The sequence below is a fragment of the Pan paniscus genome, chromosome 14 (genome assembly GCF_029289425.2).
Source record: "Pan paniscus chromosome 14, NHGRI_mPanPan1-v2.0_pri, whole genome shotgun sequence".
Lineage (NCBI taxonomy): Eukaryota > Metazoa > Chordata > Mammalia > Primates > Hominidae > Pan > Pan paniscus.
Window position 1 is genome coordinate 43,786,503 of NC_073263.2, and position 120,457 is coordinate 43,906,959.

Consider the following 120,457-nt stretch of genomic DNA (forward strand, 5'->3'; position numbering starts at 1 on the left):
GCTTCAATGCTCAAAGACAGGGCACCTCCCATGCTCCACCAATATATTTACCTGAGATGTTCATTCACAAGGGAAGCCATAAATTCTATAGTTTATTGAAAGTAGGGCAGGACATTTTTCTAGTTCAATTTTCTAGATTAGCTCTTTGGCTCTCATCTTACCCTTGGAGGAAGTGAATTATCATGCAGAACCAAAACTCTCTACGAGCAAGTTCACATTCAGCCTTACTTCTTTCAGGGGCAGCCGCTACCCAAGACTTCACAGTCATCATGTAATTCATCCAAGAGGTGAGTTTCCAGGGGGAAGGTGGAATTCCTAGTTCTGATTTTGTTAACTGCCTGGGTTTTTCTGCTCACAACCTAGCAACCTCTTTTACAGCAGGTCTCCTGTCTATAGTTGCAGCCACACCAATCTGGCCCTGCTGTAGCTAAGGACAAGGTGTGTGAATGGGTAATTTGGGAATTCTGTGGCTTGCTGGCACGAGGAAGCAGGGAAAGAGAAGGAAAGAGATTAACTATTCTCTGTTTCTCAACCAGACCAAGGTTTGCTCCTTATGTTTTCACCACCAGAAATGCCTTTGTCTTCTCCACCTGGGGAAATCTTATTACCCTTCAGGGAAGACCAACAAATGTCTGTTGAGAGACTTAATGAGAGTGAGAGGAGTAAGCCTCCAGTTTTTAGAGAACCTTGGATGTCCACGAAAAAAGATAGAAGGATGTGGGTGGATAATTGCTGGTGGGAAAGGACATGGTGTTGCGGCAGAAGGTTTCATGTAAGCATTTGTTACACGTGAGAGATTAGGAGTTTTTCTATGGGCATCTCTGAGGAGACACACAGAGAGGAGAAGAAGACCAAGGCAGAGACTGAAGTGATATGTCTACATGCCAAGGAACACCAAGGATTCCCAGGAGCCTCCAGAAGCCGGGGGAGGCCTGGAACAGAGCGTCCCTCAGAGCCTTCGGAAGCAATCAACCTCCACACCCCAATTTCAGGCTTCTGGCTTCCGAAACTATGACAGAGTCGGTTTCTGTTATTTTAGCCACTAAGTTTGTAGAAATCTGTTACAGTAGCCCTAGCAAACTCATACAGATTTTTGCCTAGAGGGTGAAGAATTGTCTGGTTTAATGAGTCCCAAGGGATGTGGATTTTTTATGACCCCTAATGGATTTAATAAAAAATTTTGACACATATTTACTGAAGACCTATTACGGATTAGTCTGTATTCTCTTGCTGCTTTTAGTCAAATGAAAGCCATAAACCAATAACCATGATAGTGGATCACTAATTCCAATGGAGATGAGTGATCTGAAGGAAAGGAACAGGTTCTCAGAGAGTATACAGTGAAGAAGGCCAACGCTGAGTGAGGAGTCAGCAGGAGTTCTCTGAGGAAGTCACTGAGAATGATCAGGCTTCTGGGAGGGCCAGCCTGTAGTCCTTTTCTTTTTGCTAAGCATTGCATGTGACAGGGGAGCTTTTCTGGTCAAAGTGAATGCACTTTTATGTGCTTTGAATATTATTATGTCAGCTTCCTGCTACCATGGTGATTTACTAAACAGAGTCTGGGATTTACTAATCTGAGTAACAGGCAATGGAAGTGGGTTCACTCTTTCAGCCAGTAGATCCAGTCTTCTGCATCTGCCTCTTCCCTCAGTGGTCAGTATTTTCCTGGGATATTCAGAGATGTGATGGGGGAGGGGGAGTAGAGTTCCACATTCAAGAAAATTTTAGAAAAACTATCTATCTTAGTCCTTTTGCGTTGCTCTAAAGGAATATCTCAGCCTGGGTGATTTATAGAGAAAAGAGGTGTATTTGGCTCACAGTGCTTCAGGCTGTACAAGAAGCATAGTGTCAGCATCTGCTTTTGGTGAGGGCTGCAGGAACTTTCCACTCGTGACAGAAGGCAAGCGGAGCTGCCATACAGAGATCACATAGTGGAAAGAGAGGCAGAGGAAGGAGGTGCCAGACTGTTTAACAAATAAAGCTCATGAGAACTAAGAGCAAGGACATACTCAGTCCCACAAGATGGGTACCAAGCCGTTCATGAAGGATCCATCCCCATGACCCAAAAGGCCCCACCTCCAACACCGCAGACCAAATTTCAGCATGAGATTAGGAGGAGACAAACATCCAAAAGATATCAGTATCTTAAACGAAAAGAGATGGATTTCTTTTCTACAGGGCCTCCTGTCATTTCCAATATGCTGATTTACACTGTGGGTCTCCGCATGGGTGACATCACCCACAACTTTCCCCAGATCTTTGGACCTGGAATCTGTTTATCACAGAGCGGTTCATGGAACTGACATCTTGTGAAACACATTTTGAGGAACTCGGTATCAGAGCCACTGTGGAGTTGTACACATGATTGACTTAATTTTTTTTTCTTCTCTTACGTCCAGGCTGCCTTCCAGCAACTTCGAGAACAGAGTTGGGCATTCCAAGCCTGGGAGACCCTGTCTCAGAACATCTAGGCTCCCAGGTTGGTCCTCATTGGAACATGAGGGGACGGGGTTACATCTTCAATTGAAAGACCTCATCTAGGGGGTAAATGTGAAAGGAAAGGTCCAGGAAGGACCAGGGCAGAGGGCTCCCCTACAATTCTCTGATGTTCATTCCTTCAAACATCCTTAGCCATGCAGACACACTTGCAAGTAGAGAGTTTGCAAAGCCATTAATAGAAACAAAAGTAGTAAGTAAGATCTGATGTGACTCAACATGCTGTTCGCATAAGAGAAACTAATCTCCAGGCAGAACGGCCTGTAACTGATGCCTGTGTTCTGTCATTGAAAGCCTCTTGGCATTGCTTTGTTGCATTCTGGAATATACAATTGCAAGCACTGAAGTTAAAGAAGCAAAAAATATTAAACAATTCCATAACTACAACAACAGATACATAATATTATACATCCTAGATTCATGTCAGTTCTCAAAATAGTCTTAACAGTCCTCATTTCTGTACACACTTCACCAATGACTCACTTTTACACTCTGACAAGTCACATGACTTCCTTGCACTGTATTTTCTGCATTTACAGATGGGATAAAAAAACAACTTTAATGCTGTTGCATGTTCAAGGAACCTAATCACAAAGTGCTGTGAATTCCTTGTATAAATGGTGCTGTGCAGAAACAAGCCAGTTTAAAACCAAAACTAAACCAAAAGAAGCATTAGTCAAGTCAAGAGTCCCCCTAAAATTCAGAGATCACTGCAACTTATTACATTAAAGCTTGGGCAACATGTCCTCAGAGAGAACATGCTACCTGTTTAGGGGTCATTTGGCATAGGCAGGAAGGTATGGATTTAAGGTTTAAATATTGGATCTGCAACTGATGGTTGCACAAGAATATGTGACTTTGGGCAATTCACCCTTATGTAATGGAGATAAAGACAGTTACCTTGCAGGATATTTGTGAGAAATACACAGAAACATGCAGAATACTTAGAACATAGCAGATGCCCAAGAAATACATCCTTTGTATTTTCTGCATCCTATTTGCAGGTTAATCCTGCTCCACTCCCTTGCCCCATTAACTCAAGACTTTATATTGATGGAGAAGTCAGCAGAGCAGCTAAGGTCATCAGAAGCTGCCCATTAGTCTTTACCCTCTGCATGGTTCATTCATTCATTTAACAAGTATTTCTTAAGCTTCTACCACATGCCAGGCACTAGAGCTGATCCCCTGCAGCTTTTCAGCATTACCAATATCCACTGCTAACCAGATCCGCTTGACCCCTCCAGTTCTCCTTTCTTCACTGGTTCCAGTGAAGAAACCCTGAACCTCCCCCAGTCTACCTTGGACAGTTGTGCAAACTGGGCATTACCCAACTCATGGAGCAGCATCCACATCACAGTTCTTCCTTCTTGCTCATCCTCCCTGCCTACATGCACCTAGGGAATCTTTCTGAGGTTATGCTACGCAAAGTTAATACAGTAAAATCCAAGAATTAGATTGAAGAACAAGTGAGAGGAGTAAAGGCTTCTTCCCCTCATTCAGGACAGCATCTGGCTAGGAAGTCATGGGCCTTGTTAACATTATTAATCACTATAATGCCAACACGATTGTATTTTTATTTGATTCTCAAGGGAATCTTGTAGAAAAATGTTATCTCCTTTTTACCAATGAAGAAACAAGATCCAGAGGAATTAAACCATTTGACTGTGGTCACAAAGCCAGTGGGTACCTGGACTAAGACCAAAATTCAGTTCTCCTGATCCCCAGGCCTGTTTCCTCATGGGCTGGTGGCCCAGCCGTGCTGTCCAATAGAATTATCTGTGTGATGGAATGTTCCAGATCTGCACCAGCTAATGCAGTAGCCACCCAGCTCAATGTGCCTATTGAGTACTTGAAATATGGCTAGTGTAACCGAGGACCAACATTTTTTTAAATTTTATGTAATTTTAATGAATTTAAATTTAAATAGCCTCAGGTGACTAGTGGCTACTATATTGGGCAATGCAGATAGGACCTTAATGCTAAACCTAAGTTACACAGAGGAGGCTTCTGGGCCAGTCACTCCTGCATTTCTGCAGTTGCCTTCCCCCAGAGCCAACCCTTCTCCATCCCAAGCCCCAAGCCCACGTGCAGCCATTTGTAAAAAATCACTGAGTTCCCCCAGAAAACTTGAAGAGGGAACTAACTCTAGATAGGGTCAGAGCCCATGGGCTGCCCATAGGGTCTGTTGAGGGCTAGGACCAAAAGGGCCAGCCCACCCTGAGATCACTCCCACCTCCTATGGGGCCTCAGTTTTCCCTATCAGCCCCAGTACCTCCAGGTCATAGCTTGGAAGGCAATGGCAAATTTGTCACCATGTAGCCATTATGAAGCTCAGAACTTAATTATCTGATCAGCCACCTCCCTGGGTCCTGAGGGAGCAGACCCTAGGAGTGAGAGACAGTCTTTGAGAGAGAAAGAAAAAGAAACATGATATTGCCTAAAACAGAAGCGCAGATGAGAGGCCCCCAGTGGAGGCCAGCCCAAAGTCTTATTTTATTTAGCCAATACTAACTGTGGGGAAAGAAATGTTTAAATTCACTGGATCTCCAAAATTTAAACACAGTGAAAATCTCATATAAACTCATTTCCCCACTCCTGGAACCTTGGGCTATCTAGTAATGCCCAGTTCCATTCACATCAACAGTATTCCTCTGGCAGAGCGGTAGCAGCTGCTCCTTTGAGATGGTGAGGAGCTGTCTATTTCCGCACAGCCCCCACCACTGGTCCCCTGTAACACCCCTCTTTACTCACTCATCTGACCTGACTGGCATCTGCAGGCATTTGGGGCTGTCATCCTAGCATAGGGGGGCAGACTTGGGCAAGATGTCTCTGTGAGGGGCCGGGATAACAGCACAGAGCTACCTGTGTGTCTGGAGGCCCAGGACGTGCTGTTGGGGAGACGGTAGAGAAAGGGGGTGCTGAAATGGAGTGAGGGATGGAGGGAGAGAGCTGAAACACACTAAAATGTGACGGGACCACCTCCATACTCCACCTCCTACCTTACTTGCATTGATTACTGCCAGATGTTTCTTGGAACATCTTGATCTCCAGCCCCCAAACCCTTTTCTTCTACTTTCTTCCAGTACTTAGAACAATGCCAACCACACAGAAAGAACTCGAGAAATGTGAGTTGTTCACAATAAAATGCACTCGATTCAGAATGCCTCCATCAGACTCCCCCGGCTATTGCTTCAACTTGTCACTCTCCCCGCTGAACGCTTCTGTATTCTCCCTCCTTCTTAAGCTCACACTGAATCTCTGCTGTCATGTCCCACTGAGATAGGTTTTTTAATTCCAGGCCTTCACCCAAGTGGCTGGCTGACCCAGCCAAATGCTGGCACAACATGGGATGCAATTTGCTCGCTATTCTCAGCATGGTCCTGGAAGCTGAGTCAAAATTATTATCCAAGCCATAGCCTGGCATATGGCTTTAACACTTTTTCTTTCCTTCCTTTTGTCATTCAGTCTGTTCACTTGAGATTTTCTCCATGCCAGTGAGGCAGAGAGGAGGGAATTGGGGAAGGTCCCTAGACCATAAGGTCCTCGAAAAAAAGACCTGCATTTTCTTCTTTTGTAGTCCTCGGATCTAGCGGGGTCCGTGGCACAGAGGACGGGTTCTCATGTAGACCCAAGTGTGACTAGAAGAAACAATCTGATTAACAGAGGCAAGCAGGAGAGAAAGGACCACTAGACTAAGGATGGGTCCAGGACACAGTTCCAAAGCACAGCTGTGTATTTTCCTACCTGTGTTAGCTAATTCACTAATCTGAGCTTCTCTTTTCTGATCTATGAAAAATAATTAATAATATAAACGCTGTTATTGATTGGTACAATCTTTAGGCAGTCAGACGACACTTGGCTGCAAAAAAGCATAAAAATTTTAAGAACAATGACTCAGTGATCTCAATCCTAGAAACTCATTTTAAGGAAGCAATTCAGCAGAAACAAACCCATTCTGTGCATGAAGACGTTTATTCAGAATACTATTCAATAGCAAAATACCTAACATTACCTAACTATCCACAATAAGGAAATAATTAGTCACAAATAATATTTAAACACGATGGGCTTTGTTTCAACAATCAAAATGAATGTTTCTGAAGACTAAACACAGAATCTATCATCTTCAGTGCTGCCAGAGTGTTCCTTTAAGAACCAAATCTGTTCCTGTTGCTACCCTTATCAAAGTTATTCTATGGTTAAAAATTTAGTAGGCAGAGCATGGTGGCTCATGCCTGTAATCCTAGCATTTTAGGAGGTTAAGGTGGGAGGTTTGTTTGAGGACAAAACTTCAAGACCAGCCTGGGCAACACAGCAAGACCCTGTCTCTATAAAAAACAAGATCAATTAAATTAGCCAGGTATGGTGGTGCTCACCTGCAGTCCTAGCTATTTAGGAGGCTGAGGTAGGAGGATTGCTTGAGCCCAGGAGTTTGAGGCTGCAGTGAGCTATGATTGTGCCACTGCAATCCAGCCTAGGTGATAGAGCAACACTATGTCTCAAAAAAAAAAAGTTAGAAGTGGGATTTCTGGGTCATATGGTGAGTATATGAATATATATAGGAAACTGCCAAACTGTTTTCCAAAGTGGGTGTACTATTTTGTTTTCCCAGTAGCAGTATATGATAGCCCAAGTTCCTCCCCGCCCTTACCAGCATTTGTTAAGGTCTGTCTTTGTAATTTTAGCCATGCTAATAGGAATGTACTAGTCTCCCATTGTAGTTTCAATTTGCATTTCTTGATGACTAATGATGTTGGACATCTTTTCATGTGCTTATTGGATATTTGTATAGTTATTTACTCAAGATAAATAATAACTCATGGCAAAAAGATTTCACATCCACATACCAAAAATAATTTGTACATGAATGATCAGAGTAACTTTAGAATAGTCCAAAACTGGAACCTCCAATAGCCATCAATAGATGAATGGATAAACCAGTTGTGATATACAACAGAATACTACTCAGCAATAAAAAGGAATGAACCTCTGACACAGCCAACAGTATGGATGGATTTCCAAAACATTATACTGAGTAAAAGCAGCCAGATATAAAAGAGAACATACTGTATGATTCTATTGATATGAAACTCTAGCATAAGCAGAAGTAATCTATTGTGACTGGAAGCAGGTAAGTGGTTGTCTGGATTTGGGAGTTAGGCAAAGTGTTACCCAGAAAGGGGCTCAAGAAATTTTGAAGGAGATAAGAATGTTCTATTTACCACACAGGTAAATGTGTCCATCAAAACTCATCAAGCTGCACACTTAAAATAAGTGCATTTTATTGCATGTAAAAATAACTCAATGAAGTTGATTTAAAACAAATATTCAATTGTTTCTCATTACTTTAGAACAAATTTTTAAAAAGTTAGTATGATATACAACGTCTTCAATGATATGACCCCTTCTATCTCTCTGACTTTTTCTTTCTAGGCCTCCGCCTGGTTTGCTCCAGTCATACTCTAATGCCTACTCCCTCCGCATCATCACACTTTCTCGTGTCTCTATATCTTTATAAATGCAATTCCCACTTCCTGGAATCTGAACCCTACCCCCTGCCTCCTTGTAATTTGACTCACTCCTACTCATCCTTCAAGGTCAACTCAAGACTGCCTGGACTTTTCTCCAAGGCTGGATCCAGCACCTGTCTTGTGTGTCCTCAGACCATCCTGTATAGCTCTCTAGTCTGATGTTTTCACACTCTGGTACCAAAGTTAATATTCTTTCTTAGGCTCTGAGCATCTTGAAACCAAGGTCTGTCTATGTTCTTAATTCCTAGCACAAAGTTTGGCACATGTTGCTTAGTATGTGTAGAATGGATAGATGAATGACTGAATGAATCAACTAATGCCCTGTCTACTCAGAAGGATATAATGAGAATCAAGTGACATAAGGGTGTGACTCCCTGCACTCTATTATTTGGGTGTTTGATTTGGCCCCATAATATGGTGGTGTGGCCAAGACTATGCCCTCTGAACCTCCATCTCCATCCCTGGATACAGCCAGTAAACAGAACTTTGCAAATTCCTATCTTGGAATCACAATGACAAATGCTCCAAGATGGCAGGAGCCTCTGAGCACCTTGAGAGGCAATCAAGAGAAGCCTGTCTCAGCAGACTCACCTGACTGCCAGGTAGTGGCTGCACACTCTCTGTGGGGTATCGCACCTCAAACCACAGCTCTGCACTCCTACAATATCTTTCACCATCCCACATAGTATTTGTTAATTGAATCCTGTAATCTAATTGCAGTCGCATTTCTAAGCACACTTGTTTTCATGGAATGTATACTCTTTAGCACCTGAAGATTCTGACAAGTAAATGTCATCCATGCCTGTCCAGGTAGATATGAGGTAGCGTTGCCCTCACTCCCAGACACTCCCCTGTCCATTACTTAACCACGTGGAGTTGGAGTAGCCGTTTTCTATGATTATGATCCATTTTCTTCACCCTTGTTGGAGCTTTCATAAGAATCAGCAGGAACTCTGCAAACCCTCCTCCCTGTCACTACCTCACCACTTCACCAACATGTCCCCAGCCTCCAGTTCCATCCCATCAATGCCATTTCTGGCACATATGCCCACTGGATCCACCCAGTGACAACCACCTGCATGCCATTTTCTTGAATGAAAGGAATGAAGGCATTTTCTACTCTATCATCATTCCTTGACCTTCACCTGTTTTGGTTTTTAAAGTGTTTTCTCTTCTGCATTAGCCGGAGTTCATTAGAGAGCCGTCCAGCCTCCATACCTGGAGTTGGTCACTGATGGCCTTTTTTACTGTCTGCCACTGAAGGTTAGTCTGGTCAAATGATCTTCAGTGAAGAGCATTCAACAAGTCAGTGCTCAAAAGCAAGGGGGCGAATCTTTGGAGGAGAGACTGGGGAAGACCGATGAGAGGGGAGAATTAATGGTTAAATCTACAGTAGGGTTTCAAATTCTTTTTTCAAGTTTAGGGGAAGGATTCCTCTGTTAATTCATTTATTCATTCTTACAATCTGGTTAGACCTATGGCCTCCCAGAAAACAGCTAAATTAGCCTCTTCTCTAACGTAGGCCCAGGGCTCTGGCTCTATCGGGGATTCCAAAGTCCCTCAACACCACCCCTGAGCTTACCCTGGAGAGTAATGTTTTCCGGGCATTCACATCCACCGAGAGCTTAAATATGGTTCTTCTGGGAGAGGGCCAGGAGACGGGATGGCCATTATCAGCAATCTGCTCTCTGCAGAGTCTGAGCCATGTGAACAAACAACCTCACACACTACGAGTGGGGAGAGAAGCGATTGGAATGTTCACTCCTATTTTCCTAAAATATCCAGTGAACCATGAACCTAAACTCTACACCTGAGGCAAACTGGGAGTTGCTATTTTAACACAGCACAGCTTAGAAAACAATCCACACATGTTCTGTGACTTGGGCCAGCCCCAGAGAGATTCCTGGCAGCATTGCACGGGTGACTAATATTCACAGCCTCTCTGAGGGTGAAGGGTACGCTATTCACCTGTCTGCCACCGCTCACTTCAATATGCTTTGCCATGTGGGATCTGAGAGGAGTCTTTTTCTGGGAGTTTTAAATATCTTTTCAATGGGGCTTTTAAGATACTTATAAGTACTGTTGTCTGATCTAGGATCGCTCCACTTAGTCTATTGGCATATGTCTTATACAGGAGGACAAGAGAGCGATGAAAAATGAGACAGGAAATGCACCCATTTATTTCGCAAACATCTGCGTTGGGCCATTGGGGAATACCAAGATGACTCAGCCACAGTTGAAGGAGGGCAGATATGAAAACAAATTATTAAAATAATGTAGTCAAATGCTAAATAAGGTTTGTACCAAAGGCTGTGGGAACACAAAGAAGGGATCATTAATTTTGTCAGAGGCAGTCAAGGAAGACTTTATAGAGAGTGACCTCTATAAGTTGTACCTTAACAGCTGTGTTGGAAAGTTCAGGTGAGAGAGGAAAGGAACGGTGTTCAAGACAGACGGAACAGCAGCTGCAAAGATGTGGAAGCTTGAAGACCCCTGAAAACTTTGCTGAGTTTGGGCCACAGGTTACACAGGAGCAAATGGGGCAGGTATGAGGCTGACACCGTGGGTTGGGGTGAGATATGAAGGCATGTGGTCAGGTTAAAGGGTCCAGACTTAATTCATTGGGCAATTGAGAAAAAACAGAGGACTTGGAGCATAGGTGTGAAACATCAGATTTTAGAAAGACATATCAGTAGACAATCACTGTATTTCAGGCTTTAGTGATTCCTCACTTGGTCCATGATACAAGCCTCCATGTCACACTTTGCTTGCTGCTTTGTATATCTGCTCAGCTGAGGCATTTTTACATAACCGTATGTTAAAAGGGTCATTATTTCCACTGTACAGTTGGCGAAAGAGAATCTCAGGGAGCTTAAAAAGAATACCCTTTGGCAAAGCCAAGATTCACACCGAAGTCTGTTGGATCACCAAGTCTGTGTTTCATTATACTGAATTAGAAGATAATAACAATGAGAAAGAAAAAAATGGTGATTGGCAGCCCTGGCTGCACATTAGTTTCTCCTTGGGAGCTTTTTTAAATCATGATGTCCAGGCTGCACCCTAGACTGATTAAACCAGAATATGTAGGAGTGGAACCCAGACATCAGGATTCGCTTAAAGCTCCTCAGGTGACTTTAGTGTGCAGCCTAGCTTGAGAATCACTAAGAGATGTTGCAAAGGAAGACTTGGTAATAGTTGGCTAGCAAGTGGGAAGACTGAGAGAGAAGAAGGAAAGAGGTGACTTTAAGATTTTTAACTTGGATGAAGGCAGAAAGGGATGTGAGTGGGGAAATGAGGAGTTTATTCTCATAGTCATTTACTTTGCCATCATAGTGTGACATCCAGGTGGAAATACCCAATAGATGCCTTGGCAAAGTGAACCACGGGCTTCAGAGGAGTCAAGGCTATATCAAGGTCAACACCTCATCCAGTGCTGTGCTGGGGGCTGCTCACACCAGCTCCAGGGAAGCAACTATTAAATATTCTGAAATTTTGCAAGCCAGTTGTTAACACAGCCACTAATAAAAATTAAATCAAACGAATTAAATAAATTATATTTTTGAAAACGTAATAAACTCTCAAAACTCATTACTTCTCATTACTACACTTTAGTATTGCCTGTGCTCTTGAAGTTGTTTACGTATACTTTATCTGTGTGGTGGGAAAGCCATATAATGGTAGCTTACTGTAGGGGATCTTTGCCAACTCTGCAATCACTCATGTTGATAGCTTGAAACTGGCCATGGTAAGGAGCATTTACATCACGAAAACTGGCATATACTACAAAATAAGGCCCCCATCATCCCCCACAAAGAGCGAGTTGTTAAAACATTTACCAGCACACCATTGCCTCAAACCACATTATGGACTATGCAGAGATGCCAGCGCATGAGTATGCATGGGGAACCTCATCAAGATAAAACAAAGACAGTAAGAGACAAGTTAAACTTCACAGATGGGGGTGGCGGGTGGTGTAAGGAAAAAAAAAAGACTTCACAGATGGGGGAAAAAATCTGATGCTAGAAACAGTTTTCCCCTTGACTAATATTTCCCAAAACACAAGCTTTTTGCAATACTCAGGTCCTTTGGGATTGCTACTATTCCAAATAAACCTGTTTTATTTAGCTCCATGAATAAGGCCCTTCTAGCCAGAGAAGATATATTTTATATGCACACATAAAAATACTCTGTGTTTATGTAACACTTTCCTTTTAAGGAGCTCACAGCAATTCCACATACTCTCTTTATTCCTATGAACACCCTGGGGAGGTAGCTAGGTGGTAGAGGAAATAGGAAGGAATGAACAAAAAAAGAGTTGAATTAGAAATCATGGCATTGCCTTGCCTCAGTACCATAAACCAGCATAGGAAAGCCTAACTTCAGGACTATAAAGTGTCTTGCTCAAGAAGTTTCTAGAATTGGACTCCCATCACTGGCATTTTTCCATAGGCATGGCCTAGAAGCAGGGAAAACCTCCCATTAGCTACCTTTTCTTTGCATTCCCTTGCTATTTTGGCTTTAGCCCCTAACTTGGGCCGGAGCTGGAGTTTGTAGTCCAAGCCTGTCTGACTCCACAGCCTCTGGGAGGTCACCAAAGGGCCAGCGGCAGGAAAGGAGATGGGCCTGCCAAGAAGCAGCAGGGACCTATGTTAGGGCTCATTCCCATGTGACTCCAGTGGTCCCTGATGATCATTCCTGGGCTCCTCGCCAGTGACACCACTGTCCCCTCTGCACCTGCTGCATCATCCCCCTGGGGATCCAAATGGCCTCTCTGAATGTCCTTGGCAATTCCTCCTGAGGCTCTGGACAATTTCAAATCAGTCCTTTGGAATACAAGTCAGCTTAACTTTAATGCTTGGTATCCTCCCCATTTACCCAAGATTTTTCTGTGCTGCAGAGCAGAAGGTACACGGCTGCTGATAATGAGAGTTGGGGGAAAGAATTAACTGGGTTGTGTGTGTGTGTGTGTGTGTACATGTGCATGCATGTGCATATATGTGTGTCAAAAACAGTCAAACAGAAAGGCAAAGTGGCAGAAACAAAGAAACAGAGGCAGAAAAACAGAGAGGCCAAGAGTTACAGAGGCTGTGGGAATTCCTGAACCAAGACAATCTCTTGTTCACAGTGGTTTTGTTTCTAAGAATTTCATTGTTTGTTTTTAACTGCTAGAAGGGTAGACTTTCAAGTGAAAAATACCCTGGGCTCCCCCCAAGCCAGCCCTGCACATTTGTGTGGTTGTGTGCCCCCTTAACAACTTCTCTGAAGACAACCCTCAGGGGGATGCTATCGCAAACAGCATTGCCTTCAGGAGCACTTGTCTCTGGCCAAATATTGATGTAGGATTTTTCTTCTTGGTCACTTTGCCAGCCCCGGGCCTCACTCAGCCATGCTGGCGTTCCCCAGCTCACCTGGGTTATACCTTGTACCTACATTCGGCGATTCCCAAGCTCTTGTACCACACCCAGGAGGAATGAAGATACACTGGACATTGAAGGGTGAGGAGGGCAGAGAATAATTTTATTGAGTGATGAAAACGGCTTTCAGCAGAGAGAGGACACGGGGTTGTTCCCCCTACCCAAAGGCAGGAACATTCCCCATGTGGCTGGGCTGGTGCCTTTTATGTCCATAGGGTTTTATGGACTCAGAATGGGGAGTGTGTGCTGATTGGTTTGTGAGTATGCAAAAAAGATTAAAGCAAAGACATCACTCAAAGGTGGGCCCAACAGTATAGAAAACCAATTAGGAAAGAGTAGGTATATGTAAAATAGGTGAAGTGCGAGGACCAATCAGAGGAAAGCACGCCAAATATAAATTCTCAATCCGGCCCAAGGATTTAACTTGCAACTTGACTTTCAGGCTTTAAACTCTTCAGCTTGGAGGTGAGGTTTCACCAGGGACCTGCCCCTATCTACCTAGGCATTCGGCTGCCTCCTGTTGCTATCAATATCACGGCATACTCGGATTGTCAGACCCAGCCAAGCCTGAGGGAGACTCACCCCCACTCGCACCTCCAATCTCAACAAGTCTTCTTAATTGCCACAAAGATGGCCTCAGGTGTCCTGCTGGTGCCCACCTGGGCTTTCCTCAGCAAGTGGGGGAGTTCTGAGATGCTTCCTAAAGGCCCTCAGACTGAGCTTGAGCGCCTTTGAAGCAGTCAGGGATCCACACTAGACAACCAAAACAAACAAGTCAATTAAGTGGAAAGTCACTCCCTTCGGAGGCAGGAGACAGGCTGTAATCTTCCTAATCCCATCTAACTTCAGTAGATCTGTGCTCCTCTGTGAGATGCCAGGGTGTGAGTAGTCACAGTTATTCACTCAACAATCAATTAGTGAGCCCCTGCTGAATGGCAAGGACTGCCCTGGGCACTGAGGACTCAATGGCTATAAAAACAAAAAGCAAAATGGCCAACATGGACCCAGGAATAGTGGGCTTATAGGAGATGCTCTCTGATGTCCCTTCTCATCTAATATTCTCTAAATAATTCCTAAGTGGCAGGAGGGCTTCCCTACATCTCCCCAGCTAATGAATTCGGCCGCTACTGAGTAAGAGATCGGTTTGTTTTCTTTACATTTGAGTTCTCAAACTTAACTACTTTGCACTTGCAGTGTGGGTGTCTGAAATGTTAATTGAGCCTCACCACAGCCCCTGGAAAGAGGTAAGTGTTGCAACATCTGCCACAATTTAAAACACTTACTCAGGTGCCTGTCTGCTCAGGGTACCCTATGCACGAAGTCAAAGAGGCACAGGCCAGCTGTCCAGAAGCTGCCAGAAACCCTGGAACTCACCCACACAAAGGATAAACAAGCAGCTGAGCAAATTCTGACAGAATGGTACTGTCAAGCAAATAAAGAGAATGTAAATGAGGAACTGGTGAGGAGGCCACCCTTTGAGAAGATGGAGGTGAGAGGGGAAAGAGAGGAGTTAGCACACGCCAGGCAACGGAGTGGGGGTAATCACTCACTCTGTCTCTCTCCATCAGTCTGGGGTTGCCAGGGTCTTTGAATGGCAGAGAAAAGAGAGTGGAGAGAACTGGGATGGGGGGACACAGGGCTCTGGCCCTCAGTGACTGCTCCCCAAAGGCATTAATTAGATATCACTGCAAAATAGCAAAACCAGAGTAAAACCTCCCCCAGGACTTCACTCACACAATGACCAGGCTCTTTCACCAAGCCCTTCCAGGTCCCTCCCTCCCTGCTTTTACATCTTACATAAGGAGGCTTCTATTGTGCTAATATCCAAGGAAAAAAGTGACTAAGGGTGAGTGTGCAACTAAGGAAAATAAAGAAGGAAGAGAGCCTCCAAGGCTTGCCCCCACCCCCAAGTTTCTTGGCTCACTCCACGATTCCGTCAGTTCGCAGGCTCTGACATAAAAGGCAGGAAGCTACACACGCTAAACAAAGCTCCTTAGATGTCAGGAAATTAACCTGGGAAATCGGAGCCAAGAGAGATTAAAGGCATTGCAGGCCGAGTTCAAAAACCTCTATGGCATTACATCAAAAGCTGTTTTCTGGGCACCCCAGGCTCGGCTCTGCCAAACTGTACATCCCGAAAAACCTGGCCACAGGGCTGGCACGCCTGTGTGGTGTGCCTTTTCCCTGCCACAGACTGAATCCTCACTCAGATCTACAGCTTTTGACTCTTCCTGTCATAGGAGTCTAAGCCCTGCCTGCCGTAGGCAAGTCTGCCCTGAGAAGAGCAGCTTGCTGCCCTGGCTTCCTTATAAGGGAGGAAGATCGCACACCTAACCTCAGAGGGGGTCCAATGAGTGGCCCCAGGGAAAGGAAGAAAGTCCTTAAAAGGAGGAAGAGACCTGCTAGCTTCAGCTGCGCTCATACACACACACAAAAAAAGAGAAAGAAAGGAAGAAAGCAAGAGAAAGAAAGACAGAAAGAAAGAAAGAAAGAAAGAAAGAAAGAAAGAAAGAAAGAAAGAAAGAAAGAAAGAAAAGAAAAGAAAGAAAGAAAGAAAGAAAGAAAGAAAGAAAGAAAGAAAGAAAAGAAAAGAAAGAAGGAAGGAAGGAAGGAAGGAAGGGAGGAAAGAAAAAAGAAAAAGAAAAGAAAAGAAAAGAAAAAAAAGAGAAAAAGAGAAAAGAAAAGAAGTGAGGCAGCCTGGGATCCCTGACCCTCCCAGCTAAGAAAACAAACCGCCTTGTGGAAGGTGAAAGGGTCAGAGCAGAACAAACCAGAGAATTGTGAGAATCATTGTTTATGTCCGCAGCAATAATACTGTCTCTTTGAGTCTCAGTTTCATTATCTTTACAATGAACGTAGCTTCTAGCTAAGATATCCTGGAATTCTTGAACAATCTTAACATTTAAATGGAATGAAATTGTCAGCAGGCTTTGTACAACACTCGTTGTATCTCCAGCAGTGAGTGCTAACCCCCTCTTACAGAGGAGAAAACTGAGGCCCCATGTCACATATCTGGTAGAGAGAAGAGCCCATAATGAACTAGTGGTTCCTGGCCCCGGTGATTCGGGGCCCAGTGCTCTAGGAGGGCAATGGTGGAACAATAGTATTGTTCCTAAACTGCATCAAAGGACATTTGCAAGAATAAGCTCAAAGTGTTGCTATTCCTGTTTTTTTTTTTTTTAATTGGAAAGCAAGTGAAGGTCAGAAGGGAGCCATTTATTGTACCAGCCTTTTGGGAAATGGAACACTCAGATATATAAGCCCCATGGTGGCCTCATAAAGAGTGCAAAAATCTCTTCTCAAGTCTATAAAAGTGAAGTTAGTTCTATTAACTGGAAAGGAAATCTGTGAGAGAATGTGACTCATTTGTTCTCCACCCATAATACCTTCAAGAACCTGCCCTGTCCCTAATCTGAGTGGGGTGGCTCCCAGAGGCCACATGATGCCCCTCCAGGGCTGATGGGGCCACAGTCACCCGGCTGAGAGAAAATCAGAGTCACTCTTCCACTGGAATTCTACTGAGACTTAGAGAGTACAGCCAAGGAATCTGTGAGCCTGAATCCATGCAACAGCTGTATTAGTAAAAGCTCCTCCGAGGAACACAGTCAATAGGATGTAGTTCATTATATATATATATATGATATAAATATGCATCATATGTGTGTGGGAGGGGGAGAGACAGAGAGAGAGAGAAATTTTTTATTAAGAATTGATTCACATGCTTATGGAGGTTGGCTACCAAGTCCCAAGATCTGCAGGTGGCAAGCTGGAGACCCAGGAGAGACCTACCCGAAATCCAAAGGCAGGAAAAAAGGCAATGGCTGACAGGCTAGGGGCAGTCTCTCTTCCTCAGGGGAGGGTCAGCCTGTTTGTTCTATGCAGAGCTTCAACTGATGGGATGAGGCCCACCCACGTTAGGAAGGACCATCTTCTTCACCCAGCCTGCACATTCACATGTTCCTCTCTTCCAGAAACACCCTCACAGACACATACAGAATAACGTTGACCGACTCTCTGGGTACCCCATGGCTCAGTCAAGTTGACATATAAAATTAACCATCATCATCACATAGACAGGGGCCAGGTCAGCACAGCCACAGCAGCAAGGCAGAAGGAGGCAAGACTGAGTGAGGAAGCTGCAGGGTTGCTGGGAAAGCTAGCTTCAAGAGAGGAACATGGGACATTCTCAGTGAGAAATGGAGATGAGAGACAGACAGTGGTACCAGAGGCTGGGAGCCTTTCCAGTGCACAAGATTCCCCTTTATCCTTCCACTCCCCAGTTCTAAACTGAACTGCTTTGAGTGGGTTTCTCTTTTGGATAACTGAACAACCTCTGATTAGAACAAGAACATCGTGGATCTCCTTGAATTTTATTCTCTAACTTTAGCCCAATTCTCTAATTTTAGACCAGCCATTTATCAAGCAATAAACTATACTGCATGTCATGTACTGCCAGGTTAAATACCACATACTCTTCGTTCTTAGATCATTTACATTTATGGTTTTGACTTCTTGCAAGCAACCACGTGCTTAAAATAAAATATTTCCATGAGGGTTTGATAAAGTATTTTGATCTGTAAGGCTTAGGTTTAATGAGTGAGCTACTCAGTTCCTGAGGGGTCCCATCCATCTGCCCAGCATCCACATCATCATGCCTTTTTTGTTTTCTACTTACTGTTCTTTCAGCATTTTCTGGGGGATGTCAAATGTTAAGAGGTTTTCCTTAATTTGAGAATGTGTGACGGGCCAGTCTGAATTCCTTGCAAAAAGCATAGGTCTACTATACAATGTTACTGACATAACTTTTAGAAATCTCTGTCTCTTCTCCTATGAGCTCTTTGAAGGACATGACCCATGCCTTACACAATTTTGTGGCCCTTATACCTTGAATACAGTACCTGGGACCTCATAGGCGAGCAATGCATTTTTTGGTTAATTCTCTCAAATAGTTCTCATAAAAAGCCCACCAAGTAGATCACATTATTCCCTGTTGCATTAATGTGTTTAAACTAAGCGATGCTACAACAACATACAACCCCAAAAATCTAAGCGTTTGCCTCAACAAAGGTTTGTTTCTCACTCATGTCACACATGTATGATGGGTCAGCTACAGCCCTTGTCCATGCCTTCTTTGCTCCAGGACTCAATAACAGAGAGAAATGGAGATAGCAGAACCACAATGTCTCTTAAAGCATCTATACAATAGTGGCACAATTCCTCATACTCACTTTTGCCAGCCAAAGTAAATCTCACAGCCAAGCCTGATGTCAATAGGGCAGGGATATATAGTCCTTCACCAGGAGGAGGGAGGGGTGCCAGAAATCACATGGCCACACCTAGTACAATGCGACAAGGATGCATAATCTTCCCCCAGAGACAGCAAAATGAGAGTGCTAGTACTACACAGCACACCGTCTCCTAAAGAAACTGAGGGGAAGCAATCCGCCTGATCAAGTAGCTCCTTAGTGGCAGAATCAGCCTTTAAACATCATCAGACTCCAGGTTTGAGGATTCCTTCCAGCACACCACAGCTGTTTCTAGGTCTCACTCTGGGACAGAAGCACCTGCCCTGATCCACGCTTTCTGCCACTCTCCAGGAATATTCACGTCAAGATGTCCCACTGAAACATTTGGCCCTTGAATGTTTTATTCATAAGGATCATATGTCCAAAGGAATCTAAGCAAGCCAAGTCAGACAAAATTAACAAGCGTAAATTAAGGAATGTAATAGAGCCAACATTGAAATTCTCAGTAAATGGAGTCATTTAAAACATTTTTTTAGTTTAACCAGACTGAAGATCAAAAGGGGGTTGGTGGCACCTGAGAGGAACAAGAAGTTGTCACCACCCCCCTGCCCCGGGAGCAGAAGAGAGATGAATGACAGCGCTGTCTGCTTTCAGCACTTCAGCATGGCGTCAGCTGTGCCTCTCTGGCCATTGGTCAATTGCATCCTGCAGTAGCTGGAGTGAGGGATCTGGGGAGGACAGGGACTAATGCCCAGGAAAAGCCTGGCACCAATCATTTTAAAAGGGTCTTAACCATGACCTGTTCAGCATTTCCAGAGTTAATTAGTCCCATCACGACGAACATCACCCAGTCCCAAATGGGCACCCTGGTTGCCTGTGGTAAGTGACTTATTTATTTGCCTCTCTCTGGCCAGTAAGTAGCTTTGTTCAAGAAAAAAAAAAAAAAAAAAAAAAAAAAACCTGACCACATGCAGATCCTCAAATCTAGAAAAGAAATCAGAATTCACTGTTTTTTCTGAATCACTTAATTTCCCTTAAGTTGAATAGATGACATGTTTGGCCTTCAGATGGTGTGGATTATGAAAAGTCAAGCACTCTAACACTTGGCAGCAGAGGCTTCATGGAATACCTACTCCCCACCTCTGCCAATAACATTTTTAAGGAGATTCGGTTTGATTAAACTATACAAGGTAAATAATGAATCCAGCCTGCCCAGGATATATCAGGTTGCATAGTGTGATGAAACACATACCATCCTGAATGTTCTTCCAAAAGAACATGTACAGAAAATGCTGTCCTTCTGCCAGAATACAGGCTCCTTGCCAAACCCCGCCACTCTCCACCTTGAGACCAAACACTCAGCAAGCTGAAGCTTGCAGGCCACGGTGACTGGCTCCATGCTGCCTTGGGAAGCCCTACATGACCTCTACATGGTCCTTCTTCAGTATGTGAAGTACAGAGGCAACACCAGGACATTTTGAAGGGCAAAAGAAGGTTCAATGGGGCAATTTCCAAGGCATCTTGCTCCACTGCTGGTAAGCAATTGGCAGGCTTTCTACAGGGACTTCTCAAAAGAGGATCCAGAAGGCAGGCTCAGCATTGCAGCCTGGCTGCAGGCCACAGTGTGGCAGACGCATGTATTCATGGGCATGTCAAATACATCACTTCAATACGAAATTCATAGGCCCAACATTCATCTGCGAGATTGAACACTGGGTAGCTCAAAAGCTAGTCTTCTGAAAGCATCCTACAAAACACCCGAAGTTGCCGTTCCAGAATTGCTATAATTTCACGACTGTGCAAGCTGTACTAGTAGTACACAGGCAAAGGGATAGAAAAAAGATTATATTAATGCTCAAGGGGGAAAAGCAAGATTATAAAGGACTTAGCAGAGCTATGTTCTGATAATAAACCAAGAGCATTTAGGACCCAACCTAGAAAAAAATGGATTTACAGCCGAAGTCTGTCCTGTTTGGGGCTACAGCATCATTCTGTCATTCTAACCACATTTATCCTGAACCTCCCCCCACCACCCGCTGCCCATGTGCCGGCCACCGTGCTGGGATCAACAAAGCTGAATGAGACACAGGACCTGATACTGGGGAGCTGACCATCTAGCAGGTGATGTATGGATGGATGAAGCATCTTAGGACATCTAAAGAAAGAGATCACTCCTCCATACTGGTAAGTCCACAGACAGCTTTACGGAGACATTTGAGTAAAGTCCTAAAAAGGGGCAGGGATGCAGCCATGTGCAATGGGAAGAAAATAATTCATCAGCTGTGACCATGAATGTAGATAGAGATGTTTGGGCCTCGTCCAGATCCCCTCTCTGCCCTGTGGGGCTCCCATCTCCTGGCTGCTGAGAATTTGGTTGTTCTCTACCCACAGCTGCTCCCCTTTTCTGGAGGTTTGCCCTTGGCTGACCAGAGCACCTCACCGGGGAGGTTAACCGCACTCTGCCTCTGAGGATGGCCAACAGCCAGTGATGGCACAAAGGGCCAGCCCCCTGGCCTCAAGACAGGCACAATTCTGAAGTGGGCTCATGAAGAGACTACCCAATCCCCCCAGTGGACAGAGCTGAGGTTAATCTCCACCTGAGACCTGATCTTCGCTGGGTTCCTTCCCCTCTTCTATCTTGCTCCTCTCACTCCCTAGTCGATATTTCCTGAGAACACCTCTTCAGTAAAGCACACACATCCAAATCCTATCCAAGGCTTTGCTTCTAGGAGCCCATCCTAGAAGGCAGTAGGCCCCTGGCTTTCCCTCATTCAGCTGCACAGTTGCACTAACAAGGAATTCCTGAGGTGGCCTTCTAGCACCTCTGTAAGCCCCCTATCCTACTCCACCCTTACCCCTCTGCTTCACCCGAAACTGACCCCTCACTCTTTCCCCACCTCATGTCTTATTTTTGTTAGAAAAGCTTACTCCCCACTTACCCATTTCTTTCAAGATCTAACTCTAGTTTTGCTTATTCCAAGGTTTCCCAGGCTAGACTCTACCCATGCCCCTTACGTGTGTATTTTTTAACCACTTAAGAGATGTGCCAAAGCATGTATCAATTTTTATTTTTCAGACAATTGAATCAGAACTTAATCATCGAAATAGATGTTGCCACTTTGAAAATATTCATCTTGGGAGATTAATCACTTCCTTCAATGCAACCACTGCCCATCATAATTTAGGGATTCCTCTTTGGGGTTTGCCCTCAGTGTATGCATCACCCACTGTTGAACACAGTAGCCTACAGCAATGTCTCAGAGGTTTTAGAACATCATTCAGAACCATGACTGGTGATTGCAGGTTACTAAGAGCACATACATAGATATTTTGTAGTTCCACAATTTACACATCTCCAGCTGTCCCTTGTTGAGTGAAACCCTTTCTCTCATTACGCTGCTCTAAATCCAACCAATTCCAGTGATGGCAAATGGTTGCTCTGTGAAAGTGACTTTTCTTTCCTCTTTGAGACATTTGGATCCATGCCTGATGAGTAATGTAGGTACTGATTCATTCATTCAACAAATATTTATTGAACACTTTCCACATGGCAAGCCCTGTGCTACAAGTGAGGCTGTAAAATCAAATAAAACATGGTTTTTACTCACATGAGGTTTAGAGTCTATCTGAGGAAAATAACAAGTCAATTGACAATGTAGTATAGTGCAGTAAATGCTATAGAGAGATACACATGGGTCTACGGAAGAGAGAGGAGTAAAGGGAGGCTGGAGGAGCAGGGAAGCTTCTGGAGGCTATGTTTTAAAGGGTGATTCAGAGTTTTCTAGATAAAGAAGTTTGGTGGGGTCAATGAGGAGAGGGACTGCTGGTAGGAAGGCATAGATAGAATTCTGAAGCAGAAAAATATTTGAGACACTTCCCGTGAAGGGTGGATTTGGCAGAATGAGCATAGACAAGAGAGGTGGTCAGGCTACTGAGAGGCCAAGAAGGGTTTATCTCCAGAGCCACGGGAAAGCCACTGAGGGATCAGACTGGGGTAAAAACCAACCAACAAACCAAACCCATGTAGCGTGACTAACAACTAATGAGTCATTTTAATGTGTGTGCTCAGTACTTCTGCACATGTGCCATCCTGATGAATCCTTCAACAACTCTATGAGAGACACATGACTATCCTCACTTTCCAGAGGAGGAAACAGAGACTGGGAAAGTTTACTAACTTGCTCAAGATCACACAGGTAGTAAGTAGCAGAGTTGGGATTCAAATCCTCGACTCCAAAGCTCAGGATGAGCCTCGAAAAGAAGTCCAGCAAAGGATACGAACAAATACGTCATGTTAAAGGAAAAACTTCAACCGCATTAAATTTAAAGGAGTTTAATTGAGCAATGAATGATTCATGAATCTGGTAGCCCCCAGAATCACAACCAATTCAGAGAGACTCCAGGGGTGCCTCGTAGTCAGAACACAAATTTATAGACCAAAAAAAGGGAAGTGACATACAGAAATCAAAGGTGACGTACAGAAACAGTTGGATTGGTTACAACTCCGCATTTGCCTTACTTGAACACAGTTTGAACACTCAGCAGTGTATGAGTGGTTGAAGTATGGCTGCTAGGATTGGCCAAGACTCAGCTACTGTTACAGGTGCATACTCCTAAGTTAGGTTTTCAATCTTGTCTACCTATTAAATTGGTTGCAGTCCGTCCACAAGGACTCAAATATGGAATATATTCTCAGTCCATATTTAGTTTGCTTTAATAATCATTTAAAAGAGAACTTTAAATGCTACATAAATTTACAATGTTCAACTTAGGCACAAGTCAAAGCATTGGAAAGTAAAGCAATAATACTGAATCATTATATACCCATTTAACTAACAGAAAACCTTAGTCATTATGTGCAATGCTGTCTACTTTGCATCACTCAACTGGTATTAATATATTGATGGTCATATTGTAAATGGTCATACATCTTTTGGAAAACAATATAATAATGTATACCAAAAGTCAACCCTCTTTTAAATGTCCATCCTCTTTTACCCACCTCTAGGAATGTATCCCTAGAAAATATTTCAAAAGGAGACAAAAAGTTTAGCATTGTAACATTATCTTGAGTAGTGCTAAACTGAAAACAATTTAAATGTAGAGTGGTAGTACAATGGTTTGGTAAATGATCATACAACAAATCAATGGAATATTGTGTAGCCATTTAATATGATCTTTATGGGGATTATGTAACACCATGGGAAAATATTTATAAGAAGTAAACTGTCACGTGAAAAGATAGAATACAGTACACTATTGATATTCACAAGGTATATAGCCTAATATCTCTGCAAATTCCCAAATAAGTGGAAACCATTGTAGCATACAATTTTCCCTTTAAAATGCAATAGCTAAAAATGTTAAGTAACCCCTCAAGACTCTTAAGGAGTCTATAAACTCAGGATTTGCTTATAAAGCTATAAAAATAAATTCTGCCAATAAAATAAATTCTAGAATGCATTATATTACATCATTAGGCTACTTAACTAAATTTACCTAAATCTGCAAAGAAACAACATCTTTATCACGTCATGAGAGTTCTTTGCAAGCTTCATATGAAAGCACAAAAGCTGTGTTGAAATGCTGGTCCCATCAATGGTGGGCTGGGCTTGTTTACTGACTGTGTGATTCTTACTTTCTTGCACACCAGCTTTTTGTGTGTGTGTGTTTTGAGACGCAGGCTCGCACTGTCACTCAGGCTGGAGTGCAATGGTGCGATCTCAGTTAACTGCAACCTCCGCCTCCCGGGTTCAAGCGATTTTCCTGCCTCAGCCTCCCAAGTAGCTGTGATTACAGGTGCCCACCACCATGCCCAGCTAATTTTTTGTATTTTCACTATGTTGGCCAGGCTGGTCTTGAACTCCTGACCTCGTGATCTGCCCCCCCTCAGCCTCCCAAAGTGTTGGGATTACAAGTGTGAGCCACCACACCCAGCCCATCAGCTTTAAAATCTAGCCATTTCCAAATCAAAGCTCTCAAAATTACAAACCACTGTGATCTTTGAAGTCCTAGGCAAATAATTGAAATTGAGAATGTCAAGTTCAAGAATGCTTCCAATCTACTTCTATTCAGAAGTACATATGTGTTATGATTACAACAATTTGAAAATTTAGACATACAGCCATAGCTGTCCAGAAACATAAAAAACAAAGACAATTGTACTTGGGTGAAAGAAATCTAGGTAGTAGTTTTCTTTTAAAACATTTCTAAGTATTATGTATGTTTTTCACAATAAAATGCACACAAACAATTTATTACCCTGTTGTCATATTCTTGTAGGTTGAACCCCGTTGCCTTTAATCCATTGATATTTTATAGTTTGTAATGTATTTGCAGGGCTTTGGGGTTGCAATAAACGGGTAAAGCCTGGAGAATTAAGCAAGAACTGGCTATAGAAGTAACCACGTTATACTTCGTATCCGTATCCCTTGACATTCAACCAGGGATGCCAAAATCAGTGGTGTCTTTGTACCCACATACACTGGTAAGATGCACTAGTACTTTGTTTTCAATGTGGGACCAAGGCTCATTCACTCAAATGACAAAACATGCCTATGATTTCTGTGACCTCACTGATTGATTCGACAGGAACTACAAGTTACATTCAGTGGTTTGATCCATGTGACACTAGGAGGTAGGAAAGAAGGGAGAGGCAGAAAGGACAGAAGGAGGGAAGGAATCATGTATTCATGCTAACATGCACTGCAAACCAGTTTTCTTTTTCTTGTTTTTCACAGATCCTAAAGTTGACCTCCAGATAACATTCCGTCACACGCATGTGCACCAGAGATGGGGAGAACACACAGAATGGGTAAGAGTAGCTCAGCCCACACATTAGTATGCAAAATAGTCAGAGGCAGTGTCTGATACTGTTCCAGGGGAGACTCAGTCATACAGGAACACTTAACTGAGAAAATGAATTATATTATTCAGCTTGGACTGCCATTACAAAATACCATTGACTGGGTGGCTTAAACAACAGAAATGTATTTTCTCACAATTCAGGAGGCTACAAGTCCAAGATCAAGGTGCTAGCATGGTCAGGTCCTGGTGAGGGCTCCCTTCCTGGCTTGCAGACTGCCGCCTTCTCACTGTGTCCTCACATGGGGAAAAGAGAGAGAGCAAGCTCTCTGATGTCTCTTCCTCTAAGCACACACATCCAACCGGATCAGGGTGCCACCCCTAGAACTTCATTTAACCTTAATTAATTTCTTAGAGGCCCTGTGTCCAAATATAGCCACACTGGGAATTAAAGCTTCAACATGAATTTGGCAGGGACACAAACATTCAGTCCATAACATGTATGCTTTCTGTTTTTACAGGAAGAACCACAACTGTTTAGGTGCATGAATTCTACAATTTGTAAAAACTCATTGTTTTTCACCTAGTATATGTAAGAATTGAATAATAACACAGAGAAAGAAATTCTAGCATTAAAGAATAAACCAGAAATCTCCTTAAAGGAACACAAGTAACGAAGCCTGGCAGGGGTGGGAAACAGCAGAAATTACCATATTTTGCTTGGATCTTGAAAATTGTGAATTCTCAGTGAAGTCCAATTTTCACTTTTTAATAATGGAGCTCTATAACATCTTAAAACTCTGGGTTTATGTATTTTTATTATCAACTCTATAAATTCAATAAAGAAGTGGAGTAAAGGTTCAGGACAAGAAGAAGGGAGAAAAGAACAGTTAAAAATTTGGGAAATACTAGCACTTCATTCTTTATCAAGTTGTCACTCTATCACTGCAAGCGTGAGGGTTGGTGAAAAGTATTAAGCAGACTAAGATTGCACCCCAGAGAGCCCAGGCTTATACAACCAGCACACTTCCCCCACTAACTGACATACTCAACTAATAACTACTGAATGTTGCCCATTGGCCAGCCACATCCAACCCTTATCCCACTGCATCCTCAAATCTGCCACCTTACAGATGAAGAAATGGAAATGTAAACAAGTTAGGTGACTAAGAACAGAGTATAATGAGTATCGTGGTTGACTCCCTGCCATTCATGCACATCATGCTAATATAAAGTAATCAGGCTACATGATCCCCAGCCAAGAATGAGTTCAAGAATATTCCTGGGACATATTTCTGCTGGAAGTCTCCCAGGGAAAGTTTCCCTTTCCTGAGAGCGGGCTCCCCAGTCAGAGATCTCTCTCTTCTGGTCTAGCAACAATGTGAATGCATTCTGCTCCCGAGGAGAATAACACCGAGGATGGCAAACAGGCAAGGGGGAAAGATGGCAAGCGTCCTTGATGACACCACTTAGCTGCCAACCCCACCAACCCACAGCCAGCCCAACTTCTGGACTTCGTGTTATGAGATAATAAATTTCCTAAGCATCTGTGCTGGGATGAGTCAGGTTCTCTTTCATTTTCATCAAAAGCATCTTGGCTGATACAAAAAGCCAGAATCCAAACCCAGGTCTGTGTGATTACCAAGAACCTACTCATTCCAAGAGTTTTCTAGTCTGTCTCTGGTATGCATAAAGTCCCGAAGGGTTTCCAAGTCAACATCTGCAGTGGTCCTGGAGTCAGACAGACTTGGACTAAATCCCAGATCTGCCACTAATTAGCTGGGTGATTGTGGGCAAATTACCTCTCCTTTTTATGCCTGTTACCTCATCTGAAAAATGGGGATAATCATTGCACCTGCCACAAAGAGCTGTTTGAAGACCAAAGGAAATTTCCACACAGTCGGTGCTCAGTGATCATTAGTTTTCATGAGCAGGGGAACTGAATGATTTTTGGTGGCTAGATTCTTTTTTTTTTTTTTTTTTTTTTTTTTTTTTTTTTTTTATTTCTTTTCTTTTTTTTTTTATTATTATTATACTTTAAGTTTGAGGGTACATGTGCACAATGTGCAGGTTAGTTACATATGTATACATGTGCCATGCTGGTGTGCTGCACCCATTAACTCGTCATTTAGCATTAGGTATATCTCCTAAAGCTATCCCTCCCCCCTTCCCCCACCCCACAACAGTCCCCAGAGTGTGATGTTCCCCTTCCTGTGTCCATGTGTTCTCATTGTTCAATTCCCACCTATGAGTGAGAATATGCAGTGTTTGGTTTTTTGTTCTTGCGATAGTTTACTGAGAATGATGATTTACAATTTCATCCATGTCCCTACAAAGGACATGAACTCATCCTTTTTTATGGCTGCATAGTATTCCATGGTGTATATCTGCCACATTTTCTTAATCCAGTCTATCATTGTTGGACATTTGGGTTGGTTCCAAGTCTTTGCTATTGTGAATAGTGCCGCAGTAAACATACGTGTGCAAGTGTCTTTATAGCAGCATGATTTATAGTCCTTTGGGTATATACCCAGTAATGGGATGGCTGGGTCAAATGGTATTTCCAGTTCTAGATCCCTGAGGAATCGCCACACTGACTTCCACAAGGGTTGAACCAGTTTACAGTCCCACCAACAGTGTAAAAGTGTTCCTATTTCTCCACATCCTCTCCAGCACCTGTTGTTTCCTGACTTTTTAATGATTGCCATTCTAACTGGTGTGAGATGGTATCTCATTGTGGTTTTGATTTGCACTTCTCTGATGGCCAGTGATGGTGAGCATTTTTTCATGTGTTTTTTGGCTGCATAAATGTCTTCTTTTGAGAAGTGTCTGTTCATGTCCTTCGCCCACTTTTTGACAGGGTTGTTTGTTTTTTTCTTGTAAATTTGTTTGAGTTGATCGTAGATTCTGGATATTAGCCCTTTGTCAGATGAGTAGGTTGTGAAAATTTTCTCCCATTTTGTAGGTTGCCTGTTCACTCTGACGGTAGTTTCTTTTGCTGTGCAGAAGCTCTTTAGTTTAATTAGATCCGAGCTTCATTATTTCTTGTCTTCTGCTAGCTCTGCGGTTTGTTTGCTCTTGGTTCTCTAGTTCTTTTAGTTGTAATGTTAGGCTGTCAATTTGAGATCTTTCTAGCTTTTTGATGTGGGCATTTAGTGCTATAAATTTCTCTCTTTTTTTTTTTTTTTCTTTTTTATTGATCATTCTTGGGTGTTTCTCGCAGAGGGGGATTTGGCAGGGTCACAGGACAATAGTGGAGGGAAGGTCAGCAGATAAACAAGTGAACAAAGTTCTCTGGTTTTCCTAGGCAGAGGACCCTGCGGCCTTCCACAATGTTTGTGTCCCTGGGTACTTGAGATTAGGGAGTGGTGATGACTCTTAACGAACATGCTGCCTTCAAGCATCTGTTTAACAAAGCACATCTTGCACCGCCCTTAATCCATTCAACCCTGAGTGGATACAGCACATGTTTCAGAGAGCACAGGGTTGGGGGTAAGGTCACAGATCAACAGGATCCCAAGGCAGAAGAATTTTTCTTAGTACAGAACAAAATGAAAAGTCTCCCATGTCTACCTCTTTCTACACAGACACAGCAACCATCCGATTTCTCAATCTTTTCCCCACCTTTCCCCCCTTTCTATTCCACAAAACCGCCATTGTCTTCATGGCCCGTTCTCAATGAGCTGTTGAGTACACCTCCCAGATGGGGTGGTGGCCGGGCAGAGGAGCTCCTCACTTCCCAGTAGGGGCGGCCGGGCAGAAGCACCCCTCACCTCCCGGACGGGGCAGCTGGCCGGGCGGGGGGCTGACCCCCCCCACCTCCCTCCCGGACGGGGCGGCTGGCCGGGCGGGGGGCTGACCCCCCACCTCCCTCCCGGACAGGGCGGCTGGCCGGGCAGAGGGGCTCCTCACTTCCCAGTAGGGGCGGCCGGGCAGAGGTGCCCCTCACTTCCCCGACGGGGCGGCTGGCCCGGTGGGGGGCTGACCCCCCCACCTCCCTCCCGGAGGGGGCGGCTGGCCGGGCAGAGGGGCTCATCACTTCCCGGTAGGGGCGGCCGGGCAGAGGCGCCCCTCACCTCCCGGACAGGGCGGCTGGCCGGGCGGGGGGCTGATCCCCCCACCTCCCTCCCGGACGGGGCGGCTGGCCGGGCGGGGGCTGACCCCCCCACCTCCCTCCCGGACGGGGCGGCTGGCCGGGCGGGGGGCTGACCCCCCACCTCCCTCCCGGACGGGGCGGCTGGCCGGGCGGGGGGCTGACCCCCCACCTCCCTCCCGGACGGGGCGGCTGGCCGGGCGGGGGGCTGACCCCCCCACCTCCCTCCCGGACGGGGCGGCTGGCCGGGCGGGGGGCTGACCCCCCCACCTCCCTCCCGGACGGGGCGGCTGGCCGGGCGGGGGGCTGACCCCCCCACCTCCCTCCCGGACGGGGCGGCTGGCCGGGCAGAGGGGCTCCTCACTTCCCAGAAGGGGCGGCCGGGCAGAGGCGCCCCTCACCTCCCGGATGGGGCGGCTGGCCAGGCGGGGGGCTAACCCCCCCACCTCCCTCCCGGACGGGGCAGCTGGCCGGGCCGGGGGCTGACCCCCCCACCTCCCTCCCAGACAGAGCGGCTGGCCGGGCAGAGGGGCTCCTCACTTCCCAGTAGGGGCGGCCGGGCAGAGGCGCCCCCCCACCTCCTGGACAGGGCGGCTGGCCGGGCAGGGGGCTGATCCCCCCACCTCCCTCCCGGACGGGGCGGCTGGCCAGGCGGGGGGCTGATCCCCCCACCTCCCTCCCGGATGGGGCGGCTGGCCGGGCGGGGGGCTGACCCCCCCACCTCCCTCCCGAATGGGGCGGCTGGCCGGGAGGGGGGGCTGACCCCCCCACTTCCCTCCCGGACGGGGCAGCTGGCCAGGCAGAGGGGCTCCTCACTTCCCAGTAGGGGCGGCCGGGCAGAGGCACCCCTCGCCTCCCGGATGGGGCGGCTGGCCAGGCGGGGGGCTGACCCCCCCACCTCCCTCCCGGACGAGGCGGCTGGCCGGGCAGAGGGGCTCATCACTTCCCGGTAGGGGCGGCCGGGCAGAGGCTCCCCTCACCTCCCGGACGGGGCGGCTGGCCGGGCGGGGGGCTGACCCCTCCACCTCCCTCCCGGACGAGGAGGGAGGACGCTCCTCACTTCTCAGATGGGGTGGCTGCCGGGCGGAGGGGCTCCTCACTTCTCAGATGGGGCGGTTGCCAGGCAGAGGGTCTCCTCACTTCTCAGACAGGGCGGCCGGGCAGAGACACTCCTCACATCCCGGACGGGGCGGCAGGGCAGAGGTGCTCCCCACATCTCAGACGATGGGCGGCCGGGCAGAGAGGCTCCTCACTTCCCAGATGTGATGGCGGCCGGGAAGAGGCGCTCCTCACTTCCTAGATGGGATGGCGGTCGGGCAGAGACGCTCCTCACTTTCCAGACTGGGCAGCCAGGCAGAGGGGCTCCTCACATCCCAGATGATGGGCAGTCAGGCGGAGACGCTCCTCACTTCCCAGATGGGGTGGCTGCCAGGCAGAGGCTGCAATCTCGGCACTTAGGGAGGCCAAGGCAGGCGGCTGGGAGGTGGTTGTAGCGAGCCGAGATCACGCCACTGCACTCCAGCCTGGGCGCCATTGAGCACTGAGTTAACGAGACTCCGTCTGCAATCCCGGCACCTCGGGAGGCCGAGGCTGGCGGATCACTCGCGGTTAGGAGCTGGAGACCAGCCCAGCCGACACATCGAAACCCCGTCTCCACCAAAAAAATACGAAAACCAGTCAGGCGTGGCGGCGCACGCCTGCAATCGCAGGCACTCGGCAGGCTGAGGCAGGAGAATCGGGCAGGGAGGTTGCAGTGAGCTGAGATGGCAGCAGTACCGTCCAGCTTCGGCTCGGCATCAGAGGGAGACCGTGGAAAGAGGGGAGAGGGGAGAGGGGAGAGGGGAGAGGGGGGAGGGGAGAGGGGAGAGGGGAGAGGGGAGAGGGAGCTCTATCTACCACACAGTCCTTCTCTGAATCCTCGGCTAGATTCTTTTGATCAGAATCTTTGTAATGTTTTGAATAGAGTAACATTTACTTTCTCCTGACATATCACATCTATGCCAAAATAAAAATACAATGTGGCCAGGCGTGGTGGCTCACACCTGTAATCCCAGCACTTTGGGAGGCCGAGGTGGGTGGATCACCTGAGGTCAGGAGTTCAAGACCAGCCTGGCCAACATGGTGAAACCCCGTCTCCATTAAAAATACAAAAATTTGTTGGGCATGGTGGCAATCTGTAATCCCAGCTACTCAGGAGGCTGAGGCAGGAGAATCGCTTGAACCTGGGAGGCGGAGGTTGCAGTGAGCCGAGATTGTGCTATTGCACTCCAGCTGGGCAACAGAGCGAGGCTCCATCTCAAAAAAAAAAAAAAAAAGTTTTCTTAATGTTTGGCCTTGTCTGAGCTTTTGGCTTTTTAATTAGAAAATGCCTCATTCTTTATTGAAAGAACACATCATTCAAAAAAATATTTGAAATGTCACCCATAGTATCATGCTACCTAATTAAACAATTTTTGTTTTTTGATATTACCTCTGGCATGTAAAATGCACATACCTACAATTATAGTGAACATACTGTTTTGCTTCCTATTATTTTCACTTAAATTATAGCATATATCGACATGTTCTTTATAATTATTTGCCTTAATAGCTTTATAAGATTGATATAATTTACTATATATTCCCCCAGGATTAATATTTTTGACATAAATTGCTTTCTTATTTTTTGTCTTAGAGATGATGCAGCAGTGATCATTTTGGCTTATATATTTTGTTTTCTGTGCATTATTTCCTTAAGAGAAAATTCCTAGGCATGGAATTCTGGGTCTAGGGCTATAAATTGTCTTAGTGCCTCCTGCTACATAATTCTCTCCAAAAGGAATGTTCCAGTTTGTCATGTGAACTTAATCTTAACTACTCAAGACTGAAATTGAGTTCCTTTAAGCAGTTACTTGGTTTGAAATATCACATGAGCCTTTATACTTTGGGGAAATCAGTATTTTGATTGCCTTGCCATGGGTTTCAAGCTTTATAAGTGAAATTCTGCTTTCTTCACTTGAGGGACTAAAAGTTCCCTCTTGAACCAATCAGTCTTATTTTTCAAAGGCTGTGAACTTTTAAAAGTCTGTCTGGTTTTATCTCCCTATTTTTCTTCATGACTCTGACTTAATTATCATAGACCCCCAAGGATGCCTAAATGCCTCAAGGACACCATTTTAAATGGATGATCAAACCCAACTTCCTACTTCTCTGTGAGAGGCACATTTCTAATCTGGGAGTGAGTAGTACAATCACTCTGTCCAGATGGAGTAACACCGGTTTCCTATAGCAAAAGCCTAGGTCCTTGGAAAACCACTGACTGCTTCATGAATTCCTTGGACATTAATTGGTGAAGTAACTAAGAAAAATGCACCCCACACAAAGTTTATTGTGGACCCCTCCTCATTCTCCCATGCAGCAAAAACAACTAAACTTCTTTTCCCTTTGAGCAGGACAATGGGTTTGGCTGTGCCAGGATGAGTCTCCCGGGGGTAGAGAAAGCCTGAGTATTTTTCTCTGGTGCTAAATTTACCTGACTCCAGGGCAGGTGCCTCCAAGTCATAGGCAAGGGGGTTAACACACTTGGATGCTCCTAAAGGGACTTTGTCCAGCCTGCTGTGAGGTCTTTCCACCTTCTCATGTTTCTAACATGACCATAAAATCAAATCTAAATGCAAACATTAAAATGCAAGGCACTATGACTAGGTCTAGGGTAGTCATTCAAGTGATGTGGAGCAGGCTTATGTTTTTTTCCCCCTCCAGATTATCATAGACATGGGAACACAATATTTAAACGCCCTGGTAGAATTTCAAAAGTATGTCTAGAGATCCTAATGGAGTCACAAACCCCAGATTATGACACACCTCAAGTTCAAGGGTCTAGAAACTTTTTCTGGAAAAGGTCAGATAGTAAATAATTTAGACTTTGGGGGCCATATGGTCTTTGTTCCAACCAATTCTACCAGCATGCAAGCAGCCATAGGCATTTGGTAAGCAAATGGGGCACAGAATTTTTTATTTCTTGTAGAGACAGGGTCTTGCTATGTTACCCAGCCATGTTCCAATAAAACTTTATTAACAAACACAAGCACTGGATTTGGCCTGAAGGCCATAGTTTGCCAATCCCTACTCTACTTACTGTGTGAATGATAAGATGGGAAGACCTCCTGACTATCAGCTCTGTATTCTTCCAATTTTCAGTTTGTGTTTGCAAGTTTGTGTTTGGTTCATATCTTCAATGTATGTCTTTATCATGGGATTTAGAAAGTGGATGTTCATTCAACCAAGCATATAAGATTTTTCGTTGCCTACAGTTCTGCTCTTAATTAGCCCTATCTCCATTAAGTATGACTCAAGACTACATTTCTTGATAATGTAGATGAAATTGGTTAAGAAAATTAAAAACTGGGAAGAGGCAGGCAATACAAATCAATTTTCAAGAATTTGTGATGAGCAATTGAATCCAGCCTTTTCTTTGAGATGTGAGCAGAGTCTGTTTTGAATGGCTTCTCTGCGGATAAGTAGACTTGAAGGCAGGGAAGCTGTCTGATGCAGCAGAGAGGTTGTGATGTTAAGAGGTAATTATTGGTGCCACCAATATCTGGCTGTGTGACCTTTCCTTGCACAAGTTATTTAATTTCCCTGGGATTTGGTTTCCCCTTATATAAAGTAAGGGAGTTGGATTAGATGAATTGGATTAGATGAGTCCTAAATCTGCTCAAGCTTTGAACATTTAAAATTTTGTATCAAGCAATCTATGCTGAGAGCTTTACAACATATCAGAAAGCAAGCAATTTAGAGAGAGTTCTGCCTCTTGTGAAGCTCAAATGCACATCCTACGAAGGCTTCTCACTTTGGTTTTCCCTAAAACCAGGACATTTTAGTCATCTTAGGAATCTCAATTATTATGAAAAGTTTCCCAACTTAACAGGGACAGATTTTCATAAACATAGAAGGGTGGGGGTGTTAGAAAACTTTACTAACAGAAGGTACTTCAAATGGAGAAATATAGTGGGTGTTTTAGTCAAGGTTATCCAGGAAAACAGAACCAATAGAATATAGAGAGAGAGACATATATAAGAAGAGATGTAGAAATTGGTTCATGCAATTATGGAGACCAAGAAGCTCCGTGATCTACCACTGCAAGCTGAAGACCAGGAAAGCTGGTGGCATAACTCAGTCAGAAGGCCTGAGAGTAGGGGGCGAGGAGGTGAGAAAGAGGATGGTAATAGTGTAAGTCCCTGTCTGAGTCCAAAAGATGGATGTCTCAGCTCAAGCAGAGAGAGCAAATTGGCCCCTTCTTCACCTTTTTGTTCTATTCAGGCCCTCAAATAATTGGAAAATGCCCAGGCATGGTGGAGGGCCATCTGCTTTATTTTGTTCACCAAGTCAACTGCTAATTTCTTCCCAAAATACTCTCACCGACTCACCAGGAATAATGTTTTACCAGCTATCTGGGCATCCCTTAGCCCAGTCAAGTTAACACATAAAATTAACCATCATGGTGGAAGAATGGAGGCATCACCCTACAGCCATAGTTCTGAATCCTGTTTTGGTTTGTACCAGTCTCCAATGGTTCATTAACAGTAAATACTACGGCAAATATGCAATGAAGATTTTTTCATTAAATATTTAAATTTTAGCATGGCATTTGATTTATACTTTTCAATTGATTGGTCCTTCACAACCATGGATTCATAGTTTAAAATGAGGTCATGTCAAAATGGAAGAATAGTGACTATGGTAAACACAATGACTCAGACTAATCCAAGGATTCATATTGACAAGTGGGCTATAAAAATGTAGATACATCAGCCTACCATTTAGCCCAATATTAGCAATTTAGTTTCAGCAAAACATCACCTAACACATGAAATCAGTGTTGTTAACTTGAATGTTATTGTTGGTGTTGTCTTGTTTGTATTTAATTAGTGCATTTTTAATGGTTCTATAATAAACATAACCATAAGAAATGTATGGCTACTTTCATATTTGTGCATTTTTATGTAATGCTATAATAAAAATAATTTAAATCAAAACTTGGGATCTCCAAGAATTTTTTTCAAAGATATTCATCACTCAGCTTCTCCAAACATCACAGTAAATGAATGTGAAGTTTATTTCTTCATATATCAGATGGAGATGATAATTGTTTAGTTCACAAGGCTATTAAGAAGATGAAATGTGATAACAGTTGAAAGAGGTCTGGAAAGTATAATTTGTTACATAAAATCAAGGAAGTAAAACAGTATTTACTATAAAACAAGCACAAGTAAAAAAACAAAACAGCTAGCCAGTATCTACCTCCCAGCCTGTGTGTTCAGGCCTCTTGGCAGAAATGTACTTACAGGTAAAGAGTAATGACTTATAACCTAGATGTGTTCCTTGGGGATTCCCATACATGCGGCAGAATTTAACCTGCCTCATTGCATCACTGTCTCTGTAAACACATAGAAACAAGTTTACTCAGGGCTCCGCTCAGCTATTTGGGAAAAAACCAGGTCCGGGAAAAAACCAGGTCCAGGTAAATGCAGCTGCCCACTCATGAAACTGAAGCTTCCCAGAACTGTTTACAAGCACCTGATTACAGAAGAAAGCTTGAAATCTAAGCTGAAAAGCCTTTTGACAAAGGCAGGTAAGCAAGATTTTCTACAGCATGGTCTTTAGCACCAAGGGATCCAAATGCTCTGCCTTTCCTAAAGCACTGCAAGCCGGTCGGGACTCAGGGAGGTGAATGCATGCGGGGCCTGCAAGGCAGGCTTCTAGACAGCTCAAAGCATGAAGGACAGTGAGGGGGAGCAAAGGAATACCAAGACGTATCAGGATTTCTGCATGAAGCTACTCACTAATACACAGGTATTGGTATTTACTAAAGAGAGGGTGGGTAACTTCCACCAATTAAAATAAAATTTGGGTAAGCCAAACATTACCTAGTAATTGCAGAAATTTAAAATGTGATATCTAGCACGAGATTTGCCACTCTTTACTCAAGGTGAGTCAATTCTTATTTCTTGGGTATCCAGAGAATGCCTAGGTACTTATTCCTGGCCAATAAAAGTTCTTAAAGCCCCCAAGAATTCTTTTGAATTTTACAATGCGGTTGAATTATGATCTTTAATTTAAGACAGATATCTGAATTATACTAAGGGCTTTTCTAAAAATCACTGAGTAAAACTAGTATTTACAATTACTGGTTCCTTCAATCTTCTCAAATGCATGACAAATTGCTCTAAGCAAGTGGATTGCCACATTGTGTCAGGAGCTACCTGCACTCCCTCTTCCCTCGTTGCAAGCTGGGTGGTGAGTGATCCAGCTTCACAACCCCATCTTATTGCCTGCTTTCCTGAACCACTCCTGATACCAACTCCTGCAGTTCAGTGGTGATTCTGGATTCTCCAGAAGCAACATCTGAGATAGAATTTGATGTACAGAGTATTTATTAGAGATCGACAGCTGTGGAAGAGACGGGGAGGAGGATTTTCCAGAGGGGAAAACAAACCAATGCTGGCACAGCAAAATCTTGGCCAGCCCCACAAGGAGCTCACTGTGGAGGGCAAATAACCCATCAAGGTTGTCTCACATGGGGCTGAAATGGATAGGCTTGCATACTCACCTCAATCAGTCACTGGATGTGGGCTGCCCTCGGAGGAAGCAGCTTTCTGCAGCTCAGGCAAACCCTAAAGGAGCCAACAGCTTGAAGATACATGCTGATGAGAAGGGCAACAAGCCATTCCTTGAAGGAAGGCTCTGAGCAATGCAATTTTGTATCCACCGCAGTCCACCTCTTGCATTGCTCTGATCCACTATAGCGTATCCATTTGGGGGACAACCACATCCCCTTTAGGATTCATTCTAGTGGAATGAACTGTAGCCCCCAATGCTGCACCTGTTATCAAGAACACAGCAATAAGCAGCATTTCCCTTTACTGCTCCCCTTTCTTGATTCCTCTTATCTTCAGCCACATCTGCTGACCCCAGTGACTTCCCTGGTGTCATGAACCCAACTCTCTTTCCTGAAGAATTTGAGTCTCTGGCCACCATGACCTTCTCAGGCCAGAGTTGTAGCACTTTTTTATTTACCATCACAGTGGAGCAAGGGAATATCAAGATGTACCCAAGTATATCATCTGAAGGCCACTCATCTCCCTCCTGGCTCCATTGGGTAATGGGGTCCCTACTTTCCCTGCCGAGATGGTGACTCCTGTTCTGCTGGTACCTAGATACCCAGAGTCCAAAATTCCCAGTTAGCAGCCATAGCTTTATATTTAATGGGATTCTTATGTGTCCAGTTTTGGAGACCATAACCTCTAACCCTGAAGAACTCAGATTTGTGGGAGTGGGAAGGAAAAATTTCCATCCCCCAACAGTGGGCTATTGGGAGTGATGGTAAATGTCACTATTATGTTTCTACCTCTTTGTTCCCAGACCCATGTATTCTTCCCATTGTGGACATAGCATTACATAAAAATCTTTGATTCAATATGTATCCTGGAGGATGGAGCCTCATCTTTGTAGATTATCATCTTGGAGCTGGCTCTATAACTCTGCCTGTAGATTATCATCTTGGAGCTGGCTCTATAACTCTGCCTGCAACAGACCATCCAAAAGATCTATCAGGCTAGCAGCTTCTGAGTGGCATTGTATACAGTATAACCAGTGGGTCCTATATTCACAGGGCCCTCTCTCACATGTCCTTGCTAAGAAAAGGATTTCTGGTCAGTTGCCATATTGTATGGGATTCGAGGTTGGTGGTTCAAAAACTCTGTTAAGTCCTCAGATAGTAGTGCTGGCTGAGGACCTGTGGTCAAGAAAAAGAAAACCTATACTTAGAATATGTAACTCCTATTAGAACAAAGATTTGACTCTTCCAGGAGCCCAATGTAAGCAAGTTGCCACCAAGTGGCTGGCTCCATATTGAGGGGCCAGAGTTCATCTCTGTTGCTGGCAAGCTAATATTTGGAAGCAGCAGTAACTAAATCAGCCTTAGTAAGTGGAAGCCCATTCTGCTGAGCCAATATGAACCCTCCATCTTTTCCACCACGGCTACTCCATTCACATCCATCAGGCCAGCACTGGGATCACCGATGATCAAATTGGGCTGATGATGACGGGCTGTGCCATTCTGCCCACTTGATTTCTTAGTGCCTCTTCTGTGGTTCTCAGGAGGGCTCTCGAACATGATACAAACATCATACTTTGATCTCACACAGATATGTCTTCCATAAAAGGGTCTCTACTCCAGACATTATTCTAATCTTTCTCTTTCCAAGCTTGACCAGCCATCCAGTCTATTCATCACTGCCCAGAAGTTTATATATATATATATATATATATATATATATATATATATATTCTAACATCTGGCCACTTCTCTTTCCACATCAAGTGGATTGCCAGTGCACCACCTGAAGCCCCACACATTGGGAGGATTTTTCCCTAGTAGCCATCTTTCAAGACCACTTCCAAGTAAGGCCAAAATGCCGGTGTCATCCATTTCCAGTTGACAAGCACCCACTTAGTTGACCTAGCTGTAAACCAATGTTGAATTTTTCCTGCTCTGACAACCGGTGGTAAAGGATTCCCCATAAGGTTTTTGCTAACACATGTAAAGGACCTGATCATATATGATCAACTTAGGGGTTAGATATGTAGTCATGATAAAGTCACTTTTCCATCTTGTGCCTTTATTTTGGATCTGCATTTAAAAGGTGCTGGAAGAGTCCTCTCTGCTTCATATTTTTCAAGAAGGCATGAGGATTAAGATCATATCTGTGAAGTGTTTGTGACCTTGGAAGGAAGAACCTCGCAGAGAGTCATCATCATTGTTAAAGTTGGGTTTGGCAAGGCCTGCTGAGATTTTGTTTTAGTGTTTAAACAAGGGATGGGTGAGGTTCTCAAAAAGAGAAAGAGAGAGAGAAGCCAAGTCAGGATACAAGGATGTGTCCAGACAGTGCCTGGTTTGCATCAGTAAACAAATGCCAAGGTGGTGACTAGATGTCCTGGTGCTGGTGGGCAGCATTTCAGTGATGTCTGCTGGTGGGGTCGCTGCTGACTGACTCTGTTCATCCTTGAAGTCAGTAGGATTCCCATGGAGATCTATATACAGGCTTTGTGTGTGTGCGTGTGTGTGTGTGAGTGTGTGTGTGCATGTGCATGACTTTGGGGGACAGAGAAAGGACAAAGGAGAACCCATTTTCACTACTTCTCTTTCATGCATTTGACGGTCTATCCCACTCCAGTTGGTAAAAGTGTAATAACCACCCATTACGAGAACTGTTTTAACTTCTACCCATTGTTTTAAGACTTTGTGCTGAGTGCTCTCAGGCAGCAAAAGGCTACACTACATGGGCCTGGCTTTGAGGGGACTTCAAACAAGCCAGTGCAGAAAAGCAAAATGCCTCCCACTAGGTCACACTTCTCCAACACTCATTGCAAAGGAATCACTTGGGATCCTGTGAAAATGCAGACTCTGACTCAGGAGGCCTGAGTGGGGCCTGAGCCCTGTGTTTCTAACAGAACCCCAGGCAGCAGGATGCTGTAGTCCGCAGACCCCACTGTAAGCAGTGATGAGCCCAGGCTGAGAGGAGGAAGGGTCTTGGAAGTCAGGAGCCCAGGAGGCTGCTCTGGAGTGGCAAGGGTGGGGTGCACAGTAAGGTAGGTCAAGGGCTTAACCCTCATATGGGCGGACATGCTTGTAAAAGGGCACACATTGAGCAAAGGCTCAGAGAAGGGGATGCCAAGAGATTCAGGGTGTAGCTCCTGGGTCCTGGCTCCCTTGGCAAGTCCTGCAGCAGGAGAAAGGGGGGATGTTGAGAAAGGGCTGTCAGGACTAGAAAGGGGGTGGTCTGGAGCACTGAGGTGGTGACTCAGTCCTTTTGCTAAGGGGAAGCCATGGAGGATTCTTCTCTTTAGTGTTGCTGTTATTGGTGCTGGTAAAAGTAGAGTTAGCAGGTCATGTTGAGCAGGCACTTTCAAGCAGGAAAAATGGAAAAGAAGACCTGTTAAGTATCGTGAAGAAAGTGGCTGACAGAGAAGATGAAGGGCCCTTTGACAGAAATATGAAATCATGAGTTATTTAGGGTAGGAGCGGTCGGCAATAAAAGGGGCTGAATCCATGTGAAATTTAAAGTAGTTTTTTCTAGTTCTGTGAAGAAAGTCAATGGTAGCTTGATGGGAATGGCAATGAATCTATAAATTACTTTGGGCAATATGGCCAATTTCATGATATTGATTCTTCCTATCTATAAGCATGAAATGTTTTTCCATTTGTTTGCATCTTCTCTTATTTCCTTGAGCAGTGATTTGTAGTTCTCCTTGAAGAGGTCCTTGACATCCTTTGTAAGTTGTATTCCTAGGTATTTTATTTTCTTTGTAGCAATTGTGATGGGAGTTCACTCATGATTTGGCTTGCTGTTTGCCTATTATTGCTGTAAAGGAATGCTTGGAATTTTTGCACATTGATGTATAGCCAAGACAATCCTAAGCAAAAAGAACAAAGCTGGAGGCATCATGCTACCTGACTTCAAACTATACTACAAGGCTACAGTAACTAAAACAGCATGGTACTGGTACCAAAACAGATATATAGACCAAGGGAACAGAACAGAGGCCTCAGAAATAACACCACACATCTACAACCATCTGATCTTTGACAAAACTAATAAAAACAAGCAATGGGGAAAGGATTCCCTATTTAATAAATGGTGCTGAGAAAACTGGCTAGCCATATGCAGAAAACTGAAACTAGACCCCTTCCTTACACCTTATACAAAAATTAACTCAGGATGGATTAAAGACTTAAACATAAAACCTAGAACCATAAAAACCCTAGAGGAAAACCTAGGCAAAACCATTCAGGACATAGGCATGGGCAAAGACTTCATGACTAAACACCAAAAGCTATGGCAACAAAAGCCAAAATTGACAAATGGGATCTAATTAAACTAACGAGCTTCTGCACAACAAAGGAAACTATCATCAGAGTGAAGAGGCAACCTACAGAATGGGAGAAAAGTTTTGCAATCTACCCATCTGACAAAGGGCTAATATCCAGAATCTAACAAATTTACAAGAAAAAAACAAACAGCCCCATCAAAAAGTGGGCAAAGGATATGAACAGACACTTCTCAAAAGAAGACATTTATGTGGCCAACACACATGTGAAAAGAAGCTCATCATCACTGGTCATTAGAGAAATGCAAATCAAAACCATAATGAGATACCATCTCACGCCAGTTAGAATGGTGATCATTAAAAAGTCAGGAAGCAACAGATGCTAGAGAGGATGTGGAGAAATAGGAATGCTTTTATATTGTTGGTGGGAGTGTAAATTAGCTCAACCATTGTGGAAGACAGTGTGGCAATTCCTCAAGGATCTAGAACCAGAAATACTATTTGACCCAGCAATCCCATTACTGGGTATATACCCAAAGGATTATAAATCATTCTACTATAAAGATACATGCACATGTATGTTTATTGCAGCACTATTCACAATAGCAAAGTCTTGGAACCAAATCAAATGCCCATCAATGATAGACTGGATAAAGAAAATCTCGCATATATACACTGTGGAATACTATACAGCCATAAAAAAGAATGAGTTTGTGTCCTTTGCAGGGACATGGATGAAGCTGGAAATCATCATTCTCAGCAAACTAACATAGGAATAGAAAACCAAACACTGCATGTTCACTCATAAGTGGGAGCTGAACAGTGAGAACACATGGACACAGGGAGGGGAACATCACACACTAGGGCCTGTCGAGGGGTGGGGGGCTAGGGGAGGAAGAGCATTAGGACAAATACCTAATGCATGTGGGGCTTAAAACCCAGATGATGGGTTGATGGGTGCAGTAAACCACCAAGGTGCATCTATACCTATGTAACAAACCTACACATTCTGCACATGTATCCCAGAACTTAAAGTATAATTAAAAAAAAAAAGAAAAAGCAGGGGGGTGGGGCTGAAAACTGTGCTATAAAGTACTTTTCCTCCTCAGTTGAGAATACATATTTTTAAATCCAGAACTCACATATTCCATAATGGTGAAAGGAAACAGGTGTGCCCCGCACCCTCCGCCTGAGTTGGGGCATCATGGAGTAGGAGAATGTTAAAGCTGAGGGCACTGCCAACCCACATCTTCAGTTCATGGATGGAGAGCAGGGGCCCCAGGAAGAAGAAGAGACTTTGCTCAGTCCATAGCACACGGTGACAGTGAGGTGAGGATGAGCTTTGGGGTCTTTCAACGTTCAGTCCAGGAGTCTAACTCTTCTTTTTCCCCTGTCGATATTTTCAAGTCACCAATCATTCAGAGATTGTTTGTGTTTTCTCTGAAGACCTCCTCTTGGCAGACCACCTGCCTGCCCATCTCCGTCCAGGAGGCTGTGGGGCTGCGGCCCTCGGAGAAAGCTCCTGGTGTTCTGCTGGCTTCTGCCCCCAAGGCCTCCAGTGCAGTGGCCCCACTCCTGCCACAAGCAGCATGCTTGCCCTGGTTTCCCTGCAGATCAGGGGCAGACTAGCAAGGCTGGTGCGCAGCCCAGATCCACCCTTGCTGGCTGGACCTGCGTTCCCTAGAGCTGCTGGTAGAACTGTGCCCCTGCAGCCTGCTGTGCGGGCTGCTCCGGCTGTGCTCTTCCACCATGGAAGGGTCCCAGCCTCATGAGAGGCTGCCACCAATTTTCCCTCACTGTGGGCTACTGGGGGATTTCCCCAAACAGGTGCCTTGGGTCAGTGTCTGCTGTAAGAAGCAAGGCTCCTTCTCATATTTCCATCCCTGTGGCCATGGCCCATGACTTTATCACTACCGCATATTTAGCACTTACATATAGGATAACCAACTTGTCCCAGGTTGCCTGGACTGCCCTGGTTTTACAACTGCAAATTCCCACATTCTGGGAGCTCCTCAGACCCAGCCAAACCAGATTTGTTGGTCACCCTACTTACATGCTTTATAGACAATTTCAGGTCCTTTACATGCATATTCACAAATTCTCACAACCTGTGAGGCAGGTACTAATATTGTTCTTATTTAACAGATGAGAAAAATGATGCTTGTGGTGGTTAAGTAACATTCAATTTCATACAACTTGTGTCAAGGTCATTGTTCAAACCTCAAATCCATCCTTTTAATCACTGCTCCAAAAGGTGCGCAGGCTGGGCCTTCTGGCTTCTTGAGGCTTGTAGCCACGAGAACACCCTCCCCGATTTAGGATCCAATGCCAGGATCCTCCATATCCCCTTGATCAGAATCACAAGCCCTCCCAGGGAGGTGAGAGTGCAGAGCTTTCCAATGACTGTGGGCAAAGCCTGACCCTTCTACTATGAAACAGAGCTTACACCCCACTGTAGAGATGCTCTCCCCTCGGGCTTCTACTCCAAAAACTTAAACCTAACCATTATGTCATCCTTTTCTTCAGTGAAATTCTAGTTTTGAAAACCCAGTTTCCCGCACTCTCCTCTAAGCGTGCATTCCCAGGGCAGACCCCGCCCCTTTCTTCTCACCCTTGGGTCAAAGAGAGTAAAAGGAGACTGAGTGGGGTTTGAGAAGTTCTATTTTCCCTGCGGGTAACAGGAAAAAAAACAAAAAGCCACCGACACAGAGTCTCAGAAGTGACCATATAGAAGAAGCTGTCTTATTAGGAAGGATGTCTCATTCAGTTTAGCATTAAAATAATCTGGCATCAGAATCTACATTTGAATAGTTCTCTACCAACTTCTAAATGTCTTTCTGGAGCTTTATTATCTCATTGAGTCCTCCCGATAGCCTTTTGGGGTAAATGTCATTATTTTGCCTATTTTTCAGAAAAAGAAACTGAGGTTTCCGTTGTATTGAGGTTTTCAGAGTGGTTGAGTCACTTTTCCACAGCCCGTGTGTAGAGGGAGTCTGGATACAGAGATTTTGAAATCTTCTGGTAATAGATAGTACCCTAGAGAGAAATCTCCTTTCCCGTCACCCATCACCACCCCCTTAGAGGGCTGGTGTGTCATTGGTGGCCTCCCCATGGGAGGAGATGATGTGGTACCTCTGTCACCCTATCAGTGCCTGGATGATGTGGTACCTCTGTCACCCTATCAGTGCCTGGAAGAGTACTCCAGTGAATGGAAAATAGTACTCATGCTACAGAAACTCGGCTTCACCCATAGTTTACCTCTACATCTCTCCTGTATATTTTCAGAAACTTACTTGGGGTTTTACAGACAGGATTTACAGTCAAGACCACCTGGGGTAGTCCCTGAAGGAGGAAAGGCTTGTCTGGATTAAAAGTGAGAATGCTCTCAAATCCCACCCTAGTGGCACACCTCATGGCAGGTGGAAGTGAGACAAGCTCTTCTCACCATGGCTTCCCTCCACCACCTCCTTTGTCAGAAGCTAAACAAGCCCTTCCAGCAAACGTTCTGGCTCTCAGAGGTTCTCTGCAGTTCCACAGATATCCTGGGCTGGGATCCAACAGGGGCCTGCTTAGTCATAGCCACAGGAGCCTTGGAACATAGCCCCCTTTTCAAAAAAGAACCCTCCTAAGTCTCAGGGGGGTCTCAGTTTCCACAGATGCAGCTCAGCCCTTTGCCTTTAGGGTTTCTTTACTGGCCTGTTAAATTGCAAATTCCCCTAGGAGTCTATTTAAAGCTCTTATCAGCCTTTTCACTTTAAGATAAATACAATACATTTCAGTCTTTCCTGAGGGTCTGATGGGAAAATGAGAGGAGTCTGGACTGTGTACCTTCCCTACTAAAAGACAAATGAGTCTGGGAAGGGAGAGTGGAGAGGAGTAAAAGGCAACTGCACCTCCCACATGTTGAGGTTGCATCCTGGCTGCTGTGTGTGGCAGGTCTGCAGAGATATCCAGGAGGATGGCCCAGTCAGGGTTTTTGGTTTGCAAACAACAGAAAACTCACTGAGCTAAACTAAGCAGAAATGGGGCTTGTTAGAAGGCTACTGGCGAGAAGACTAGAGAACAGTTAGTCTGGGAAGCTGGGCACACAGCCAAGAACCCACCAAGGGGATGATCCAATTAGGAGCCAGTTCTGCAGTCACAGGAGGCCCCACGCCTCTGAAAACAGCCCTCCCTGCTGCTGCTGCTGCCTCCAGCCAGGACATAGTGCAGCAGAGAATTACCCCAAAAGAGGAAGGCCCGCGAGTGACAGGCAGCTCCCACCCGTCTCACTCCCCACCTACTCCCTGCAAATGTCCCCTGCAGACAAGATACAGAGAGGAATGGCTGCCCTTAGCTCTGTCTAAGAGAAGAAGCTTCACTGAATAAACGTTTTGCTCTCCTACCAGATCAGATGGATTCTATTATATAATATCCCAATTCCACTGTAAGACCATAGAGATGGTAGAGATTTTGTATCAGGCCAATTTGAGCTGAAATCCTGTCTAAGCCACTTACTGGCTGTTTGATCTTGGATAAATGATTTAACTAATCAAGCCCTCAGTTTTCTCATCCATTACGTGGGCCGTCCATAAGTAGGTATGTCAAATCTCACAAAGTAGTTTGGAGGTGTTTTTAAGGAAATAGAAATATCAAACAGCTGGCCCAGAGCAGGATTTTAATAAATGTGCTTGGCTTTCTCCTCCTTCTACCAAGTTTCCAAGTCATCATTGGCCCATTATCTCCAACTTGGGGCACAGTGAGCACTGGGCTTGGCAGTGGCAGGCGTGTCTTTGTTGAATGGAGGAAGATATACTGAGCCCACATCTGCATTTCTACAGCAGCAGGAGACTGGTATGTTAGATTTGGACCCAAATAGCACACAGGTAGGCCATATAACAACCTGATACACACATTGCCCAGGAGCCTGTGTGCTCCTGACTAACTCTGCCCATCCCCGCTAGCAGCCCCAACAGCTGAGGCACCCTGGTCCAAGTTCATGGCTCTGCAGAGCTGCCCATATAAAGCTGACCACGGAAAGGAAAAAAGCAGAAACAAAGAAGAACAATGGACTTTTCCAGTCCAGTATTCATAACCATTTAGACCAAAGATGACATTTATATATTTTTAATTCAGAAAATATATTCTCTTCCCAAAGGAAAGAAATAGGGGGGTGCCTAGAGAAAACAGGAGGTGCCCTTTCACAGTCTCTTTACAGAATTAGAATCTGAGCACAGCACAAGCAAATACAACCTCAAATAAGCCCCCTCAAAGTCCTTCCTAGCTGGAACAAGTTTGGAGGGCAAGCTGTCCAAAACCGTCATCTTATACTTGTCTTAGAGTTGAAAATGTGGTCATTGAACTCCAGTACCAAGTTAGGTGACATATTTACACATCTGCAGTTTTTAACAACCATTCTGGCTTCAAATATTCTGTGTAGTTGCTTCCAAAAACAAATATTTACCCCAGTTATAAATTTGGATTTGGAAAATGCAGCCTGGTAAACATGGATCCACTGTGTCTGCCATGGAAGGGGGATCATCAGTCCTGGCTTGAACAGTTGGGCTTGAAAATGACTCTTGTGAAGACTCACAGTGTGTCCTTCAGGAGCTAACAGGATGTGGGCATGAACCACTCACCTTTGAGGACATTGCTTTCTTTGCGGACTCTAAGCTTAGGGCTTTTTTAAAAATACACACTTCATTTATGGAGACATTGGCAGTTATTGGGTCCCTGTAAAAATTTTCCAGCAGAGGAATACGCTTCTTGAAGCATCTGGTGGCAGTTTTCCTTTTGGTTTTGACTTTTTTTTTTTCTCTCTTCTTGTTTTTTAAATTTCCACATGTAGCTTGCTGTGTCCTGTCATTGGGAATAAAGCCAGGGTGGTGAGGGTGTTTAGGAGCAAGTAGCAGCATGGAAACCCCTCCACACTGCAAAACCAAAGTTCAAATGTTCTGATCCCAGCAGGGCTGACAGCCATTCAGCTCCCACGGCATGGATAAGAGGAACTTGGACAAGGATTTGCTGTTTGGGCATCTACTGACTAAAGCTCTTTTGCAAGATTCTGTTATCTTCATGGACAATATTGTTACCCATTTCTTTAAGAAAATGTTCGTTTAGCAAAACTTCACATACAAGTGCAAATTAGTTTACCCAATTACCCTTCATCAAGAACTATTTACTTAAGTCTTCTGTTTGCACCTTCTGCATAAATTATGCAGCTTTCATTTGAAATACAATTTAGAATTTAAGTATTTGATGAGGATGGCATCTTAAGGCGTGTTTACCAGGAATAATCATAGAAGCAAAATAAAGTGAATGGCAATTCTTTAAGTGGAGGCTAGAGCTTTGGATCCCCAGGCCAAGCGGTTTCACATGTGAGGCACTTTAATCCTGTTAGCCAGCATGTGGGTGCTTAGTAACTGTCCTTATCAGTGGTTCAGGGTTTCTTCTGATTGCCTTGTAAGAAGATAGCACCTTTGGTACCTTCTATCTCTTCCCTTAGAGATGCAATAAGAAATAATTTTGTAAAAGGTCACCCTCAAGAAATATACTTTCTAGCTGGGAATGGTGGTATGCACCTGTACTCCCAACTACTAAGGAGGCTGAGGAGGGAAGATCACTTGAGCCCAGGAGTTCAAGGCTGCAGTGAGATATGATCATGCCACAGCACTCCTGCCTGGGCAACAGAGCTAGACCCTGTCACTAAAATATATATATATACTTTCATGTATAAGTACAACATCTAGCTAGCCAGCCAACAAAGTTAAAACATTTATAATAATTAGTGTTGTACTTAGAACAGTGATTCTCAAACAATGGTATGCAACAGAATCTCCCGGAGAATTCATAAAATACAAAGGCGCAGGTCCTATCCTATTTCAAAGAGTCTGAGCATTGTATTCTTTCCAACACACCCATGCTGGAGAACCACTACTCGAGCCCACAAGCACTTGCTACAGGGCCCAATAGCTCTGTAGCCCAATAGCCCAATAGCTCCAAAATGTCCACCTGCTGAGGCCAATCAAAATCAGATCAGTGCCTGACCATTCATGAGCAGTCCTAAGGAGACTGCTGCAGTGCTCCATTGCAACCATGGACCCAGCCACCAAGAGGCTCCCAGAGAGGCTGAGTCAACTCACTTATCTGTGTGTGTACACAGATGGGCTCTGGCACTGATGTTTGGGTCGTCACTCTCAGAAGATAATTCTACGAGAAGATGAACATTAGAGACAGCAACCCAGGCCATACGAAAGGGAGGACAGTCTGAAGATGTCCCTCCTCTCAAGCTAGGATTTCAGTTAGCTAATAAAACTGACTGCATTTACTGGGCTGCGAGACGCTGAAGTTCATTTCCATAAACGCTGTTGTGCCATTTTCTTCTCTGGAGATCTTAGGAGTTCAGAAAGCCCTGTTTATGGAGTAAAGGGTGGGTCTGGCTGCACATATGTGACTTGAATTCCCTCAAGCGAGGACTGAGCCTGTTTCATGGAATGATTTAGAGCATTCCTCCACCCTGTCACACTGGGTCAAACAGGGACAATACCATTGAGATGCAATTTCTCTAGACACACACACAAAGAAATGGAAAATGTGGAGAAAGACAGCAGAGGCAGAAAATACTCTGGACCTTGACAGAATTTCTGCTCCCAAATTCATCTGCCCTCTGACATGAAAAGCAAGTTGACAAATATTTTGCTTTTTTTTTTTAAAAAAAAAAGAGGTTTACTAAACTATGAGTTTAAATAAAGTGCTTAGAAGACACAACGTATTCTTCCTTCTGTTGGAAAGACTCATGGAGCAGACACTTGCCCCAAAGTTCAATGTCCCAGGTAGAAGCATCTCTCAGCCTCCTTGACATCTTCACAAACCACAGGAAACTGAGTTCTGCAGAGTAGATGACAAAGAATGCTGGAGTTCCCATCAATTCTTTTCAGAGATCTATTCTAGATTTCATTTGCACACATCCAGAAGCATCCTTGGCCACAGACTCACACTGAAATCAGAGCAAGAACCAGAACTCTGGAGGTTTAACTTTTACACAACAAAAATAAAGCTTTACAACAAAGTCTAAATGTGGCCATCTTGTGCAAGTAAATGATAAACATTATCATTTGCTGTTTCATACCAGAAGAGAAAGGAAGACTGACAAACGGGAGGCTGCCCATCAAAATGCAGAAGGAATGGACTTTGGTTTATACAGAGCTGAGTGTGAGATCTGGTTCCACCACTTGCCAGCCATGTGCCCACAGGAAAAGTTGCTTAGCCTGTCCAGACCTTAGTTTCCTCATCCGTAAAATGAGAAGAGTAAACCGATCTCCTTCATCAGGTTACTGGGAGGATTAAATTTAATGAGGTGTTTCTTGTAGCACAGCACTGCACAAAGAAAGTGCTCAGTAAGGCCAGCCATCATTTTGGATCTATATAGAAACAAGAGCAATCTACACTTTAAGTCATTGGGAATTTGGTGACTATAATGAGGAAAATGGTGGTGTGGGAGGTAGTGGATTATCCTACCTGTTATCTTTTTTTAAAAAATTGCATGGAGAACTGAATCAATTATTTATTGAGCATCTGAACTACATGCCCAGGATTGTCCTTGGCATTACTGGGGATATCAGTATGGCCGCTGTCCTAGAAGAAACTGCAATCTAATTGTACAGACAAAGTATACAATTGCCTGACTATATAGACAAAGAAACATCAAGTATAAATCCAAATAATATATTCAGGGAAGAAAGCATGAGAGAAATGAGATCAGTGCAAGCTTGAAAAACGCTTTTTGAAGGAGGTGGGGCCAGGGAGGGCCTTGAGTGATGGCAATTAAGATGCCTTGCGTCTCTGCTTACATCAGTCATTGTGGGAAACCCAAACTCCCAGCCCAGGCCAACCCCATCCTCTTTCCAGCACTGTCTACCCTTAGGCTGACCCATTCTCACCCTCTTCCTAATCTACCAAGCCCTTCCCCTATGCCCGTGATCTCATGGTCTGAAACTGAAACCTAAACTCTGCTCTGTGAGTCCTTGTCACCTTCTCACTATAGCTACACCTAGCTCGGCCCTGGGTACCCTAGGACGGATTCTCCTCAGTTCCCTGAAGCAGTAGCCCTTTCTCCCACACATCCCGTAGTCACCCCAGGGCCAGCCTCCTCCTTGTCTCCTCCAGCCTCTCCACACAAACCTCCAGTGATTCTAACGTGCCTAGCGTCAGTCCAGAACTCCCCGTTGCAGTCGGGTGCAGACATGTCGCTGTGCCGTAACTCCTTGAAGATTTTAGCACTGAGATGATTGCTACACTCTTCAACATTACTCATGTGATAGACAGAAAAATGGCTCCCCAAAATGCCCACATCCTAATTCCTGGAACCTGTGAATATGTTACATGGTGCTATCGGCTGAATTGTGTCCCTAGAAAATTCATATGTTGGGGTCCTAAACCCCCAGTACCTCAGAATGGGAATGTATTTGGAGATAGGGCCCTTACAGAGGTGATTACGTTAAAATGGAGCCGTGAATCCAATCTCACTGGAGTCTTTATGAGAAGAGGAAATTTGGACACAAGAGACACCAGGGATGTGCACATGCAGGGAAAGGCCTTGTGAGGACACAGCAAGAAGGTGACCATCTGCAAGCCAAGGAGAGAGGCCTCAGAAGACATGAAACCTGACAACACCTTGATCTTGAACTTCCAGCCTCCAGAACGGTGGAAAATGAATTTCTGTTGTTTAAGTTACCCAGTCTGTGGCATTTTGTGATGATAGTCCTAGAAAACTCATACACGTGCAAAGGGAAACGAAAGTTGCAGATGGAATGAAGGTTGCTAAAGCCCTGGCTTTAAATAGGGAAAGGAGCCTGGCTTATGCCAGTGGGCCTGATGTCATCACAAAGGTCCTTCAAAGTTGGGGGGGAGATGCAGAAATGTCAGAGTGATACAAAGAGAGGGCTGAGCAGGTGGCACTGGCCTTGAAGAGGAAGGAAGAGACCATCAGCCAAGGGATGCAGGTGGCCTCTAACAGCTGGAAAAGGCAAGGAAACAGATTCTCCCCTGAAGTCTCCTAGGGCCTCCAGAAAGGAGCCCAACCCCGCCAATACCTAGATTTCAATCCAGTGAAACCTGCATTGGTCCTCTGTCCTAAAGAGGAGAAAGATCATGCATTTGCATAGTTTAACCTGCTAGGTTTGTGGTAATTTGTTAAAGCAGTCATAGGAAATGAATATCACTTTGTTCATAAACCCTGGAGATTTTAACATCCATGTAGAGTTAACAATCCATCCAATATCTTTAATTCTTTCAGGTCCCTGAGTCTCTCTCCCCCCAGGCCCTGCCACACTTATCTCAGACCCCACTCCCAGGATCTAGTCACTGCGTCTAATGGTAACTCATCCACTTGTGGGATCACTCTCCAATCTCCAATTCTCTGATCTTTCTACCCACTCTCTGGGCTCCAATATCCAGACTCCAAAAGTCCTTCAGCTATACCTTCCTCTTGTGCATCCTCTCCCCACTTGAGCTGTCACTGGTTAGAAATACGATCATCTCTTACATGTGCTCTCCTCAGCTTTGCTCCTCTCTCCTCCTTGCACTCACATAGAAAAGCCAAACCCTGGAAAAAGCCCACTTCCCCACCTACTCTGTACTCTGTACCTTCACCCAAGCATCTGGCATGACTGGAGGAAAACACTTTATCAGGCTCATCTGTCTCCATTTAAATTCACCAGTAAATCCTACCATATTCCCCTTCATTCATGCACTTCTTCTCCTGGATGAGTATTTCCCACCTGAACGATGAACCTGAGACATCACCTCTTACAGGAAGCCTTCCTTGACCCCTTCCTTGACCACACCAAGGCTGGATGAAATGACTCCTCGGGGCTTTTAAAATATTCTGTGCATATTTTGCACTCACCGCCTTGGATTGTAATTATCCACAGGTCTTATTACCACAGGATGGTAAGATCTCAAAGAGACCAGGCGCCTCTCCATGTTCTGCAGTCAACTCGGTGCCCAGCACAGAGTACGTACTCGGTAAATGCTTAATGAATGAATGAAGAAATGAATAAATGAGCCAACAAAGAAAGTGGAAGAAAAACACATCTAATAATCCAGATGACTTGTAAATTTATAAGGGGTTTTACTTTTTAACCTCTGATCCACTTTTTCCCAAAAGAAGAAACCAGGGTGGCTGACTGTCTACCCAAGACCATTTAGTATCCTGGGGTAAACATCCTGAGGCAGACAGATATCTCCAATCTGAAAAACAAAAACAAACAAACAAACAAACAGATTCCAGTATAGATTTCCTTTGGAGATACCCTCAAATGTGGAATCATGAAATCTTAGAATCAGATGGGTCCTGCAGAGTCATTTAATTTCATGCTCTGAGCTTGTCCAGCCCAACCTGAGGACTAACCTGGGCTTCAGAGCAATATTGTTTGCTATTTTGGTTGATTTGTCATTATAATTATTTAGTTATTATAATTATTTTGAACCCAAATTGTTTAGAACATCAAAAAGACACAGGGAAAAAAATATTCACCTTAAAAGAAGCCAATGAAAATATTCACTTTTTTCTATTTGAAAAGTTAAGACAGAGCCAGAGGGCATGTAGAAAGGTATGAACCGAAGTCAGGAAATCAAGGCCTGTGGGGCTCCTGGGTGTGCTTGTGCAGAGAACTGACCCTTACTGAGTTTTTATCCCAGACGGTGGAGGTTATTATACCTCCCTTCCCCACTCCCAGCAGCGATTGCATCAGGTAATGCCTGTAACCACACTGAGCTCCCTGGGGAGTGGGTATGAGCAGAAATTATACTGTTACAAATACTCCAACAACAGTGAGAAACCAATGATTTTCTGTAGTTTTTTTTTTTTTTAAAAAAAACCTTAAACCACATGATTTGACTTGGCCAAGTTGAGACAAATGTCCCTCATGATTTGACCTGGCCAAGTTGTGAAAACTACAGCTGATCAACCTAATGCTTATGGGATAACAAATGGAAACCTCCAAATTTTGGCTGCTTCTTACTAGAACGAAAGTAAAATACAAAAATACAGAAGACACAGCTTCTCTGAGCCACATATTTGTGCTTTCCATGGTGAATATTTGTTGGTTTCATAAACATTTACACCACACCTACTAAGTGCCAGGCACAGTGCAGTACTGGGCCAAGATAGATCAAGATAACAAGTGGTAGTATCTGCTCTAGAGACCCTCACAGTTTGATGAGGGTGGGGAGACAGACATATAAACAAATCACTATAGTAAGCACAGCAAGCACTCCTAAAGAGGCACTATAGTAACATGAGTGCCATCTACCCATATGCCAGTTCCTCTTCCAGACAGAGACAAGTTGCCTTAGTCAATAAATATTACAGAAAATTATGGAGGCAGGAGCACTTAATTGCCAGTGTGAGATGCCACAGAGTCTTCATGTGACAATCTGGTGATTGTGGAAATATGAATTAAAACTAAGGTGCAATACTGAGCCAACATGAGGATCAGCTACTCAGGAGGGACCCTCAAACCCATAGCAAACTTTGCATCAATGAGGAACACATCTTTGTTGTTCTAAAATTGTAAGACTTAAGGCATGTTTGTTACCCAGCTACCCTGACTAATACAAGTATACAGTAAGAGCTTTGAGAATAAAGAGGAGGGAACTTGATGAAGTCAAATAAATATTCACAGTGAAGGTGACATTTGAGCTGAATGAAAGGGTGTGATGATGAGCAGTCTGGTGTGGCTGGAATGCATCTGTATACAATGTGAGTTTTAATATTTAAAAACATTGAGGCTGAAGAGCAACGGAGGCCATGCTAAAAAGCCTGGGCTGGTTCCTATGAACCAGAGTGGCTGAGGACCAGTGTGCATACGCTGGGAGACTTTGGGTAGTTCTCCAACAGAGCAAACTAATGTCTAGTCATTTAGTGAAAAAACAATTCTCTTAAAATTTTTCTTTTAAAACCTGTAATTTTATCAAGAAGGAAGTCTCAGTGTGATGCTCTGTGATGGTTAATTTTTTCTGTCAACTTGACTGGGTTAAGGGATGCCCAGATAGCCAGTAAAACATTATTTCTGGGTGTGTCTGTGAAGGTGTTTCTGGCAGAGATTAGCATCTGACTTGATGCACTGAATAAGAAGATTTTGCCCTATGAATGTGGGTGGGCCTCATCCACTCTGTCAAAAGCCCAGAGAGAACAAAAAGCAGGAGGAAGGGCAAATTTGCTCTCTCTACCTAAGCTGAGACATCCACCTTCTCCGTTCTTGGACATTGGTGCTCCTGGTTTCTGGACCTTCAGAATCTAGGACTGATACCAGCAGTCCCCTGACCCCTCAGTTCTCAGGACTTCCAACTTGACTGAGAGTGACAACATCTCTCCTGGTTCTCAGGCCTTCAGACTCAGACTGAATTACACCACTGGCTTTTCTGGTTCTCCAGCTTACAAACAGAAGACTGTGAGACTTCTTGGCTCTTCTATTTTTATATATATCCTATCGGTTCTGTTTCTCTGCAGAGCCCTAATACATGCTCCTCAACTCACTTGGAATAACAACTGAAGTCCTTTCAATGACCTACAAGGCCTTGCAACAACTTGACTTCCAATGACATCTCTGAGCTCATTTTGTCTCCTTCCCTCATGCATTCTACTAGAGTCACATTAGCCTCCTTCCTGGTCTTTGAACCCAACAAGCACATTCCTACTCAGGACCTTTGCACTTTCCATTCTCTCTGCCTGGAATGCCCTTCCCAGGATACCTGTGGTTCACACCCCTATTTTCTTCAAGTCTTGGTTCACATGTCATCTTCCCGGGGATGCCCTCCCTGACACCAGTTACATAAAATTGAATCCCCTTCATAACTCCATCCTTGACTTATTTTTCCCAATAGCATTTATCATCAATTAGTATACTACATAATTTTCAATTTTATTTTGTTTAGTATGTATCTATCCCTACCAGAATATACGCTCATTAAGGCCAGGAATTTTTAACATTTTTTTCACACCTGAATAATTCCCAACTGTTAAAGTGAACAATGTTCAGCACACAGCAGATGTTCAAAAAATATTTGCTGAATAAATAAGTACCTATGAAAAATGTGCTCATCTCCATCTTTATCAGACAGAGATTGGCCTCAGGCTTAGAATTGTTGGAAGGCATCAGTATCTAGCTACAGTTGAAAATTATGTTTGTCAAAGGATAATTTTTAAAAGATAAAATAATAACTTTCATACAAATATAAAATGAACATGTTAATGATTTTATTTAACTTATTAATGAGTGAACCAATAAGATGTTACAACCAGTTCAAAGGAGAATTCGAGTAACACACACATAAAGAGGCAGATAAGGAATGCTGAGATGAATTTACCAATAGAGGCAAAACTGGTCGATATCAACAGGGCAGTAAGCAATTCCATTCCATCAGCTAAAACTCATTGGGCTCTCCTATTGGTAAGATGTGTATTGTGTAAGTCTATTTACACATAAGTTTTCTATAACTTAAAGTCTTATAAATAGCTCAAGGACAATTAAAAGAACAAATAACCCAGAAGGGTGCAATAGACAAAATACCCAGTAACCTTATTTTTTGCCCATTTTAATGTCTTTCATAATTTTTCCTGGCACATTGTTTTATTTTTATTGTATTTACTTTTATAGATAACATGCTATTTATAGAAAATGGCGCTGGCTTTCCACTTATATTAGTGATATAGTTGTCTTTAAAGATAGATTTGTTTGCATTTTTAGAAGAATGCCAATTAAAAAATATATATCTAGAAAGTGTAGGACTGTGTCCTTCAAACTTTAATATGCATACACACCATCTGAGTATCTTGTTTAAATGCAGATTCTGTTGAGGGGAGGTCGGGGTGGAGCCTGAGACTGCATTTGTGGTAAGCCCCCAGATGCTGCCCATGAGGGTGGTCCAAAGAGCACGCTTTAAGTAGAAAGTGTATAAATGGCACTGGGATAAGGCAAAAAAATATATATTTTGACTAAAGTTTGAGGAAATTGCAGTAGATTATTGAGTAGGATTGTCTGAAAGGTTTAAGCAGAGGAGTGACAGGATCAAATTTGTTCTTTGGGATCATTTTTTTGCCCTCAGAGGGAGGGCTGCAAAGAAAGGTGGTTGAGGGACACCTCTTTTATCCTCTAGAACAAAAACTATGGGGCCAGAACCCAGACAGAAGTACCACCTCAGCAACTGGTGATGTCTTATTACTGTTATTGTTGTTATTGTTATTCAAGAATCTACTAGTTTCTTCGTAAGCTTCCCAGAGCATGGACATTGAATTTTCTGTTGGATAAGTTTCTTCTGTAACAGTTGGTGGGAAACAGGTCTTCACTCCCTGAATCAGAGGTGCAAATAACAGCCTTCTCTACTGTGTCAATAGACCCTATAAGTGCAAAAGGCATTGACTCAATTATTGGCAAATGTGAACCTAATAGCACTCTTTTCCATTATAAAAATACGAACGTTGAAGAGTTTAGTTGCTTACTTGAGTGATTTCTCCTCCAATTATCCAAATGTGTCTCTTAAGAAATCATCTTTTGTAGAACTCTGCAGTATCTATGTACATCCTTTTCCTTCCATAGTTTAGAACATTCCTAAGGGAAGCAATTGGAAGGCAACAAGTAGCAACACACTTGCAAATATGTTCCTACACGACTACTAATCCAAAATGTCGTTAAGTGCCTGACATGTCAAGTATTGGAGGGAAAGCTATATCAGACAGAATAAGATGGCTGGTTAAATGCAATGCATTTTATAAGTGCTTTATTGAGGTATAATTTAGATACCATAAAATTCGCCTATTTCAGGTGTGGAGTTTGATTAATTTTAGTAAACTAAGCCATCTGTATAAGTATCACCCCTATCCAGGTTGAGCACATTTTCTACACCCCAGAAAATTTCCTCATACCTGTTTGCAGTTAATCTCCATACTCAACCTCAAGCTACAGGTTTGCCTTTTCATTTTTTTTTTTTTTTCTGAGACAGAGTCTCACTCTGTCACCCAGGCTAGAGTGCATTGGCATGATCTTGGCTCATTGCAATCTCCGCCTCCCGGGTTCAAGCGATTCTCCCACCTCAGCCTCCCAAGTAGCTGGGATTACAGGCACCTGCCACCACACCTGGCTAATTTTTGTATTTTTAAGTAGAGACGGGGTTTCACCATCTTGGCCAGGCTGATCTTGAACTCCTGACCTCGTAATCGACCTTGGCCTCCCAGAGTGCTCGGATTACAGGCATGAGCCACCATACCCAGCCAACAGGTTTGCCTTTTCTAGAAACTTCATGTAAATTGAATCACACAATGTGCAGTCATTTGTATCTGACTTCTTTCACTTTGTATAATGTTTCTGAGTTTTATCTATGTTTTTGCATGTTTTAATATTTCATTCCTTTTCCTTGCTGGGTAGTATTCCACAGTATGAATATACCACATTTTGTTTGTCATCAGTTGACACTTTGGGGTTATTATTGAATAAAGCTGCTATGAGCATTTATATACAAGTCTTTGTGTGGCTATGTACTTTCATGTCTTTTTACTAGATTCCTAGAAGTAGGACTGTCAGGTTCTATAGTTAATTTGTTTAAGTTTTTTAAAACTACAAAACTGCTTTCCAAAGAAACTACCATCTTTACATTCTTACCAACAACGTATGAGAGCTCCAGTGTCTCCATATTCTCTCCAACACTTGGCATTGTCCATCTTTTTGATTATAGATATTCTAGTGGATATGTACTGGTATCTCACTGTGGCTTTGTATGCATTTCCCTAATGATTAATGACAAGCATCTATTCATGTGTTTTTGTTTTTCCATTCATGTATCTTCTTTGGTAAATATGTTTAAATTGTTTACACATTTTGCTTATTATTGACTTGTCATATTATTGAGTCATAAGCATCCTTTATGTATTTTAGATACAAGTCCTTTATCAAAGATAAATGATTTGCAAATCTTTTCTCCCAGTCTGTGGCTTGTCTTTCCATTCTCCTAACAATGTCATTAAAAGAGCAGAAGTTCATAATTTTGATAAAGGCTAACATCTATTTTTTCTTTTATGCAACTCACATCTTAGAGACTTTGGCCCAACCTTAGCTCACAAAGATTTTTCTACTGATTTTGCTGAGTAGATTCATAGCTTTTGTTCTTACATGCAGATCTATGGTATATTTTGAGTTACATTTTACATATGGTGTGAGGTAAAAATCTAAACACTTTATTATTGTTGCTGTTGTTTGTTTGTGTATACAGACATCCAATTGTTCCTGCACCATTTTTGAAAAGTCTCTTCTTTCCCCCATTGTCAAAAAGGCTACCCTTTTGTTCTATGCACCCTTTTCAAAATTCGATTAACCACAAATGTGAGAATTTATTTCTGGACTCTAGTCTTTACCATTGACCTATATGTCTATCCTTTTGTATCTAATTACTGTGGCTTTAAAATAACTTTTGAAATCAGATAGTGTAAGCCCTCCAACTTTGTTCTTCTTTTTCCAAAATTATTTTGGCAATTTTAGGTCCTTTGCATTTCCATATAAGTTTTAGAAAGAACTAGTCCTCCTTCTTCTTGTTTGAGCACTATAGTTTTATATTATGGAAACAATTTTGTATTTCTTTCATTTTTGCTTTTCTGAGAGGTCATAATTTAATCTAATTTGAAGAAAGTTTGTCAATAAAGTATATCAGGTTGTGCCTGGGGCATAATAGGTACTAAAGAAATATTAGCTCTCCCCTCCTTCCACAACACAGCCTACATTTTTACTAGAAGTTGGAAGTCAGAAAAACATAGGTTTAAATTCTTCCTCTGTCACTTACCAAGTGGGTGTTCTTATGCAAACTATGTAACCTCACTGAGCTTCATTTCTACATCTGTAAAATGGAGATAATAATATTGACTCCATGGGGTTGTTATAACTAGTAGGTGTAATATAAATGTGTCAGGTACATAAAAAGACCTAATAAACATTTTATGAATGAATGAATAAATAAATAAATAAAGAGTTAGCAACTATTCAAGCTATATGGCAGAATGAACCAATGACACTCCATGGCTTGATGATTAAACAAATATTTGGGAAAGAATAGCCCATTTTCTAGTTTCCTATAGACATTCCTGGTAAGAAACTAGCCTCCCAGACTCTACCTACTTCTGGTGACGGGTAGAAAGAAAATTCAACATTCCTCTCACAGGAGTCTTGGTGAGGATTTCCAGAATTCAGGGACCCACCTTTCTGTTTTTTTGTGTGCTAAATAATATACACAAAGTGCATTATTTCTATCTATCACCAGAAGTAGGTACAGTAGGCCAGGCATGGTGGCTCACCCCTGTAATCCCAGCACTTTGGGAGGCCAAGGTTGGCAGATCACTTGAGGTCAGGAGTTTGAGAGCAGCCTGGCCAACATGGCAAAGCTCCGTCTCTACTAAAAATACAAAAATTAGCTGGGCGTGGTGGCAGGCACCTCTAATCCCAGCTACTTGGGGGACGGAGGCACCAGAATCACCTGAACCTGGGAGGTAGAGGTTGCAGTGAGCTGAGATCGTGCCACTGCACTCCAGCCTGGGTGACAGAGTGAGACTATGTCTAAAAAAAAAAAAAAAAAGGAGGTAGAGCCTGGAAGGTGAGTTTCTTACCAGGAATGTAGGAATGTCTGTAGGAAATTAGGAAATGGGCTCTTCTCTTCCAGCTATTTCTTTAATCATCAAGCCATGATTAGTACTGTATTTGTTTTTGTTTTTTTCAGAAAGGGTGGTCTCCTTATGTCACCCAGGCTAGCCTCAAACTCCTGGGCTCAAGCGATGGTCTCATCCCAGCCTCCTGAGTAGCTGGGACTATTAGTGCTTTCTCTAGGTCTGGGCAAAAGAGAGTGTGCTTGTTGCTCCTAAGTTTGCCAGATTTAGCAAATAAACCACAGTTAATAATTAAGAAAAATTAATTCTTAATTTCAGATAATGAACAATATTTTAGTATAAGTATGTCCCATGCATTATTTGGGATATACTTATATTTTAAAAGTTTCATCATTTATCTGAAATTCACATTTAACTGCATATCCTGTACTTTATTTGTTCCATGCTTTAGAGGGCCTTACATAATATAAATGCACTTAAGACAAGAAAATAATAAATGTAGTAAAAAAAAAAAATACAGGGCACTCTGGTATTTGTCATGCACATCTGGTGTTCATCAGTGGCACAGCATAACTTGTAACCCTAAACATTCTCTTTTATAACTAAAACATTCCCATGGCTAACACTGTTCAGGCTCCACAGAATCACCTGTCCACCCCTCTTGCACTTTTGTCCTTGAACTAAAAGAGAATTTCATCCAAATGCCATGACAGCTTATGGGTTGGGCCACTGCCAAGGTCCGAGGCAGATATTGCTTCAAAGTATTAGGAATTTTTGAGTGATCTTCCTTTCAGATAACATGGATGACATAGACTCTTACAAAGTTAAATATAGGTTCACTGTAGTGCTGAGTGACCTATTTGTGCTCAAGTGTGTGGTTCTGGAGGTAGAGTCAGTACCCATGGATCCCATATTCATGTATTCAACCGACCATGCATAGAAAGTAGGGGAAAAAAATAAAAATAACATTACAACAGTACAAAATAATACCAACAGAAAAATAATACAGTATAACAACTGTTTACATAGCATTTATATTGTATTAGGTATTATAAATAATCTAGAGATGATTTAAAGTATACGGGAGGATGTACCTAGGTTAGATGCAAATACTATATCATTTTATATCAGGAACTTGAGCATCCACTAATTTTGATATCTGTCATGGTACTGGGCCCAATCCCCTGCAATTACTGAGGAATGAATGTACTTGTAAATCAGTGGAGCATTTGTGACATGATGACAGGAAAACATTTTGCAATATTAAACAAATTTGTATATTTATAAATATATCTATGACTGCATAAAACATGATAGCAATTCTTTATGTTGGCAACTAGATAGATGTTTAATGCTAGAAATGCAGATAGATTTATTTTTATGAAATATTTAATAGGATTTAAATATTTGCAAAACTAAATCATTTTAAATCATCAGCTGTATTTAGATAATTTTGATCTAAAAGTTTGGTATTCATTAACTATTGTCGGTAACTTGCCTTTTAACTTTAAAAGGTAATTTCAACTATTTTAGGAGAAAAATAAGTGGCTTAAAATGTGTATAAAATAATTCGAATTTTTCACATTTACATTAATTCACCTTTTAAATATAGTTTAAATAAAAATATATTTGTATTTTTAATCTTTTATATCACTATTATGAAGTGAGCATAAATGATGTGAAAATCTTGATTAGAACAAAATAGCGACCAAGCTAAAATAGGTGATAAAAATAAAATGTATGTAGTGATTATATAAGAATCATTATTTAAGCCTCTATTTATTATTTATGTAAACATTGCCAGCTCATCAAAAGACGACCTAGACACGTACAATGATAATTAAATTCAGTACTCTGTAATATTTTGCCAATTACTAGTCAAGTAAAAACAACAGCTTAACACGTATTTTTAAATTTTGTTGCTATTTTGCACGCTAGGCAGACAGTACATTTTATTCACCAGTTTGTTAGCTCCATTAATAAGTTTTCCATGCTCAGACCAGAGGGCTGTGCTTCTTCTTTGGAACTCTTGCTCTGGAACAGTCTAGATTGCCCAGGTGAGGAAGGGAGCCGGCCCAATACTTTTATCTTCCCTAAAGGGAGAAAAAAAAAGACATACCAGCGGGCTCCTGCACTTTGTCGTCGAGGAAGTCTAACTCTTGCTCCCTTATAAGACCAAAGACTCCTCTAGACTCTGCTGAAGAGGCAAGGTCAAGGTGGCGAGTGTGGGATTGGAAGGAAACACAGAAGGGCAGGGAGAGAGCCTGCTGAGTCCTGGGATGCTCAGAGAGGCAGCGCTTTCTTCACAGGGGCCTGGAATCTCTCCTAGGAATAGAGTTAGAGGGACAGGTGTCCGGAGCACACTGCAAATGAGGCTGATGAGGCCCTGCACGGCAGAAATCCTGGCTGAGGATGAGCCCAAGGCCGGGTGAGGAAATGTGATTGGAAGAGCAAGTGGAAGGCTGTGAGAAATCACCTACACTAGGTCTAGAATGGCATAAAAAAGCACTTTGCAGTGAAAAAGGTCCAAATATCCCTTCCTTGGGTAGCGGCCCTTCACCTCCAGCAGCAGGCCCAAGTGCCTCACCCCACAGCCCTGCCCTGGACACCAGCCTCCCAGCTTCTCTGCCTGGGGCCCACTGAACCCTGCAACTACATTCGGTAGTGGGCAGGGGGTGCTGCCAGGGTTTCCCCATGCTGTTTCACAAGCACATGCTCTTCCCTCTGCCCACACCCACTCCTTGACACCCCCTTTCTGTTTCTGGTGGACCCCCATGCACCTTCAAGACCTAGCACAGTGTCACCTCTTACCGACTGCCAACCCAGAGCAGGATGATGGCCTTCCCTGGGCTCCCCTGGGGTCACACAGAACGGATTCTACCCCAGTGTTCGGTCATCCTTTAGTATGGAACACATCACACATTAAAGTTTCTGTCTCTAGGAAACTGCGAGTGTTTGAGGCTCAAGGACCCTTTCATCCCTTGTTCCCAGTATCTGTCGTATGTTCCTGGCATGTAATCGACAATAAATGTCTGTTGCCTGAATTGATCATAGTCTTCCTTGATCCTCATTATACAAAGTAGAAATTGGCATATTATAATATCATCTCATTTGTGTAGGTGAAAACGAAGAAGTTAAGTTCACTGACCAAGGATCTCAGTGCTGTCTTCTGGCTTCTAAGGCCACAGTACAGGACTTTCTACTAAATTGTGGGTATTAAATTAAATGGTGCTTTTTTTTTTTTTAATTTAAGGAGGTTCTGTTAGCTGTTAATTCTGTTTGAAGAACAAAGGGAACAAGTGGTTCTCACCTTGAAGCTATGGAGCAATAGACATACACTTTGAAGCATTCCTTCACCAATGAGAATTGGTTTTGAGCCTTCCTTTTGCCTAAGGTTGAGTTGGTATCATTAGTTGGGAAATAATTACACAGTGCGGAACATTCACCCCACGAGAGTCTCTGTTTTGTTTTTTTAATCAACCCTTTACAGGAAGTTGGTTTTCACCCAGGTAACTGCTGCAAAATATTTATCCAGGTAAGAGAAACATTCCTCAGCCAATCAGAGACATTTCTTCTGTGTGACTTCACCCGCCTCATTACCATTTACTACGCAGGCCTTGTAATTACCTTCAGAAGGGAACACATCCTGTTTCTGCTTGCTCAAACTCTCTGACTGACATTTTCTCTGACTTTCCAGAACTGTGCTGAGAAGTCTCAGTCAGACAGGTAATGAGGAGGCCTGGCTCTTTCGGTCAAAACGTGCCTCAAAACATGTGGGGGCACAGGGAAATTTAAAGCCATCCCTGAAGAGTCAGACCTACTCCTCAGTTGGGAATGACCCTCAGTCCTTAGGGGAATAAACACAGGGATGGGCAAGGAGACGACTACCCGGGGAGAGGCTCCAACCAGACATGGTAAATAATGCCCTGAGGCTCACACATGTGCACCCTTCTCTCCCCAGGAGCAGACCTGAAAATCAGTAACACTGACGCAACATTTACATGGAGCCTCAGCTGGGATGGCCATTCAAATCTCTGATAAGCTGATTTTCTATCCATTGGTACAATGTAATGAGTGAAAAATCGGTTAGGAGTTCTAAAGGGCCAGCCTCAAATACCAGCTCTGCGTCTTTGTAGCAGTGACCTTGGGCAAGTTACTCAACTCGCCAAACATGTTTCACCGTCTGTAACATGGGAGTCACAGCATTTGTCTCACAGCTAGTGTGAAGATTCAATAACACAGGGTATAAAATCTGCAGAGCACAACTGTCTAGCACTGGAGCTGGCTGCCACCAAATATTAGCGTTCTTTCCTCTTTTGCCCTCTGTCCCTGGAGGAGGACATTGTAAGGACCTACCTGCTCAGGGAATGCTATTAATAGTTAATCATCATGGAGGAACCGGCAGTCACAAAAAGCAGGAGCTGCAAATTCAGCTTCCTATGAGGGCCAGGAAGGGGGCCCGGTGTGTGTGCAGGGGGCCATGACAAGTAGGAGAGAACATGACCTTTAAAGAGGCTTCTCAGGATTATTTTAAATACATAGACATCTGGCCTGATGTTAGCTGAGCTTCGATTTTTTAAGAGAAGCAAAACTTCAAGATATTTACTTGCGAGTTCCCAGTTTTTAAAAGTTGATCAAATTAAAATGAAAATGAATATTTTGTAAGCCAAATAAAACACATTCCCACAGGCTGCCTGTTTGCAATCTCTATACAAGGTAACAATGCAAATGGTACAATACATTACATAGGGGACTGAACTTGAAAACCAGTGCAAATCTTGCCGTACTTGCATCATTTACTGTGATCTGCAATACCATACACAAATCAGAGATGTGTTACACAGATAGCTGACATCTAATGAGCTCTTCCTGTGTGTCTGCATTACCTTATTTAATCCTAGCAATCCTATAGGGTAGCTGTTATTATGCTCACCATTTTACAGATGTGGTTTAGAGATAACTCTCCCAAGATCATCTATTTGTTAAGAGGTGGAGCTGAGATCAGCTATCTTGTGTACTCCAAATCCCAGGTTCCTCAACACCACCCAATGCCTAATGCTTACGTGACCTTGAAGAGTAAGGGAGCGAGGCCCAGGGAGAATCTCGGTCAACAAGTTATTACCACCATGTCTCCTTGGCATAAATTTTTAAAGTGAGATGTTGCTGCTATCTTGGAGCAGAACATTTTCTGCCAAGGGTTGTTGCCTGGAGGTGTTGGCTATACTGCATGCTTACCCAGAAGACTGGCTTTAAATATGTCCAACCAATAAACAGAGAGAAGCCTACACTTAAGAAAATTGGAGTCAATATTTGTTATAGCCCTAAAGTCCTGCAGACTAACAGGATGTGGGCACAGAAGCAGTCATTGGTCATGGAGCATGACACAGTTCCCACACACACTGCCAGCACCCTGGCCCACCCACCACCCCTGTCTACTTCAGACACTTCAAGCGAGGATACAGAGTGGATTGTAGATGCAGCTCCTAGGAGGCTGAGACCTGTGGTGTGTGGGCACAGTCCACATTCCCACAAGCTTTAACACATGTCAAAAATAAAATATCACCAGTCAATGAAAACAACAGAGCTACCATTTCCCACCCAACCAATTGGCAAAATTTGAAAATACCAGTTCTTCGTATCGTCAAACATGTGGGGGAAATGAGAATTCTTGCACATGGCTGATGGTATAAACTAGTTCAGAAAACATTTGGTATATTGAAAATGCATGTGGCCTATCACCCAGCTATACCATTTCTAGCTATATATTTCTGGAGGAAATGTCCCATATGTGCACAAGGAGATGTGTGTAAGAAGTTTCACTGTAACATTCTATGTGATGTCCAAAGATAGAGGGATTAATAGATTTTGTGGCCCATTCACACTGGGGAACACTGTGCAGAAGTTGAAATGAATGCATTAGATTATCATAAATCCACATGGTTACTTCCTGGGAACATAATGTTAAGTGAAAAAAAGAAAGTCACAGGATGATAAATATATCATGTCACCATCTCTGTGGGTGTTTTTAAAATACACTATTATGATATGTTATATGAGGAAAGAAAAAATGGCATAAATTGAAAGATGCACAATACATTTGTGATAGCAGTGACCCCTGGGGAAGGAAGAAGTGGAATGGGACTGGGAAGGAGAACAAAAGGGACTTGGACTTTCTCTGCAGCAAATACAATGAAACATGCACATCTGCTCCTTCTGGCTAGTGGGCACAGGGCATTTGTTACATTCTCTATTGTTTCTATACTTACATACTTGTTGTCCAAAATAAAAAGGAGAATGGTATCCTGAAAAAGCACTGATCTGGAAAGCAGTTTGCTCACCACCTTGGCTACGCCATCTTAGCTCCTCCTAACTCTGGTGCAGGCAGCTTCCTTCCCAATCTGGGTGTACATCGCCTGTCTTCTGGTAAGGACCTGAGCAAGTATTGGGTCCAGCCCAATTCTGGGGTCAGCTATTCTGTGAAAGTCAAATGTAACTTGAGGTTTTGAAAGGAGGAAAGTAGGCGGGGCACGGTGGCTCACGCCTGTAATCCCAGCACTTTGGGAGGCCAAGGCGGGCGGATCACGAGGTCAGGAGATCGAGACCATCCTGGCAAACACAGTGAAACCCGGTCTCTACTAAAAATACAAAAAATTAGCCGGACATGGTGGCGGACACCTGTAGTCCCAGCTACTCGGGAGGCTGAGGCAGGAGAATGGCGTGAACCCAGGAGGCAGAACTTGCAGTGAGCCGAGATTGCGTCACTGCACTCCAGCCTGGGCGACAGAGCGATACTCTGTCTTAAAAAAAAAAAAAAAAAAAAAAAAGGGAGGAAAGTCTAGCTAGGATGTAGAACATTGCCAGCTGTATTTTAAGAAAGTTTTCTAAGTTCTCTCATCTTAAAATACAGTCAGAGAAAGAGTAAAACTTCCTGATAAGTCAATATACAATAAATCCCAACATGGTGTGATAGAGTTAGGAATCAGACAGACCTGGACTTAAATTCCAGGATCATTATTTCCTTGTTTTGAATCATTTGGCAGAGAAACATATTTGCATCTCAGTCTCCTTCACCATAAAATACGGAAAGGAATCTCTTCCTCATGGCTCTGTTGTGGGAACTTCACGAATGAATAAGGTCTGTCCTTATTCATTCCTCAGGCAAAACAGACACCTATAATCCTGACCATATTTCATTACTTCTAAGTCACACAGTTTCTTCCATTTAAGAATCTCTGAAATCAGGGTCTACTTATAATCTATAGTATCTTAAAATTATAATTGGTGGAATTTTTTCTTATTTCTTACCACGAACAACACAAAAATATGTGTTATAATTAGTGAGGTTTCAATTCTGTTAAATATTCTAGTTCTGACTTTCCTCTTTCATATAGTAGGTATGTGTAAATCTAGATTAATCAGTAATGTTATTAGGCTGTTATCTAATCTGTATCGCCAACCCTGAGAAAAGCGCTCATAAGAACTCACCTCATTTTAATCAGTCATACCGGCCTTCCTAGAGAAAAAAAAATAAACGGGGTTCCCTCCACAGTGGAAGCTTTGGCCCTAGACAGGATGTATCCCTAAAATCAATCATCATAACTTCAACATGTTTTATGGTTCTCCTGAAAGACTGAAGGTAGGCAAGATAGGCATATCTGAAGAAAGCATTAAGTACACAATAAAGCTGTAAACAAGCCCCAAGCTCATCTTCAGATCTAGTTTGTTAATAAGCAACAGAAGTATTAGCTAAGCATTTTTGAGAAATGAGGAACAATTTGGATAACTTTTGAAACATAAAAAATGTAACAGGAAAATAAAAGTTCCAGAAAATGTATATAATAAGAACACATTATGCTTTATATTTTTCAAAGATTTTTTCATCTGTTTTATTTGATAGATTATCACAAAAATTTCATGAATTAAAAGAATAAATATTATTCTCTTTTTACACATCAGACAAATTAGGCATGGAAGTAAGTGGTTTATTGAGATCACATAGCTAGTAGAAATAGGAGTAGAACCCAGATGTTCAAATTCTCATTCTTTTTTTGTTTGTTTATTTTGTTTTGTTTTATTTTGCTCTAACAGCAACCAAGGAAAAAAAACACAAAGATTTTATTTGTGTCCTCTTATGGGCTTGCATGCCAAATATTTTATTTATCTTGCTTTTCTGATCACCCTTTCAACCTATCTCGTAAGCAACAGCCCTGAATTTCTCTTTTTCTTTCCTTCCAATGTATAGACCCATAAAATCATTCCTTTAAAAAAATCTGACAATCTGCTGTGACAGTAAAAGCCAATGTATTCACTTTTGTCATATCCCAGCCTGGCAATTTGCCTGTATCTTCTGGCATATTCTAATGAAATTACTGCTCAACTTACAGTGTACTTCCTTACAGCCCTGAGTGAATTCCCCTGCCCCATTAATCTGTATTTTCATCTATCCAAGATGTCAACTTGATATCTTATTTTCCATTTTGCCTAACTCGCTAGTAACACAATCTGTGAAACAACACATCCAATGGAAATTGCTCTGAGAAAATGTGATCATAAACATGTGTCAAGTTAAGCATGTGCTAGGGTTTTTTTTTTAATACAGTTCAGATAGTACTAGGATATATGTAATCAAAAATACAAATGTGTTTTTATTTTCAAACAAAGAGAGATTCCCAGAACTCTTTAAAGTAGTGGTTTATATCTTTAGCAAACTAGTTGTGGCCCATTGCTAGTCATTTATCCATTATTTTCTTATGCAGAAATGACATGAGAGGATTAATTTGTATCCTGTGGAACCTCCAGCCAAAACAGTTGGTCAATAATAATTGCTACTTTTCATTGAATGCCTACTTTGCACCAAGTGTTATGCATTACTTGAGGAGATTAAGTATTATTAAACTGGTGTTACAAGTGATGAAGTTGAGATTTAGAGAAGTCAAGTAATTGTCTTAAGTCACCTAGCTAATAAGTAGAAAGTCAGGATTTGAACTCAAAACCTACACCCTTAACCACTCTGATATGAGTTTAATTTGATCTGAACTTCTATCTTTAAAAAAGGGATTGAAGGCCGGGTGCCGTGGCTCACTCCTGTAATCCCAGCACTTTGGGAGGCCAAGGCGGGTGGATCACGAGGTCAGGAGATGGAGACCATCCTGGCTAGCACAGTGAAACCCCGTCTCTACTAAAAATACAAAAAATTAGCCAGGCGCGGTGGCGGGCGCCTATAGTCCCAGCTGCTCAGAAGGCTGAGGCAGGAGAATGGTGTGAACCTGGGAGGTGGAGCTTGCAGTGAGCCAAGATCGCACCACTGCACTCCAGCCTGGGCAACAGAGCAAGACTCCATCTCAAAAAAAAAAGGGCAGGGGGTGGGGGCACTGAAGATTTAGAAGTCTGGAATTCTGACTAAATGTTGAGTAGCTCTTTAATCTTATTAATATTAGTGTGTTTTGGTTTTTATATATTCAGTCAATTGATACCATTTTTCTTTATTCTGCTTGGTCCTGGGGATAACATGGTGAGTAAAAGCTGGTAAGGTATCCATCCTTATGGAGTTTACAGCCCAAAGGAGACACCAACCCTGATCAAATCACACAAAAAAAGGTAAAATTACACTTTGGCTGGGAGCAGTGGCTCACACCTGTAATCCCAGCACTTTGGGAAGCTGAGGCGGGTGGATCACTTGAACTTAGGAGTTCAAGACCACCCTGGGCAACATAGTGAGAACTTGTCTACAAAAAATACAAAAATCAGCCAGTCATGGTGGTATGTGCCAGTAGTCCCAGCTACTCGAGAGGCTGAGGTGAGAAGACCATTTGTTCCTGGGAGGTGGAGGTTGCAGTGAGCTGAGATCATGCCACTGCACTCCAGCCTGTGTGACAGAGTGAGAACCTGTCAAAAAAAAAAATATATATATATATATACATTTTAACATCCTATACCACATTTAATCCTATGAAGGAGACATCTGGTACCTGTTCAGGGACCCTGACTGAGACCTGGAGGTCAAGCCAAAGCTTTCAGAGTAGGAAATGTTGTGATCCACAATCCATGGAGCAAAGCCTTGGTTGCTGTTTCTAAAGCTGAGGAAACAACAAGAATAAGGATCTCCAACTGAGTCTGTGGTCAGTGCTTTTGAACTGAATCCAGTGTGTCCCCCACTGACTTGGTCTCATAGTAATTTTCTTATCACAAAAGACACTGTCTCCATCCCTTTTGGCTAAGCATAAGTATGTTTGCAATAGCACACACCCCATTGATGGCTTGGACATGAAGGATGGTAGGGAGAAGAGAGTCAAGGATAACTGTGGGCATAAATATGTGGGGATAAACATGGGCAACTAAGAACTGAGGACCATCCCTCACTGGCAGTAGTAGAGCTGAGCAGCAGAAAAGGTTTGGGGGAAACTTGGATTGCAATAATATGATCCATTTTAGACACAGAGATTTAAATGATGGTAAAATATCAATAGAAACACTTTGCAAGCCTGGGCAACATAGGGAGACCCTGTCTCTACACAAAGTAAAAATCAATTAGCTGGGCATGGTAGAACATGCCTACAGTCTCAGCTACTACTACGGAGGCAGAAGCAGGAGGATCACTTGAGCCCTGGAGTTCAAGGCTGTAATGAGCTGTGATTGCAGCACTGCACCCCAGCCTGAGTAACAGAACAAGACCCTGGAAAGAAAGAGAGAGAAAGAAAGGAAAGGAAAAGAGAAGAGGAGAGGAGAGAAAAAGGAAGGAAGGAAGGAAGGAGAAGAGGAAGGGGAAGAGAAGAAGGAAAGAAGAAAAGGACCTTGCAGATTGAGGGGAAAAAAGATGATAAAATATAAAAACGGGGATACAATTGGAATTTATCTGCAGCCTGTAATAATAACCCTTTATAATTGCATCATCATCGTCATTTCACATGGTGCTTACTATAAGTCTACACACATGTTAACTGTTGAAATCTCAGAACAAGCCTGTGAGGTGAGTATTGTTAACATCCCCATTGAATGGATCAGGAATCTGAGACCCAGAGTGTCTGTGGCACAGCCACAGCAATAATGCTGAGTTGGATCCAAACCCAGGCAAGCTGGTGCCCAAGGCCACATCCCTAACCACCCTAGTGCCTCCCTACATATCATGACAGAGTACAACTCACTTTGACATCTTATTCCACACTTCATCCTCACAGCAGCACCATGGAGGGAAAACTGTTAACTCATCTCTATAGATAGAACAACAAGGCCTTCCCAAGTCACAGAGTTCCAGATCCCAAACCCATGACTTCTGGTTCCAAATTCAGTGTTTTTTCTGCTCTACCTCAGCTGCCCCTAAAAGCTAAAGAGCTCCTGCTTTAGGTAGCATGGAGGGAAAAGAAGGAATTTGCACAAGTGTTGAGGGGAAAAGAGGTGATGGTAAACAATGAAAACTCAGAAGAAAAAAAAAATCCCAGAGAGCTTAAAACTGATATTTTCCTTGCTAGTAACAATCTGGTCAAATGATAACTGACCACCTGCTGTGGGCAGAACTAAGTTCAGTTTGGTGTTTGATGTTTGCTGAAGGGCAGGTGCAAAGATAATGCTGATTAGACCTGATTCTTGCTCTAGATGAATTTATAATCTTATTGAGGTGTAAGTTAGACCTTAAACAAAGATAAGCATTTTCCAGGGCAATGTGTGTCTCAGCCGGAGAACTCAAAAAGAGAGCAGCAGGATGTCAGCAGAGGCAGAAGTCCCAGCTGAACTGTCAGAAGAGCCTTCGGGAGGGCAGGTGCGGCCTGAGTATTCTATTAAGAGAAGCATTTTGTGCTCTTGCTCTTCTGTTTATTTATACATAATATTTATAAGGCTCCTGAAGCCTTTTCTGACAATTCAGCCTGGGACTTCTGCCTCTGCACATTTACCTTGATCCTTTCTAGACCAAGATGGGAGAAAACGAATTCAAATCCTTCCCTCCCTCCTACTTTTCACCCTCCAACATATGAAAGATAATGACAAGGCCATGTGCTCATGTCTGTGATCCCAACACTTTGGGAGGCTGAGGCGGGAGGATCTCTTGAGCCCAGGAATTTGAGACCAGCCTGGGCAACACAGGGAGACCATGTTTCTACAAAAAATTTAAAAATTAGCCAGGCGTGGTGGCACACATCTGTAGTCCCAGCTACTCCAGAGGCTAAGGCGGGAGGATAGCTTGGGCCCAGGAAGTCAAGGCTTCAGTGAGCTATGATTGCACCACTGCACTTCAGCCTGGGTGACAGAGCTAGACTCTGTCTCAAAAAAATAAAAAAGAGAGATAACAACAAATTATCTAACCACAACACTGAGACGGTTACTTGAGTGGCCTGCCCCAGAGTCTGAAAGCCCTTTGAATGAGTCCAGGGGCCCGCACTCCAACTGTTAAACTAAGTCACAGAGTCCCTCAAGGAAATAACCTCCCTTTTAGGACTCAGCATGCCTTGGCTGCAGTTAAAGAAACATTAGCCCATCCATGTGATTCCTGTTTCCCAAGAAGAAACTAACCCAACATGGACAACATTTGTAAAAGTGGTTTCCTTATCATGTTACAGGAATCACCAAAAGTTCATCTGCAATCAGGAACCTTGGGTTTTATTTATTTTTATTTTTAAATTTTTGTTGTTGTTGTTTTTGTTTTTTAGAGGCGGTGTGGCTCTGTCACCCAGGCTGGAGTACAGTGACTCAACCATAGCTCACTGCAACCTTGACCACCTGGGCTCCAGTCATCCTCCCACCTCAGCCTCCCAGGTAGCTGGGATTACAGGTGCATGCCACTGCACCCAGCTAATTTTTTATTTTTATTTGGTAAAGACAGGGTCTCACTATACTGACAGGCTGGTCTTGAACTCCTGACCTCAAGTGATCCTCCCACCTTGGTCTTCCAAAGTTCTGGGATTACAGACGAGAGTCATCACGCCCAGCCTGAACCTTGGGGTTTTAAAATTCTGCCTGCAAGTCCAGCTGTGTCAAAATATATGCCTGAAGTAAAGGCCATAATAAGTTTAACCAGTTCCTTTTCCCTGGATGTGGAATCCTATTTCTGCTATTGAATGGGATTTGTATACATTGAGTTCATTAAAGCGAATTATATAAGGGACCTAGAATAGGCAAATTCATAGAGACACCAAGTAGAATAGGGGTTGCCAGGGATGGGAGCAGGGGAATATTGGGAGTTAGTGCTCATTGAGTATGGAGGTTCAGTTTGGGATGATGGGAAAGCTCTGGAGATGAATGTTGGTGATGGCTGTATAACAATGTGAATATACTTAATGCCACAGAACAGTATGCCTAAAACTGGTTAAAATCGTAAGTTTTACATTGTGTATATTCACACAATTTCTTTTAAAGAGTGGAATGAAGAGAATTTGTTTCTAAACCAGTTACTAAAATCATCTCCTAAGGGCCATAACAAGACACCTTTTTATGACAGACAAATTTTTAGTAAACTTTTAGAAAATTCCCATAAAGAAGGGAAGGAAGAAATGATGGCTTTGTGCATAACATGAAAAAAAGTCAAACTGTTTGCTAGGAGCCATAGTATGAGTAATTCAGGTGAATCATGGCTGTTTCCTGGATTACTTAGGGAAAAACTCAGTTCCCAGAATGGTCACTCAGCAGTCTAACAGAAGTGCCTTGAGGCTTCCAGCCAATTGCTATGAGTTTAAGAAACCCAGGTCTTCTAAAGTATTAGGTTGGTGCCAACGTAATCGCGGTTTTTGCCATTACTTTTTTTTTTTTTTTTTTTTTTTTTTTTTTTTTTTTTGAGACAGAGTTTCACTCTTGTTACCTGGACTGGAGTGCAATGGCCTGATGTCACTCACTCTCACTCACTGCAGTCTCCGTCTCCCAAATTCAAGCCATTCTCCTGCCTCAGCCTCCCGAGTAGCTGAGATTACAGGTGCTCGCCTCCACACCCAGCTAACCTTTTGTATTTTTAGTAGAGATGGGATTTTGCCATTTTGGCCAGGCTCGTCTCAAACTCCTGGCCTCAGGTGATCCACCCGCCTCAGCCTCCCAAAGTACTGGGATTACAGGCGTGAACCACCATGCTCAGCCTTTGCCATTACTTTTAGTGGCAAAAATCACTAATGGCAAAAACTGCGATTACTTTTGCACCAACCAAATACATTTCGGTACCTAGAACAGGCAACTTCATAGAGACAGAAGTAGAATAGAGGTTACCAAGGGATGGGGGGATATTGTTTACTGGGTACAGAGTTTCCCTTTGGGATAATGAGAAAGTTCTGGAAATAGTGGTGATGGTCACATAGCACTGTGAATGTACTTAACGCCACTGAATTGTATACTTTAAAATGGTTACATTTTATGTTATGTATATTTTACCATAGCTTTTTAAAAAAGGTAGACCACTTCAGCTATTTGCAACAATAAAATAAAGATCCCTTCTGGAAAAAAGAAAAAGTGAATCCTAAGGAAAAAGACCAATAAAGAATTGGCAGATGGCCAGGCATGGTGGCTCAAGCCTGTAATCCCAGCACTTTGGGAGGCCAAAGCAGGTGGATCACGAGGTCAGGAATTCGAGACCAGCCTGACCAACATGGTAAAACTCCGTCTCTACTAAAAATACAAAAATTAGCTGGGTGTGGTAGCGCACGCCTGTAATCCCAGCTACTCAGGAGGCTGAGGCAGGAGAATCGCTTGAACCCGGGAGGTAGAGGTTGCAGTGAGCCAAGATGGCACCATTGCACTCCAGCCTGGGTGACAGAGTGAGACACCGTCTCAAAAAAAAAAAAAAAAAAAAAAAAAAAAATTGGCAGACATTGGTGGGGCAGGGGAGGGAGGGCATTATATTTCACAAAACAGGTTATTATGGACATGAGGCAGCATTCAGTCAGTCAACTCTGCAGGCATGTGTCCCAGGCAACCGACTGGCCCTTGTCAGCCAGAAGTTTTCCAAGTGGCCCAGTCCCTCTCTCGTTGGCCTCCTGTCCCCTTCCTCTTCCTTCTCCTGAACTCTTTAGAGTCCTAACTGATCATTTTCTGCCTTTTATATCGGCAACCACCCACGTTGAATAAACAAAATACACAGGATGGAGGGGGATGGTGAGGAGGAGACACATTTCAGAGTTAAGAAAACAAATAGTCAGCGAAGCACAGAAGACCACAACTTGATTTAGACAGGTTTAGCTATGGAAATAAGTGTCAGACGAGTTGATTGTTTCCAGACCTCAACAGGCCAGAGATGGAGAGAGCAAACCGTACCATTTATCACAGCAAGTTCACACGGGGTGGAGTCGAGGTTAAGGAAATGCATGGGAAGAAACAAGAAGGGGAGTTAAGGTCCCTTTTTATTAAGTTGTCACTGAGAAAGCCAAGTGTGTAATAAAGCTCTGCTGGGTACTGATTAGACTCTGTGGGTTTGGGCAGGGAAGGAAAAAGGAAAACCCAGAGCGCCCAGAGAACAGGAGGAACTGTGAAAGGATGACATAATACCAATCATGACGATTCTTGATGGAGCAGAGCAGAAAGGGTTGACCCAAACCAAACCCAGAGGCCCACAGAGCCACACAGCCACTCACAGAGATGTTCCCATGGGCTGCCCAGATGGTAGCATCTCCGGAGGGATGAAGAAGCAAGAGGAAATGTGGACCTTGGGGAAGGTAAACAGGCTCTTGCTCTTTGGCCCTCTTGGCCATCAAGAGGTGAAGAAAGACCCAGAGGGACCTTGTCTTTCCGTGAGCTCTTCACAGTGGCACGAGCACAAAGACAACCAGAGCCTTTAAAAAAAAAAAAAAAACCAGCTGTGGCTGGCCGTGTGTAGAAGGAATTGATGAAGGCCTTGTTTTCCAAGTCGGATTATTATAACAGAGCTGCAGAATGAGCTACATGCATTGTAAGTCAAGTCTTCCCTTTTGAGAGCTATCCATATAAACATCAAGCTCTTTCTTATTGCATGGGGTCAAAATGCTAGATGTCCATTCAGGCAACACCATTCTTAATCTAGGACAACTTTGCCAATCAAAAGGCCACATGCCTAAGCGTCCTGGCCTTTGAAAGGTCTGTTAAACACTGTGAAAAGTGCAGTAGGGACCATGGCCAGAGAAAGAGAGGGCAGACCAAGCAAATACAAACCAAGTGAACACACTCATGGAGTACCAATTAGGACAAAGGAATAAAGCCCAAAAGGAGTCCCAAATTGCTAAAGCAAAACAAAGTTTAAAGGGAATCAAAAATGGGAGCTTCCTGGAGCACCAGGATTGCAAGGAAAATTGTGAACATTTGTTATTAAACCAGTAACACTAACATCATTAACTACCAGCAAGCTGAAGGAAACATATTTTTGCTACTTCAGAGCAAAGGAACAAAATACCTTCAGCCGAACCAGTCAGTTTTTTTCCTCCTAGACTTTGTTCCTTTAACTGCCAAACTCTGTGTACGATTTTTACTGGAGGATTATAATTAACTGTGTTAAAATGAAGACATTTTATTTTAACTTTTTGTGTCCTACATATTATCAAAATGATCCAGAAAGCAGCAGAAAATGAGTTCCCCTTCCTTACATACACACACACACACACACCACACACACACACGCGCTCACACTTCTCAAGTTCATTGAGTACAGTTTTTGCATATGGAAATCATCACTCTCAGTTACCAAGCAACTGCCATGATTTGTGTTTCTATCTTCTGATGGTTCCTTTGTGTCGCCTTTAATGGAGAATTGGACTGGTTAGTGTCCAAGGTCCTTTTCAACACCGAGATGCTGTGAGTCTATGAAGGAGGTGGGGTCATACACTGCCAAACAAAGAGCAGAGAGGCCAGACAACTCTCACCCTCACCCAATGCTAACACTGGTACGGCCCTCAGGCAATCGTGGTGCCAATACAGCAGTGACAGGAAGGGACTGGGCATAGTTGAGGTTTTCTTAATTTTATTTAAAAAAAAAAATGCTCTGCAAACACAACTTCAAGACATATTCCAGCCACTGTCCACCCTGCCCCACTTCTTAGCAGATTGTTGTCCCTAAGGTCCTCCTATATAGATACTCTGTAGCGGTCACCATCTGTGCTAGTTTCTCAGCTGTAAACTTGGAATAATAGTTAACACTGACCTCTCTCTCCCAGTAGTAGTGGTGTGGGGATTGACTAATTAAGCCCTGTGAAATGCGTTGAAAAGTAGACAATAGGATTCTCTCCCTGTCAGAAAGAATTCACACTATTCCCCCAACGCCTGACCCGAGGGTGGCGGCTGTAGCTCATGTCACCCTTTGCTGATATTTTGTCACACTTGGACAAAGGGCTCTGGAGTCAAAGGGCAGCTTAAACCACACACCCAATATCATGCTTAGAGGAATTCCTGGGAACTGGTTTGGTGTTGACAATTGCCCACTGCTCTGAATCACTTCCTTTCTTCCTGCAGATTGACTCTTTTCCTGATTTTTGCTCCCAGACAAACTGGGTGTGCATGTCTGTTGCGGGAGAGGGACCATGGCTCTGGCCCCAGGCTTGTATTTCCAGATGACATGAGGCCTGCAATGCTTCTTTCTAATGTGCACCAGGTAGAGATACCTTCAGAGCTTCCTCTTCCTGCCCCTCACCTATTTCCTAATCTTGGCTCAGGTTTCATTGTGATATTGATCAACCTTAAGGAAATCCTTGACTAGTAAGCAGTTCCACCAAGATGAAGCTGGAGAAACCAGAGTGGCTCAGTGCTCACCACCTACACAATTACCCAGGAATGTTGTGTGATTAATAAGTTGCTGTGGTCTTGGTGCAAACAGGTCCCTGAAAACATCTGGGCTTTCCGCAGATGGTTTACTAATCCACATACATCACTGACAATAAGCTCTTTACAAAACCCTCTTAAAGTATATTGGATGTGACAGGTTTCCAGAATTTTTAGAAGCAGAGATCCTAGGTTTAACGTGCTGATGTTCAGAAAGGCTGGTGGCACTCCGAGCATCTGCATAGCTTCTTCTGAGTAACCTGGTGATGAAGTTATTGCAAAGGTGTGAACTTTTCTTTAAATTTGATGTGACAGAGATTAAAAAAAAAACTATGATGAGGAATAAGTTAATGGAGTATATTAAACATGTATGTTCGTGTATTTAAAATGGTAATCTAACTTTTCATTTCGATCAAAGGAAAATAACATAGTCAATTAAATGAGGGCTTAAATTATCTATTTTAGATGGCTATGTCACAGCTTGGAGTATGAACCTGCTTTGTGTATCTAACACAAGTTGCCATGTTCTCTAAATGAATGAAATGCAAATTATATAAACCACTGAATAGCTATTTAGTGTAATCAATACTTGAATCCCCCTAATCCTTTCAGTCTTTACGTCATGATGCTAACCTCTGAGGATACCATGATGAACACACATGGTCTAGGAAGAAGCTACCAGTGCAATGCCTATCTGTCCATTTTCTCCTCTGGTTCCTATTGTGACTCACAGACTGTGGAAAGAAGTGACCTTGATTAAGGATACGGCAAATGAATTGACTGCTTAGTACACAAATTCATGACCTTGGCCTCATAAATGTAGCACTCAATCAAACTAGTAAAGTCTATAAACAGAAAGAAGTAATGCTACTTACCCAGAATTGCTTGTCCAATGTCACATAACTATAAAAAAAAAACTAGCCTGAACATACTCATATACATTATGGAGGGAATATAAAGTGATAAACCTCTCAACTGGAGAAAGTGAGGATAAACTGGCAATGTCCGTCACTTCTATGCACATAACTTTTGACCCAGTGAATTACACTTCTAAGAAGTCCTCCAGTAGGACTCTCCATACACATGTGTGTTTGCAAAAACACATATACAAGGCTATCTGTCAATTTATAGCAGCAAAAAACTACAACAATCTAAATGTTCATCCATGGGGAACTGGTTGAATCAATTACAGTATCATCACACAATGCAACACCATGTGGTCATTTTTAAAGAATGAAATAGATATAAATGTAATGATATGGATCATCTTTTTTGTTTTTTCCGAGACGGAGTCTTGCTGTGTCGCCCAGGCTGGAGTGCAGTGGCGCAATCTCGGCTTACTGCAACCTCCACCTCCCAGGTTCAAGCAATTCCCCTGCCTCAGCCTCCTGAGTAGCTGGGACTACAGGTGCTCTCCACCACACCCGGCTAATTTTTGTATTTTTAGTAGAGATGGGGTTTCACCATGTTGGACAGGCTGGTCTCGAACTCCTGACCTCATGAGCTGTCTGCCTTGGCCTCTCAAAGTGCTGGGATTACAGGCATGAGCCATCGTGCCCGCCCTGGATCAATCTTTCTGAACTATTATTAATTGAAAAAAAAGCAAAAATATGGTGCAGGTTATAATGAATAACATGATACCATTGAGATTCTTAAAGGGATTAAAAGAATTTTTTAAAATATACACAAATGAGCTTTTAAAAAATAAAAAGTTTTTAAAAATATATGATACACAAACGAGCATATAATATATGCACATACATCACAAATACATTATGCATGCATGCTTGAATATACATAGACACCTGCAGAAGTAGTAACAGAGGTTGCTTTGAATTTAGTGTCAGGGATAACGAGAATCTACTTTTCTCTATATTCCTTTGGTATGGTAATGCTTGAATTTTTTTTTTCCCCAGAATTTTAGAATAATTAACAAGATAAAAATGACCTGAAAACCTTTGTCCCCATGTCCTGTCTGCCACTTCAGTGGCTCCTGGTGCTCATCTGTGCCTACAACACCCAGTATGTTTGAGTGCCTCAAATGGACTCCAAACTACTTGAGGGCAGGGACTATGGCTCATTTGTTTGGACCTTCCTTGGGCAAGCTCTGTAACTTCTGTAAACCTGTTTTCTCAATGGTAAAATGGAAATGATCCTAATAGTGGTCGCTGATATTTATTAAGTAACTAGCATGGGTCCAGGCTGTGTGCTTAGTGCTTTTAATGTGGATTATTTTATCCAATCTCAAAACAACCCTGATTAGTTTTGCTATCATCCCCATTTTATAGATGAGAAAAGAGACTTTTTATTTTTATCTTTGGAGACAAAGTCTTGCTGTATTACCCAGGCTGGAGTGCAATGGTGCGATCATAGCTCGCTGCAGCTTGAAACTCCTAGATTCAAGTGATCCTCTCACCTCAGCCTCCCTCCCACCCCCCTCTTCCCAAGTAGCTGGGACTAGAGGCATGTACTACCATGCCTGGCTAATTTTTTTAAAATTTTGTGTACAGAAAGGGTCTCATTATATTGTGCAGGCTGCTCTCGAACTCTGGCCTCAAAGATCCTCCTGCTTCAGCCTCCCAAATCACTGGGGTTACAGGTGAGCCACCACACCTGGACAGGAAGAAAACCTGTATCATCCAACTAACAAGTGGAAGAGTCAGGAAGATGTGTCTGTTTCCAGGATGCATGTACATTTATAAGGCTGTGGTAAGGAGTGAGAAAGTGCAGGTGAAGTGTCTGGCCCTCAGTAGGTGTTTAGGAAACGCTAGATATGATTACCGATGTTATTCCTGCCCTACCAGGAAACTCTTCCAGCCATTAAAAACATGCACCTGATTGAACAGAAACAAAGTGGCTTTATCCTGAAATAACTGATGAAATTATAGCAGACACATGGCTACAGCTTGGGCTCAAACATGTGGAAGCATCTCTCCTTTCTTCAGTTGTGAGTGAATTGCCATGGGAGGTCATTAGGGAAAGTACTGTAGCAGGGTGTGTTTTTTTTCCTTCGGGATATGATGGTTTTACTGCTATTAATAACAGATGTGGCCAGGCAATTACAGACTTAAGATGGTTGATCACATCTTGCATTTTAAAGCTTAATCTGATCACCTCCAGGGTCAAGGAATTACATAGCTATCATAATGGATAAAGTCTGTCTTGTGCCACCACTTGTGGACCAAAGTTCAAGCCTTTGAGGTCTGAAATAGTTTATCTTTGTTCTGCAGTGTGGGGGGGTGAGGGGGGGTGGCGGGGCGGGGTGAGGGAGAAAGAGAAAGAGACAGAGAGAGAGGAGATTTATTTTCCGTGCATGTATAAGCTGAGAGAGAGAGAGAGAGATTTATTTTCTGTGCATGTATAAGCTGCTCCAAAGCTCAGCCATGAGGGTGCCCTGTTACCCTGGCTCCCATTCAAGTTTAGCTAGTAAAGCTACTTTTGGGAAAAATGAGAAGTCAGGAGGCCACAATTTTGCTTTCAGGTCTGCTACAATTCCCTTTGCAATTCTGAGGCTTTTACTCATTTGTGAAATTTGGACAATCTCACGACATTTACTTGTCCTCTCCACAAAACTTAGAGCTCTCTAAAGCAGACACTCTTCTAGCAACCATTGAATTCTCAGTGTCTAAAATAGTGTCTGGTATATAGCAGACACTCAATAAACACTAAATGAATGAATAAATGACTGTCTGGGTTTCCTTCCAGTTACAACATAACATGATTCCATAAAATCATAATCTAGTGCATTGAGTTGACTCCAATGCATGTGGCAGATAACATTTGCTGTCAGCTTTCTTGTTTTTCTCTGCCCACTATTGAGACAACTTCATGAACATTTCCACCAGAATGTAAGTAACATGTATAAAAGGAGATGACCTGAGATTTGCCAAATTTTCCTCTTTTCTAGCAGTACTGAAAATGGTTTGGAAAAAGAAGAAAGTATTCATTTGAAGTGTCGGTTATCTGCTGGTTTTATTTACACAGGGTGTGCCTGTCAACCACTCCCATCCATAATTGAGACCAGCCACCCACAGCACCTGTCGTCAAGGCCTCTATACTCAGTTCCCCTTAGTGAGATAAGGTGAAGAGAGACCACTAGCTAACAATGTGTGAAAGCTTCAAGTGACATGACAGTCACTCCAGATCTGGAAGGGGAAATGACAAAGGAAGACATTCTGGTTTTTTGTTTGTTTTCATGTACATGAGTCAGGGTTCTTGGTTGTAAATAAGACAAACTCACTCTGGCTGATTGAAGCGGAAGAATTTATTGTAAGGATTTCAGGTACCACGGAATAAAAAGGATACTGTCACTGGTTCCACCATGACTGCTAGGTACTACCAGTCTCTAGAAACTCGACCACCAAGATGAATTTTAACGTGTCTCTGTCTTTGCACCACTTGATCAAGATTCACAGTTCCCAAAAGGAGAATCTCATTGGCCAGATCACACGCCACCCTAGCTGTGAGGGGTTGGGAGACCAAGTATGTGGCCCTCTTATGCTCCACGGTGGGAAAGAAGGTCCTAAGACTCTCACAGTGATGGAGTGCCCCAAATATAAAGAATGTTTGCATGCTGGTCAGCCACAGAAAAATGAGAGATGTCCAATGCATCACAGTTTAATAGTGTAGCATCATTTATAAAGATGGGTAAAAATCAGTCTGTACAGCCACACATCCAGTGCCCTAAGTGGGGCATATTTATGATTAATGGGCATAGGCTTGTTAGGATTTCTTGCTATAAAGGCTGAAAATTGGCTGGGCATGGTGGCTCACACCTGTAATCCCTGCATTTTGGGAGGCTGAGGTGGGCAGATCACTTGAGGACAGGAGTTCAAGACCACCCTGGCCAATATGGTGAAACCCCGTCTCTGCTAAAAATATAAAAAGCCAGGCGTGGTGGTGCACGCCTGTAATCCCAGCTACTCAGGAGGCTAAGGCAGGAGGATCACCTGAACCCAGGAGGCAGAGGTTGCAGTGAGCCAAGATTGCGCCACTGCACCCCAACCTGGGCGACAGAGTGAGACTCTGTCTCAAAAATAAAAATAAAAAAATAAAGGCTGAAAATTTTACCAGCCAAAATTAAATTTTAACCAGTTAGCAGTTTCCTGGTACTTTGCCCATAACAATTTTAAAAGTTGTGGTTGAGCACTGCATGCTAGTGGTATATTACAAAACTCCATGCTGCCACCATAGATGAACCCAGGAGAAGTTCTCCTTACTTAAGTTTCCATTTTCCCCTCCTAAGTCCTCGAAAGAGCAAGACGACTCCATGCTTTGCTCCTTCATAGTCTAGTAGTGACTCTGGAACTCCAGGAACACAGCTTATAGACTTTAGCCCCAGCTCCCCACAGAAGGGTCTGGAGGCTGAGTATAAGAAGGGCCAGGATCCATGCTGGGAAACTGCTTGGTCCATGATGGTGATCCTCAAGGCAATAAACAGGACTGAGACCTGCAGAGGAGCTGGCCTGACTGCAGAGGACAAAAGCAGGGGTGTGAGTAGGTAAAGTGGAGGTCACAGCACGAGGCTTCTTCATCCAACCAAGGACATAAAAAGTTGCAGCAATTTCACTTCCAGGAACCTAATTCCAGTGTTGTGATATAGGAGAAACCAAAGTGTTGTCTCCCACTCTCACACAGCCAGCACACTTTTAACACTAGATGTGTGGGGGATGTTTCCCCACATACCAAGCAATTCTGCAACAGACACCGGCTAGGTGTCCTTTAATTCAATTCAATTCTGGCACTATGTACCTGGAAATAGCAGGGGCTCAGGGTTTGATCCTATGAGACCGCCCCCCATTTCAGATGCCAATCCCAGGTAGTAGGTTGTCTCCTGTACCTCTGCCTGCCCAGCTATAAACTGGAGTTCCCCCAACCCACTCCTTGTTTGGACTAATCTGCTAGAGTGGATCACAGAACTCAGTGAAACACTTTACTTCTGTTTGCTCATTTATGAGGAAGGATATTACAAAGCATATAGATGAACAGTGAGATGGAAGAGATGCACAGGGCAAGAAATGTGGGAAGGGCTGTGGCACTTCCATATCCTCTCTGGGCACGCCACGCTCTAGGAACCTGATGTTCTGCTCTCCAGAACTCAACAAACCCTATCCTTTGGGCTTTTATACAGGCTTCACTGCATATGTCTGATTGATTACATCACTGGTCACTGGTGATCAACTTAACTTTCAGCCCCTCTCCTCTCTGTGGAGGTCTGGGGGGACAGGGTGGGACTAAAAGTCCCAACCCTCTAATCCTGCCTTGATCTTTCTGGTGACCAGTCCCCATCCTGAAGCTATCTAGGGGCTGCAAGTCACCAACCATCTCATTAGCATACAAAAGGTAAGATATTTTCATCACTCTGGAGAGTCCAAGGAATTTAAGAGTTTTAGGTCAGGAAACAGGGACTACAATCAAATATATATTTCACAATATCACACGCAGATATACCTGCACAAGTACATACTGATCTATGTACAGGGATATTCACTGAAGCATTGTTGGCAACCACAAAAAAAAAAAAGAAAAAAAGAAAAACTGGAAATAATCATCCATGGTTATATCAGTTCAATATATTACTGTATAATCATACTATGAGACATAACACAACTACAAGAAAGAGGTCATATATAAGTGATATGATAATGTTGATATATTAAGTTAGAAGAGCACGTGGCAGAACAGTTTGCATACTACTATTCCATTTTTTTTTAGAAGGGAATATACAAATAGTCTTGTATATACTGGAAGGGCAACCCAGGAACCATGGGAACTTTTTGGGGAGGGTGGCAAGGAAAGAGAGACCTTTACTTTTCATTTTCTATCCTATTTCTGTTTGACTATTTACTATGTGGATGTAGTCTACTCATAATTAAAACAAACTAATTTAAAATGCCGGAAAAGTGAAGCATAGCAGGAAAAAGAAGTCAACAGTAAAGAAAAATTTTCCCCAAAAGGGGCTTCTCTCAGTTAAGAACACTTCTTAACTGTACTCACTGAATGTGAAGACCCAAAGAGAAAACAGGTTCTGTCTGTGTCTTTTCCTTAATGTCGCTCAGAGCCAGACCTCTACTCACCTGGTGAGGACCTGGGTCAGTCTCCTGGTATTTGGACATGATCTGAGAGGAGTGAGTCAGGTAAAGGAACCTTCTGGACCACAGACAACAGCCAGGCTCAGCAGGGATCACTGAGGTAGGAATCCCCCCACCCAAACCCCTAAAAAAGAGCCAACAGTTATTAAAAACATGGGACTAGAGTGGGGCAGACTGGGTTTATGGACCTGTTACAACAGTGGTGATGCTAACAGTTAAAAGACCATAGAAGCTTGTTTCAAATTAATTGGCCTGTAGAGTAGGAAAAAAAAAAATGACCCTACTAATGATCCTAGGTAATTCTGTCTTCTAGGTTACAGCAAGCAGCCCCCAGAATGGCCTTTATTGAAGCCTGAGTGACAAGAAGCCTGTAGCAGGGTGAGGGGGACCTGCTTGGAGAAAGGCCCCAAAAGAGGAGCTCTTCCTAGCTCTCCAATGACATGGGAAAATTTTACTCACACAAAATTCCCTGGAAACCCAGCCACCTCCCGCTGCAAGAGAAGGCCTAGAGATGCAGTGGCCAGAGACAGCCTCAGGCCTTCTTCCCCATGCTGGGGGTGCTGCTGCTTGCCTTCACCCCAACCCGGTATCCCCACTTCCCACTGCCCCAGATCTCCCAGGCTGAATGTCCCCTCTTCGCCTCCACTCTTCTGAGCTTCTAAGAGCTAACTCCAAGTGAGGAACTGAACCCCTTCCACCCCTACCTCACCAGGCAATCTGTAGAGCTCTTGAGCCCTAATACCAGTGTTTGGGAGGCGCGTAAACGCTTCCATTTTTATCCTTCCACTGCAGAAAATGCCGTTTAGTCTGGGAGACACTCAGACCCCTCGGGACAAGGGTGGCTAGAGAGAGGTCTAAGCTGCCCTGGGTGGGTGGGGAGTCAAGGCAAGCCAAAGCTTCAGATTTAGACAGTAACCACCAAATCCGACCTGGGCTGCAGGTCCAAGGCCTCTTCCTCTTTCCTGCATGCTCTGCTCTGCCGCTGGCCCGTCTTCCAATGTAACCCCTACAACTACCAAAGCAAAAAGGCCTGTCCCAACTCCATCCTCACGGCCCGATCCCCAACCCTCAGGGGATGCCGTTTCGTGTCTCCTCTTTATTTTACAACGCGGCCCTCCTTGCAGCCCTCACGAAAAGTTCTGCAGTGGGGTCCCCCAGAGTGGGGCCCTTCCCGAGACCCTTAAAGAGAAGGCTCGTTTGGTGGACCATACCCGGGCAGCGCGGGCCCGGGCCTGGCCTGGTTCTACTTGTGTTCTGAGGTCCCTGACCACCGCCTTGGGTCCAGCCCTCGTCCAGGGGGCGGCGGTGCAGGGGAGACCGCGCGGCCCGGCCTGAAGCGCGGCCGCCCTCATCCCTTCCCCGGGGCTGGGGTGGGTCACCGGCCGACAAACACAGGAGGGGCCGCGTCCCCGTCCCCGACGCGCTCACAAACGCCGTGGTTGCCCGAACCTTCGGCCCCGCAGCATTCGGCTACAGGACCGCGACACTGCAGGGCCCCGGCTCTGCGCGCTGCGCTCCGGCCGCTCGGCGCGGGAGGACGCGCGGTCGCGCCTGCCTCGGTGGCCGCGCGGGGTAGGTGGCTGCGGGGACCGGAAGGATGGCGAGGAAGTCGGAGAGGGTTTCCTGAGATGAGAGATTACTTCCGTCCGGGCTGCGGCCTCTCTCTGGAGTCGGCTAGCCGGGGCTCGGGGAGCGGGGTGCGCAGGGCTCGGGGCCACGCCTTGCCACCTGCAGCGCCCGGGTGGGCCGCGGGGGCCTCGGCGGGACGCGCTCGGCCCTGTCGCAGGAGCTAACGCAGGGGGAATCCTTGCAGGTGGGAGCATTTCAGAGCGCACAAGCCATGGTGGCCAAACAGCGGATCCGGATGGCTAACGAGAAGCACAGCAAAAACATCACCCAGAGGGGGAACGTAGCCAAAACCCTGGTAAGGCGGGGTCGGCGCCGGCCGGGCAGAGCCCTGCAGCCCGGCGGGGTGGGGGCGGAGGTGGGGGCGGGGCCGGGCCGGTAGCGGCGCAGGGTCCGGCCTCCCGGCTCCCGGCCCGCCCCTTCTGCGGGGTCCTGCAGAGTGGGGGCTGAGAGCTGGGTTCAGGGCGGCGCGGTCTGCTTGGCGTCCTCGTGGGCGGAGAGGGCCCTGGTTGGTCGTGGCCCCTCTGGGAGTGGCCGCCGGGGCTACCAGGGAGGCGCAGAGGAGCCCTCCTCCCCAACCCGCACCCCCCGTCCCCCTGCCCGGGAGACAGCTGGGCCTTGTCCCGGAGAAAGACGGAAAGCCTCATCCTTAGGGGCCAGTTAAGTCAACTGCATGACACAGAGCCTGGAACCTAGTATGTTCTAGAACGTTGCATGACACAGAGCCTGGAACCTAGTATGTTCTAGAACGTTTGTTGAATGAATGAATGAATCAATGGCTAAATGGAGGCCACTTGTCATCTCCTCCTCCCAGACACCACCTGTCTTCCCTCCCCAACAGACTTGCACCAGGATCAAGTTTTCTTTCCAGCCCCTTTGTGAGGGTTTCACTGGAGGTGTTGAAAGAGCTCAAAATGGGGAGTGAGATTTGGACCCACATTCCCTCCAGCCTCTTTTTTCTCTTTTACCTCTCTTCCAGCGAGACCTCCCTCAGCCCCTAGGCTAAAGTCTAAGGGCAGCATTACTATTCTTTCCACTTGGTGAATTCAGACTCATTCTCATGGTATAACTTTAGAGACCAGTTTATTGTCAGGCATTCGGTGTCCCTAGAACTGTAAATTCAAGCTTTGCAACTGGACTTTTAAGTAAAACCTGTGCCTTACACTCAGGAGTTTATTTTAGCAAAGCAGATTATCTTCAACAGAAAATGCGAGGCCTGTGACTTTGGACATTCAGAGGCATGAGTCGTATGGGTAGTTTGGCGAAGTTGGTCTCCAAGTATATGAGCAAAGGCGCCTGGGATCTGTTACCCCGTACAGTTAAGTGGAAATCCAGCTGAAGCCTGGAGTTTGGCTGGGAAAGCTTGCAGATTTGATGAATCAATTCCTTTTAGCCAAAGAAACTATATTGGTTTGATTAACTAAGCAAAAAGCTAGATCTGTAATCATCATACCAGAATTCTTGCAAAACCAAGCAGTATTACGGCAGAGAAACTCTAGGACCAAACTCAACTCTACTCAGAGCTTTATACACAAGTCTAAGCACAACTCAACTCTACTCAGAGCTTTATACACAAGACCTAAGTAATCCTTAAAATTCTCTCATTTAGGAATTATATCACTCAGTTGTGATTAGGCAGCAAAATGCCAAGATGCCATCAAATTGGAACCATTTTGTCACATTGATTTATGTTTTCTCTATTTTTACTGAGGAAAAAAAAATGGCTGCCCAGGTTGACATTGAGAAGCAACTTATAATTGATGTTAAGGCATGCAGGGTTTTATATCCCTAAGAGATCAATTCTTCCTTCTCAAGGGATCAGACCTGCTAACTGACACAGTGAAAAATAACTAGTCATGTGGCTCTTTTTCATGAACTAAAAAACCGGAGTTCAGTTGTCAGATCTCAGTTGACAGCTTATCTGATTACAAAAGTAAGAAGAAAAGAAGAACTAATTTCTAAGGCTGTTGTCTCTATTAGGTTCTGTAGACTCAGTGTCTGCCACCTCAAGTTCTTCAAGAAAACTAGAAAATGTTTGGGACCCAAAACAAATTATTAGCTCCAAAATAAAAGAAGAAAATGGAAAAATTGGGAAAACATTGTTTAAATACCTAGAAAAGGTACCAGTCACCTGCCATTCAAATCAATGTTCAGAGCTACATTTAAATTATATTTAATGTACAGTATGAGTTCATTTTAATATGCTCTGATATGTCATGGGGTGGCCCCCAAGAAACTCTCATAGTGCCTTGCACCTATAAGAGTTTTTAAATGGCCAAGCTAAATTTGTAATGAAAGGTTTCCAGACCAAGCCACAATCAATGTTTGCTTTGCATTGGTTGGGGGGATTTTGGTTAATGTTATTGTAAATAGATTACTATCCAATAGAAAAATGAAATTTTCTTTCAAAGAGAAACTTGATAAATCCTAAATCTCATGTTCTGAATTACAAGTCAAATATGATTATACTTTGTTAAAAGTAACTTGCAAAAGATCACTATTCAGGATGAAATTCATTAAATGGGAACAAGTATAGATTCCAACTGAAAATTCAGACTAATTGTTCAGAAATAAACTTCTTTAATTGTATGCAGATGCTTCAGTATTTTATTATTAGCTAATAGCTTACGGATAAATTAATATTATTCTCCCAGATAGCAGACTAATCCAAGAAACAAGGCCGGGCATGGTGGCTCAGCACTTTCTGTAATCTCAGCACTTTCGGAGGCCAAGGCGGATGGATCACCTGAGGTCAGGAGTTCGAAACCAGCCTGGCCAACATGGCACAACCCCGTATCTACTAAAAATACAAAAATTAGCCAGGCGTGGTGGTGGGTGCCTGTAATCCCAGCTACTCAGGAGGCTGAGGCATGAGAATGGCTTGAACCCGGGAGGCAGAGGTTGCAGTCAGCCGAGATCACGCCACCGCACTCCAGTCTGGGTGACAGAGCAAGACTCCGTCTAAAAAAAAAAAGGAAACAGAGAAATGGAATAATCATTTTGTGATTATACAGTAGTAACTTCTCCAGAATGAAGGGGGAATTTAAATTTCAGAGTTCTGAGTTACCCTACGGGTATCTTAATCACAGGGAAAGCCATTCCCTGACATTTTTGGAGCCTCAAGAAGTAGCAAACTCATGTTTGGAGTAAACCATGTCATTTGCAGAATCACTACTAGTTTTCCCCACCTTTTCCAGCCATAGAGTCAGGTTTATGTGAATTGTCCCAATGGGATTGTGCTGGGCACCCCTTCTAAAAAGTAGTCACCCAAAGCTGTTAAAAAAAAAGATATATGGGTACTATGATCAGCCAAAGTCCCCAAATAATGTTGATTCCCTGGAGAATGTCATCCAAAAGGTTTTTGTGTTATATGCTCCAAGCTCTACATGCTGATCATCTGTTTTTTCTGCATATGAAAAATAAAGGACTCTATTTGGTATCTGTCCTGGGCAAGTAATTCATTACAGGCTTCTGAATTCACTTATTAGCTTTGCTGGAAATAGAGATAAAATGAATTTTTTTATATAGCATCAGTGGCACAACAGCAACAGAACTGGTTTCTGGGCAACTGTGACAAGTTCCTGGGAAGGTGGTGGAAGAGGGTGGGAAGGGCGAATGTCACACTTTGTTCAGGTAGCTTTATGAATGTTGTTTACCGGATCTGAACTTGGCCTGGCCTTAAGGGCCAAAAAATGGCACAGTTATCTTATGCAATTATTTAAGACTGATCTTGTCCTCGTCTGATTAAGAGCAGCCACCGATTCCTTTGCAGTGTGACTTGCCGGCATGTAAGTGGTGGTAGATACAGGCTTAGTCAAGGACAGAGAAGTGAATGTCTTAATCCTTAGTCAAAGTGCCATTGACACTTTAATCCATATTTCTCATGTAGGAGAGATACAGGGATAATCCTACACCAATTAGGAATTATTACTAAAAAGACAATATCCTTCCTAGAACCTGTGTTTACTCTGCCTAACCTAAGAAATCTTATTTAATGAAACTTGTATGTTTATTTGTTCTTTGATGAACGTTTATTATCTCCTATGTTTAAGTTCTGTGGAAGGCATTTCTATATATTACTACATGAACAAGACATAGTCCCTGCCCTTGTGGGGTCTGTGGTCTCATAGAGAGACAGATATTAAACACATTAATTATCACAAGAATAAATATAGACCTACAAACTGTGACACATGCTATCAAGAAAAAGTACGTGGCCATACAAGTGACGAGTGGACCCAAGTGAGGTAAAAGAGAAGGGCTCTTTGGTAAGCTGAAAACTAAAGAACTGTTGCCTTATCTATGATAAAATAAATTCCTTTTTTAGATGAGAAGCCAGTTTACATTTACATTAGCCTAGAACTTAATTTTACATATAAATACAACACATCATAGATTTTACAGTTTTAATATATGATAAATTTTCTAGGAAAGCAGCTACAGTGAAAATCAAAGGAAGATTATCCTTTTTTAAAGAAGTTTTTGTTAGAAACATTACTAAAACTTGTTCAACATTTCAAAAACTTACATCCTTGATGATAGCACCACTCGTTTTTTTTGAAACACTATTACATACCTTCAGTCTGAATGTCAAGCTGTGGTATTTGTATGGATATGAACATACCTTTTAGCCCATATTTTACAATGTTGAATACAATGTTTAAATGTCAACAACATTTAATTGAAATCTGGAATTGGGTTTTATGAGATCAACCACAAATCAATACTTGTGAACATTCCACTCTACCAACACATTTTTCTTTGTGTGTTTTGCATGTGAATTCTTTAACGTGTGTTGAATGCAGCCTATTTTTCAAGCTAATCAGAAAATAATTAGTGAGTTCTTTGTTGTTGTTGTTTTTTTTCACTCTCCCATTCTATTTGAGAAATTCACTTCTTTTCTGATGCATCTCTCAGAAAATACTTGTTGTTCTGACTGATTTGGGTTTAAGGACCAAGCCCTACCTGCACATAGACCTGGAGGTGTTGTGGAGGGAAGATCTTATTATGTCTGTGCTTTTGGTTTGAAAAAGCAGGAGGTCTGTAGGGCTTCATTCATGCAGTTTTGACAGTCCCCTTCTGCTTCCCAGAGAATTCAGAGACTTCTCCCAAGTGCAACCTTTATTAAGGTTTAGGAGCTTTATTACAAAATGCTGCTTCACTCATAACCATTCACAATTGCTGTGGTGCTTCTGTTGTTGCAAGGATTTCCACTGTACTGACTTCCTAATTTGGGGGTATGTAAAAGGTTTTCAGAAAATGTCTGTGCTCTCTGATCCTCCTTGGAATTCACAGATGCAAAAACTAAATATTGAATCTGTTAATGGAAAATACTCAGGCTTTATAATGAGGCAGACCTAAATTTGAATCCCAGCTGTTGCTCAAGTTAACAAACTTTGAGCCTCAGTTTCTGAACTCCAAAATGGAAATAATAATACTTGCCAGAAATAATGAATGCAGACTGCCTAGTGTAGTGCCTGGCACAGAGCATACCTCAGCAGATGGAAAGTTATTATTAATATAATTTTGGTTCCTAAATCGCCGTATTGGTTTATGTATTCATACCATATCTGTCCCCAGAATATTTAAGACCACCAATTTCACTGAGTTACAGGGATGTTAATAAGGTTATGGATGAATTTTTACAAACCTATCTCAATCCTTTTAATGGACTTCATTCATCTATATCTGTCCACTGAGGGATTGAAACCAAGTCTGTCTCATTCGCAGTAGAATCCCCAGCACCTAGCACAATGCCTAGTGATACTCAAATAATTGTTTATTGAGTCAATGAACCTAATCTTACTTTTTCCCATTCCCTTTTAGAGGCCGCAAGAGGAGAAATATCCTGTGGGACCATGGCTGTTGGCACTGTTTGTTTTTGTTGTCTGTGGCTCAGGTATGGGTGTTTCACTGAACTTATATCCCATGTTCTCCACTGGCCTTTGAAAAACACACGTTTTCTTCACAAAGCAAATAGATGAAAAACATATTGGTATGGGATTCAAGTTTATCACTGCCTTAAGCCTTAATCTTAATGGGTTTTGATTTAGTTTCTATTCCAAATATAGGTAGAGACAGAATTAATACACTATCAAATCCTAACCATAAAATGATTACACTGAGTAGTTAAAGTGGCTGTATACACTGTAGAGTTCAGTAAAGTCTTTTTGTGCAGACATAGCCTTAAAAGGGCATTAGAACAGAAGGTGAAACACCTGTGTGCCTGTGATAAATCCACATTCCGAGAAAGGGAGAGGCCTTATGCCTTATGAGAAAGTTCTGCAGAGCTCCTAGATACAACTTCCTAGATACAACTGAGCCTTTGACCCAAGCCTTAAGGTATGGGTCACCTGATACTGTAAGGTGGCAAGTTGAGAGCTTTACTTACATACATGCAGATACACACATACACACAAATGCAGGGAAGATGAGCAGAAGCATCGTGCCATTGTTTCTAGTTACATGCTGAACTAGCCTTGACATGGTTCCTGATCCCCATATGTTGGGTCTCAGAAATCCTTGTGAGTGGAGGTCACTTCTTCTAACTACACAGCATGCCTTGAGGGATTCCCACCCTCCAGCATCTCACTGTTACTGAGGGCAGGGAGGCAGAAGGTCCACATCTTCCTGCTCAGGCTTAGGCCTCCCAGCAAGACAGCCTCTGCCCCAATGACAAGAGAAGCCCATGACTAAAGATGAATCATGCATTCAAACCTAAAATCATGAAAATTAAAAAAAAAATTTAAGATGGATCAGTTCCTTTTATCTTCAAGAGACCACTCTTCCAAAGAAGCAAAAACTCTTAGGAGGAAGGAAGGATCCAAAGTACTTGGCATTATTGTTGCTTGTGGCTCAAATATTTTAAAGATGATTTGGCATTCCAAGATGAGAAAATCTTACACTCAAAGAAAAACAGTTCTACTCTATTCCCAAAGAAGTATCTTTAAGGACGTCTTTTAAACAGCTGTTTACCCAATCCCTATTTGAATACTTCTTCAAAAAGCCTATTCCATGTCTGCTGGAATTCTATTAGAAATGTCTCTCCTGTTTTGAATTACACTATGCTGTCTTCTCAGTTGTTCAGATTTGAACTCCTAGGGTAACACAGAATGGACTCGTTCTCCTCTAAGCACCTTGAATCATCAGATATTTTAAAGATGACTGCCTGGTGGCTCCTTCTGCAAACTAAGCTTCCCTAAATCTCTCGACCTTGCCTCATAAGATGTGGTTTCTAGACTCCTCTTCTGGATCTGCTCAATGACTTTCTTAAAGGGTAGCATTTGGCAGCGCATGCCTGTAATCCCAGCTACTTGGGAGACTGAGGCAGGAGAATCACTTGAACCCAGAAGGCAGAGGTTGCCATGAGCCAGAGATCGTGCCATTGCACTCCAGCCTGGGCAACAAGAGTGAAACTCCGTCTCAAAAAAAAAAAAAAAAAAAGCCAGGCGCAGTGGCTCACGCCTGTAATCCCAGCACTTTGGGAGGCTGAGGTGGGGAGGATCACAAGGTCTGGAGTTCGAGACCATCCTGGCCAACATGGTGAAACCCTGTCTCTACTAAAAATACAAAAAATGAGCTGGACATGGTGGCACGCGCCTGTAGTCCCAGCTACTCAGGAGGCTGAGGCAGGAGAATCACTTGAACTGCAGAGGTGGAGCTTGCAGTGAGCCGAGATCGTGCCACTGTACTCCTTCCTGGGCAACTAAGCGAGACTGCGTCTCAAAAAAAAAGTATAGCATTTGCAACTGCAGAAGGTGGTCTAGAAGCAGTGTGACCACCACAGAGGCAGTAGGATTGTCACTGCCCTTGATTTTGCTCACCACTCTGCCTCTATTAATGTGACCCAGGCTTGCAGTTACTTTTTAACAGTTGCAGCACATCCTTGACTCACATCTAGCTGATGGCCAGCCAGGTGCCACCCAGCTCTTCCTCAGATAAACTTCCTGCAACCCCGGAAACACATCTACATACCCCTTTATCCCAAGTCTCTCCTGTCTCCATCACATATTATTTTATTTTACTCATGACCCTCATCAGCAGTTGCAGTTATTTAGTTTACTTACTTAGGTTCATTTCCCTCCAGTAGGATATAAGCTCAGGGGAGACAGTGTTTATTTTTCATTAAATTTGTAGATCCTAGTTTAGTATTTAGCACATAGTTAGTGCTTAGGATGGATGGATGGATGGATGGATGGATGGATGGATGGATGGATAAAGCCAGATATTCCTCATACTGTAGATATCTAGTTGACCTTTTTTGAGACCTAATATAAAACTTTATGACTTTTTTTTTATTCTCAAAGAAGAACGATTACTTCTATTAAAATTTTAGGCTGGGCGCGGTGGCTCACGCCTGTAATCCCAGCATTTGGGAGGCCGAGGCGGGCGGATCATGAGGTCAGGAGATAAGACCATCCTGGCTAACACAATGAAGCCCCGTCTCTACTAAAAATACAAAAAAATTAGCCGGACCTGGTGGCAGGTGCCTGTAGTCCCAGCTACTTGGGAGGCTGAGGCAGGAGAATGGCGTGAACCTGGGAGGTGGAGCTTGCAGTGAGCCGAGATTGCGCCACTGCACTCCAGCCTGGGCGACAGAGCGAGACTCCATCTCAAAAAAAAAAAAAAATTTATTGTTGGTTATCATTTATCTTTTTATGCCATGTCCATAAAGTTCAGAAACATAGATTAACATGTATAATAAATGGCTTACTGATATTACATTATAATATATAATATGGTCAATGACATTACATGAGATATTCATGTATTGTCCTTCATTAGTAATGTGTAAGTCCAAGCACTGTGCAAAATTGCAATGAATATGGTACATTAATGCAGCATTTCCATCAATACCTACATATTCATCTGTGATGCATTGCCTCAGATGATCTGTCTCTGGTTTTCAACCAAGAACAAAATAAAAACAAACAAAACTATGCCTTTATCATACCACAGGAAAATCAAGAAAATAAACCTGTACAAAAAAGTTAGCTATGTTTTCAGGCTGTATGACCAGTCTGTAGATTGTCAGACCTTGAACTTTAAGCCTCTGATCTACTTACCCTTTTTTCCCAGTGTTATGGTCCCTGAAAATATATTATTCTTCCAAGTCACTGATAAAAGTCTAGACTTGGAGAAACCCACAGAACACAATTAGAGACAACCTCTTTCAGGTTGACTTTGAGCCTCTAAGCAAAACTCATTCAAGCAATCATCATGTCTTGAGGGTCCCCTCTGTGCCTGGCACTGTGCCGGGCTTTGGAAATACAATCCTGTTTGGGTACTTGCAGGCATTGGGAGAGGCAGATAAGGAAGCTGTCAGTTGCAGCCCAGGGAAAGCGCACTGCGATAGTGACAGCAGAGTTTACAGGGTGCTTGGCTGGCATGGATAAGGAACTTCTAAATCATACTCAGCAGAAGAGAAAGTTTCCAAGGGGAGGTGCTGTTTGAGCGGAGTCTTGAAGAACAAACAGCCAGACAAAGGGTGTGAGGAAGGTGACTCTGCATGGGAACACTATGTGGCGGTGGCATGGTGGCTTCAGAGAATGTGCTGGGCTCAAGAATATAAGGTGCTCAGAATGGCCAAAGCCTACTCTCAGGCATCCCTGAGCCCCGTGACCATGCCACCTGTATTGTCAAGGGTCTAAGTAGATAAAGATATATATAGGCTTCAAGATACACAGTAACTGTGGCCTTCTCCAGTCTGCCCCCTTAGGCAGCCTATAAGGGAAAAAGCCAGTAGAGTCATTTGGCGTGGCTTATTTTTCTCAAACCCAGGCCAACTCTCAAAACCCATCTCTTCCTTTTTGGAGGGCTTAAAAAACTATTATATGGCCTAAACTTTTGCCTGGCTTACCAGCCCATACAGCAGGACCTGTATCTTTCCCTCTTGGGTAAATTGGGACATTTGCTAACAAGCATCTTTTAGAACTCTCCTGGTCTCCAGCGGTTTCCTAGGGATTGAGTATGTTAGCTCCACCTCTCTGGAGGTTTGGTTGTTTTTTTTTTTTGAGACAGAGTCTCGTTCTATTGACAGGCTGGAGTGCAGTGGCGCAATCTCGGCCCACTGCAACCTCCACCTCCCAGGTTCAAGCGATTCTCCTGCCTCAGCCTCCTGAGTAGCTGGAACTGCAAGCATGCGCCACCATGCCCAGCTAATTTTTTTTTTTTTTTTAGTAGTGATGGGGTTTCACCATGTTGGCCAGGATGGTCTTGATCTCTTGACCTCATGATCCGCCCACCTTGGCCTCCCAAAGTGCTGGGATTACAGGCATGAGCCAATGCCGTCGGCCACCCAGGGCTCTTTCAATGATGCTGATTTAAAGCTTTCTAGTTATAAAGCCATTTTGCTTTTATGGAGAGGTTAGACATGAAACGAGAGTTGAGCCATCTTACTTTCTCTGTCTTCTATTAACATGCTATCGTGATCCCTAAGCAATGGGCCTCATCCCTTTTTTAATCATAACTAAAAATAATTCACCACCACCTTTTTTTTTTTCTTGCCAACTTTAGCAATTTTTTTGCAAGCCTCAGCTCAAGTCGGGCACGGTTCTCACAGAAATGTGTCACTCTTCTCAGCTTGTCCTTGGTACTGTGCCCTTCCTTCTATCTTTGTACTTGTCCTTTTCTAAACAGAACATGTCATGGGAAACACAATAGCTCCTTTAGATCCGTCCCTGTTGCCACCTCTCTGGAATTAGTCACGATTCATTTCTTCTTGCAGAACCGACTATTCCCTCTAGAGTTTATCCTGTTTTAGGGTCACAGGCCATAAGTGCCTACCCTTCTTTTCTCTACATTTAAACAAATGTGTGATCCTCAAGTCTAGCCCATTTGTCAGCTGCTTTGCTTTAGGTAATGAGCTTTCTGGTAGGTGCTGGGATTGTTGAAGCTCTCATCGGTGGTCTGTCTCACCTCTGTTCCAGCTTTGTAATCTGAAATAGGAAAATCCCCTACATCTCACATCTGCCTGTTTGCAGCACGCACACCTGCACCCGCACACCTGCCCTGGCCTGCAACACTCAGGCCAAATGCACTGGAGTGTCTTGTAGGATCTCCACATCTCTGCAGACAGATAGACCCTTTTCCTATTCCCTTCTATTAGCTCTCCTTTGAACAAGATACACCCCTATGCCAGGCTCAAGTTCCATTTCACCAAGTTCCAGTGGGACCTTGGAGGTCATATGGCCTTTCTTTGCATTCATGTGGTTGGTTACTCTTATTTTGTATGTTTTTATACAGATGCTAAGGAAAAAGGCGAAATCTTCTAATATTAATAAAGATGTTGATCATTGATGTGAGTCTCTTGAAAGTCTCACTTGCTTTCATTACCTTACTCTATTAACCCACTTTTCTCATTGGTGATTGGTTGGGCAAAGTGCTCTTTTTAGAAATAGTGCCAGTGTACCTAGGGTAAATAAATATTCAGGTCAGGCAGACAGTAATGAATGCACATTTTATCTGTTTTTCTGGCTGTCTTCTGGGAAAGAGTTAGGACTGGTAAGAAGCTGGCATTTAAGTATGTGCTCACTTATTGGTCACCCTTTCTCTGTTTTATGTGGAAAACAGGTTAACAAGCCTGTAAAAAGTCTACAGGACCCCTTTCTTATAGACAGTTGTGGGTCACTGCCATCACTTGCCTCCTGCTTCTCAGCTTCTCTCCTGTGGCTTCCTCCTCCTCTGCATGTGCCTTTCATGCCTGCCATCCTAGTAAGAGCAAGATAATGAAAAGGAAGGAATGAGGACTGGGAGAGTAGTGAGGGGACACAGTCCAGGCACCCAGAGACCCCTGGCATAAACACGCACTCAGGGAATGCCACCCCTCACTGCAAAGCCAGATGGGAGCAACAGACCTCCTGGGGCTGCCCCACGCCCCCCAGATCTGAGCGGACCCCAGCCCTGTTCTGTCTTAGGCACTTGGTGGAAACCTCTAATACATTGCCCTGGTGAGAGGGAGTTTGGGGAGGTTATCTAAATACATCCTTTTCAGAATAAGCAAATTTCTACTTTCCATGATTGCAAAAGTTGTCTTAGGCAAGGGACTGCTTTGAAAACTGACCAACTGGCACTCAGAATAGGAGGCCTCTGAAGGGAGGATAGTTTCAGGATCTGCCAGATGTCAGTTTTGAGCCTAGATTCACTTTTGTCAGCTGAATGACCTTGGACAAGGTATTTACTCTTGGTATTGATTCCCTTATCAAGAAAATGGGGATAATGAGCAGCCCTCCCAAGGTGTCCTGGCATTGAGCAGCTCTGGGGATCTAAGTGCAGGCCCATAGCAAGCCCAAAGCCTGCAGCTACAGTCACCACCACCTCTGTCCTTGTAGCCCTCATGGGAAACAGGGGCACCACGGGACCATCGGTTGTGCTGTGGGGTGCTTCAACTCCCACATGCCTTTCATCCTTCCAGGCTGCATGTTCAGTTGCAGACTCGACCTCTCACATTGGTCTCAATCTATCAGCAAGCCATGGGCCCTGCCTCTTCACTCCACGGATGAGTGGGAGCAATGTAAGCGATAAGACTTTGGATGCATGAGGCTGTTTTCCCATGTGATAAAGCGTCAAGTCTTCCCCACAGAGGGAGAAGGAACACCAATATGCAGACCACAATCAATGAACAGCAGTTTGTCCTTTAATTTGAATGTCAGGAAAAAAAAAAAATGTGAGTTTCATTTCCTTAAAGCAACCCCAATCCACCACTCTTTTGCTGTAAAAGTTATCTTTATGAGATACAAAAGCTTTGGGAATAGTATATTCTTCTGAGACACGGTATTATCCAATTAGAATATCTCAGGGCTGTATCTTGTTTCATTTTGTTTAATTTGATAACCAGTGTTTTTTTTCTTTTTTGAGACAGTCTCACTGTTGCCCAGGCTGGAGTGCATTGGCACCATCTTAGCTCACTGCAGCCTCCACCTCCTGGGTTCAAGTGATTCTCCTGTCTCAGCTTCCCAAGTAGCTGGGATTACAGGCATGCGCCACCATGCCCAGCTAATTTTTGTATTTTTAGTAGAGACAGGGTTTCACCCTGTTGGTGAGGCTGGTCTCAAACTCCTGGCCTCAAGTGATCGGCCCTCCTCGGCCTCCCAAAGTGCTGGATTACAGGCGTGAGCCACCGCACCCCGACGGCTTTGTTAATATATAGATTATGTAAGAAATCAAAAACCCATTTCTTAATCAATACCTGTTATGGGTCTGCTCAGATTATTAACCCAAATAGGCCAGAAACTTCTTGTCAAACCTTAGCCTGGGATTTTGTTTTGCTTGAGTCTGTTTAACTGGCTGGATTTGCCTCTACTTGATCTACTAGGACCCAGATCCACATCGAAGGCCAAGGGATTTCAGTGCCCTCATAAGAGACTTTGCCCTTTTTTTCTCTCCCCTTTTAATACAAGTATTATCTTCCATTTCTGCAGGCAGTGGGGCCTCTTTCCAGATAAGCAGCTCATCCTGGCTCTGCCAGTCCCGGGTTTTGAAACCTGCCTCTTTGGAGAGCTGTTCGAAAGCTTCTGAAGAATGCTTGCTTTTATCTCAAGACTCAGAGGCAAGCATTAGCTGGAATGTCTGTCTGAGACCGTTCCCCACAAAGATACTGTCACACAGATATGTCAACTGCTATCTTCTCAAGGCACTTGCAGACTTGACATGCTTCCCCAGCCCATTCATGGACCTAGTCACTGCTGTTTGTGCCCAGAGCCCTCTCCTCTGGGCGTTTTCTTTCCCTTTTGTCCCCAGCTCTTGTATGAGCCTTACTGAGAAGGACTCTCGGGCTATACCAATGCTTAGTGGGAAAGTGGGCTGCAGTTGATAGGTAATGTCTGTCCTGATCACAATATGGCTCGCAGGGCCACGTTCTCATCTTTGCTGTCCTTAGCCTAAACTTTTTATAAGGTTATTGCCACAGTATTCACAAGACAGCTGTCTTCGGCATTTCCAGCTTTCCTCTTTGACCAGAATGCCTCCTGGACTTGGTGAAATGAGGTCTTTTCCTTAATATGCTACCTGTTTGGATAATTTTATTTAGAGTCAGCCTATACATGTTTCTTGTGGTCTCACAGTATTATTTACCTTTTCTGAGCTCTGGGTGTGATACCCTACATTGACAGGATGCAGCAATCTGAGATGCCACTCTTTGCAATACGGTTGTATTTCTCTCTGTCCTGATGTCTCAGTGATAATTTCAGGCAGCATCAATGGAGTCACCATCTAATTCCCATCATCCTTTGACTCTCAGAGGGAAACTCTTAAATACCAGCCATGCCCCAGTTCCATCCCTCAGACTATTTCTCCCTCATGTATTCCTAATTTCAATTTTATTTCTCTACTCTTTCTCTGGCCAACCCTCATATTCATTTCCTAATTAGAGATTATGAGAATTTTAATGGTGACCAAAGCCTGGCTATTCTTGAAACTGACAAACGTTTATTCCCATCAAAGGGAAACCTCTGGGGTAACAGGAGTAACTAGTGACTGTTATTTTCTTCACTGTTTCCTATAGTTTCCAAATTTGTCAATCAGCATATATTACTTTTATAAGCAGAAAAAAATGTGTTTAAAAAAAATCTAGACTAGTGGTTTTTGGTCTTTTTTTTTTTTTTTTTAAGCTGCAGAACTTTGTTCAAATCTTAGAGGGAAATAAATGAAACAGCAGCTGTTCTGGTTGAAGTGAAGTCTGTGTATGTTTCTGTTTGCATTTGTGTGTGTGTGTTTGTATATGTGGGTTTTTTTGTGTGTGTGTTTGTTTCCATGTATGTGTATTTGTGAATGTGTATGTGTTAGTGTGTTCATGAATGTGTGTGTATGTATATGCATGCATATGCATGCTTGCATGTCTGTGTGTATGTACAGTATATCTCCCTATGTTGCTGGATATTATGACTTTCTCTTCGCCAGAGGGGAGCACACATCTAGACTCTCTTTGCCCATCAAATAGGAAATTGTGCCTGGCTCCAGGGCTGGCCTCTGTTATTGCAGAGTTAATGCCTTTCAACAAAGAGCCTGTGAGGTATATCAGGCACCATCCGTTGGGAGTCGCTCTGCCATTTCTGTGCAGGGACATTCCTTTCGTCTGTCAGTTAACAGGCGGCACTTTCCCCCTGTATTCTCCAGGGCCTCTGCCTGCTGCGGGTTGGGGGAGGGGAGAGAGATCATGTCACAGACAGGTCCTTTTTCAGGACAGCCTTTTCAGAACAGATGTGAAGAAGTGATTCTCTGAGATGTCCTTGGCAGGGCCTGAATCCTCCCATTCTCCCAGCCTTGTGTTTTGGATGGTCCAGGTCTCTCCCTGTATGAATGTGCTGGAGGCCTCTCCATTTCTGGAAGGGCCACACCCAAACTTTCCCCAGGACTGGCTGTTCTGTTAAGGATGGTGAGGAAGAAGAAAAGTACAAGTCACACACATGCCAGGGACATATGGGAGGCCAAAGAGACACTCTTTTCAGTGCTCTCTCCTCCCACTCCCTGTGTGGCCACAAGTTTTGTGGCAAAATGTCTTTGAGCCCAAAGGTTGAGGAGCCAGAATGGAGCCTTTTGCAACAACTAAGAAACGTTTCTTTGTGAAATGTTAGGTGCTCTCTGAAATCTTCTGGGGACACAAAATTTGAGGAAGGTCTGTATTTTGTGGCGTATTGGGTGAAAGCCACCACATTAGCATGTGCACATGCCATAGGGAGGAAGTTAACATGGTTGCTAAGAGCTACAACTTCAGGGCCAGACTTTGTGTATTTGAAACCACCTACTAGCTATGTAGCCTTGTCTAAGATACTTACACTGACTCTAAGACTCAGTTCTTCTCTTCTTAAAAGAGGATGGTACTGGTTCCTAACTCCTGAGACTCTCAGGACTATTAATCCTGAGGATTAACTGAGGCAATGCATGTGGAATGTTTAGTGGAGTGACAGTATTGGCTTTGTAAGTGTTTGCTGTTCTTGTAATTATGTTTATGGTCTTGCTCACCCTGCCTTCCCAACTCTCTACCTCCCTGGGAAGGTCCTTACTAAAGCTCTGAATGCTTAAGAGGGAAGAAATAAAATTTTGCCCATTTTCGTAGCTTTGCTTTTTGATGGTGAGAAAATTAGTGGGTGAGCATAGCACTGAGATATTGAGGAACCTCCATGAGCCGAGACCAGCAGCCCCCCTGGATAGATAAAGGATAGGGTTTGTAAACCAGAGTCAGTGGTGTCACCTCTGCAGGGATAGCTAGAACCTCTCTAAGTCTAGAAAGAATTCTTTATAAACTAGCCCACGAGGGTGAGCAAGATCTGTTCATACAACTGTTTTGGCTACCATTTATTGAGGACTGACCACTTGTAATGCCAGGCTCTACACATACATCTCCTCTGGTCACACAGTCCCTGCAAAGATGCCATTACACTCATTTTTCCAAATCACGAAACTGAGGCTCATAGAGGAATTTGGCCAATGTCCCATAGCTAAAAAGTGAGAGAGATAGTCCCCTAACCTACTTCTTTCAGACTCTAAAACCCATCTGTTTTCCATTACCCTGCATTCCCTCTCTCTTACTGTTTCCCTAGAAGTTCTATGGAGCAAAAGTTTTCCACCAATTTAGGCCTTTAGCATATGACTGTGTATTGAAAAAAGCTCCTGCTAAAACATCCCCTATTTTTCCTGCCAGAAAAAGTGTGTTTTCCAGAGGTTCCTGATGTGCAGCCATCCTGGGTCTTGCTCCCAGATGGAGAAAGACTTGACCCAGCCACAGGCTGCCTCTTGGTTGGGCCACCGGTGTCCCCACCCACCCGCCCTGGACACTTGCTCCAGGACAGACTTGAATTCGCCATATTTGCAGGTCAACCACATAAACTGGCCTTTCCTGGAGACTGCCAGAACATTCTCAAAGTTGTAACATCCAGAGGGAGTCACCCCACCCCCAAGACCGGCAACTGAGATGTTTAAAGGAACTGGCTGGCCCTGAAGGAAAGACTGAGGCCATTCATCTGCTCTGGAGTTCATCCTCGGGATCTGAGATGCACAGCCTGAAGACATCTCATCAGCCATCGGCTCCCTTAAGGTGACCTGCAGCCTCCTTTGTGCCCTGGGGGCATTTGGGATTGTGTAGAGGCTCTCTCTCAGAAGCATCTTTCTGTTATTTTAATGCGGATAGAAAGCTTTACATTCTTTGCTAATAACATCTGGGTTTTAATAGCACCTCCTTGCCCTGCCTGTCTCCGGCATCTCTCTTTTTTCCCTCTTCTCCATCTCTAGAGAAGCCACCAGAAAATGGCATCTTGCTTTTGACTTTCTTTGTGCTGATTCTTTTAGAGAACTTAGTGATCCACTTTGCAATGTCTTGTCTCCTAACATTTCAGCTTGTTTCTCAGAGGGCCTGTACTTTGCTTTCTACCAGCTCTTTCATTATTTTCATTTTCTTTAATGAAAAATAAGCAAAACTGTATGATTTCTAGGTTGTCTTCTTCTCCTAAAGGATATTCTTCTTCCGGCCTCTCTTAATCTCTCTTCTCAGCAACTCCCTTGATCTCTTTTATCATCAATTTATTGTCAATAAAAGTGGCTTTAGGAAGCCTCCTGTTATCTGGCAGGGTTCCAGCTTTCTGACACTTTCCTATGGGACCCACTTGTTATGTCATCCCTGTGTCCTTCTGGCACTCCCTCTTAGCTGGGGAGGGTCAGTCCCCAGGGTGAGAGTGGGTTGGGATGGCCCATTATCAGGCCTTTAGGAGTTTATGGTCTTGTACTTCCCCTTCGAAGACTGAGCTTTAGAGACATTTGGATCTAAAGGCAGCCATTTGATGCTGACTCTTTGGGTTTGCAAAGTAGTCATTTGAGGTTTTTAAAATGTAATTTCCTCTGTGCTCTTTGCAATCGTTCACTTTTCAGTAATTCAATAATATTTACAGAGGACCTACTTTGTGCCATACCTGGTCGCTGTTATCCTGGAGCTTATAGTCTAATGGCAAAGAAAGATGAGTTAATCAAGTAATCACACCAAAACACTTTCAATTCAGCCATGAAACTGTACAATTTCGGCCATGAAACAATGTAAAGGAGAGGCACATGGGGCTATGAAATCATACAATGCAAAGGACTGGTGTACTCTCAGGTAAGTGGTTCTCAAAGTGTGGTCCCTGGACCGGCATCTCAACATCTCCTGTGAACTTGTTAGAAACACAGATTCTCAGTCCCTTAACTCCAGGGTTTGGGGGGAAGGTGTCCAGCATTTGTGTTTTAACCTGTCCCCAAGAGACTGTGATGCATGCTCAAGTCTGAGAACCTCTGCTCCAGGTGATCAAAGAAGGCTTCTCTGAAGACATTAAATTTTGGTTGATGAAGGAAACTAGGGAATAGGGTGGGGTAGAAGTATTTCAGACAGAAAGAATGGCATGTGTAAAAGCCCTGTGGTCTCACTCCTGTAAATCCCAGCACTTTGGGAGGCTGAGGCGGGTGGATCATGAGATCAAGAGATTGACACCATCCTGGCCAACATAGTGAAACCCTGTCTCTATTAAAAATACAAAAAAAATTAGCTGGGCATGGTGGTGCGCTCCTGTAGTCCCAGCTACTCAGGAGGCTAAGGCTGGAGAATCGCTTGAACCCGGAAGGCAGAGGTTGCAGTAAGCCGAGATCGTGCCACTGCTCTCTAGGCTGGTGACAGAGTGAGACTCTGTCTCAAAAAAAAAAAAAAAAAGCCCTGTGGTGAGAGCAGGAGAGCAGGGAGCTTTTGAAAACATGAGGGAGTACCCCAAGCAAGGAGAAGAGTGATACAAGGTGAGTCTGACAGGTCTGGACAGGGGCCATGATGTGCAGGTCATGAAGGCCTCATCAGGGATTGGGCAACGGGAAGCTTTTGATGTGCAGTAAACACGGGAGTGACAATATATTGTTTGCTTTTATTGAAAGGATAATTCTAGCTACAGTATGGAGAAAGGATGGAAGAAGAGCAAGAGTCGAGCACTGGGAGGGCCTCACTGGGGTCTTGGGGAGGATGATGGTAACTTGGACTAGGGTGGCTTCTGAGGAATGGAAAGAAGGGTGCATAATCACAAGATTCCCAGGAAAAATCCACAGGTCTTGGTTATCAATTGGAGGTGTCAGGAAGGACTGTGGTGTTTTGAGTCTACATCCAAGATGGAAGATAATGATGCCAGTTTTAGCAGTGGGACGAGATCATGAGAAGGTCCTGTTGAGTCCGAGGTACCTCTGAGCCACCCAGCTGTAGGTATCAACTAGATAGTGGAAGGTGTGCTGGAGCTCAGAGAAGTCAGGGCTGGAGATACACATTTGTGCATTATCAACAGCTAGGTGGCAATTCAAACTGTGGGCTGGGAGGCATTGCCTAAGGAGAAAGAACGTAACGAGAAGAAAGCCAGTGACGTTCATTGCAGAATGTCAGCGCTTATGTTTAATGGTCAAGTGGATTGTTTCCTCTAAAACAAGTTTAGAGGAAAGATCCAAGAGAAGGAGGAAAATTAGAACCTAGAAGACCATGGTTTCACAGAGGCCAAGGGAAGAGAGTTTCAAGCAGGAAGTGCCCAGCGGGGGTGAGCAGGGGGTAAGGCAAAAGGTGGAAGAATGCCTGTTACACTAAGCGACTCAAAAGTCATTTGTGACTTTAGCAAAAGATATTCAATGGAGGGAAGAGAGCAGAAGCTAAAATGAGGTGGATTGACGTGAGAATAGCAGGTAAGAGAGTGCAGAAAGTGAGCATAGACAGCTCTTTAGAAATGGTTGTGAAGAGGAAGAGAGGGCCCCGTGGATGGGGATGTGGAGTCAGGCAGATAGCTCTGGTGTATTTGATTTTTCAGTGGGAGTGCTCCTAGCATGTTAAAGCCTAAAGACTTTGTTGAAAGGGGTGCTGAAAAAAGAGAAATGGGATCATCTAAGGTTACCAAGGGCCAGGATCCTTGACACAGGTAGGAGGATGCAGAGGCTTGGTGGGTCTGGTAGCTCCTGCTCTCCCCTGGACTTTTCTGAACCTCTGGGACCTGCCCACACCCTGATCGCCTGCCCTGGAACGCCTGCTGTCCCTCCCTTTCTTGGCATCTCTCCTCCCCGCTGTCTCGCCTGCCCACAGTTCCTCTCCTGCAGCCTGTTCTGCTGTTTTCTCAGCTTTGTTCACCCACTGTTAAGTTATTAACTTGTCAGGGTCTAGACTCCCCGCTTCCTTTCCCTCTTTTGAACTCACTGCTGGCTCCCTTCCCATTTGCCGCCTCGGAAAGTCAGCATTTGGAAGGCTGAGGTTACTCTGCAGGTCAGTATTGGCAGGTACACAGAATTACAGTTAATATAATTAGAATGTGTAAGTTTTCTTAAAGACAATGATACAACTGAAAAAGAAATAATAAACACAGTCATCTCTCTGTTATCTTGTGGAGGTAAATGGTGAACTTAAAAAAATAGACTTTATTCAAAGTAGTGTCTCCAAGAAGGTTCATCTGTGAACATGTTAAGGATCGCTGGACTCTTATATGTTAATTCATGGATTCGATTATGATCAGGAATGATCCTCAGTTTTTAAAGCAAACTCAAAGAACTAGGTAAGTTGTTTTAATATCAGTGTCGCTGTTCTGAGACGTGCAAACTTTATCTTAGATTCTTTCTTTTCATTATTTTTATTTATTTATTTATTTTGAGACGGAGTCTTGCTCTGTCACCCAGGCTGGAGTGCAGTGGCGCAATCTCGGCTCACTGCAACCTCCACCTCCCAGGTTCAAGCGATTCTCCTGCCTCAGCCTCCCAAGTAGCTGGCACTACCACACCCAGCTAATTTTTGTATTTTTAGTGGAGACGGGGTTTCACCATGTTGGCCAGGATGGTCTCGATCTCTTGACCTCACGATCTGCCCACCTTGGCCTCCCAAAGTGCTGAGATTACAGGCATGAGCCACCGCACCTGGACTGTCTTAGATTCTTTAAAGAGATTTGTAACAGTTCCTTAAAAAAGAATTGCATGGTTTCTTATTATTACCTCGAACTTTTGAAGTTATGAATTAACTTAATATGGGGGCTACATGGACTAAGACACAGATGGTTTCCTATTTGTTGACTTACATCCTGCTGATAAGTTTTTGTCTAAGGGCAAGAGTAAGTGAGAAGTAATATTTTTGAGCATCTACTTATGTCATCGTATTTATTCCTTGCCATCCTTTGAGGTACCTATTATCCACAGTTTTACAGGTAGAGAAAGCAGGGCTCAGAACTGTGTAGTAATTTCCCAAAGTTCACAGCTTTGTAGGGTGGCAGATAGTGCTAAGCACTGGTCTGCATGCTGGGACAGGGAGAAGCAGCAGTTGTTGTAGTCATAGTAACAGTGATGATAGCAGTAGCTACCAGGCAGTGAGTCCTCCACGTGTGAGGACCCTTCCTATATGTCATATGGTTTAATCCCTGTGACAGCCCTGCAAAGGCCATGATCCTCATTTTACAGAACAGGAAGCAGCCTCTAAGAGGTTAATTATTTGTCCAGTCACACAGCTTTTCAGCAAAGAGCTGATATTCAACCCAATTCCATCTGATCCTAACTTTCTGCTCTAAAGTCAACTTGTTCATCAGGATTAGCGATAGTTCCCTGATCACAAGAACAAAGTCTGAGGCATGGTAGATGTAATCTTTTTTTTCCTAATGTTGAATATACAGCTGCCTCCTGGCATTCCTATTGAGCCAGAATACAGAATGTTTATTTAATTTTTACTCCTTGTGAGCCTTGGTGGGGAGGAAAGAAACATCAGATATTTCTGCAAGCTTATAAATTGTTGTAGGGTACTTTCTCTTCCAACTGCTCCTGTTAAGACCCACCCAAGGCCGGGCACGGTGGCTCACGCCTATAATCCCAGGACTTTGGGAGGCTGAGGTGGGTGGATCACGAGGTCAGGAGATCGAGACCATTCTGGCTAACACGGTGAAATCCCGTCTCTACTAAAAATACAAAAAATTAGCCGGGCATGGTAGCGGGCACCTGTAGTCCCAGCTACTCAGGAGCCTGAGGCAGGAGAATGGCGTGAACCGGGGAGGCGGAGCTTGCAGTGAGCCGAGATCGCACCACTGCACTCCAACCTGGGCGACAGAGCAAGACTCCGTCTCAAAAAAAAAAAAAAAAAAAAAAAAGACCCACCCAAGAACCCAAACTTAGCTAAGAAAATATCTGAGCACATCCAGAATTAAATATCACAAGTTGTTGGACCAACACCTTCACCATATCTACAGATGAGTCCCTGACACTCACATGGAGCTGATTGACTCTGATTTGACTCATAATTCTAACAGTTTCTGTTTTCAGCTTAGTCTACGGCAACAAAATAATAGTACAGGACCCACTGCAGATTGGTGTAGTAATACAAGAGATGTGACCAGAGATGAGAAGAAAGAGACCCAAAAAATGATCAGAAGCAGAAATGGGAGCCCAGAAGTGCAGCTGACCAGAAGCATTTCAGTGTCAGATCACACGCAGCCTCCTCTGTAATGAGATCACAGCACGTCTCATCAGTTACTGGTTTTCATTATGGTGACACTGAACACTCATGAAAAGTTAGCATTGAAATATGTTGGTATCTCCAATTTAGAAAGGTAGTGATGATGGGTACAGTGTTTTTACGGGGAAAAAAAGCCAAAAAATGCATTCATGTTTGTCTACTCTTAAAACCCAGCTGTCCAAGAACGATTCCCCAAGGCCCTGTGCATCATTTCTCTTTCTATCCTTGAAGCGCAGTGTCTGACACATAGGATGTGCTCACTGATGCCAGATGATGAAACTTGAATGGCTTGTTTCCTAGGGTTCTGGATAACTCTGTTTTACCGTGGATCCTGGATGTATTCCAGGATGACTTTAAGAAGGCGAGAAGGGGTAAGACCCCTGAGAGCTCAGTGTTTATTCTGTTTTTACACATGGTTAGATGAGATGATACCCACCCTCCTTCAAAAAAAAAAAAAAAAAAAAAGCCATTCAATACATGGTAGTTACTCTTATCATTACCATCATCTTTGTCAACACTGACCACGGTTGCTCACTGGGGAAGATGTGAAAAAGAAGTTGGGATCTTCCGCTCCTGGGACACATTTGAAACCCAATAGCTGGAAGCAGGCTGAAGCTATGTAACCAGCTCTCATCCACATGGGCAAGGGTCCCAGGAGTTCTCTGTGGGCTTACAAGCTACCCACCCCCTTGACAACTCCAGTTATTAAAGGTTGAGCCCTGAATAAATAAGTGCCGCTCTCCATAAGAGACAGCTGCCTTTCAGAGAGTTCCAAGCAGCTGGAAGATACTCACGCATGGAGGGTTCTGGGCATCCAGAGGCCGGGCCCCGTGGGCTGCTCCGAGCACCTGGTCTGCCTTCCCAGCACAGGGCTCATTGTTTTACAGGTCACAGCCATTTTGAAAAGGCAGACTCACTGACCTGTTTAATGAGTGCAGTTTCTGCACGAAAGCCCATATCCCTCTCCCAGGCAGCCCCAGAACTTTGCTGGGGAAGGGGGCCAAATCTCTTCTCAGTGCCTGAGGGATTTCTGGCCTTAACTGCTGGTGGAATTAGCAGGAGTTATCTATAAATCCCTGAGGCATCCATCAGCCGACTGAGCGAGGCTGCCTTTTTAAAGAAGTTCACTGACCTCTTGTTAACTTAACTCCTTGTTAGGAAATATCTAATCAGCTGTGAGCTAACACGTCAGGGCCCAGGGGTCTGCAGAAGCCGGGCTCACTGTGGGCTGGGTTTCCAGCTGTGTGCAGTCTGGTGTCTGAGCTGTGGTGTTTTCCTCTTTTCAGCTATCTTTCAGATCATTCAGAGCATAAGGATGGGCATGTGAGAAAGCCAGGGATTTGACACCACCTCCCTCCCACTGGAGGGGGGAGGACAACGGAAGCGGTCAGCCAGTTTCTGCGGGAAACAAGCAGGCCACACGGAATAGAAAAAAACGCTCCCCTACTTGTTCCCTGATCACTTCATCGTGGATGTCAGACCAAATTGCCTTCTCACAGGACATCTTGGTGCATCCGTGTTCTCAAGCGGAAAGGACATTTTGCTTTTCTGTTGGCAGGATTAGTAGCCACGCGGGTCGTCCGCAGCAGTGCTGTCTTTTTGGTTTTTCCCTTGGTTTCACTAATGCGTGCATGTGGCCCTCTGAACGATCACTGGTTTACTTTCTATGGATACAATCTCTCCTCCATTGAGAATTGATTTTACAAATAAATGTCTTCGTTCAACCTTATACCATGTGTGGGTTATAGTGAGAAAACTAAAGTGAAGAAAACAGAATAGCTCAAGGAAAGTTGGGAGGTGGGGAGATTTGGTTATGCAGTTGGAGGAGGCGCAGGGAATCTGTGGGAGGGGAACCAGAGCTAGATTTACTCAGCAGGTCCCTGGCCAGACCCTCAAGATCTTTGCCTGAATGAAGCCCTGGGCAGTTCTAATGACCTTGCATTTTCTACACATTTGATTCTTCTTTTTTTTCAATATTTTTATCTTGTTTGTTCTTCTCTTTTTCAGTTCAGAAAAGGCATGTACAATGTATGTGAAGGTCCGATTAGTCATTATCTCCTCTGTGGTCTGCCTCGGAGCTTAGCACAGAGCAGATGTCCCAGGCCTCTTGGTGAGAACCATCCAACCCCAGAGCCCAGCCTCAGCCACTCCAGAGGTCTGGGTAAATCAGGAGCCTTGCAGCCCTCTGGGGGATCAGCTGGCAGAATTGGGGGGTGAGGCTCTCTCCCTGGCCAGCCTTCCCCACAGCTTCTCAAAGCATGGTGTTGCCAAAGGAAGTTACAGGGACAGCCACAGGATCACTGGTAGGATTAGAGGTGGTCACCCTGCAATATGAAGCATGCTTTTGTTTTTATTAATTTCCATCTTTGCATTAGCAATTTTTTTCATTCATTAACTTCATGAGAGCTTTAAAAAGGAAAGTGACAGACATGACCAGGGTCTCTCTGGACCACTTTACAGGTTTTGGTGTTAGTGGTACTGTTTGAATTAGGGGGCTTTTTGTTCATTGGAGTCTTTAACTTCAGACCCTTTAGTGATGTTCTTTCAGGCTTTCTTTTCTCCCACCCTTTGAGCTCCCCTCCAAAAGCATCCCTTCCCCCTTCTTCCTCCTTTCCTTCCCACTAAGAAGAGAGGGTAGTCAGACTGCTCCAAAACCAGCAGCCCTGGGAACAGTCTACCACCCCGTGTTCCCTTGCCACTCCCACTCCCCAGCCCCCAGCCCCTTGCAAAGTGGCAGAAGACATTTCCAGCCACTCAAGGGTGGCATACAATAGATGCTCTCCAAGCTGGTCCCCTCATCCTGTTGGCTCTGACTGTCCTCTTCTAGGTCACCAAGTCAGACCAGTGTGTGGTAAGAGATCAGCCCTAAGGGATCCTGCTTGGGGCCCGGGAGCCCACGCTGCCTGCCAAGAGGAGGAAAAAGAAAGGCTCTTGCCTTCAGGTGACTGGGTCTGTGTTCCCATGTGTCTCTTTCCAACTCCCACATTGCCTAGACTTGATTAGAGTGCAGACCTTCTCTTTCTCCCTTAATGCCCATACAAGCATACCTCCCAAACCACCAATAGAGGCCATTACTGGCCTGAGCTTTGTGGTTCATCCCTTATTGGACAGGATTTTTCCCCCTAATTTGGCCTTTCCCATAACAGCAATAGTCAAGAGGGTGATTATCCCCATTTTGAGGAAACAGAAACTGAATCCTGGCCAGAGTCCATTCCAGATAGACCCTGCTTGTCCCCAGGTGACAGGTGCGATGGGCTGAGCGTGGTAGGCTGTTGGCTGCCATCCATAAAACTGTCCAAGATTGATTTCTCTCCCCAGGCTCTGCAATCATCCACAAACTGGTTTTCTATTAGTTTCCAGGTAGCCTCCCTGAAGTACTTGTATATGGCAGTCTACCCTCCCTGGTGACTTTTTCCATCTGTTCTCTGCAAGCAGACATGAGAGCTGTCTTAAGGAAGTTAGGGCCATTGTTGATCTATATTGTACTGCAGAGATGACAGCAGTTTCCCTGTGAAACCTAGTAAGAAATACACAGAAGCCCAATGCACAACATACCCTCCAAAACAAGTTTTACAGAAAGAATTACACTTATCCCTACCATACATGATGCACTGATTTTTTTCTAGTCTATTTTTTGAATTAAAATTAAAAATTTCTAGTCTAATTTTTTGAATTAAAAATTAATTCAAAATGGTTGCATCCTCAACAACTGATTTTATAACCCATGAATAGATTTCAACCACAGTTTAAAAAATACTGCGCTTCAGAAGAAAATCAAGCCTTGGTTGGGGACAGATCAGCAGGGTTCAGAAAGCAGTAAAGTTGGAACCCCACTTTGCATCCTGGTGAGAACTTAAAGTCCCATCTCAGTCACCGCCAATCAAAAGCTCCAGCGGCACATGAAAAGCGACTTCTTTTGGGATTGAAGGCACATTGGCAGATTCTGCAGAGAAAGCTAGGGGGCCAGGTGAGCCTGTGGATCCAGCACCACCTCGAATCCATAGAAAGACTGTGAAATTAATGTCCATTTATTTCATAAATAAATGTCCATGCTGGAAGGTTCAATTTGTCAGCATTCACTTACTGGGAATCACAATCACTTAGGACGGGCGTGGGGAGTTCTTAAAAGTAGGAATCCACCCCAAGCCTGCTGAAAATCAAACTCTCAGAGGAAGACATGCATAGGTTTTGCGTAAGTGTTTTTTAAAAGATGTAGACAATTCTGATGCCACCCATCCACCAATGAACATTTGGGAACCAATTCACCACCAGACTTAGTTTAATTAAACCAAAGCAGGGACCCAGAGGCAATGCCGCACACCTAACCCACCACATTCAACCTGATCTCTGACAGCTTCTTTCTCCTTTCACGTTCAGAAGCATCTGGGGGCTCCTGGGGGTTCAGCAGTGATGATACACTATGTTTGGTTTTGCTCCAGTCCTTGTGTGTGTCTGTGACCACAGACTGGAGCACAGTGTGCTTGCTACTTGACTTGACTTTTGAGGCTCTATAGAGGAGAATAATCGTGCCTTATGGAAAGGCTAAGGTCTTTGCCTAGGTCCCCTCCCCCAGGACATCATCACAGGTCAAACACTGTTTCTGGGAAGGCCAGTGCCCCTTGAAGGTGCTCCCTGCTTCGGACGTGCCTAAACACAGGAAACATGCCCTCAGACATGGGGGCTGCACTTTGTTATAAGACAGTTCTCATCCTATCCAGACACAAGAACATTCTAACATAATATCCCTGCAGTTCTTCCACAATTGGTCCCCAGAGCTTTGGAGGCAAAATGTCATCTGGGTGATGTCCTTTCTCCTACAGCCATCATCAGGCTTCAGCTGTAAGCTGTGAACATATATTAATCGCTGTCAGCAGCAGGTCCCTTTCTTTGAGAAATCTTCAGGTCCTGAGGCTTCCATCTGCCAGCCATGGGCCATGACTTCCTCTCTAGGGGTCAGCAAACTTTATCTGTAAAGGGCCAGTAAATATTTTAGGCTTTGCAGGCCATATGGTCTTGAGACTGTTAAATTCTGCTGTTGTAGCTTGAAAGCAGCCTTTGACAATATGTAAATGAATGACCATGGCTGTTACCCAGTAAAACTCAATTTAAAATACAGGTGAGGCCAGGTGTGGTGGCTCAGGCCTGTAATCCCAGCACTTTGGGAGGCCAAGGTGGGTGGATCGCCTGAGGTCAGGAGTTTGAGACTAGCCTGGCCAACATAGAGAAACCCTATCTCTACTAAAAATACTGAAATTAAGCTGGGCACGGCAGTGGGCACCTGTAATCCCAGCACTTTGGGAGGCTGAGGTGGGTGGATCACCTGAGGTCAGGAGTGCAAGACCAGCCTGGCCAACACGGTGAGACCCCATCTCTACTAAAAATACAAAATTAGCTGGGCGTGGTGGCACATGCCTGTAATCCTAGCTACTCAGGAGGCAAGGCTGGAGAATCACTTGAACCCAGGAGGCAGAGGTTGCAGTGAGCTGAGATTGCACCATTGCACTCCAGCCTGGGCAACAAGAATGAAACTCCATCTCAAAAAAAAAAAAAAAATTAGCCGGGCTTGGTGGCACATGCTTGAAATCCCAGTTACTGGGGAGGCTGAGGTGGGAGGATCCCTTGAACCGGGGAGTTCGAGGTTGCAGTGAGCTATGATAGTGCCACTGCACTCCAGCCTGGGTAACAGAGCAAGACTCTGTCTAAAAAAAAAAGATCCCCAGGTATAATCCAGATCTAGTGAATCAGAAACTCTAGGGGTGGGGCCAATAGTGTAGGTTTTAGAAGCCTTCCAGGTGATTCTTCTGCAAGCTCAAATTGGAGAACCCTGCTCTCAGTCTGCTGCCAAACCTGTCTGCTCCAGAGAGTTTTTGGTGGTTAGCCATACCTCTGGACAGTCCTCTTCCCCTTCCTCCCTCACAAATTTAAGTACACCCTTAGTACTTAATTAACTCTTATGTACCTAGAGATTTGCTCTCTGCTTGTTTCATGTTTCTATATTTTGTCTCCCAGTTAGATTGAAACCCGTTGAAGGTACAGTATGTGTGTGACTCCTTCCATCTCTACCCCACCACTGATCCATTTTAAGCATTTAATAAAGGCAAGGAAGGCCTTCGCCTTTATTAACTTTTTTGAAAAATCAGAATTTTCAGCCCACAATTCACTTTCAAAAATACACATTAAGTGCCTACTCTGTGCCAGGCCCTGTTTTAAGGCACAAGTCCTGGCCTTCATGAAACTTACATTCCAGTCAGGGAGACATAATAAGCACATAAATTATCAATAAATACTATGAAGAAAAATAAAGATAATACAGTGGCGACTGGCGGGGTGACAGATTTTAAACAGCCTGGTCAGAGCAAGGCCAAGAAGAGAGCACTGCATTTTTAGGACCTAAAAGAGAATATGCAGGCCTTTTATGTTCTCCTCTTCACAGATCGAGCCTAACAGTACTCGTTTCAGTATTAGGCAGGTTAGAATGCCCTGTGCTGCAGGAACAACAACAAAAGCTCAGTGGCTTTGCACGTAAACGTTCACTGCTGTCTCACACAAGTCGAATGCAGGCTAGTGAGGGCTTCCCTCCACGTGTTGGCTCAGTTGTCTGGGTTCTGCTGCCATCCCAAAACTAGGTCGCCTGTGCACAGATAAATGCCAGGGGATGACAGCTCCCCCTTTTAGTGATTCACTTTTTCATTTACAGGAAATCTCCAGGTGTGTTTTCCCTCAGCCAGTCCTGGGGTACGGCAGGTGACACCTCCAACCCTCTTGGAAGCACACCCAAGACGGAGGGAATGATGTTGGGAGAATAGTAGAAATTTCTCCGGTTCCAAAATCCGTATTGCTTCCTTATGGGAAAGGACTTATTTTTCCTTGTTTTCCGTCTGGCTATTACCATTTTGATAGCCTCTCTTCAGGCTAGATAAGCTGGGGGTGTCAGGGACAGATGAGAGAAGAAAAAAGGTACATTTCTGGTGACAAGGCACAAATAGGCTTGTCAGGGAGCGAGACGCACATGCAGGATAAGGGCTCTCCGTGATGTGGAACAAGCCTGTGTTTGGAGCTCAGTAAGGCGGAAAGCCAGGTGGGCTGGAGCCCCACCCTTTCCTGAGCTCCCAGGCTGAGGCTCCTGAAGGCTTCAGGAGCACAGCAGCACCTTGTTGACCTGCAGCACCCTGCCTGCTTGGCCCGATCTCTTCACGCTGTCGCTCAGTGCACAACTGAATTTTCCTCCTGAGGAAGTTGATGGCTGCTGGAACACGCAACGACGTTCAATATGATGATGAACAAAAAGTATCTGCAATTAGACATACCTCCGCAGCACTGCTGTTTGCTGTGTCTTAAAGGAGGTTGTTTGGAAAAAAACGAAGAGGAGTTGATGACATTGTTCCAAGCTCTGCATATATGGGAACACTTGGACTTTTTACACAGTAGGAAAACATTTCATTTGTCCCCTGCCTATACAGCCCAAGCTCCTGTCTGGGTGTTTCTTTCTATCTTTCAGCAAGTGCTGCAAATAGGCAAAGGATGGCAAAGGAACAGCAACCCTCCCCTGTGAATCGGGGCCATTCACGGTTAGAGTCACCAAACCTGTATTTCAGGGGACATCTTTCCAGCTCCCAATCTCCCAGCTTGGCCGGCTGCCCTGAAAAGGGACTGGGACTTGGCTCTGGGAAAGACATGGCTCCCTTTCAGGCTGAGTGAAACCCCTAAGAGTCTCTCCCGTTTTCTAATATCAGGGCTTGCTACCTGAGCTCATTGTTTGTTAGTGTTGGAAAAGTTTCCTGCTGCTTTCCAACCTGGCCCATCTACCCCGGGGCTGAGAAGGGGAAAAGTCGCTGATGTCATAACCCAGCTAGGTTTTGCTGCCAGTGGCAAGGGGATGGGAGGAAGCCAGCGAGCAGCCTTCCCTGGGGCAGCAATGACGGCAGGAGGCCAAGGCCGGCCAGCCGTGCAAAATAGGCTGCAAATCTTTATAACAAAAAAGCCACCCTTGACAACATATCCCTAGGGTGCGGGGGGCCTCTTTACGCCTTTGTCTATCTGTATGTCTCTCTCTCTCTCTGTCTCTCCATTTCTCTGTGTATTTTTCTGTCTCCGTCTCTGTCTCTCTGTGTCTGTTTCTCTCTGTCTCTGTTTCTATCTCTTTCTCTTGCTAAGGAACAGCTCTTGCCACTTTATAGTGGCAAGACTACTTATTCTATGTTTTGAAATGCAGAATATGCCAAGGATTGGGGTATCTAGCACATCACCTCTTCGGACTTCATGCACTGTGCCCACAGTGCCCCTCTGCAGGCTTGTGCTGGGCTGGACAAGCCTTGCCTTCGTCCCTCCCCAGGCCTAGGTGGCCAGCGTGCCCTCCCTGCAGAAGCTGGTCTCCCTTCCCTTCTCCCTGCATGCTCCCTACTGACCTCTTCCCGCAGCCAGGGAGCATCTGGGGCAAATGCAAACAGTTCTTTGGTCTGCTTATTTGCTTTTCTTAGTGCAAAGGTGGAGGAAGAATGTGGTTAGTGCAGCCACCATGGCTGCCAGGGACAAAGTCAGTTCTGGGGAAGGGGAGCGCCAGAGCCTGCCAGCCCAGCAGCCAGCGCTGCCGGAAGGCCCCCAAGCCAGGATCCTGTCAGTCTCCATCTAGAAACCAGACAGAAAGCACTTTTGTAAATGTTAACCAAAAAGGTCCCCCTGTGATGGCTGTGCTGTAAATCAAAGTAGACAATGTGGGGTGGGGGCAGGGCACACGTCTTGTCTCTGGAGCCATCGCAAAGCAGGGAGGGGATGCTCCTTCAACTCTCAGGTGGGGGCTGGAGCTCCCCGCTAGTCCACACTGGAGAAAGGTTTTTAGGGCCTGGAGTCACCCAGGACCCATCTCTGTCCAGGGGCTGCTGTGTAATATTCACCATTAATCCTACACATCTGGGAAGCATTCTCCTGCTAAAGATAAGATAAAGCCCAAATGATTTGTGTTGGGGGCTGGCTAGGGGGCTGGGGGGAGGCCAGGCCTGGAAGGCTGGGCACACAGGAGTACCCTAACCAGCAAGCGGGGGACGCAGCCTCCGCGGCAGACTCCCACAGTCTGTCTGTGTTGCCGGGCAGATTCCCTAAGCATGGTGCACTGAGGTACACAGGGAATCTGGAAAATTATTTTGCTTTACACAATGGAGACTGTGTTATTTAAGTTTAAAATACCATGGGGGAGGAAGGTAAGCATAATCAGCTTTATAAGAGAACAAGCAGGCAGGGGAGCTTTTCCCAGATTCCACCCTTTTGTTAAATCTCTGAGGTTTCCAGAATGTAGTTCTTCCTCGCTCCTGCCGCCTCCCACCTTCCTTCCTCACTCTCCCCTCTCCCTCTCTGCCTTTCTCTGTGTCTGTGCCTCTATAACAATAAAAATCATCAACGCAGCCATTGCTGTGAGCAAGGTACTGTTCCAAGTGCTTTTCAGATCACGTAACCCCCAAAACTCTATGAGGAAGGTTCTGCCTTCTTCTCTGCATTGCGCTCTCTTTCTCTCCCGCTGCCTCTGCCTCTCTCATACACACACTCACCCCCTGACACACACACACACACACACACCCCTTAGGCCTCTCTGTATCACCTCCACACACTCAGACACATACCCACAGTCTTGTCCACACCAATAAGAAGCAGTTCACCTCCACCGGGAGGGACAGCCTCAGAGCCTGAAGAATGCCAGCCTTTGCACTCCTGCGCTCGGAGGTTCTCCTGAGCTACCTGGGGTGCAGTGGCTCTGAAGGCCTCAGTACTCAGACCTCCCTGAACTTGGTTGAAGATCGTGAACAGGAAAGCAAGCTCTACCCCTGCTGACTCTACCTGCCAGGCTGCCCAGCCTAGCAGGGCCAAGGCTGGATCTACTCTCTCTTCTGTCCTTGGCACTGCTCTGACCTTTGAGGGGAGAGAGAGGCAGCCAGAGGTGAGAGGGAAAACAAAAGAAGACTCTGGTTTCCAGCAGCAGCACTGACTAGAGAACAGGGAAGCAGGGATTCTGGTCCTGGCCACGCCCCTCACTGCACCTGGACAGCGGACAGGACATTTAGTCTTCGTGTGTTTTCATTTCTCTCACAGGAAGATGGATTATCCCCATTTTTATTTTAGGGGCAGTCAGAGAAGCCCAATGTAAAAATACAAAGAAGGTGCAGGCTCTGTGCAGCCCAGCCTTCACCCTCCTTCTGGAGCAGCCCTTTCCAGACTTGCTCACTGAATAAATCCTGCTGGGGCACAGACTGTGCGCCTTCCATGGCATCAGGGGGTGCAGTGCCAAGCACCACTCCCTATTCCCCAGGAACTTACAGCTGAGAGGAGGGAAACAGGTGAGCCGATCAACACGCTCTCCCTAACAGTGACATAAACTAACAAGGGGCAGCGTGCAAAGCACAGTGGATCAACTCAAGGAAAAGGGAGCTAAAACTGTCTATCTACTTCTAGGAATGTCTCCTAAAGAACTGAAAGAGGGACTTGGAGAGATTCTTGTACAGCCATGTTCATAGCGGCATTATCCACTATAGCCAAGGGGCAGAAGCAACCCAGGTGTCCACCGACCGTAGAGGATGAACGGGTAAACTAAACGTGGCACATCCACACCATGGAACACTATTCATCAATGAAAAAGAAGGACATTCTGACACATGCCCCCACATGGATGAACCTGGAGAATGTTATGCTTAAGCGAAATAAGCCACTCACAAAAAGACAGATACTGTGTGATTCCACTTGTGTGAGGTACCTGGAGTGGTCCCATTTATAGAGACAGAAAGGAAACAGTGGCTGCCAGCAGCTCAGGGGAGGAAGGAACGGGGAGTTGGTATTTCCTGGGCACAGAGTTCTGGTTTGGGGTTATAAGAACATTCCGGAAATGGGTGATGATGATGGTTGCACAATAATAAATATATTTAATGCCGCCAAATTGTACACTTAAACATCGCTAAGATGTTAAATTTATGTGCATTTCACCACAATTAAAAATAATAATTTAAAAAATTGTTGGGTATGTGTCCAAAAAGTGGCCAGGGTTTGGCAAGGGTTGAGGGGGAGCAGAAATGACGCTGCCCAGACCTCTATGATAAGGCCCGAAGCCTGCCTCCACCCCCCGGCGTGAGACCAAAGGGCCTTTGCACATGCTCTTCCTTTCACCCGATGCTTCTCCCCTCAATATTTCCATGACTCAAATTCACTCAGCTCTTTCTTCAAATGTCACTCCTCAAAAAGCCCTCACTGACACCACTAACTATAATAAAGCATGTACATGCACGTGCGCGCGCACACACACACATTCTGCCCACCACGTGCCGTAGCAGATTTCTACACAGCACTAACCACCATCTCCTATGCTGGTATATATATCTTTATTTATTTATTTTCTGTTTCCCCAACTAGAATATAAGCTTCAGGAGGACAGGGGCTCTGTTTTGTTCACTGTTCTCTCCCCTATGCTTGAAAGATTGTAGGTGCTCATATGAATTTGAAGGATGATGAGGAAACAAGGAAATGGGGGTGTCTGCCCAGCTTGCCAGGGCTCCCCTTGG

At 44.1% G+C, this 120,457-nt stretch overlaps 1 protein-coding gene and 1 long non-coding RNA gene across 10 annotated transcripts; one reads left to right on the forward strand and one right to left on the reverse strand.

Annotated features, from left to right (window-relative positions):
- The first annotated feature begins 83,142 nt into the window (after positions 1 to 83,142).
- Positions 83,143 to 110,652, forward strand: SERP2 (stress associated endoplasmic reticulum protein family member 2). 9 transcript variants are annotated; one of them, XR_008620598.2, is made up of 7 exons: positions 83,143 to 86,425; positions 86,667 to 86,777; positions 92,306 to 92,378; positions 103,287 to 103,508; positions 104,356 to 104,558; positions 106,831 to 106,992; positions 108,718 to 110,203. XR_008620598.2 is itself a non-coding variant. In XM_034936666.3 (4 exons), exons 2-4 carry the CDS (start codon positions 86,694 to 86,696, stop codon positions 110,248 to 110,250), a joined length of 198 nt encoding a protein of 65 aa, XP_034792557.1. In that variant the 5' UTR covers positions 83,143 to 86,425; positions 86,667 to 86,693; the 3' UTR covers positions 110,251 to 110,652. The 9 variants fall into 9 exon arrangements, 3 of the variants coding, with proteins under 3 accessions (XP_034792557.1, XP_063451835.1, XP_063451834.1); XR_008620597.2 differs by having other exon boundaries at positions 104,356 to 106,992; positions 108,731 to 110,203; XR_008620599.2 differs by lacking the exon at positions 106,831 to 106,992.
- Positions 110,653 to 111,265: 613 nt separating this feature from the next.
- LOC130540765 (uncharacterized) lies at positions 111,266 to 119,878 on the reverse strand. The gene is made up of 2 exons (XR_008954759.2): positions 118,535 to 119,878; positions 111,266 to 113,890 (listed from the first exon to the last, which is right to left on the reverse strand). It is a non-coding gene; the product is annotated as an uncharacterized LOC130540765 (long non-coding RNA).
- Positions 119,879 to 120,457: the final 579 nt, after the last annotated feature.

What these genes read in the sequence shown, in the direction of transcription:
- SERP2 (XM_063595764.1), top strand. Translation starts at nt 86,694, where the DNA reads ATGGTGGCCAAACAGCGGATCCGGATGGCTAACGAGAAGCACAGCAAA. An exon ending in GGAACGTAGCCAAAACCCTG is followed by an intron (nt 86,778 to 92,305) that starts GTAAGGCGGGGT and finishes ATTCCCTTTTAG; the next exon opens with AGGCCGCAAGAGGAGAAATA. An exon ending in TTTTGTTGTCTGTGGCTCAG is followed by an intron (nt 92,379 to 103,286) that starts GTATGGGTGTTT and finishes CCATATTTGCAG; the next exon opens with GTCAACCACATAAACTGGCC.